Here is a 144,179-nt window from a genome sequence, read left to right as displayed (position 1 = left end):
ATTTTTCATTTTTCTTCCAATTCACAATTGCCACTTTGTGTTGGTTCACCACATAAAACGCCAATAAAATACATTTACGTTTTTGGTTGTAACATGACAAAATATGGAAAATTTCAAGGGGTGTGAATACTTTTTCAAGGCACTGTACCCCATGAATAGTGATGGACGAACTTCCGACGGGACGTTTCGCGAACGCGAAACGCGAACGGGCACAAACGTTCGCGAAAACGACCGTTCGCCGCGGGCTCCATTGACTTCAATGGGAGGCGAATTTCGCAAACCTTTAGGTCGAATTTGCGGCCACGGGGTAATTATTAGGGGGTAGCACGTAGTCCCACCACCTGGACAATAGCATAATACATGTATGAGGTGAATTTGGGATCGATAACTACAAGCATTTTTTTTTTATTTGGGAAATTGTTCTGACAATTCAGGACTATGGAGCTAATGAAGGCAATGGAGGAGAGGGAAGGTCAGGGACCAGGGTAGGCAAACAAGAGGGTGCAGGAGATACAGAGCACTGACAGCAGCACCGTAATACAGAGCACTGACATCAGCACCGTGACATACAGCGCTGACAGCAGCTCCGTGACATACAGCGCTGACAGCAGCTCCGTGACATACAGCGCTGACAGCAGCTCCGTGACATACAGCGCTGACAGCAGCTCCGTGACATACAGCGCTGACAGCAGCTCCGTGACATACAGCGCTGACAGCAGCTCCGTGACATACAGCGCTGACAGCAGCTCCGTGACATACAGCGCTGACAGCAGCTCCGTGACATACAGCGCTGACAGCAGCACCGTAAGCAGCCCCAGGAGGAAGTCAGCACAGCACAGGGATGGTGTGATCCCCTCATAATAAGAACCCCCAGGAGGAAGTCAGCACAGCACAGGGATGGTGGGAGCCCCTCATAATAAGAACACCCAGGAGGAAGTCAGCACAGCACAGGGATGGTGGGAACCCCTCATAATAAGCAGCCCCAGTAGAAATATGACACCGCTCAACCTCTTCAAAGAGGAGGGTAGGGGCATATAGTACGGTGTGCTTTTTTGGGTCAGGGAAGTGAGCCAAATGAATTAAGAAGGTCTGTGTGCTTGATTCCAAAAATTGTTTATAGACATATACATGGTCTACTGATCACATGTGTTGAATTCCTCCGAGATCCATGCCTCATTCATTTTTAGAAATGTGAGGTAGTTAACACTGTGGTGAGCTAGGCGAGTACGCTTATCGGTCACAATCCCCCCTGCTGCGCTGAACGTCCTTTCGGACAGGACACTGGATGAGGGGCAAGCCAACAGTTCGATTGCAAATTGGGCAAGCTCTGGCCAGAGGTCAAGCCTGCCCACCCAGTAGTCTAGGGGTTCATCACTCCTCAGAGCGTCCACATCGGCCGTTAACCCAATGTAGTCGGACACCTGACGGTCTAGGCGTTCCCTGATGCTGGATCCGGATGACACCTGTCGATGGGTCGGCTGAAAGAATGACCTCATATCCGAAGTCACCAACACATCTTCAAACCGGCCTCTTCTTGCAGGCGCTGTTGGATTGGTACCCGCAAATCCTTCTCTGGGAGTGGGAATTGCTCCTCTGCCAGCGCACGCAAAAGCAGAATGCAGCATTTCTCGAAGCAAGGCCTGGAAGTGCTGCATTCTGACAGCCCTCTGCGACGGCGGTAACATTTCCGCCATTTTGTGTTTGTACCGGGGGTCTAAGTACGTTGCCACCCAGTACTGGTCCTTGACCCTCATGCTTTTTATACGGGGGTCCCTATTAAAACACTGGAGCATGAAGGCCCCCATTTGCACTAAAGTGGAAGCGGTGTGGTGGCCTGGCTCCTGCTCATCATCCAGGATAATGTCGTCCTCTTCATTCTCCTCTCCCCATCCTCGCACAACAGGGATCCCAGAAAGGTTTAAAGCATGCTCTTCTTGCTCCTGCTCATCCGCCCCGGCACCATCCTCCTCTGACTCCTCATCAGACTCCTGTTGTTGACTTGTCTCAGATAGAGTAGCCCCCCCTGGGAATTCATCCAGCATTGCGACTTCCTCATCTTCCCGCTCCTGCTCCTCCACAGCCTGATCAATGACACGACGCAATGCACGCTCCAGAAAGAAGGCATAAGGTACCATGTCACTGATGGCGCCATGGCTGCGACTGACCAGTTTGGTGATCTCCTCAAATGGCCGCAGAAGTCTGCATGTGTCGCGCATGAGCAGCCACTGGCGCGGTGAAAAAAAACCCAGCTCCCCAGAACCGTTTCTTTCGCAGAGTTCATACAGGTAGACGTTAACTGCACGTTTCTGCTGGAGCAGCCTATCAAGCATATAGAAGGTTGAGTTCCATCGCGTCGGGCAATCGCAAATAAGACGTCTGACCGGCAGATGGTGTCGCCGCTGAATGTCAGCAAGGCGAGCCATGGCCGTGTAAGATCTTCTGAAATGGGCCGAGATTTTCCTTGCCTGCCGCAAGATGTCCTGGACCCCAGGGTATTTGACAAGGAATCGCTGCACGACCAAGTTTAAGACGTGTGCCATGCACGGCACGTGCGTGATTTTGCCCTGTTTCAATGCGCTAAGCAGATTGGCACCGTTGTCACACACCACTTTACCAACTGTCAAATTGAGCGGTGTTAGCCACTCATCTGCCTGTGAACGCAAAGCTGAAAGGAGTGCCGGGCCAGTGTGGCTCTTTGCTTCCAGGCACAACAGACGCAGCACGGCATGGCAACGTCTCACCTGGCATGTGGAATAGGTTCTGGGGAGCTTGGGCGGTGCAGTGGAAGAGACGCTAGCAGCGGAAAAGGAGGAGGCAGCTGAGGAGGAGAGGGAGGAGGATGGAGTAGGAGGAGGAGAAGAAGAGTCAGGCCTGCATGCAATCCGTGGCGGTAAAACCAAATCTACACGGGTGCCACGGGTTACATGCTTGACGGCCGTCAGAAGGTTCACCCAGTGGGCAGTAAAACTGATATACCTTCCCTGCCCGTGTTTGCTAGACCACGTGTCTGTGGTCAGATGTATCTTGGCACCGACACTGTGTGCCAGAGATACATTCACTTGCCGCTGAACATGGCCATATAGCTCTGGGATGCCCTTCTCTGAGAAATACTTCCTTCCTGGGACCTTCCATTGTGGTGTTCCAATGGCCACAAATTTGCGAAAGGCCTCCGAGTCCACCAGTTTATATGGCAGTAGTTGGCGGGCTATGAGTTCTGACAAGCCAGCCGCCAACCGTTGGGCAAGAGGGTTATCCGGCGTCATCATTTTTTTACGCTCAAACATTAGGCCCACGGAAGCCTGCCTTTTTGCAGAAAAATGTGAGCTTGGCGTGATGGAAGGTGGAGTGGAGGACAATTGTGAGGAGAGAGGAGAAGGAGAAGTAGAAGACGAGGCTGGACGGTGAGAGCCTGCAGTGTGGCTTTGTGTGTTCCGTTGCTCCCACTGGGCTCGGTGATGGCTGCTCATGTGCCTTCTTAAGGCGGTCGTCCCTAGGTGAGTATTGGGCTTACCGCGACTAACGCGTTGACTGCAAAGATTGCAGATGGCAACGCTATTGTCAGCAGCGGACACGTTAAAAAAAGCCCACACTGCGGAGCCATGTGCCGGTGTCCTGGGAGCGCCAGATGTGACCGTACATGGTCGATGACTCGCTCCTGATACATTTGCAGTCTGCTTTGTCCCTGCTGTGCAATGTAAGTCATTGCTGCTTCTCCTCCCTATCTGCTGGTCCATATCTCCCTCTGAACTCCCCTCCTCTTCCTCTCTTGTGGGCACCCACGTGACATCACTAGACACGTCATCATCAACGTCACCTTCCCCACCGCTATAAGTAGAGTAGGCAGCAACACCGGGGACCAACCTCCTCCTTGGGCTGATCTGGGTACTGGCGTCAGACTGCTGAGTAGCGCTTGTTGCTACCTCCTCTTCCTGATCCAATACCAAGAGTGGCTGCGCATCAGAAATGTCCTCTTGATATGGATCGGAAAATAATTCCAGTGACTCAAGCGGAAGGTATGTGGTGGTGGTGGTGGTGGTCGTGTTGTTGGTGGTAGTGTCTTTGGGGGTGCACATAGCAGAGAGTGAAGAAGAGGGTGCAGATCGAGAGGATGAGGAGGGTGCAGAAGAGTAAGGCTGAGCGAGCCACTCAACCAAGTCTGGTGCATCCTTTAAAGTAATTGAACGCACCTTCTGCAACTTCCCACTTTGGCTCAAGCCTGTTGCTCCTGCCCTACCCCTACCACCCCTGCGGAAGGGCCTGCCTCTTCCTCTGCATGTCATTTTTTAAATGACCCTGTGACAAAACTCTTAGTCCCTATACCGCTGAAGGACTGCTGCAGTATAGGTGAGCGGTCAGCAGTGGTGCACGTCAACCCTATCTATTGTGGACCTATAGCGGTCCTTACAGAACAGCAGACTGTACCGCACTCAAGCCTATGTACCGTAGCACCCTATACCAAGTTACCAGTCCTTATAAGAACTTTTGTGGACCAAGCAGGTTGTGTATTAGTGTTTAGCAGACTGTACGTCAGTCCCTATACCGCTGAAGGACTGCTGCAGTATAGGGCAGCGGTCAGCAGTGGTGCACGTCAACCCTATCTATTGTGGACCTATAGCGGTCCTTACAGAACAGCAGACTGTACCGCACTCAAGCCTATGTACCGTAGCACCCTATACCAAGTTACCAGTCCTTATAAGAACTTTTGTGGACCAAGCAGGTTGTGTATTAGTGTTTAGCAGACTGTACGTCAGTCCCTATACCGCTGAAGGACTGCTGCAGTATAGGGCAGCGGTCAGCAGTGGTGCACGTCAACCCTATCTATTGTGGACCGATAGCGGTCCTTACAGAACAGCAGACTGTACCGCACTCAAGCCTATGTACCGTAGCACCCTATACCAAGTTACCAGTCCTTATAAAAACTTTTGTGGACCAAGCAGGTTGTGTGTTAGTGATTAGCAGACTGTACGTCAGTCCCTATACCAATGAAGGACTGCTGCAGTATAGGGCAGCGGTCAGCAGTAGTGCACGGCAACCCTATGTATTGTGGACCGATAGCGGTCCTTACAGAACAGCAGACTGTAACGCACTCAGGCCTATGTACCGTAGCACCCTATACCAAGTTACCAGTCCTTATAAGAACTTTTGTGGACCAAGCAGGTTGTGTGTTAGTGATTAGCAGACTGTACGTCAGTCCCTATACCAATGAAGGACTGCTGCAGTATAGGGCAGCGGTCAGCAGTAGTGCACGTCAACCCTATGTATTGTGGACCGATAGCGGTCCTTACAGAACAGCAGACTGTACTGCACTCAGGCCTATGTACCGTAGCACCCTATACCAAGTTACCAGTCCTTATAAAAACTTTTGTGGACCAAGCAGGTTGTGTGTTAGTGATTAGCAGACTGTACGTCAGTCCCTATACCAATGAAGGACTGCTGCAGTATAGGGCAGCGGTCAGCAGTAGTGCACGGCAACCCTATGTATTGTGGACCGATAGCGGTCCTTACAGAACAGCAGACTGTAACGCACTCAGGCCTATGTACCGTAGCACCCTATACCAAGTTACCAGTCCTTATAAGAACTTTTGTGGACCAAGCAGGTTGTGTGTTAGTGATTAGCAGACTGTACGTCAGTCCCTATACCAATGAAGGACTGCTGCAGTATAGGGCAGCGGTCAGCAGTAGTGCACGGCAACCCTATGTATTGTGGACCGATAGCGGTCCTTACAGAACAGCAGACTGTACTGCACTCAGGCCTATGTACCGTAGCACCCTATACCAAGTTACCAGTCCTTATAAGAACTTTTGTGGACCAAGCAGGTTGTGTGTTAGTGTTTAGCAGACTGTGCGTCAGTCCCTATACCGCTGAAGGACTGCTGCAGTATAGGGCAGCGGTCAGCAGTAGTGCACGGCAACCCTATGTATTGTGGACCGATAGCGGTCCTTACAGAACAGCAGACTGTAACGCACTCAGGCCTATGTACCGTAGCACCCTATACCAAGTTACCAGTCCTTATAAGAACTTTTGTGGACCAAGCAGGTTGTGTGTTAGTGATTAGCAGACTGTACGTCAGTCCCTATACCAATGAAGGACTGCTGCAGTATAGGGCAGCGGTCAGCAGTAGTGCACGGCAACCCTATGTATTGTGGACCGATAGCGGTCCTTACAGAACAGCAGACTGTAACGCACTCAGGCCTATGTACCGTAGCACCCTATACCAAGTTACCAGTCCTTATAAGAACTTTTGTGGACCAAGCAGGTTGTGTGTTAGTGATTAGCAGACTGTACGTCAGTCCCTATACCAATGAAGGACTGCTGCAGTATAGGGCAGCGGTCAGCAGTAGTGCACGTCAACCCTATGTATTGTGGACCGATAGCGGTCCTTACAGAACAGCAGACTGTACTGCACTCAGGCCTATGTACCGTAGCACCCTATACCAAGTTACCAGTCCTTATAAAAACTTTTGTGGACCAAGCAGGTTGTGTGTTAGTGATTAGCAGACTGTACGTCAGTCCCTATACCAATGAAGGACTGCTGCAGTATAGGGCAGCGGTCAGCAGTAGTGCACGGCAACCCTATGTATTGTGGACCGATAGCGGTCCTTACAGAACAGCAGACTGTAACGCACTCAGGCCTATGTACCGTAGCACCCTATACCAAGTTACCAGTCCTTATAAGAACTTTTGTGGACCAAGCAGGTTGTGTGTTAGTGATTAGCAGACTGTACGTCAGTCCCTATACCAATGAAGGACTGCTGCAGTATAGGGCAGCGGTCAGCAGTAGTGCACGGCAACCCTATGTATTGTGGACCGATAGCGGTCCTTACAGAACAGCAGACTGTACTGCACTCAGGCCTATGTACCGTAGCACCCTATACCAAGTTACCAGTCCTTATAAGAACTTTTGTGGACCAAGCAGGTTGTGTGTTAGTGTTTAGCAGACTGTGCGTCAGTCCCTATACCGCTGAAGGACTGCTGCAGTATAGGGCAGCGGTCAGCAGTAGTGCACGGCAACCCTATGTATTGTGGACCGATAGCGGTCCTTACAGAACAGCAGACTGTAACGCACTCAGGCCTATGTACCGTAGCACCCTATACCAAGTTACCAGTCCTTATAAGAACTTTTGTGGACCAAGCAGGTTGTGTGTTAGTGATTAGCAGACTGTACGTCAGTCCCTATACCAATGAAGGACTGCTGCAGTATAGGGCAGCGGTCAGCAGTAGTGCACGGCAACCCTATGTATTGTGGACCGATAGCGGTCCTTACAGAACAGCAGACTGTAACGCACTCAGGCCTATGTACCGTAGCACCCTATACCAAGTTACCAGTCCTTATAAGAACTTTTGTGGACCAAGCAGGTTGTGTGTTAGTGATTAGCAGACTGTACGTCAGTCCCTATACCAATGAAGGACTGCTGCAGTATAGGGCAGCGGTCAGCAGTAGTGCACGGCAACCCTATGTATTGTGGACCGATAGCGGTCCTTACAGAACAGCAGACTGTAACGCACTCAGGCCTATGTACCGTAGCACCCTATACCAAGTTACCAGTCCTTATAAGAACTTTTGTGGACCAAGCAGGTTGTGTGTTAGTGTTTAGCAGACTGTGCGTCAGTCCCTATACCGCTGAAGGACTGCTGCAGTATAGGGCAGCGGTCAGCAGTAGTGCACGTCAACCCTATGTATTGTGGACCGATAGCGGTCCTTACAGAACAGCAGACTGTAACGCACTCAGGCCTATGTACCGTAGCACCCTATACCAAGTTACCAGTCCTTATAAGAACTTTTGTGGACCAAGCAGGTTGTGTATTAGTGTTTAGCAGACTGTGCGTCAGTCCCTATACCGCTGAAGGACTGCTGCAGTATAGGGCAGCGGTCAGCAGTAGTGCACGGCAACCCTATCTATTGTGGACCGATAGCGGTCCTTACAGAACAGCAGACTGTACCGCACCCAAGCCTATGTACCGTAGCACCCTAGACAGACCAAGTTACCAGTCCTTATAAGAACTTTTGTGGAACAAGTGAGTTGTGAATGATTAGCAGACTGCAGCAGAAGGGCAGCAGTCAAGTATAATATTCTTTCTATATTTGGAAGAAAGAATATTATACGTGTACAAGCCTATTACCGTACCACTGATACCAGTCCTGAAAAGAACCTTTGTGGAACTAATAGTAACAGCAAGTCTTTAAAATTATCCTCACTGCCTGACACACTGCTTCCTGCCTGTCCCTATACAAATTGGCAAAAAAGAGTAGGCTGGAACGATTAGCTGGAACAGCTCTTTTGTGGACCTGATAGTAACAGCTAATGATGATGATGATGATGATGATGAAGAAAGACTAATCTGGCTGAGCTGTCCCTAAAATAGCAGCATACAGCGCTCTGTCCCTTTATCTAAACTGACAAAAGAAACTCAGGCTGCTGACCTAACACCTATACCAGTCCTGAAAAGAACTTTTGTGTACCAAATAGCTAGCGTTTTCTCTGTCCCTACTCCACACAGGATCCTTTCCCTACAGTGACAGAAGAAAGAATGTAAAATGGCCACCGGATCGGGTGTATTTATAGGTTAGGGGGAATGTCCAAGTGTCCATGAGCTGTCATGTCTCAATTGGTTGTCCTGTAACACATGATAAACGTGTCACGAAAGGTTAAAGTTCTTGTATACATTAAACACGTAAGTCCGCCGGGGCGAACGACGGAAAAAGGCGTTCGAACCCGCGGACGGCGAAAGTCGGAAATTCGCCGCGAAACGACCGCCGGGCGAACCGTTCGGCCATCACTACCCATGAAGACTGACTGGAAAACTGCCAGAACATTGCTAAGAGTAGCCTAGTGTTACTGATGTTGCAACCTCCTCTAGTTGGGCTACTAGGCTAAATTTAGTGTAGAGTGAGCCCCTCAGGAGACGCTGAGTATTTGGGGTACCCTGTTCACTTCTGAGTCCTGGTTAGAGGACAATCCCTGCTAACACTATGTAATACCTTGACTAGATATCCCACCAGTTATCACACAAAGGATAAACACACCACTTTTATTGAAAAATCCTGAATTACCTTTTATTGTAGAAGTGGATGCTTCGGACTCTGCCGTTGGAGCTATCCTCTCTCAACGACGTGGTGAAAAGATGCAGCTTCATTCTTGCGCTTACTTCTCTCACTTAATGTCTTCAGTCGAAAGAAATTATGATATTGGGAATAAGGAGTTACTGGCAATTAAGGAAGCATTTTCTGAATGGAGGAATTTGCTGGAAGGCGCTAAGCATCCTGTGGCCATTCTCACAGATCATAAGAATCTGGAATTCATTCATTCTGCCAAGAGATTGTCTTCTAGACAAGCACGTTGGTCATTGTTCTTTTCCAGGTTAAATTTTATTATCTCATATCGACCTGGGTCAAGGAATGGTAAGGCTGATGCCTTATCACGAATGTTGTCTCGGCCTCTCCAGGAAAACAACTCTGAATACACAGTCCTGCCTCAAAAGAACTTTCTAGATACCACAAGTTCTAAAGCACTCTTGAGTCTCCTCAAGGAAGGGTATGAGAATGACCCACTCTTTAAAAATCCTCCTATGGACATCTTCCTTGAGTACAAAAATGGCTTCTGGACTCAAGCACATCGCCTCTATTTACCTGAAGTTGCTCGGGTTGAAGTCCTCAAGTTGGTTCATGACTCCAAACTTGCTGGACATTTTGGAGTTTCTAAGACAGAGGAACTTTTATCCCGTTCCTTTTGGTGGCCTGGGTACAAAAGAGATGTCAAAGGTTATGTAGCCTCGTGCCTGGTCTGTGCTCATAATAAGACACCCCGAACTTCTCCTTTGGGGTTGCTCCGCCACTCCCTGTCCCATCAAGACCATGGAGATAAATCTCTATGGACTTTGTAGTCGATTTACTCCCCCTCTAAAGAAATGACCACTATATTGGTTGTTATTGACCGTTTCACGAAGATGGCTCACTTTATACCGGTCAAGGGGGTACCCTATGCAGAACTACATGGAATTCCAGAAGATGTAGTTTCTGACACAGGAGTACAGTTCACTTCAAAATTTTGGAAAAGCTTTTGCTCAACTCTAGGAGTAACAATTAAACTATCTTCTGCTTTTCATCCTCAGTCTAATGGTCAGACTGAGAGGACCAATCAAACGTTAGAGCAGTACCTTCGATGTTTTGTTAATTATCTTCAGGATGACTGGGTGGACTATCTTCATACAGCGGAGTTTGCTTACAATAATTCTAAACATAGCTCCACCTCTTAGACCCCTTTTTTCCTAAATACCGCCATCATTCAGTATTTATGCCTGATCTCCCTATCTCAACTCCGATTCCTGCTGTTACCAACAGATTAACTGCTTTACAGGAGATCCAGGAGAAATTTATCGAGACTTTGAGGGAAGCTCAGGAAAGTTACAAGAAGGCTGCAGATAGACATCGCAGAGCACTTCCTACCTTTCATGTGGGTGATCAAGTTTGGTTATCTACTAAAAATCTGAAAGTTCATGTTCCATCTGCAAAGTTGGGACAAAAGTTTGTGGGACCTTTCCAGATCTTGACCCAGATCAACCCAGTCGCCTTTCGCCTAAAACTTCCAGCCAGTATGAAGATTCACCCTATGTTTCACATATCGCGACTCAAACCTTTTCACAAAAATACTTTTTTGGGAAGAATTCTTCCACCCCCTCCACCTGTTAAGGTACAGGGTGGAGAAATCTTAATTCCAGGATCTATAGGAACAAATTGCAATATCTGGTTCAATGGGAAGGATATGGGCCAGAAGAAAATTCTTGGGAGCCTGAGCAGAATGTTCATGCTCCTAGATTAACAAGAGAATTCCACCAGAGGTTCCCTCACAAACCGGGCCCTAAGATGTCCAGTGGACATCCTGGGAGGAGGGGAGTACTGTCAGGACCTGGCCTTAAACCTGGGACCTCAACTGTGTCTGGCAATAAATCTTCTCACTGAGCTATCTGAGATGCTGGACGATGCCTTGTCAGATCCTTTAGACAACCCGGCCTTGTACCTTGATTTCAGCTGAACCTTGAACTCTTTGCTCCTCCCACGAACTTCCTGATATAAGCCATGTCTCTGCACTTCCTCCTTACCAGAATATTGTGCTATCTCCAGCCTGTATCTCTCTCCTGTCTTCCTTGCTACTGCTCGTTATCGACCCTTGGCTTGTTGCACGACTACGCTTCTGCCTGATCCCAACCTGCAACTACTCGTTACCGACCTTTTGGCTTGTTTACTGATCACACTTCTGTTTGATCCTTACCTGCTCAGCCGCTACTGAACCCCGGCTTGCTCACCTCCTGGTGGGGTGATCCTGAGGACCGCGACCTGGTACTAACATGCAGCTAAATCTATCTCCACCATTAGGAGCTCTGGTGAACACCCGTTAGTACTTAGACTCCGCACCTCAGGTGAGCCTGTGTCATTTGCCAGGGTGACTGCCTGTGTATCTATCCTGCTGGTTAGAGGTAGTCCTGCAACTGCTATAGCAATTGGTCTTCGAGCCTGACCCCTGATAGTTTTGCCCAGCTGTGCCATTCTGCCGCAGTACAACTGCGGCGGGTGGTCGGCAAGTGGTTAATAAATCTAGAGCACAATTACCAAAACCCAATACCCGCCTGTTTCTTTGTTTCAAAAGATTTGGCAACAACTGACTTCACCTTGGGGTGTCTACTTTCCAAGAAGGGGTCATTATGGGATCGTTTGTACTGTCCTTGCATTTGAAGTTTTATTTGGTATGGATTTTCTGTTCCATAATGAACAAAAACCCTAATATAATTATTTAAGAGATATTTCTCACATTGGTGAAGACGGTCATACATATATGTAAGGCCCCAAGCTAGTGAATACATTTCCTCACTTTTTTTCACGGTTCTGTCAGCCATCCTGTCACACTGTCTAAAAAATAAAATGCAGATTTCACACGGCACAGGTCAGGCGAATTGAACTAGAGCCTTTCCTCCTACCATCACAATTGAAGACTTCTGGTGTTGTATCACACGATCCCGCACACAAGAGACCGATGTGTAATGTCTATAAGCATTTCTAATCAAGTCACAGACCAACGGATGCACAAAATACCATTCTATAATATTTTAACCTCGTGCACAGCGTTATTAAAACCTAATGCTGATTAATCATTTATACCACATGACTCTGTTTTTAATTCATTTAATTAATTAATTATGTGGTTTACAGAGAAAGGGCATTATTATGTAAAATAAGCAAGAATTAGTACTCTTTCCCTTCAGAACAACTACATTACTAATTTACACTTGCAGCTGGAGGGCCAGTAAAAATAGGCAATTGATTTGCAATTTTACTGTCCCCAACGCCCCCCCCCCCCCTTCTTACCAATACTTTTGGTAATATAGTGTATATGTCTTTTGTCACGTTCGGCAGACAGGCAGTACCGCCACTGAACGCTACCAATTCAAGTGAATAAGGATGCACAGCAACCAAAATCAAAACCGTGAGCCCATTCAAATAGACAATTCAGCTCTTACCCCCCCCCCCCCCCCACAGATATTTAGGAGGTGGTAGTATCACCTCTTGAAGGCCTGTTAACCACCCTCTTGCCACTCTGTGTGTAATTCAGTACGGACCACTGGAAGAAAACTGGTCAGGAAGGCTGCCAAGAGGCCTATAGCAACATTAAATGAGCTGCAGGAATATCTGGCAAGTACTGGCTGTGTGGCACCTGACAACAATCTCCTGTATTCTTCATATGTCTGGGCTATGGGGTAGAGTGGCAAGACGGAAGTCCTTTCTTATGAAAAAAACATCCAAGGCAGGCTAAATTTTGAACAAACACATCTGAAGCCTCCCAAAAGCACATCGGAAAATGTGTCTGATGAAACCAGGGTTGAACTTTTTGGCCATAATTCCAAAAGATATGTTTTGTGCAAAAACAAGACTGCACATCACCAAAAGAACACCATACCCCATGAAGCATGGTGGTGGCAGCATCATGATTATTGGCTGTTTTTTTTTTTCAGCTGTAATAGGGCCTTAATCAAGGTGAGGGAATTATGAACAGTTCCAAATACCAGTCAAAATTGGCACAAAACCTTCTGGCTTTTGCTAGAAAGCTGAACATAAAGAGGAACTTTATCTTTCAGCATGCCAACGACCGAAAGCATGTATCCAAATCAAGAAAGGAATGGCATCATCCAAAGAAGATTAAAGTTTTGGAATGGCCCAGCCAGAGCCCAGACCTGAATCCAATCGAAAATCTGTGGGGTGATCTGAAGAGGGCTGTGCACAGGAAATGCCCTCGCAATCTGACAGATTTGGAGTGTTTTTGCATAGAAGAGTAGGCAAACATTGCCAAGTCAAGATGTGCCATGCTGATAGACGTATACCCAAAAAGACTGAGTGCTGTAATAAAATCAAAAGGTGCTTTAACCAGGGCCGTTTTTAAGGCAGGGCAAAGGGGCAGCTGCCCTGGGCCCTGTCATTGTTGTGGGGCCCAAAGCAGCTGCTTCATATTTGCCAACTATCCTGGTTTAAATTCCCTCGTCCCTTGAGGTTTTAGTCCTGTGCTGTGTTGATGGGAAAACCCCACTAGCAATAATCGTATGTAAAATCCAGCAGGCTGGTTGTACCCAAGTTGATCAATCGATGAACTTAGCTACTTTTTTTTATATCTATACAAAAATGTTTTGCCTTTAATTCTTATATTAAAATGAATGGGTTCTTTTACAAGGTGATTGTTTACAATCACTTTACGCCGGCCATAGACACAGCAAATTCCTTTCCTGCAACTATTGGTTGCAGGAAAGAAATTAGCTTGATTCCCCCATCAACACAGTGTTGATGGGGAAATCCCACTAGCAATATTTATATGTAAAACTCGGCAGACTGGTTGTACCCAAGTTGATCGATTGATCCACTTGGCTACATCAGCCTGCCCATACATGGTCTATCATCTATGACCAGCTATAAGCCTGGTACACACCATAGATCGCTGTACAGATCGCTGCACTAATGCAAGTGAGTGCTATTGTGTTTTGACAATTCCCCCGACCCCACCAGAACCAGAACACACTGGTCAGTGCTCACAGCCATTGGCTGCTAGTGTTGATCAGATGCCAATCGAATGATGGTTTTCCAGCATGCCCCTTTGACACAAGCCGGTCGTAAGACTTTACACATGGGCCAAAAGTTGTCCGCTTCCTACCGAACCAACGGTTGATTTTTGGCCCGTGTGTACCCGGAATTAGTCTAACATACACCTTCCCTTCTCTGCAATACAAGTATTTGTGAGGAAACGTGTGTAGAGGGTTTGGTTGTTAGCCAGCTCTATCATAAAGTACTGCACAGGAAGCAGTAATTTTGCTTGAAGCGGGGTTCTCAAAGTAGTCCAGTATTGCTCCCTCCAAGTCAATAGGACTATCCAAGGGGATCTATAAAATTGCAGAGGTCTAAAGAGGTGGAAAGTGTCTGGGGGTTAATGGTTAGTCAATACATGATGGAAGGTTAATTGGAGTCAACCAATCTATTGTGGTCTCTGTAAGCTCCATTTTTATTCTGAGGGTGATGTGGTCACTAGTGAGACAGTGTTACTTAGGACTAGAAGACCAGCCAGCAGCAACAGCAGCCTTTCCCTGTCTTTATCAGCTGTGTGTGCTTAAGCCTTAAGGGCCTTGTTTTGCCAGCATGATTTGCATTGTGTGTCTGTGATCTTCCACTTTACCAGTTCCAGGATGGATGTACAGTACATATACAGAGGGTAAAATAAGTATTGAACATGGCACCATTTTTCTAGGTAAATATATTTTTTAAAGTGCTAGTGACATGACATTTTTACAATGTCGGTAACAACTCATGCAATCCATACATACAAAGAAACCAAAAAAATAAGTTCAGAAATCAAATTATGTGTGTAAAAATGGAATGACACAGGGAAAAAGTAGTGAAGGCGCTAACTGAAATGTATTTATTACTTTGTAAAAAATTCTTTGTTGGTAATGAGTTTCATGCATTTCTCAGGTGTGATTTTAGCCCATTCTTCTACACAAACAGTCTTTAAATCTTGAAGGTTCTGTGGGCCCAGTGGTGTCACTAGGGTTGGTGTCACCCCCCCAGACTGTCCCATGTTTTACCACAGCGCCATGGCTCTCCCCTCCTAGCCTGCCACAGTGCTTTGACCTGCTGCTGTGGAGTGACAACAGAAGCAGGACAGATCAGTAGACACTTGGTAGGCTAGCGCATCAGGCTCTCTCCTGTCTAGCATGCCACAGTGTACTGACTTCATGGTGTCACCCAAAGCTCAACCACGCCTCCACCACAACCCCCCCACAGGGGGCGAGTAGACCACATTAAAGGGTAGGTGTGGCCAAATTGCACTAACAATGGGAGGACACTGGGAGGGCATTGTTAAATACCATGAGTGCATTATGCACAGGGTTCAGAAGTACACTACATACAGAGTGCAGCATTCAGGAATGTGATACAAACAGGGTGCAGATGTTCGCTATGTAGAGGGTGCAAGGCTCAGAAGTTCACTATGTACAGGGTGCAAGGGTCGCTATGTACAGCCAGGGTGCAAGGGTCGCTATGTACAGCCAGGGTGCAAGGGTCGCTATGTACAGCCAGGGTGCAAGGGTTGTTATGTACAGCCAGGGTGCAAGGGTTGTTATGTACAGCCAGGGTGCAAGGGTCGACTATGTACAGCCAGGGTGCAAGGATTGCTATGTACAGCCTGGGTGAAAGGGTCGCTATGTACAGCCTGGGTGAAAGGGTTGCTATGTACAGCCAGGGTGCAAAGGTCGCTATGTACAGCCAAGGTGCAAGGATCGCTATGTACAGTCAGGGTGAAAGGGTCGCTATGTACAGCCAGGGTGCAAGGGTCGCTATGTACAGCTAGGGTGCAAGGGTCGCTATGTACAGCCAGGGTGCAAGGGTCGCTATGTACAGCCAGGGTTCAAGGGTCGCTATGTACAGTCAGGGTGAAAGGGTCGCTATGTACAGCTAGGGTGCAAGGGTCGACTATGTACAGCTAGGGTGCAAGGGTCGACTATGTACAGCTAGGGTGCAAGGATCGCTATGTACAGCCAGGGTGCAAGGATCGCTATGTACAGCCAGGGCGAAAGGGTCGCTATGTACAGTCAGGGTGCAAAGGTTGCTATGTACAGGGGGCAAGGCTTAAGAGTTCTCTGTGTATAAGGTGTTAAGTACTGCATGCTTCACAGGACAGAAGAGAGGACGGAGGGGCTGCTTCAGCTTACAGAGGGTGTGCAATCTACACACATGGGCTTTTAGAAGGAGCTGCTGCTGGGTCAGGATAGTGGAGCTGCCGTCGGGCTGGGATAGTGGAGCTGCTGCTGAGCTGGGATAGTGGAGCTGCCGCTGGGCCTGTATAGGGGAGCTGCCGCTGAGCCTGTATAGGGGAGCTGCCGCTGTGCCTGTATAGGGGAGCTGCCACTGGGCCTATGTAGGAGAGCTGCCGCTGGGCCTATGTAGGAGAGCTGCCGCTGGGCCTATGTAGGAGAGCGGAGCTGCCACCAGACCGGGAGAGCGGAGCCGCCGCCGGGCCCAGAAGGTGGAGCTACTGCAGGGCCGGTATAGTGGAGCTTCCTCTGGGCCAGGATAGCGGAGCTGCCACGGGGATGGTAAATCTGCCGTGCCCATCACCCCCCGCCCCCTCCCTCTCTCATAGAGATACTGCTGGGCAGGGAGGACTGTGCACATCATCAGGAGTGGCGGGGCGCTGTCACCTGTTCTGTGTAAAAATGAAAGCAGTGAGCTGTGCATAAGGGGCTAGCGCAGGAGGCGGTTGCCAGCCCCAAAAAAATCTCTGGTGTCGCCACCCCATAGCGACGCCACTGCGTGGGCCTCTTCTATGAACTCTGATCTTTAGTTCTTTCCATAGCTTTTCTATTGGATTCAAGTCAGATGATTGGCTGGTCCATTGTAGCAGCTTTTTATTCTTTCTTTGAAATCAACTGAGAGTTTCCTTGGCTTTGTGTTTGGGATCATTGTCTTGCTGAAACGTCCACCATCATTTCATCTTCATCATCCTGGGAGATGGCAGCAGATTTTTATCAAGAATGTCTTGGTACATGGTGTAAGCTATACTCTGGACCTCATCCTTCCCCCTTGACTGCAGATGTGGAAATGCGAGGCTGTACAATGCCTCCAAGTGTGATTAAAAACTTTACTGAGCGAGTGGCAGAAACACTCCACCTGTTCCTCTTCTCTGTCATGTTTTGCTCCCTACTAGCACTATATGAATAAAGTGATTGTAAACGATCACCTAAACTGCACACTTTGTGCTCTCCTGCTTAGTGTGGTTAGTTTTTATTAGGAAAGCAAGGGGACTGGCAGGAACAACAGGGATTTCCCATTAAGGAAGCAATACAAAGAGAACAGGATACTTTCTCATACAAGTACATGGTATAGCAGGCACATATCAGGAATATGAAGTGTTGGGGTAACAAACGCTTTAAGGACTGGTATAAGGCAATAGGCATCAAAGGAGAGAAACTAGTGATTAAAGTTAAACTTGATTAAAGTTTTTTGAATATGCTGTTGGAAGTGGTGTGTGGGTTTAAAATGGTTTCAATTGTACAAGTCTAAATAGTATTTTTGTACTGAAGAAAAATGACAGGAGACAAATCAATATAAAACAGTGAGCTTGGGATTTCAGTGCTTACTGATTTGTATTGATTGACAAGAATAGGTTTTTACAAAGCCCTTCTGTTAATCATTATCTCAGCTTGTACACGACTTATCATATTGCATAAGACTGACAAACTGAAAGGTAGGTATGTTCATATTCTCGTACTAAAACGCTTTGTAGAACTTATGGATAATTCTATAAGTTTTTAAATATCAGAATGTAAAAGGGGGGGATCCATAAAGATGCAGGTACTACATGATAAGCATTTAAAAAAAAAAAACAAACAGAATAAAGTCAGATAATATCATCCGGGCCAGTGATTTGTGATCTGAGTGTACCTGAGCTTCAAACACCTCACTGATTAGTTCTCTGTGATTGGATCGTAAACCTTACCCTACTTGTCTGTCAGATGTGCAATGTGATTGAAAGCAGTACAAAAATTATTTACAAATCCGAATATTGTATTGAGAGACACATTCGTCCTTAGGAACATTTCTGTAGGAAATTTGTTTAAAAAAACTCTCTATAATTCTCTACAATCTGCTTTTACAAAGTTTATCTGGGGACACGAGATCTAGATTACATAGGAAAATGTTAACATTATCCAAAACAAAAGGAGGAGCGGGTGTACCGGATCTTTATTATTATTGTTATGTTTTGTGCCAGTTCTGACTAGATTAGTGAACAGGTTCCACCATTCGGATACCAAACAATGGGTATCAATAGAACAAGGGTTGAATCAGTTTGATCTCCAGGCACTTCCTTGGTTAGACTTATCTTTCCGTGGTATTCATCGAGACACATCCTCTTCTCCACCTTTTCTTACATCTCATTTATTGAGCATCTGGTACAAATTATTTTGCGACTAGGGACTCTCTTCAGAAGTAGGACCAATGACAACCCTTTTTAGCAATCCTCAATTCCCACCTGCAGTAGACCGGATACATTTTCTTACGTGGAATAAGGAGTTTCACTGAAGAGTGAGTCAGATTCTTTGTCAGGGTAAACTTCCACCCATATTCAACTTAATTCCTAGACAACAGCCCTCACTTATGCAATGGTTGGAATATCAGCAAGTATTGTCTGTCTTGTCCTCTACTCCCTTAAACAATTTTTCAGTGCTGCCTATCAGAGCCCATCAGTGCCACCTATCAGTGTCCATCAGTGCTACCTATTAATTCCCATCAGTGCCACCTATTATTGCCCATCAGTGCACATCAGTGAAGGAGAAAAATTACCTGTTTGCAAAGTTTTATAACAAACTAAAATTTTTCAAAATTTTCAGTATTTTTTCATTTGTTTAGCAAAAAATAAAAAAATAAAAACCCAGTGGTGATTAACCACTCCCCGCCTGGCCTAAAGCAGAATGACGGCCGGGCAGTGGTTCTGTTATCCTGACTGGGCATCGTATGACGTCCAGCAGGATAAGCCGCGAACGCGTGCCCGCAGGGGCGTATAACACGGCGATCGGTGCTGTGGTGTGTCACTCTGACACAATGCAACTCCGATCTAGGTAAAGAGCCTCTGATGTAGGCTCTTTACCACGTGATCAGCTGTGACCAATCACAGCTGATCACAGCATATAACCAGGAAGTGTTGGTAAACCGCTTTCCTTGTTTCATGCTGACAGATGGAGCCGATCGGCGGCTCTCCCTGTCAGAGGGGGGGCCTGAGCTCATAATCAGCGCATTGATTATCAGCTCAGCCCCCATCAGAGGTGCCACCACAGCTGCCAATAAGTGCCCATCAGCTGTCAATCAGTGCCCACCAAAGTGCCAGTCAGTGCCCTTTAGTTACGCCTGTCAGTGCCCATGTCAGATGCCAATCAGAACCTCACAGCCCATCAGTGCCATCTATTAGTGCCCATCAGTGCCTTCTATCAGTGCTGCATATCAGTGCCACCTGTCAGTGCCCATCAGTGCTACATATCAGTGCCCATCAGTGCCTCCTAACCAGTGCCCATCAGTGCCACCTTATCAGTGTCCATCCGTGCCACCTCATCAGTGCCCATCAGTGCAGCCTCAGCAGTGCCCGTCAGTGAAGGAGGAAACAGAAACAAAGAAAAAACTTTTTTTGATTAAAAATGTCGCCTTTTTTAGTTTTTTTTTGCAAAAAATACAAACCCCAGTGGTGATCAATACCACCAAAAGAAAGCTCTATTTGTGGGAAGAAAAGTATAAAAATTTAGTTTGGGTACAGTGTTGTATGACCGCGCAATTGTCATTCAAATTGCAACCGCTCTGAAAGCTGAAAATTGTCCTGGGCAGGAAGGGGGGAAGTGCCCAGTATTGAAGTGGTTAAATACCACCTAAAGAAAGCTCTAATTGTGTGAAAAAAAATTATAAATATTTCATATGCGTACACTATTGCATGACCGAGCAATTGTCATTCAAAGTATGGCAGTCCTGAAAGATGAAAATTGGCCTGGGCAGGAAGGTAGTAAAAGTGGCCAGTAGGCAGTAGGCAAGTGGTTAGTAAAAGTTTTTTAATCCACTTGCGCTGTGCCTTTTTAATTTGCTACAGAATTTGACTACTCCAAGAGAGTCAATTTCCTATTATAGCAGATCACTTTCTCCCTACGTGCATGGCATAGTCCTCTCCTTTTCCCAGAGTGTCTAAATCCTGTCTGTGTTGGTCTAGCTCCTCTGCCCCACCCCTCATCTCCCTATATAAACTTTTATGTAGCAACGGGAAGAGGTTAGAAGGGGAACACTGTAGAGTTGAGTGACAGCTTTGAGTCTGCTCGGGCTGCTGATATCACATCAAAGATGGCAGCATCCAACTGCAGTCTCTTTTAGAAGGGAGGTTGATACAGGTAAATAACATACTGTACATAAAATATATTAACGCACATATAATCTTATGGTCAAATTCTTGTTGACTGGATGGTGTCTTATCACAGGGTCTCTTTAACCGCTTCCCGACGCCGATAGACGTCGGCAGAAGGGCACCTACAGGCAGAATTACGTACCTATACATTGCCCTTTAAGAGGCGGCGGGGGTGCGTGTGCCCACCGTGAGTCTGGTCCCCACAGGGATACCCGCGATCACCTCACGGAGAGGGAGAACGGGGAGATGCTAAAGTAAACAAGCCTCTCCCTGTTCTGCCTAGCAACAGTAACACTGATCTCTGCTCCCTGTGATTCGAGCAGAGATCAGTGATGCGTATAACACAGCCACGCCCCCCACTTAACCCCTACACTGCCACTTAGTGTTTAACCCCCTCACTGCCAGTGTCATTTACACAGGAATCACTGCATTTGTATAGCACTGATTGCTGTATAAATGATAATGGTCCAAAAAATGTGTCAAAATTGTCCGATGTGCCCGCCATAATGTCGCAGTCATGATAAAAATCGCTGATCGCCGCCATTTAAAAAAATAAAAAATTTTAAAAAATGCCATAAAGCTATCCCCTATTTTGTAAACGCTATAAATTTTGCGCAAACCAATCAATAATCACTTATTGCGATTTTTATATTTTTTTAACCAAAAATACGTAGAAGAATACGTATTGGCCTAAATTGAGGAATTTTTTTTTTTATATATTTTTGGGGATTATTTATTATAGTAAAAATAATGCGTTTTTTTTTTTTATTGTCGTTCTTTTTTTGTTTATAGCGCAAAAAATAAAAACCGCAGGGGTGATCAAATACCACCAAAAGAAAGCTCTATTTGTGGGAAAAAAAGGTTGTCCATTTTGTTCGGAGCCATGTCGCATGACCGCACAATTGTCAGTTAAAGCGACGCAGTGTCGAATCGCAAGAAGTGCTCTGGTCAGGAAGGGGGTAAATTCTTCCGGGGCTGAAGTGGTTAAGTAAAGCAAGGGTATGCAATTAGCGGACCTCCAGCTGTTGCAAAACTACAAGTCCCATCATGCCTCTGCCTCTGGTTGTTCTGCTTGTGGCTGTCAGAGTCTTTCTATGCCTTAGGCCGGGTTCACACTGCTGCGGGGGGAGATCCGGATGTGATTCGCACCACACTGCAGTGCAAATCACATCCGATCTCCGTAGCGATGCGAGTTCAGCCATACAGATAGTATGGCTGAATTCGCATCGCTCCCGCAGCAAACTCGCACGGGACCCTTTTTTTGGTCCGCAGCAGAATCGGATCGCATGGGTGTTCACACCATGTGATCCGATTTCTGTGCGAGTCTGCAGATCGCACTGCGATATGCGGACGGATCTGGGGGTGTCATTAACATTTCATTGACACTCCCAGCCGTTCGCATAGGGCAGTGTGAACTGCCAGCGGGAGTCATGCGATGCGGGAGAACGCCGCGGATTCGCGGCTTTCCTGCATCGCTGTGGTGTGAACCCAGCCTTATGGGACTTTTAGTTCTGCAACAGCTGGAGGTCCGCTAATTGCATATCCCTGAAGAAAAGGAACAATTGAAAGTGTAATTTGTTTACAAAAGAGGGCTTTAAGTTTATGAAAGGTTATAGCATCAGACAGGTTAATTCATTCCAGGGTCATTTTCTAAAAGCATGGCACCCATAGTAAATACATAATGCGAAGTCTGATTTTTTATTTTTTTTGGTTGTCATGGAATTTGCATGTCATCACTGCTTTTTTTTGCCTCACGTTTTTGGTCTTTTTTTTGTGTAGTATCGACAATTCTTTCAGTTATTCACAAAGAACACGCAACCATTCAGCGCCTGCCCACAGAGGATTTTACAATCCCAGCCTTACAAACACACACATTTTATTTTGGGTGGAGAGTAGTTACGATGTATGTACAGTAATCCCTAACAATTAACTTTTTTCATTTGCTTCCTTAGTTCTCCTAAATATACCATTACTAGAATTTTGTAAAATATGTTCACTAAGTGCAAAAAGATTACCTGTAAATCCTTCCAGAAATTTTTGGTAACTTCCTGTAGGCTCTGCCTATGCTGACTGTTATTATTAGAGGTACATCTATTTTGCTGTCAATTTTACACAGCGCTTTACATATATATATATATATATATATATATATATATATATATATATATATATATATATATATATATATATATAGATATATATTTATATTAATTCAGATCAGTCTCTGCCATCAAGGGATAGAGTCTAAGTTCTCTAGCTCAGATTCATACATAATACTAGGGCAAATTTAGACATGAGCCAAATAACCTACCAGCAGGGTAGATAAAAATCAATGATTAAAAAAAAAAAAAAAATTATATACTGTATATTCTGCAATATTTACAACTCATTCAATGAATCGAAGCTCTGCAAACTTATTTTAAAAAGAAATATAAATTATAAATAGAAGTAAAAAAGTTGAAGTCCCATCATTAGCTGAAAGAGCTGAACATTTTTTCCAAAATTTTTTTTTTTCAACATTTTTTTTTATTCAAAAATGATTTATTTTTTATTTTATTTATTTTTCCTCTTGCCGACCGGGCCATAACTGAAAGACGGCTAAAGTGCGGTCGTGTTTTTCTGGGTGGACGTCCATGGTCGTCCTCCCAGAATCTTGCTCTCGCGTGCCCCCTGGGGCGCGCTCCCGCAAACATCCGCGACCGCCGGGTCCGGAAGACTGTCAAACTTACAAATGCAGCAATTTTGAATTTGGATGAAAGGTTTAGCACTGGGGAACACTTTTTAAAGGATAAATAGTGCATTTTATATACAACTAGAAAAGCTACAATTTCTGGGGAAATTGTGTGAAGTGTTCTTACCGCCACCTACTGGAGTGGGCAGAGTAACTGGGTGGAATGGCTTGAGTAACTGTTGTGTGGTTGGAGTGGCTGGAGTAACTGTGAAAAGTGTTAAAAAGCTTAATATTTTAAAAAGTATAAATAGTAGTAAAAAAGTTGAAGTCCCATCATTAGCTGAAAGAGCTGAACATTTTTTCCAAAAATGATTTTTTTTTTCAAAAATTATTTTTTATTTTTTTCAAAAATGTTTTTGTTTTCATGGGGTGGTCATATTGTTTTGGCTGATCATGGGGTGGTCATAATGTTTTGGCTGATCATGTTGTGTACATAATGTTTTGGCTGATCATGGGGTGCACATAATGTTTTGGCTGATCATGGGGTGGACATAATGTTTTGACTGATTATGGCGTGGACATAATGCTTTGGCTGACCATAGGGTTGTCATAATATTTTGGCTGATCATGTTGTGTACATAATGCTTTGGCCGATCATGGGTGTTTTGGCCATAATGTTTTGGCTGATCATGGGGTTGTCAGCTTTTGTCACCTCCCACTCTAGTTTTGAACATTTTGCCATTCATTCCTATGGGCCAAATTTCACTGCAAAAACGACGATATTTCGTGAACCATTCGGCAAAACGTTCCACAAAGTAATAGCACATCAATCGGGAACAATCCACACGCTTCGGTATATTACTGTCTATGTAGTGTAAAAGCTGTGGGAAAGTAAATTGTAGGGTGGTACATTTGGCTATAATAATAATAATAATAATAATAAGTGGTCTTGCTATTGAAGAACACTTAACTATTTAAATCAGACCAAAATGAGGAGGAAAGGGGGACAGAGGGACGTTGTTCCAAATCAGAAACAGTCCCTCGAAATCAGGGACAGTTGGGAGCTATACAACTGGCAGGATCTCCAGGCAAAGATTTCAAAGCAGATGAGAATCTGCAGGAAAAGGATGGTGCAGGGTCCTTGCCAGTTTGGGGCTGCATTTCTGATTTGGAGATTTGGTCAGGAATCAGGATCAATGGTGTCCTCAATGCAGAAAAATACAGGCAGATACTTATCCATCATGCCATACCAACAGGGAGATGTGTGATTGGCCCCAAATTTTTTCTGCAGCAGGACAACGACCCCAAATAAAGCCAATGTCATTAAGAACTGTCTTCAGCGTAAAGAAGAACAAGGAGTCCTGGAAGTAATGGTTTGGCCCCCACAGACATCATCAAGTCTGTCATTAATATTACTTAAAGAGGCAAAAGGATTTGAGGCAGCTTACATCCACAGAAGATCTGTGGTTAGTTCTTTAAGATGTTTGGAACCACCTACCTGTAGAGTGTCAGGGCCGGGCTCAGCCCTTCCTTCTCTGAGCTGATCGCTCATATGTCAGCTAATTGCCAGCTCCTATCGCTCCACAGTTACTCAGCTGTTGATGATATCCTGCTGATCAGTCCTGCCTACTTAAGCCGTCCAGTCCAGGAGTTCTCTGCCTTCACCTTGGTCAACATCACAGAAACTATCTCCTGCAATCCAGAGAAGCCTGGAGTAAACAGAAGAAGAGAATAGAACGAATGGTTTACATGACTGGGTAAGCAGGGGACAGGAGCAGGGGTTGTTAGAAAGCCCCTGATTTGTGTTAAAAAGAGGAAGAAGAGAAGTCAGCAGGGAGTTAGGAGAAAAAAGGTCCCACCCCAGCATCAGTGTTAGCTAGAGGAGAGAGCTTCACACACAGCATGTCGGTAGTGGAGGACCTAATGGGGCAGATATGGGCAGCAGCGGCGTCTAGAGGTGAGCAGTGGCTGCAGGATAAATTGTCCTTGGTCCTAAACAAGGCAGATCCGTGCGCCAGCATGGTGGGGCTGGAATCTACACAAGCTCAGAGGTCGAGGCCTCCGGGGAGCTTCTCACCAGACCCCCCCCCAGGGCCCAGCCTCAACCAGGGAGTCCCTTACAGGCCCCTTCAGGGCCCCCTGCAAAGCACATGTCGGTGCAGGCAACTGGGAGTGCTGGGAGGAATCCCCAACAGAGACGGGGCTCGGTGGGCAAGCCCTCCGGGATGCCCGGGGCCCATACTAGACCCATCCACATGGCAGGAGATGGATTAGGTGGGTCCGGCCCCTGGCGAGTCTATGGGGCTTTGGCAGAGGATACGTGCAGCTGCGGCCGCTGGGCCTTCCCATGCTGTAGCTGGTGGCTCACAAGTGCCTGGTGGACAGAGCAAGGCAGTGGATGGCTGGGGTTCCCAAGGACAGCAAAGTGTTGGAGCCGTCAGTGGTATGAGGAAAGCGTCTAAGAAATTATCAGTGGGCTGATCCGGCATGCGGAGGAGGGGCCAGTGGCAGCGCCGATCCTCTGCATCCGGGGACGGATCCCCTGGAGGGCTGTTGGTGTGGGAGGAAGACATGGCGGTGGATAGATCGGAGGGGGAGCACTCCCCATCGGAGGGAGAAGAGCCTCGTGGAAGCCCTGCAGAGCTGGAGGCTGGACCTTTGGCTGGTGGGACCCTTCCTAGGCAGCTCAGTAATTCCAATTTTATTTCTGGGTACGTAGGGGGGGGGGCAGATGGGGTAGGGGGTCAGGGGATGGGACTAGGCCAGGCTAACAGCCCCCTTGCCAGCGGGTGGTGTCTTCCATGGTTTTCCCACTGGCCGCATTGGTCCGCGGCCACACTAGGGCAGAGGCGAGATTACAGGGATTCCTGGCTGGTTTAAAGCTAGTAAGTAAGCTTGAGCTCCGGAGCGAGCAGGCCGGCTGCACCTGCGGCCGCCTGGCTTTCACCCAGGGGGGGTTCAGGGCCAGGGGATGCTGGGTCCCGGGTAACTCCTGGGCCCACTGAGGCATCTGCAGCGCCCACGGGGGTGGCCACCATGGTGGTAGTTATAGAGGCGGCAAACAAGGAATCAACAGGGGAAAAGGCGAGCTTGGTGGGGGACGTGAGTAAAAAACAGGTTAGTGGATTTGGCGAGCTGTGAGGTGTATGTGTGTTTTGAAGGGCCCGTGGGAGCGCACTTCAAGCCAGAGGTTAGGGAAAAGATCTGGAAAGGTGAGTCTGTGGAGATATTCTCACCGCTACGGCTGGAAAAATTCAAATCTCAGGACCACAAGAAAGAGGATGAGGACGTTCCAGAACTAGCTCCAAGCTTTTGCCATTCTGGGTAGTGTGATGGTTGAAAAAAAACCCGAACACCGTTTTGCGCTTTTTTGCTACCTGATTGCAGTGGGTATGGTATGGTAAGGTATGGTGAGCAGTTCCAGCAGCGGAAGGAGATACGCCTGTCCTTAAGGTGGGATCACAAGGATATCAGCCTGTGGATGTGCCTGATGACGTCCACAAGGGCACGGAGTCAGTTTTTTCCAGGGGGAGTCGATGGCTCTTCCACCCCCGGATAATCAGCCACAAGAAGTACAATGAAGGTTCCTGCAAATTTGGGGGGTCTTGCCGATACAGGCATGAATGCTCCTGCTGTGGTGGGGGCTCATCCTTTGTCCCGTTGTTTTACAGTATAACATTTTTAGAAATTAGTATTTAAAGCCTAAAGTATAAGGTCCCCTTATCAGATTCCTCACCCCCTCCCATTCCCCCCATCTGATGGCCCATTGCAAAAAAAGAGGGGGGGGGATGTTTTGGACAGGTAACCCTCTCTACTTCATCGAGAGCTGAATGCAGAAATAATGTGTGATACTTTGGCCAGCCCCTCCTTACTTACACTATTGGCAGCCCACCGGACAGGTAAGAAGTGTCATAATACAAAAAAAGGAACAAATGGAAGCACATTTTGACATTCTGCTATTACCTATCAAGATAATAATAGGAAATTTTTTTTTTTAAACTGTAGCATTTGAAAGTATTGAGGCAGGCCCTTGTTCTACATGCTTTGGTGAATTCATCCATAAATCTGACTAGAAAAAAAAGGTAGGTATAGTGTGTATTGGGTTTGGCAAAGTCAGCAGATAGAGGATTGCTATCAGCTGACCTAGCAGTTGGGGAGAGGGGGGGTTCCTAATGAGTTTGGCCCCCAAAAAAATAAATTCTGTCACTCTGCATGAATTTAAGCACACACATAACATTTGTACACATTTTAGGGAGTGTTTAGGGGAAAGCAATACTATGGAGCGGACAAAATACATTTCTAAGTGACTAGGCTATAGGTTTATGGCCCCAGAAAAGCATGCTGGGGAAGTTAGGGAAGGCAAATATGCATGAAGGACAAAAAAGGAACTTGAAAAGCTTCCAGCATGCATGAGGACAAAGGGGCACAGCATATAATTTTTTTTGTTTACAAGGGCTTACACGGCTCGTAACAGCCCTCCCTCTGCCATTTCCAGGCTCTCATGTTATACCTGGAGGCCCAGGACTGCTACAAACTGTTAGGCCAGCAGCGCACAGAGGAGAGGGGAGATCATCTGTTCCTCCCTCTCCTCTAAATAGAGAAAGAGACGGCGCCCTCTAAGTGCAGCAATAAGGTTACTCAGATTTATTAAAAACGGTTTAAAAACACTCACATTAGATTAGTGGTGTAAAGGCACATCTTAGATACAATGTTTCATCCGTATGTCCTTAGGCACGACTCCCAGGGCTGTAGTGCAGGATTCACAGCATCTGACTTTTTGGCCGATGGTTGGTGGCTTAGTCCATTCCATGAAATTCTTCAGGATTGTCCAGGTAGTGCTTTGACCAAGGGCACTACAGCGACCAGCACTACCAGGACCATCCTGAAGAATTTCATGGAATCGACTAATCCACCAACCATCGGCCAAAAAGTCAGATGCTGTGAATCCTGCACTACAGCCCTGGGAGTCGTGCCTAAGGACATACGGATGAAACGTTGTATCTAAGATGTGCCTTTACACCACTAATCTAATGTGAGTGTTTTATATAAATAATTTGCACACTCGTGAAATGGCAGCAAACCATGGTACGGTCTCCATAGGCGACAATTTCCAAGCAGGATGCTGCAGGATTCACAGCATCTGACTTTTTGGCCGATGGTTGGTGGCTTAGTCCATTCCATGAAATTCTTCAGGATTGTCCAGGTAGTGCTTTGACCAAGGGCACTACAGCGACCAGCTCTACCAGGACCATCCTGAAGAATTTCATGGAATCGACTAAGCCACCAACCATCGGCCAAAAAGTCAGATGCTGTGAATCCTGCACTACAGCCCTGGGAGTCGTGCCTAAGGACATACGGATGAAACGTTGTATCTAAGATGTGCCTTTACACCACTAATCTAATGTGAGTGTTTTTAAACCGTTTTTCAATAAATCTGAGTAACCTTATTGCTGCACTTAGAGGGCGCCGTCTCTTTCTCTATTTATTGTTTCCTAGAGCTACTTCTTGCTTTAAGACTGGCAGCCCACTAGGGTACAGCTTGTGCTATGGACCCTCCTTACGGACCACCTTGATGATCTATATGGACCACAAACCCCTTAGTGTGGACACTAGTGTGTGGATATATTTATAACCCACACAAACAATATCTTAATATTTTAATTCATTGTATTATAAAATGTATTTATTTAATTTTTTTTCCATTCCGAGAGAGCGCCGTATTATCCTACTCCCTCTCTTGTGTCCTCCCTCTCCTCTGTAAGACATGAATCCGGAGGCAACAAGGATTTTGTGACTTCTGGTTTCGGTTCTGTGTTTACCTGGCCGATACTGGCTAGTGAAGCACTCAATCAAACCGATACCGGGTTGATCAGCTGCCTGTCACTGTTGGAAGAGAACCTGTCACTGCTCAGAAAAAATGTTGTTCATCCCTTGTGATAGCAATAAAGATTAATGTAAAAAAAAAAAAGTGTAAAAAAATAGAAAAAAAAATAAGCTAATTTATAGCAACCCCCGTCTCCCTGTGCTTGCTTGCAGATGTGAAAGTGCATGTAGATCCTGCACGCATATATATATATATATATATATATATATATATATATATATATATATATATATATCAGTGATTCCACCACATATGTGAGGTATCACTGTGAATGTCAAAGAGAGAAATAATTCCAACACCAGAACATACATTTAAAGGGGTTGTAAAGGTTCATTTTTTATTTTCTAAATAGGTTCCTTTAATCTAGTGCATTGTTGGTCCACTTACCTTTTCCTTCGATTTCTCTTCTAAATGTTTTTTTTTCCTTTGTCTGAATTTCTCACTTCCTATTCCTCCTCAGTAAGCGGTTCTGGCTGACTAAACACCGCTCGGATGATGGTGTGAAGTTTACTGAGGAGAAACAGGAAGTGAGAAATTCAGACAAAGAAAAAAAAATTAGAAGGGGAAATCGAAGCTTAAAGGAACCTATTTAGAAAATAAAAAACGAACCTTTACAGCCCCTTTAACTGGTAACCTTCAAAGGCTTGGAAAGTGTCGCCTATGGAGACCGTACCATGGTTTGCTGCCATTTCACGAGTGTGCAAATTATTTATATTGCACCAAAAAATTGGGTATTATGTTTTTGTGTACAAAAATGCATTTCAGTGTATTTTTTTTCTTGAAAATGTGCGTTTTATAAACAGCTGCACAAATATCATGTAACATAAAAAAAATGCAACAACCACCATGTTGTTCCCCAGGTGCTCTGATATATGTTTGGGGGTTCTAAGCAATTTTCTAGCAAAAAAATTTGATATCTGTCAGTAGTACTTCAAACACTAGATTGGCTGAACAGAATTACAAATCATTCATCAGGCAGGACAGTTAACATATGTGTACTTTACCTGCATGCAGCTTACCGGCATAGGATCTGCATAATGAGTACACCCTCTGAGTAACAATACTATAAAGAAATGAAAATTAGCACCCCCCTAACTCTAGACAGGGACCTACAATACTAAGGATACCCGGGCCTGTACTCCAATTAGTAAATCAGCTTAAACTGTAACAAGGTCACCAAGGGGCACAGTGGTGACAACCTGTACATAAAAAAAACCTCTTTTTAACTTAGCTGTCGCCCTACCCCGTTGCGTGACTCTACTATGTTCAATTCTGCCAGCAGGTTACCAAACACAACTAGAATAGCATTCTGGTATACAGACTATCATAGACTCAAACAAACTCTATATATGGATGACAGTAACTATTATATACCAGCTCTGTTGGGGCCCATACAGTGGTGCACCTAAATGTATTCCACTGGGTTTCTCCTAGATAGAGGCAATGATCTGATAAACAGCTTAAACTATGAGATACTTTTTTAACTACTTGAAGACAGCATCAGTAAGATAGCAAATGAGAATGGCACTAAAACAGGTGGAAGGAAGTAAAGCAGGAGAATATCTATGCTCCAAGGTGATAAGTTGGATTATGGGCTGACACAATATCACTGCGGGTGGCATCAGGGGAACTGTTAGGCTAAATACAGTCTTACTGGTAAGGTAGAGATGTGGTAGACTATTGTAGTTGCATTTACTGAGCAAATTAAGGGTGGGTATATAACCCTCCCATCAACTCTGGCACATCCGCTGCAAGTTCTTTTGGTATATGGGTTCCTCGGGAATGTGATGCTCTACCGTTAACCTGGTTGACTCTCCTGCCCAGCAGGAACAAGACTGTGCCCTATCTCGTGTTTCAGAAAGGGAGGAAGACAAGCCGGCAATACCAATCTGTGTCTTTAGCTGACAGGTGCTGAATGTCTTATGGTAGCTTGGAGTAGGATGATGATCATGCACAAGGTCTCAGGATAGCCGAAAGCAGGATGGCAATCTCACACAAGGTCTCCGAATAGCTGGAGATAAGCTGTGTGGGAACTCAAGAGCTCACACGTCTCTTATCCCGGCCTGGCACCAAGTGACCCCAGTCTTTGCTAAAAAGTTCTCTCCCTCATCCCTTCTAGCTGCTGAAATTTTCCTCCATCTTTTTATGAGCCCTATTGGGGGGCTTTAGCGGTCTAAACAAACCCTGGATGTCTCACTATTGAGACAGTAAAAGACAGAGGACAGATTCCCCAGTCCCTTCCTCTGCAGCCTCAACTGCACTGGACAGTGAATGAATGGAAAGTGCTCTGTGCTGAGCGGCTTCCTGTTCTTTCATAAAGTGATGCATAGTAAACCAAATGAGTGATCTGTACCAAGGGGGTCACTGGTGCTCAGTGAAGGGATTGGGGGGGGGCACTGGTGCTCATTGGCAGGTTGGAGGGGTACTGGTGTTCATTGGGGGGACAGGGGGGCACTGTGCTCAGTGAGGGGAAAGAAAGAGCACTGGTGCTCAGTAGGGGAACAAGGGAGGGCATTGGTGCTCGCTGGAGGAACAAGGGGGCACTGGTGCTCACTGGCAATGGTGCTCAGTCAAGGTAGACAAGGGGGCAATGGTGCTCAGTGAGGGTACAAGGAGGCACTGGTGCTCAGCCGGGGGAGATGGGTTATCCTGGTGCTTATTGGGGGAAGATGGGGGTCCTGGTGCTCAGTGGGGGGGGGTCCTGGGGCTTAGTGAAGAGAGATGGGGGTCCCGGAGATTAGTGTGGGCAGATTGGGGGCACTGCCAGGCAGTGGGGGAGGGGATACTGGTGCTTAATACCTGGCTGCTCGATCGATCTGGAATCTTGTAGAAGAATTTTCCCCTCTCTCACTGTTCTTTTCTGCTGATTTTAATCTAGACAGATGCAGTGATAGGCCCTGGCTCCTCTGGAGGGATACCAGTGCAGTGATAGCTCAGAATATCACTGCTTCCACTTGTGAACAAAGAGAGGAAAGCAAGAGACTTCCTCTAACCAGTTCTCAGCCAGCTCTGACTGATGACTCATATAAAGTAGAACTCAGCAGATAAAACCAGTGGTGGAAATCTTCCTTTGCTGTGACTCTTTGTTTACTTGGCTGAGCTGTCACTGCACTGGCATTCCCAGCATTCCTCTAGAGGTGATCACAGGAGTTGTGATTCCTCCTGTCAGTGCCCCCTAGTTTTAGTCCTGCATCCTTCACTCTGGCACCCAATCTGGGTCTATCAGGAAGGAGTAATGAAAGTCAATGGGGGACCTAATAAATTAACTTGCTGAGACTTGCTGTCCCACAGCAGGTCGGTTCGGTCTAGTTATTACTCTAATGCCGCGTACACACGGGCGGACTGTATGGCCTACTTAGTCAGCCGAAACACATTTCAGCGGACAGTCCGCTCGTGTGTGGGCTTCAGCTGACTTTTTCAGCGTGCAGTACGGCGGACTAAGTATTTCGGAATGTTCGAAATACTGTCCGTCGTACTCGCATTTCGGCGGACAATCCGCCCGTGTGTATGCCAGTCCGCCGTACTTTTGAAATGAGCAGACTTTTGCCGCCCGGAGAAAAGTCCGCTCATTTCGAGCGAGTATCCAGGTAGGCGGGGCCCGCGAAGGAGACGTCGCTGGCCCCGCCGCCTGGTATGGACTCAAAGGGGAAAAAAATCGGCGTGGGGGTCCCCCCCAAGTCCACAACAGACCCTTGTCCGAGCACGCTACCCTGCCGGCCAGGAAAGGGGGGCGAGCGAGCGCCCTCCCTCCTTAGCCGTACCAGGCCACGTGCCCTCAACATGGGGGGGTGCCTTGGGGAAGGGGGGGCCGCGCGGCCCCCCCACCCCAAAGCACCTTGTCCCCATGTTGATGAGGACAAGGGCCTCTTCCCGACAACCCTGGCCGTTGGTTGTCGGGGTCTGCGGGCGGGGGCTTATCGGAATCCGGGAGCCCCCTTTAATAAGGGGGCCCCCGGATACCGGCCCCCCACCCTATGTGAATGAGTATGGGGTACAATGTACCCCTACCCATTCACCTGTAAAATAAAAGTACCAAAAAAAACACAACACACGAGATAAAATACTTTATTGCACAGTTGGTCACATGGGTTGATGTCACATGGGGACTATGAAATCGTAAGGGGGCGGGGTCACCATGTGACACCAACCCATGTGACATAAAGCCATGTGACACTGCCCCTTGTCCCTATATAAGTGGCCGCGCAGTGCGTCCCTGGCATTCCGGCCGGAGAGATCGTCGAGGCAACATCTCCTGGAGAAGAAGAAGAAGAAGAAGAAAAAGAAGAACGGAAGGCGGCGGCGACAGAAGACCGGGCCACCGCCTGTAAAAGATCTATAAGAAGGCGCGGTGGCCCGGCAGAAGAACCGAAGAGGGGGACAAGACCCCCGAAGTCGGGAGAAGAGGCCGGCGGCGAGGAAGAAGGCCGGACTCCTCCACTAGCAAAAGAGCTACAAGAAGATAGCGGAGGAGTCCGGCGAGAAGACCCCCGAAGACGGAAGACCCCCGGAGCTGTGCAATAAAGTATTTTATCTCGTGTGTTGTGTTTTTTTGGGTACTTTTATTTTACAGGTGAATGGGTAGGGGTACATTGTACCCCATACTCATTCACATAGGGTGGAGAGCCGGTATCCGGGGGCCCCCTTATTAAAGGGGGCTCCCGGATTCCGATAAGCCCCCCGCCCGCAGACCCCGACAACCAACAGCCAGGGTTGTCGGGAAGAGGCCCTTGTCCTCATCAACATGGGGACAAGGTGCTTTGGGGTGGGGGGGCCGTGCGGCCCCCCCTTCCCCAAGGTACCCCCCATGTTGAGGGCACGCGGCCTGGTACAGTTTAGGAGGGGGGGGGGCGCTCGCTCCCCCCCCTTTCCTGGCCGGCCGGGTAGCGTGCTCGGACAAGGGTCTGTTGTGGACTTGGGGGGGACCCCCACGCCGATTTTTTTCGGCGTTGGGGTTCCCCTTTAAGTCCATACCAGGCGGCGGGGTCAGCGACGTCTCCTTCGTGGGCCCCGCCTACCTGGAGACGCGCTCGAAATGAGCGGACTTTCCTCCGCGTGTGTGGGCGAGTCCGTTCATTTCAAAAGTAGGGCGGATAGTATGGCGGACTTAGTACGCCGTATTAGTCCGCTCAAAAAGTGGTGTGTGTGGTCAAGTCCGTTCATTCGAAAGTATGACGGACTGTCCGTCGGATTGTCTGACGGACTAAGTTGGCCAGACAGTCCGCCCGTGTGTACGCGGCTTATGTCTTTGTGACAGTACCAGGCTACACGTGTATTTCACATTTAATCCCAGAGCTCAGCTTTAGATTTATGGTTTCACTTAGTCATATTTTATCTATTGTTTGTGATATATTAGTTTTGCTTTTTTTTTGTGTTTTTTTATAGCAGCAGCTGAGTTAGTTTATCAGCTCAGAAACATGAAAAAAAATGTAATTTAGAAATTAGCATTTCATCACAGCTTTGAAACATAACATTGATTTCTTCCCTTTAAGCATGAAAATGTGCAGCCTAAAAAAAAATAAAAAATGCTCTTTTGTATGTGACTAAACTCCGCCCACTCCCTTTTTATTCATTCCGTGTGTATAGATCCCGGCATCTGCTCTCTGTCAGCAGCCTGCAGCACATAAGCCTTTAAACAAGCAGCATCGTCATATCATCTGCTCTGCATTGTTTTCCTGGAAAGCAGTTTCAGCTTCTCCTTCAGGTACGCAGTTTCCTCTGTAAAGAAATGTATTCTTGTTTTCATTTGGTTTCCAGGATGCAGATGTTTTCACAATCAGTATTGCCTAATTAAGTGGTTGTTACACCGTTTACTGAAGCAAAGGGCGATGCACGCAGGCACAGCAATGTGACGCAACCAACCAGAATTTATATTTTATTGTATGTAGCGGCCATAACCTGTTGCAGGGCGGCCTTAACTTAATGGGCTTACCGGTTACCTTCTCTCTGCCTGCTCTTCCACTTCTAGGGGTTCCCAGGGTTGATACCCAATGATTTGTACACTGACACAGATGAAGTCCTTTCAAAAAGGTTTATTTTGCAGTAGAACTTTCACAGACACAGTCTCTTTGGGAACAGAGGGCACGGGTGAGGAACTCAGGCACCTTGAACTGCAGGTTTAGCAAAGTCTCTATTTCCACCCAGAGAGTGGCCAATCGCAGCTGGGCACTTCAAGGCTGAACAGATCTCTAGCCAGAGATCATGGCAGTCAGCACGTTAACTCAAAACTTGAACAATTAACTGAGGGTATACAGGAACCCTTTTCCAACCGTACCTGGAACGTTTTCCGCTTCCTTTATGGTACTGGAAAATTGTGAATTCGTCAATGTCCTTCCCAACTCAGTAACCAGGCACTTCTCAGGATGCCACTTGCCGGCCCTCCTCCGAAGAGTCACTTCCATGAGCTGTGGTGTCCCTCCAAGCCGAGAGCACACCCGGACACTTTGAATCCTCCCTCAGTTACTGCACCTCAGACCAGCAGGTTCCGAGACTCTGGAACAGACGGATCCCTACCCCAGACCAGACAGGTCTATCAGGGGCCACTAACAGGAACATGTTGCAGGATGTTGAACACCCCGTGATCGGAACCCCTCACGGGGCTACCCCGGTCTTGGAACCAGAACAGACCACACGGGTCTCACGAACAACTCCGGAACCCTGAACACGTGGCCCATACATGTTTAAGTACCCCTTCCCAGACTCCCCAGCGGGCCCGGCACTCCTGCTGATTGGCTCGGAGAGGGCCGATACCCAAAAATCCAACCAGACTTGGTTCTGGCCAGTCATGCGCACCTCACCGTTCACATGACCAGGCAGAACTTTTAAACAGACCAGACTGGTGTTAGGCCTACCTACAATAATTAACCCTCAGAACCTTTATTGTCCTGAGGCCAAAAACTAAATTTACAATGCGTATGACATTTGATCCCAAATGTCATCCACTACTTACACAAACAGTGATAAAGTGGAACCGCATTAATTATATTTTTTCTTTGCCTTTTTGAATGAACAACCCTCTCATTGACTACAGTTTTACGTGAATTTCGATAAGTGTGAACCTGTGCTCCATTGTTATTTTTTAGGGCCATTTTAGGAGAGTGATCCTGCTGCTAGCGTCAACTTACCATCAATAGGATGACTATTAGAATGCAAACTTTTTCTTATAGATTTGCTCCCTTGCTAACTGGAAAAGTGAGACGCCACTCTACTCTTGCTAGTGAGTGAAATTATGAAGTGTTTTGAGTCAGCGAGGAAGTAATCCCATTAATAGAAGTAGTTTCCTTGCCTGGGTGAATTGCTTGTCTGACATTGTCTTTACATGTGAAAGTCCTTTTGTCACTGGCTTGACCCACTGACTTCATGGATTAGCTCTGTCAACTGCCTGGACCAGCTGGCTCTGCAAAAGACAATTGAAAAAATGGAAAAGTATAGAGCGAACAGTGACTGCGTCCTATCAGATGCAGTCACTGTTTGGGTATTCCTGTAGGTGCTATGGCTGTCTAAATACAATACTGCGCAGGGGAGATGCCTCCATTGTTCTGCGTGGATGAAAAAATTTATTAATTTCTCCTAATTAGCCTGTGGTGCAGAACAAAATAAATCTACACGTGTATGGCTAGCCCCAGATAAGAACAGCTGTTGTCACTTTTGCTGTGATTCATTTGATGTGTTCCTGTTCTTCAAATAAAAGGCATTGAATTTGTTTTGGAGTAAGGCCGTCTTCTAATTATCTACATTGTCTGCATGCCGTTGCCTGCACCCAGGTCTCTCTGTTCCTGGAGGAGCTGCTCTTTGTCTTGTGGACCTACCTAGAGCGGTGGTGTCTCTCTTACCCAGATAAGGACAGTTCTTGCAGTCAGGGGCTGGGTCACCGAGTGATATAAAAGAAAGCCTAAAAAACAAAAATGAATGCAGCCACCACATCTAAGAATTAGTAAACTGCAATTAGGGCTGGGGGAAAAAAAAAATGATTTTAATCTTGAATCGAGTTGTGAGTTCAAATCGATTTTTTTAGATTTTTTTTTCCCTTCAGAGTTTCCGTAGAAGGGGGCGTGTCCGGAATGGCACTTGACACTGGGAGAAGACATGTGCACCGTGTGTGAGGCTCTGAGCTCCCCACCGGCGCAATCCTCCTATTAATCCTCCTATTATTGCCTTCACACATGACCCTCCTGTGTCCCCCAACCTCTCCAGTGTGTGACCGTGTGCAGGGGAGAAGTTGAATTGTCAATCAGCCGCCCACGATCCCGGCCGCCGCGGACTAGCCCAAAGCCGCGGCCTCACCTTAATAATCCTGCCCGCAGCTGTGATTTATGGTAACAGTTCCTAGCAGTTAAATAGCTTACATTTGGATTATTAATAATAATTGTGCACAAAGGAATGTCAATGAATCTTCTTGGCTGTCTAGGCTTTGAACACTTTAGTAAATAAATTATTTTTCAATTACTTATATACCAATTTTCTTCTAAAATGTCAGTAAAAAAGGCAAGCACGCAGTCTTCTATAGCCAATGTGCTACAAAGCATCCTGTATTCTTTGTCCAGCGTGCCGTCTATTTCCCCACTATCACTATAGTATACTAAGATGATATTATACCATTGTCTTCATATAGGCTTTCTTTCTGAACATATGCAGCTGCTTTTTATTTGTAAAATGCCTGCACCAAATCGGAATGTTCAGGTATTGTGAGAGCCAGCGGGGCCGACTAGCAAGATATGGAAGCTTGTCCCAGTGGGAGATTCTTCCATCCACACAGTTCAGCATAGATGGAAGAATCTGTTCCACTTTTTCCATCTGATTATCACCTGACCATAGAAATCTGCAGATAATCTATAGATAGTATGGAAAGTCTTAAAGCGGAGGTCCACCCTAAAGTGGACCTTCCGCTCATTGGAATCCTCCCCCCCTCCGGCGCCACAATTGGCACCTTTCAGAGGGGAGGGGGGTGCAGGTACCTGTACAGTAGGCCGAAAGGCTCCACTTCCTGATTCCCATACCCAAGATGGTGGCGGCAGCACCCGAGAGACGATCGAGAGATCGGCTTCGGGTGCCGACATCGCGGGCGCGCTGGACAGGTAAGTGTCACTATTTTAAAAGTCAGCAGCTGCAGTATTTGTAGCTGCTGGCTTTTAAAAAAAAAAAAAAACGCGGACTCCCGCTTTAAGCCCCATACACACGATCGGACTTTGTACAAACTTTCCGGTGAACTTTTGTACAAAGGGCATTGGCCATAAGTTTGTATTACATACACACGATCGGACTTTTTAGGCAACAAACACGAAAGTAGTGATGTTTCAACATACTGATGACAGTTCAAAAGAGGATATTCAATTACTCCAGCACCACCTTTGGTCAGCTTCTGTATTGTTGTCTGATCTTTTGCATTGGTTCTGACCATGCTTGTTTGTACTTTGTAGAAAATTCCGATGGTTTTGTGTAAACATGATTAAGGCCCGTACACACGGTCGGATTTTTTGACAACAAACATGCAAATTAGCTGTTTTGGAGCAACATCCGACCGTGTGTACGCTCCATCGGACAAACTTTTTCTGTTTTCATCTGACTTTTGTTGGCTGTGCGAACAGACAAACTTTTTGACAACATAAGTCCGATGGAGCAAAGTCCGATCGTGTGTACGCAAAAGCATCGGACTTTTGTACAAACACGCATGCTCAGAACCAATGCAAAAGATTAGACTACAATAAAGAAGTTGACCAAAGGTGGCGCTGGAGTCATTGAACGTCCTCTTTTGAATTGTCGTCAGTACGTTGTGACGTCACTACATTCGTGTTTGTTGTCAAAAAGTCCGATCGTGTGTATGCAATACAAACTTGTGGACTACGCCCTTTGTACAAAAGTCCACGGGAAAGTTTGTACAAAGTCCGATCGTGTGTATGAGGCTTAAGACTTTGTTCCATCGGACTTATGTTGTCAAAAAGTTTGTCTGTTCGCACAGCCAACAAAAGTCCAATGAAAACCGAAAAAGTTTGTCCGATGGAGCATACACACGGTCGGATGCTGCCTCAAAACAGCTAATTTGCATGTTTGTTGTCAAAAAGTCAGATCGTGTGTACGGGCCTTAAGCCTGGGTTGACACTATAACCCACTGCGGAACGTACAGGAGCGCTGTGCGTCCCTGTTCCCCATTTGAGGGACGAATCAGGGCTGATTCTATGCCTGAATTCGGCCTTGAAACAGAGCCAAAGACGCACGCATTTTTTCTGCAGTGCGCTCCGCAGCCGCCCCAGAGATATGTGAACCGGCTCCATAGGGAGCCAGTCACGTTCTCCTACTATGCGAATTAGATGCGGGGAAACACACATCTATTTCGCATAGGTGTGAACGGGGGCTTAGAGTCAGTTACCACAGGATTTTTTGTTGTTTTGTGGGGGTATTGTGACTTGTCACCAAGCTTGTCTCAACCTGCTGTTGTCGATGGGTATATTTTCCTTGCAAAGAATGTTTAAAATGCAATTACATTTTTTTATGGGAATGGTGTTGCTGTTTACATGTTCGATTCAACTAAAGGCCCATACACACGATCAGACTTTTTGACAACAAACATGCAAATTAGCTGTTTTGGAGCAACATCCTACCATGTGCACGCTCCATCGGACAAACTTTTTTGGTTTTCATTGGACTTTTGTTGACTGTGCGAACGGACAAACTTTCTGGCAACAAAAGTCCGATGGAGCAAAGTCTGATCGTGTGTACAGAAAACCATAGGACTTTTGTACAAAGTACAAACAGGCATGCTCAGAACCAATGCAAAAGATCAGACAACAATACAGAAGTTGACCAAAGGTGGCGGTAAAGAGCAGAAAAACCACGTGATTTGGTGAAAGTTGGCTGAAAAAGTCCTGCTGTGTGTATGCAATACAAGTTCAGGGCCGACGCCCTTTGTACAAAAATCCAAGGGAAAGTTTGTACAAAGTCCTATCGTGTGTATGAGGCTTAAGAGTAACCTCAGCATTTTTTTGTTGTTTTATTAGCTCAATCCAAATACAGTATAAATAATTTGGATGTTTAACAATCTTTGTTGCACACTAACTTTTCAGTTCGAGAAAGGGTTTGCCTTTGCAATTTTGCTTGTTGATGCACTTTAATTAATATAATAATAGTAAAAAAAAAAACGATTTGAATCGTAAATCAAGTTTTTTTTTATAAAAAAAAGAAAAAATTTGTAGATTTTTTTTTTTGGGGGGGGCTGTTGCCCAACCCTAGCTGCAATATAATAAATGCTTGTGTAAGGATTTATCTACATTTTAAAGTGGTATTAAACCCAAACAACTAATTTCTCTTATTTGGGCCCCATTGGTCTTTTAATATACCTCCAAAGACATTTTGTTCTGTTTGATAAGTGCAAAAAATACCTGCTGATCTTTCCAGAAATCAATGAGCTGATAACATCCTGTGCTCTTTACTTCCGTTGACTGCTATCAATTACATTGCTCTCATCTATCCCGGAGAACTATAGCACCATGACCTTCTGTGCGATGAAAAATGGTAAAGGGGCAGGGTACCATGGTCCTATATTGTTTTTGTAAACTTAATACAGAAGGGTGGGTGAGTTTTTTTCTTCTTAGGACTGAAAGAGCTCATGCACACTGCACCTCAAAGAAGCTGTTCCTATAGGCTTTTAAGTTTTTTTGAGCTCTAATTTTTTTCTGCCTGGAAACTCCCCCCCATGTTAGCCAATGTGTCCATGTAGTGTACACTATGGCGTTTTCAGGCGTTTACAGGCATATGCTCTTACAGGCAGTAAAAACTCTGCACCAAACTCGTAATTTTGAGAAGAGCTTTCGAGCAGAAAAGTGCCGGAAAATCCCCAAAAAAGTGCAAAAAAGCTTGACAATGCACAAAAAAAAAAAAAGGATAAAATGAGCTGAGGGGAAAGTTTGTGAAAAAAAACGCTTATGCTCAAAAAAGCTAAAAGAAGCTAGAAGAAACTCAATAAAATCGTGCAAAAGTGCACAATAAAGCAGAAGCTTTTAGGCAGAGAAATAAAAGCACAAATGCCTGTAAAAGCAGACTTTTTTTTGAGCTGCGGTGTTCATAAGCCCAGTTGTGTTGCTGGTAGGATCACTAAAACAAAAAAATAAGTGCAAGAAGTACATCTAGGGACAGGGCTGGACTGGGACAGAAATTTGGCCCTGGACTTCATCCAGACCGGCCCACTTACATTTTGAGTGTCCCATCAGCACCCCCTTACATCAGAGTGTCCCATCAGCACCCCTTACATCAGAGTGTCCCATGAGCAGCCCCCTTACATCAGAGTATCCCATCAGCACCCCCTTACATCACAGTGTCCCATCAGCAGCCCATTTATATCAGAGTGTCCCATCACCAGCCCCCTTACATCAGAGTGGCCCACTGAGCCATCAGCCCACTGGGAAACTCCCGGTAGTCCCGATGGCCAGTACATGCCTGTCTAGGGACTAGTATGCAACACTATACACTGTATACACACAGTGCTTTTTTTATCAGAGAATAGGTGCAGGAACTCCCCCTTTCTAAGTCACTTTGTGTCTCCGCCCCTTACCCACTTTTGAGCATTCACCCTTGGTCCTGTCCCTACCCACCTCTGAGCACTGCCCTTGGTTCCAACCCCACCCAGCTCCTAGTACTGCCCTTTTAGAGAATATAGAGCCACGTATTTTGTAGTGCTAAGTAATTTTTAGATTTCTTCCAGCCACAATTGACCCCCCAGTAACAAAAGATACTCCACCAGCAACAATAGACTGGCATGCAAAAATAGATCCCCTCCAGGAACAATAGATACCATGCAGCCAGCATCAGTAGACCCTCCATCACACCCAGCACCCCTTGGCATTGCATACATTCAGTGCTGGAGGTGAAGGAACTGCATTCCCACCGAAAAAAAAGTTCTGTATATATTAGAGCTGCATGATTCTGGCCAAAATGAGAATCACAATTTTTTGCTTAGAATAAAAAGATTACAATTCTCTCACAATTCTCGTGACATAAAATCTTTCACATTAGACAAAAAAAAAATTGGCTAACGTTACCGGTTAGTTTTTTTTCTTTTTTTTATTTATGAAATTCATTAAAGTAAAAAAAAAAGTGTGTATATGTATGTATGTGTGTGTGTGTGTATATATATATATATATATATATATATATATATATATATATATATATATATATATATATATATATATATATATATATAATATATTGTGTTTGGTAGTTCTAAGTAATTTTCTAGCAAAAAAAAAAATATTTTAACTTGAAACCAACAAATGTTAGAAAAAGGTTTAGTGGTTAAACATTTTTCACTTACACACAAAGTCTATTCTATTGACAAATTGTTACAATGTTTATACTTAAGTTCAACCGATAAAGAATGTTTTGATTCTTGGCAGACTGCTGGGTTTTTCTCTTCCTTTCTTTTGAAGGCTGTGTCTTTAGAGGAGCAAAGAGAATTCTTTGCATAGAAAGAATCGTGAAACACTTTAGTCAAGATCGCGATAACGATTCTTGATGATTAATTGTGCAGCTCTAGTATATGTGTGTGTGTCCTCTCCTATAACCAGTAAAGTGAACAGTCTCAGATGATACACAGGGATGAAACAAATCTCCCTACACAAGTTTGATTTACATGTATATCTGTTGTCTTCAGCTTTATATACTGTTTAGAAAGAGCATAGCCTGTTAGCCCTTGTACACACGGTCGGAGATTCCGACAACCAAATCCGTCGGATTTTGTCCGACGGATCTTGTCCGAAACTGTTGCATACACACGGTCGGACAAAGTTGTTGGAAAATCCGATAGTTCGGAACGTGATTACGTAATTTCATTACGATGGGACTACGTTCAGGCTAGTAGCCAATAGCTTTGATGTAGGAATTTGATCTGAGCATGTGTGGCACTTTGTCCGATCGGAATTCTCTACACATGATCGGAGTATGTCCGATCGGAGCATTTTGTTGGAAAATATTTCCGGCAAGTTGGAAAATTTGGTCCGACGGATATTCAGGCGGAAACAGTCCGATGCAGACCACACACAGTCGGAATATCCGACAAAACGCTCCGATCGGACACATTCCGTCGGAATCTCCGATCGCGTGTACAAGGGCTTAGAATTTTCTCTCTCTCTGTTTCACCTGTGCTTGTGGATTCTTGCCATACACTGTGAGACAGCTGATTGGAGGAAAAGCACACATGCCTTCTCCACATAGGGAAAAAAGCTGTGCTGTGAATAGACCAGCTCTCTGCTAATTTATAGCACCCACCACGACACAAATTTCAGGCTGGTTTTCTCTCAGTTGACAGAAAACTTGTCAGAAGTTATCATGCTGATAAAAGAAGAATGGAGCAGGAGAAATCCACGGTACTGAGACCCCTTTCACATGGGGACATGATCACTCCATTGATCCCCACTGAGCAGGCAGATGACAGGGCCACCCCCCCTCACTATGCTCATTATGCAGGGATGGACCTGTTAGATCCTGCTGTTCTCTATGGGGAGATCGGATGAAAACAGGCAGCCTGTCCATTTTTATCCGATCCCATCTGATCCAATGGACGGATGGAGAGCGTATCTCCATCCGTCTGTTTTGAGTGGATCTTGGCGGATCGGATGGCAGGTGGGTGTCAGCGGACACATCTCTGATGACATCTGCCTGCCCATAGAAGTCTATGAAAAATGGACAGGCAGATCCGAGTTGGCCGATCACGTGAAAGTGGCCTTAGGGCTTTGAAGAGAGATAATAAAATACAACAGATATATGTGCCCAGCTCAAATTTCATGAATGGGGTTTACTGCATATGCACTTTAAGTAGGTCATACACAATAATTCCAGGAAAAATGCCTGTTACAGAACAACAGACGGGCACTCCTTGCATGCTTTTGTGGCTAATCCGTTATAGGATTAGTTCATGCAAAACTGATATTTCGGGTTTTGAAAATCATTGGAGTTTTAAACCAATAGACAGTTACATATACAGTCATTTTTGTAAAGAGTTCCCGGGTCTGCACACCTGTTGTGGCGTTTATGGGGTTCTACCCCATAATAACAGTTGCTCATTTGTCATGTGTTTTCTGTGCAACAAAACGCATAAAAAATGCACAAAAACATATTGCCAAATGCACTTGGATCAGTGCCAAAAATAGTACTTGAGCTTCTTTGGCACATTCGTCATGCCACAGGCAGCACATTGAAGGCAATGGGCTGTCGTGTGACAACCGCACCAAAAATGCGCTAAGACGCTCGTCACTCAGGTGTGAATGCAGCCTTAAAACTTCCAGAAGAACAGAGACAGGGATTATGGCAGAGAGCTCTTGCTGTTGGATAATCCAAGGTATATAAGAAGCCAGAGGCTGACTTTAAGGCTGGATTCACACCAATGCATTTTTAGTGCTTTTTGCATTTTGCAGATTTGCACTACAGTCCATTTAACATGGTTTCCTATGGAACACGTTCTGTAGTGCAAATCTCCAAAATGCAAAAAGCACTAAAAATGCATAGGTATGAATCCAGCCTTAGTGGTGGCTGCATTTGTTTTTTATTTAGGATTTTACCCCTCATATTCACTTTGCAATCCTGCCAGTAACACACTTCTTGTTCTAGGGTAACAATTATTGTTATTTAGTATTTATATAGCGCCAACAGTCTGCGCATCACTTTAAAACAAAGCTCACTCATGCCTAATACACACAATGATAAAATCAGATAAAAAAAATACTGCTTTCTGAGCGATTGTCCAACGATCTGATCATTAGTACACAGCTTTTAGTCGAAGTGTATTAATTGATCAATAGACCACAAACCTAGAAACATGTTTGCTACACAGTTTTTAATGTATGGGATATTTGTTTGTTATCTACCTGATTGTAACTCTAGCATACTCTGAAATGCAATCTGTATTTTTTTTCCTTTATGAAAAATAAAAACTTTTATGGAAAAAGTACACAGCTTATGAGAGACGATCACAACAGTTCATGCAAAATTATCCGAAGGGACAAGCACTAAAATGTTTCTCGTACCATAACAGAGCAAATGAGTTATGCCCAGTTAGAAATATAAATTCTAAATAAATTTGTATATAATATAAATACATTTGTATGAAAAAAATTGCATGTTTGGACGAAACGAAAGAATACAATACAATGCAACACATTACATCACATTCGAAGTTGTATTCTGTCATACAATAATTTTCGTATCTTTAGTAACCTATTGGTTTTTGATATGAGACTAGCATGCAAAAAGAAACGGACGGTCGTTCATCTGATATTCTTATCGTGTGTACCAGGCTTTACTATTCCATAGATATGGAGGAGCAGTGTTGTCACTCTAGGACAGGACTACAGAACACCCCCTCCTCTCCTCACGACCATAACATAAGGAGGAGGTTCACTATTCTGATGAATGAACTGGGCAGGGCTGATAATATTAAAGAGGAAGTAAACCTTCCTGTATACTTTGTACCTATAGATAAGCCTAGAATAAGGCTTACCTATAGGTACTGTAAATATCTCCTACACGTGCGCCGTTTAGGAGATTTTTACTGTATCCTGCTCCGATGATGTAATTGGCGCATGCACTCTGAAGGAACGGGCACCCGTGCTGTTTCTTCAGAAGTGTGTGCTGTAAACGGTGGCTCCCACGCGCATGTGCGGGAGTGACGTTACGTGGCTTCCACCAGTCACACAGCCGGAGTCCACAGCCCCGGAAGGAAGACGGGCAAAGAAAAAAATAAAATAACAATCAGTGTTTACTTACTCTTTAAGATTTAATGCAACAAAGACAGAAGTTGTAGAGAGATAAAACATAGGGGATGGTGTATTGCAGAGATACTGCATACCTATTTATAAATAAGTTGGGCCTGTGGCGCGGTTCCACCCCCTGATAAGCTTGTCTGCAGAGACTGTCTCAGAGACTATGCGGCTAACTGGGAATTAGAAGGCCAACAGGTGGTTGACCTACTCAAACAAACCATGAAAGACTCTCTTTCTGAATTGACGGCCATGATCCCCGCTCACCCGGTTTCACAAACTGCACAAGTATTGGATTTGGATCTCGACTTTCCGGGTCCATCAGCTGTTAGTACTCCTTTGCCTCCATCAGGAAAAACAGCTAAACAAACTCCTCCGGTAGATTCATATGAGGAGTCCTCAGATGACACTGAACCATCTGGTTTCAGTTTCTCCCTGGTTCAGCCTTTTGTCTAAGCGGGGAGGAGCGCCATTGTCTGGGAAGACCCGGAAGAACCTCCTCATAAATCAAAATCAAAAACCTATTTTACATTCCCCAATAGAAAAAAAATATTTTTTCCATTAATGGGGGAGATCAGGGAGATCATAGAGGATGAGTGGAACAAAACTGACAAAAAGTTTTCTCTAGCCCGTTTAACCAAACTGTATCCACTGGCAGATTTGGATACACAGTCCTTAAGCTCAATGCCTATGGTTGATATGCCTGTAGTGCAAAAATGTAATGTTGCTATTGGAGGATTTAATGTCTTTCAAGGATCCCCTAGATAGACGCATTGACCTAGGAGCTATCTAGCGGCACGGGCAGCTTGCAGACCAGCCATTGCCCTGACATCTGTTTCCAATGCCATCAGGTCTTGGAAAATGTTGAGACAGCCCTGCACCAAGACGTTCATAAAGATGACGTAATCAAAGCTCTGGAGGAGCTTAAGTTGGTGGTGGATTTTGTTGGAGAAGCTGCAATCGACACAATCCGTTGTTCGGCCAATTCAATGCTGCACTCAGTTATGGCAAAATGGGCCTCATGGCTTAAACCTTGGACAGCCGATCTAGCATCAAAGCAGAATTGGTGCAAGATTCCCTTTGATGGAAAATCTTTGGCGACAAAATCGACAAAGCAATCTCTCGAGTAACAGGGGGCAAATCTGGATTACTTCCTCAGGACAGGAAGGCCCGGAGAACAAAGGCTTATCTATCCTGATTCCGGCAATCAAATTCCAGAGACTTCAGGCAGTCTCACCCTTAGGGACAACAAGAAATCATGGAGAGGCACTCAGACTTCTTTTTTGGGAGCCAAAAAGAACAAGTCCGTCGCCGCTCCCCAGGAAGGGACAAAGTCTTTTTGATGCCAAAGGGGCAGAGATGCCCCCAGTGGGAGCCAAAGCTAAAACATTTTCACCCTATCTGGTTCTCCAAGTGTCAAGACCCATGGGTCCTATCAACGACCCGGTACGGTCACTTCTGGACTTTCTCTCATCAGCCTCCTCACATGTCTTTCAAAGAAACACTGATACCGGCTTCCCCACAGAAAGCACTGGCCCTAAACCAATTTATGGAGTCTCTGCAACTTCAAGGGGCAGCAGTACCTGTTCCCCCATCGGAGCGATTTACAGGTTTTTATTCCACCCTTTTCCAGGTGCAGAAAAAAAACAGGCAACTGGAGACTGTAATCGATCTGAAAAAGCTAAATCGATACATCCATCTCGAAAGCTTCAAGATGGAGTCACTCCAAACCATTAACAAACCATACAACCAGGAGATTTAAGGTTCGCAGTTGGTCATGTCCACCTGCAATTTCAGGCTCTGCCCTTCGGGCTGTGCACCTCCACTCTGGTGTTCACAAAAGTGTTGATATATGACTTGGCCCCTCTGAGAAAGAGTAGATTAAGAATCTATCACTATTGGACAATATCCTCTTGCTGTCAAACAACCCGAGCCAGCTTATAGTCCACAGAGAGATTTTTCTTCAGTCGTCGGGGTTGGGGCGGTTTGTGAACCATCGAAAGAGCCAATTAGTTCCAACACACCAGATGATCTACCTAGGAGCAATGTTCAATACACACCTAGGTACAGTCTCTTTACCCCAAGTGAAGATGGAGAGCATCATTCAGAAGATGTCCAAGACCAAACAGAGGTCCCATATATCAGCCTCACAGTGTCTGAGCCTTATTGGCATGATTTCCTCATGCATACCTCTAGTTCCATGGTCTCACTGGCACCTGAGAAACTTCCAGACGGGATTCTTAACGCAATGGAGATGGCAACATCTTTCCCAGACAATCCATTTACCAACACTAATGAGTAGGAGTCTGCACTGGTGGATGAATCCAGAGAATCTCTCCCGGTCCCATCATTTGGGTTCCCACTCATGGATCTCAATTACTTCAGATGCAAGTGGCCAGGAGTGGGGTGCCCATTGCAGAGAATTCCGGATTCAGGGAAGATGATCCTTTCCCACCAGAGGCATAGTGTCATACATCCTAGAAATTAGGGCAACATTTCTAGCCTTAACCTCTTTTGCATCTCACATCAAGGGACAGAGAGTACTTCTGCATTTGGACCACAAGGCTGCAGTCTCGCACCTTCAGAAGCAAGGGGGCACCCACAGCAAGACACTTCTGAGGGAAGTGGAACCTGTAATGGGGGAAGCAGTTAGTGAACTGAGCTATAACAAGACTCCAGACACAATATCCCCTTTTGAGCAATGCTGAATCTAGCACCCGAGGGATAGCAGCAGCACACAGTCTGAAAGATCTCTCACTACAGTCTGTGCTCACTAATGTCCTTGGATAGTTAGTCCTTCCAATATCTTCTAGAAACCTTTTCCAGTGATAGCAGGCCAGATCCCTAGGTGAAAGTCTCCCTAATTTCCAGCAACTTTCAGCATAATAGCCCCCCCAGCTAGCCTAGCTAGGACCCCAATGAGCAGCAGACACATGGCAAGCCTGCCAAGTGGGCAGCTGTCCTCCGGGCCAGAATCTCCTCCTCCTAGGATAAGGACCCCTCTGCTCCAGGTCTTAGAGTATTTGCACTCCCTCCCAGCAACCATCTGGGCACCTCTCCTCATGGATTGGCCACAGATGCATAAAGATTCAGCTGCTGATCTGACTCTCTCAGCCCACTATCTTCCAGATCCTTTGCAGACAGACAAGGGGAAGCAGTCAACCCTGCAGCCAGTGAAACACAGAACAGACCAAAACAATCACATTCAGCTCAACTGATTATAGTGAGCCAGTAGCTAAATTTACCTAACATAGCACCTATCTTGGAGGCCACTACAGCTATAAAGCCGCATACCACATTAGCGGTGATAGATCACAGGAGTAAACCTGGCCCTACACCTAATTATCTTATTGCTTCTTCTCTAGAGTTACCACCGAGTAGGTAATACAAAAGCTTACCTGAACTGAATATATATTGAACAGACTGTTTATGTATTCTATATAAGCTGGCTGTAGTGCATCTTTTTATAGCAAAAGAAGTTCTAGCTACAAAACTTTGCTTCAATCTTAGGCTGAACTCACATTACTTATTTTCCATCACAAGATGTCCTCAGTCTTCTGGGTTGATGATGCCCAAGATCAATGAACCTGGAGGATTGAGTAAAGACTGTGTATTCAGGGAGATACCATGGGATCCAGCACTTACAGTGTGAGTGCATTAAAGCGGAGGTCCACCCTAAAGTGGACCTTCCGCTCATCGGAACCCTCCCCCCCTCCGGCGCCACAATTGGCACCTTTCAGGGGGGAGGGGGGTGCAGATACCTGTACAGTACAGGTATTCTGCACCCACTTCCGGGATAGCTCTCTGCGGAAAGGGGCGTAGATTACGCCCCTTTCCGCAAGTGCCCGCCCCTTTCCGCAAGTGCCCCGCTGCCTGCTGGGAAACACACAGATCCCAGAGGCAGCGGGGACCGTCCTTATTGCGCAGCGCGGCTCGCGCATGCGCAGTAGGGAACCGGGAAATGAAGCCGAAAGGCTCCATTTCCTGATTCCCATACCCAAGATGGCGGCGGCAGTACCCCAACAGACGATCTAGAGATCGGCTTCGGGTGCCGACATCGCGGGCGCGCTGGACAGGTAAGTGTCACTATTTTAAAAGTCAGCAGCTGCAGTATTTGTAGCTGCTGGCTTTTAAAAAAAAAAAAAACGCTGAGTCCCGGCGGACTCCCGCTTTAAGGAGCACTGCATCATAGACTTCTGGAAAAAGGTAAGTATTTAAAAAAATAAAAAACAAACAAAAAAAAAACATCATAACGTACAACTGGTGGGACTCCATAGGGAAAAGCGGGTAGTTGGTTGGTGGTAGTAAAGGCTTTTTTTGGACTTGATCCCACAGGCAACCCTATAATAAGGCTTACCTGTAGGTACATTGAATATCTCCTAAACTTGCGATGTTTAGAAGATATTCCCAAAGGATGCAGCTAGTGATATCACCTGTGCATGCACTCTGAAGGTCCGGCATACCATGCCAGACCTTGCCAGCGGTGCCGCAGCGGATGGCTCCTGAGCGCCCACTCATACAGCCGGAGCCCCTGAACCCAGAAGGAAGACCGGGAGAAGATGGAAGCCCTGACAGCAGTAATGCATACTAGTACATTATGCCATTTTTATTTTATTTGCCAACCATGGTTTACTAACGCTTTGAAGGCCAATGTACATAAAATATACAACAATATTGTAATGTGCATGGCCAACCTAAGTGCATAACCTTACTTAGCTTTTAACTAGTAAGGCAAAGCCTATAGATCTGCTGTTACAGTGTGTGTGTGTGTGTTAGCTGTCAGATTAGAGCTCACCTTTACTGGATAAAAGCTGGGGTGCAACCACTGCCAGCTGTCATGTGATAATGTAGTGTAGCATGTAAGTATACTGGTGTCTTAATGACAAAGAGGGATTCTGAAAAAGGTTCACATATTCCAATCTAGATTTCTTCAGTACTCTTTTCTTAAATACACAGTGATTTAACTCTTGGAGATAAAGTGGAACTAAAGATCTCAAGTACAAAACACTGCTGTATATTGTTAGCGCTAGCATGCCTCTGGTTCTGACTTGGCCAATCAAAGATGGTCGAAGATGGCCAACCTGGATGAAGAGTAAGCTGACAGAGCAATGAGAAGGGGGGGGGGGCACTATGGCTTAATGTGCCTACTTACATACATGATGGCAAAACTCCTGAGCAGTGGTAGGGGAGTTTATTTCTCTTTATCCACTTCAGCCCCAGAAGAATTTACGCCCTTCCTGACCAGAGCACTTTTTGCGATTCAGCACTGTGTCGCTTTAACTGACAATTGCACGGTCGTGCGACATGGCTCCCAAACAAAATTGAAGTCCTTTTTTTCCCACAAATAGAGCTTTCTTTTGGTGGTATTTGATCACCCCTGCGGTTTTTAGTTTTAGCGTTATAAACAAAAAAAGAGCAACAATTTTGAAAAAAAAAAAACACATTATGTTTTACATTTTGCTATAATAAATATCCCCCAAAAATATATAAAAATTTATTTTTTCCTCAGTCTAGGCCGATACGTATTCTTCTACATATTTTTGGCAAGAAAAAAATCACAATAAGCAATTATTGATTGGTTTATGCAAGTTATAGAGTTTACAAAATAGGGGATAGTTTTAGGTCATTTTTATTAATATATACTGTATTTATCGGCGTATAACACGCACTTTTTTCCCCCTGAAATCGGGGGTGCATGTTATACGCCGTTCCCCCGCTATTTATATACCCTTCTGCTGCTCTCTGCAGCTTCCGGCTATCTTCGGTCATTCTTGGCTATCTTCGGCCGTTCTCTGTGCCTTTCGGAAACGGCCGAGTGTGCCCGAAAATAGCCGAGAACGGGCGAAAATAGCCAAGAACGGCCGATTGCGGCTGAAAATACCCGAATGCTGCCGAGAACGGCCGAGAACTACCGAGCACCGCTGAGATACACAGGACATCCCCTCTGTATCTCGGCAGCACCATTTTTAAACGGAAAACACACTAATGAGGCTGCAAATGACTGACAAGGCTGCAATGCCTATATATATATATATATATATATATATATATATATATATATATATACACACATTTTATTTATTTTTTTCATTGTGGCGATTTTTATCATGAATGCGACATTATGGCGGACACATCGGACATTTTTGACACATTTTTGGGACCATTTTCATTTATAAAGCAAATAAAGCAATTAGTGCTATACAAATGCACTGATTCCTGTGTAAATGACACTGGCAGTGAAGGGGTTAACCACCAGGTGGCATTGTGGGAGTTAAGTGTGTCCTGGGGTGTGTTTCTAACTGTGGCAGGGTGTGGCTGTGTGTGACACGTCATTGATCTTTGCACCGATCACAGGGAGCAGAGATCAGTGACACTCTCACTAGGCAGAACGGGGAGATGCTTGTTTACATTAGCATCTCCCCGTTCTTCCTTCCTGTGAGGTGATCCATGGGACCCGTGACCCGACTCACGGAGCTTGCCACAGGCAGGAGCGTGTACCCGCTGGCCGCCTCTTAAAGGGTAACGTACAGGTACGTGTTTCTGCCTGTACTAGCCCTTCTGCTGACGTATATCGTCGTGAGGTGGTCAGCAAGCGGTTAACAGTTCCACTAACCCCCCCTAATTGTTGACTGATAGATGCCTTAACACTTTTGAGATTGCTTTGTATCCCTTTCCAGCCTTATGCAGATCAACTTAACTTGACCGTATATTTTCAGAGAACTCCTTTTTGCAAATCATGGATTACATTAACTGATGCTTCTTATGGCGCATACACACGATCAGACTATCCGGAGGACTTAGACCGGCGGACAACCCGCTGGGCTTTGCAGCGGAGGTCCGCCGGATTTCCGAACAAGCGGACCTGCCCACACACGCCCACACACGACCGGACCTTTCTGGTGGACTATGGTGGGAGTCCGCCAGACTTTTGAAATGAACGGACTTGCCCACACACGGAGTAAAGTCCGTTCATTCTGAACGTGGCTCCAGGTAGGTGGAACTAGCGAAGGAAGTCAATGTCGCCACCTCAAGCCGCGAGATTGGCACCTCGTGAGCCCCGTCACCTGGTGTGGATTTAAAGGGGAACCCCTACGCCGAAAAAATGGCATGTGAATGAGTATGGGGTATGATGTACCTCTACCCATTCACCTGGGGAAAAAAGTATACATAAAAAAAACACAACACAGGTTTTTAAAGTTCTTTATTAGACAGCTTCGGGGGTCTTCTTCCGTCTCCGGGGGTCTTCTCCTCCGCTATCTTCTGCTCTTATGCTAGCTAATTTACTAGCGGAGGAGCTCGGCTTTCTCCTTTGTCGCCGCCGTCCGGTGGTGTTCTTCCGGCTTCGGGGGTCTTGTCCCGTTCTTCTTCTTTCTTCTTCCTTCCGATGTTGACAGGGCGCTCCCTCTGGCCGTAATGGCAGAGATGCGTTGTGCGGCGACTTATATAGGTGACCCCGCCCCTTATCCCCATATAAGTTGCTGCACAATGCGTCCCTGCCATTATGGCCAGAGAGAGCATTGTGTCAACATCGGAAGGATAAAAGAAGGAAGAAGAAGAAGCAGAACAGCAACAAGACCGGGCCAACGCCAGTAAAAGAGCTGGAAGAAGAAAGCGGAGGCCCGGCAGAATAAAACCCCCAAAGTCGGAAGAAGACCCCTGGACTGCGGCGGCGATGAAGGAGAAAGCCGGGCTCCTCTGCTAGTAAAAGAGCTAGCAAAAGAGCAGAAGATAGCGGAAAAGTCCGGCGAGAAGACCCCCGAAGATGGAAGAAGACCCCCGAAGCTATCTAATAAACTTTTAAAACATGTGTTGTGTTTTTTTTAAGTACACTTTTTCCCCAGGTGAATGGGTAGGGGTACATCGTACCCCATACTCATTCACATAGGGTAGGGGGCCAGAATCTGGGGGCCCCCTTATTAAAGGGGGCTCCCGGATTCTGATAAGCCCTCCGCTCGTAGACCCCGACAACCAATGCCCCCTTTCCCAAAGCACCCCCCCCATGTTGAGGGCAAGCGGCCTGGTATAGCTCAGGAGGGGGGGCGCTCGCTCGTCCCCACCCCCTTTCCTGACCAGCCGGGCTGCGTGCTCAGTTAAGGGTCTGCTATGGACTTTGGGGGCACCCCCACGCTGTTTTTTCGGCATAGGGGTTCCCCTTTAAATCCATACCAGGTGACGGGGCTCGCGAGATGTCAATCTCGCTGATGGAGGTGGTGACATTGACTTCCTTTGCTAGTTTCGTCTACCTGGAGCCACGTTCAAAATGAATGGACTTTACTCCGTGTGTGGGCAAGTCCGGTCATTTTAAAAGTCCGGCGAACTAGCACACAGATGGGCGGATTGTCCGCCAGACTGCAGAGTCTGGCGGGCAATTTTGAGTCAAGACTTCTTTCTCAATCCGCCGGAGCCCACACACGGGCGGATTGTCCAGCGGACTCTGGTCCCCCGGATAATCCGATTGTGTGTACGCGGCATTATGAACAGCAATCTTAAAATGTTTGAGTGTCTTTTATCAAACAAAGTAGCTCTAAACCACATCTCCAAACTCATTTCATTAATTGGACTCCAAATGTCTAAATTATGACTCCAATTAGATTTCATGAAGTACGGTAATTAGTCTATGGGTTCAGTTCCTTTTTCCTCCAGCACCGTAAATGTTATTGTTCAATGGGTGTGTTCGAAAAAGACACAAAAAATTTGAATTTTTTGTGTGCTATCAGTTTAAGCACTTCGTGTTTGTCTACTGTTGTGACTTGATGATGATCAGATCATATTTTATGGCAAATTGTTGCAGAAAACAAGTTAATTCCAGGGGGTTCACATACTTTTACTTGCCACTGTAGATATTACAGTATAAAGCGTTATAAAGCCATAAACTGATGTAATTAATAAATAAAATGCAAACGTGCAAACAATAAATCTCACAGAAATGTAACACATTTTCTGGGCAATCCATAAAACGTAAAGTGAGCAGTGCAACTTAAAACTTTATAACATATCAGCCCATTCCAGCTTGGTGAAGAAATAAATATATATTTTGCTATATATTGCTTTAGATAATGCTTTATTTATTGCTGGGCCAATGTAATAGTTAAACTTCAGTGTCCAGACTGTGCGCAGTGCTCCACAAATTTCAGATAACACTCATTGTTATTCGTTCTGCCATTGCGGGCTGCCGGCAAACCTTGCTCTGGATAATTCACTCAATTAGACAAGCACTCACCAGACCATAAGACCCCTTAATTTAATATGTGGGTCAGTTGTGTTTATTTTTACTCCAGAGGCCACAATCACCATTCATATGGTTTTCATTTTTAAGAAACAGAAGAAGACAAAAAATCCCATAGCGCAAAACCATTTTTTTAAATCAATACATAAAATAAGTAATAAGAATCACAATAGTCACCGCACCTGATGACAACCTAATGATGAAATGTGTTGAATGGTTCTAGACCTACTGACGTCAACCTGCACCAGGCAAGAAATGCAAGTGGTAATACAGGGTATGCTTTTGTAATCTTAGTGCCAGGATTGCACAGCGACTATTGTGAGTGATCTTATTTTATGTATTGATTTTAATAAAGGTTTTTTACACTATGTTTTTTTTTGCCTTTCCTGTTTCTTATAAGGCCCCTTTCATACATGCGGATGATATGTCCGTATTTCATCCATCCGTTTGCGGATGAAATACGGGCATACATTCATCCCTATGGGATAGCGGGTGTCTGCGGATGAACATCCGCAGACACCCGATTTCCTCCGCCTCCGCAACAGTCCGATTCTGTAGACGGAGGAAAATCCTATTTTTCTATCCGTCTGCAGAGCGGATCGGATGAACACGGACAGACGGTCCGTGCACATCCGATCCCCATAGAGGAGAGCGGAGAGCCGACAGGGCGGTCCCTGCACAGTGTGCGGAGACCGCCCTGTCCGCAGCCGGCTCAGCGGGGACAACGGAGCGATCCCCGCTGAGCGAGCGGATCATCACGGGGCGGATCATTACTGATCCGTCCCGTGTGAAAGGGGCCTAAAGGAAATCATATGAATGACAACTGTGGCTCCTGAAGTAACAATAAGCACAATGGACCCACTTATTAAATTAGGGATCTTATGGTCTGGTGAGTGCTTGTCTAATTGGGTGGATTATGCACAGCATGATTTAACAGTAGCATGCAGTGTGAGATGAAAAAAAGCAAAGGAAGAGGCGCCTCTGGGTGTAGAGATAACATACACTTTAATTATAAAAACGTATTTAATAGAGGCAACTTGTTTGCTTGATGAAGGAGCGCGGCTGTCAAACGATCTCGGTCTGTACGCTAACGAAACCGGTCGCACCCACCTCATGATGTCATCTCTCTCCGCTGGCGCGCCAGACTTCATTCTGCTTTGAACTGCGCTCCACAGCCGGCGTCTGTTCCACTTCCTGGCCACTAGTGGCTACAGCGCCTCAGCTTGACAGACTATCAGATGACTACATCCATGCTCAGCTTTTAAAGTGACTGAATGCTCATAGATCACATCCAAAATGTGAGTTGCCTGTATTAAATACGTTTTTATAATTAGAGTGTATGTTATCTCTACACCCAGAGGCGCCTCTTCCTTTGCTTATTTTCACAGACTTTGGAACATGGTTTCTGTCCCTCACTGATGGCAGCCATGGATATGGAGCTCCTGGTTTTAAATGATTTCCTTAGTCCTACTGGATAGTAGCTTTTATATTTATAATCATACGGATCTTAATATAATTTGGACTCTCATGCATGTAATTGGATTTTTGGTCTCAACTCGTGAGAGACTGGTGGACATTGGGAAAAATCTTTGACCCTGTTTTTGCGCATTTACTTGTGTATTGTGCAGTGTGAGATGGAATATCAATGAGAGTGATCTTAGTATTGTGGAGCACCGTGCACAGTTTGGAGGCTGAAGTTGGACTATTAAAGTACATGTTCTCCCTGTGTCCGTGCGGGTTTTCTCCCACGCTCCAAGGACATGTTTTTAAGTTAATTGGTCCCTGTCTAAACTGGCATTAGTATGTGAGTTCAGAACCTTAGATTGCAAGCTCCATGGGGGGGGGGGGAGAAATTATGTGAATGTACAATGTACTGTATATATGTAATGCGCTCTGTAAATTGTCGGCGCTATATAAATACATATAGTAAATACAGCTCAATTCAGCCGTGAGTTCACCCTGTTGTCACGATTCTGGACTCTGTAATCTTGCTGTTTAAGAACAACAGAGGTAAGAGTTGTAATCCTGGGAAAACTTCACCTGCATTTATCACAGGTTCAAGATAATTGCTGAGCATTATTCCCAGAAGAATACTGAAACAGCATTTTGCACATGATCATTTATTTTTTTTTCAAATTTTTTTCTTATAAAGGACTTCTCACTCTGCAAATGTGGGGTAAAGAGAAAGCTGCCATTCTTACTCCCAGGCAGGATTGCCACCTGTCCGGTCCGATCAGTTCTCTATAATCATTGTCTTGTGGACCTCCTAGACTTTCTCTAAAATATTTGTTACCTTTCTAGTTATTTCTTTGCAGCAGGATTATATGCAGAACTTGGTAAGCAGCCTCTTTTGTTTAGAATAGCTTCTTATGTGCAATTAAAGAGAAACTTCACACCCTGCTATTTTTTTTTTAATCCATTCTTACCTTTCAAAAATTATACTCACACTTTGAAATATTTAACCCTCTGTTAGAACAGACAGTGTGTACATCTAGTTTACAAATGATAATGAGATCTGCCAGCACAGTACAGACAGCGTTCATCATAATAAACATAAAACTACTGTAAATCCTTTTTTTTTTTTTTTTTCTAAATAACAAATAGATTTATACGTACAAGCTATGTGCAATGCAATTGAACAGCGTGACCCCCGAACCTCCTCTTGTCGAATTCCCCGCTGGATCTCCTGGCTTCTCTCTGGCAAGTGCCCCCATAGAAAGCGGGTTTCTATGGGGGCACTCATGCAGGCTCACTCTCAAGCCTCATTGTCTGCTTCTATAGACACAGACAGTGGGACTTGGCCCTGCCCCCTCATCACTGGCTTTGATTGACAGCAGCAGGAGCCAATGGCTCCTACTGCTTCATAGACATGTGCAGAACGAAACAAATGTGTTTTGTTTCAATAGTTAGTTACATAAATTTGTTTCGTTTTATTTGTTTTAATTGTTTAATTTGTGTAGCACCCTCTACCATAGGTAGGTGCTAGAGTGAGGATTTTTGGTAAGGAACTGTCAGTACAGGTAAATGTAGGCATGCCTATGCTGCAAGCTAGGCCTGTTTGTTTTTGATCTGGGGGCAGGGAGTGGTTAGTGTAGCAGTGGGTGTGGCCACCTGTACTTTAGTTCTGAGGCACCTCTCCTGCTTCCAGTGAGAATGTTCTGGAAGAGGGGCAGAGCCTAGAACTGGAGTGGCAGGCAGCTCATGTAAGGAGCTCTGACCAATCCACAACTGGAATTGGCAGGGGGCAGGCCTCCCATATAAGCTGAGGTAACAGGCCACTGGGAGAAGTTGTCGGCCGGGAGAAGTGGAGAATTAAGTACTAGACAGCAGCAGGAGGGCACCCCCATCTGGGGGGGGGGGGGTGCACTGATCGCAGGAAGAGGCCCAGGAGAACTGTGAGGGAACTTCACCCTTACACGGTCATGGGTGAAGTCCTCATGTTTACACAGTCATTGATGAGGAGTTCCTGGAGCAGAGGGGCAGGAGAAGCTGTTGGAATGTACGGTCCGGTTAAGTTCTTCACCATGGACTCTGGGCAGAAAAAGGTTGGTGAGTGTACCGCAGTGGAGCGCTGGATGTGGAGACATTCCAGGAAGTCTGAGGGAACTTCATCCTGAAAACTTCTGCTCTGACCAGAATGTCTCTCCTGTACACCCAGCGGCCTTCCCCTATGCTCATTCCTGCATGGGATGGGGCTCTTCACCACAGCTACTGGCACTGATGCCACTGGCTCCTCTCCTACTTTCACCACTCACTCCTCTGCCCACAACCTGTGAATACTTTTAATACAGCATCTGACTCTATTAATGGACACCGCCTGGAAATAACTAAGTTTGGACTGTCAAAATTTTAGTCTATGGCAGCGAACCTTGGCATCCCAGATGTTTTGGATTGACATTTCCCATGATGCTCATGTACTCTGCAGTGTAGTTGAGCATCATGGGAAATGTAATTCCAAAACATCTGGGGTCCCAAAGTTCACCATCACTGGTCTATGGTATATGTATATTGACCTGTGTTGGTTGCTGCCAACTTTATTCAATCTAGTGGCTGACTTTTACTCTGCATATTGTTATTATTTATGTGCCAGCACAGGCCAACTTCTTTCCAGTCAAATGCACAGATCATCAGTGGTATACACACAGGCAACTGCTGACTGTTTAATGAGAGCCACTGTGTGCAAACAATTTTTCCCTTGATGGTGGTGCCCACCCATTAGTCGAATTTCTGATTAGGGAATACACCACCTATCAAACCAGGTTCCAAGTTCAACCCTCCTAAGATGAAGGATGCCAGTGAAAGTCTCAAGGATGTTGCTAGACCAGTACCCTCTCAGTAGGGAGGCTTGGATCTTACAGTCGGGATTTAATTGGGGGTTTTGGACCCCTTTCATCCACCTCTAACGCTCCTTTGGGTTTCCTCTCTTGGTGTGGTAACCAAAACATAAATAAAAAAATAGGTGTGTGTGTGTGTGTATATATATATATATATATATATACATACACACTCACACACACACACACACACACACTCACACACACACACACACACACATACACACACACACTCCACTTTTGATACAGCACCTTCTTTGCTGAGTTCTCTGGTAAAGGCTGACATCGAATCTGCCTTTCGCTTCCTACCTGTACACTGCGACTGTTCCATCCCAACAACATGGAAGGTCCTGCCCATCTCCTATCCTTTTGGGCATTGAGATTGACATTGTGGGGATGGTCTGCCGACTTCCTGGGGTTAGCTTCTTTCCTTGGTTAAATAACCAAGGGACTCTAGGAAGTTATAGCTGTAGCAGCTTCAACCTTTTTGGGCCATCTTGTTTTCACATTCCACATACTTGTGATGGGCAGTGCCTTCTGTGGGTGTCTATGAAATGTATATCAGATATACATCATTACGTACCAATTATCAGCTCCTATGCATGATGACTTGGAAGTGTGGTTGTCCTTCTTGCACTCCCCTAATGGTCCTTCTTTGATAAATGGAGGAACTGTGGAGCACACAGCTGAAGTTTTTTACTGCATTCAGCTTCTGTAGCTTTGGCATTTTATTCCAGGATGACTGGTCTGTTGAACCTTGGCCGGCCTCATTGGCCCAACTATTTGTTGTGTAACATTATGCTGTTAGAGCCCTTACCTAATATGGTCAAGTGGTTAACTGCCTCTCTGCATAATATGACAATTTTGTAAAAAAAAAATCATATTGCAAAGAATTGTGGGAATAAATTACAACTTAAAAAAACTCACCATGCTACTTACTTAATACCTTGGAATGTCTACATTCTAAAAAGGGGTCATTTGGGGGATGTTTGTACTTTCCTAACTTATAAGACCCCTTTCACATTGTGGTTTTAACCCCTACTAGAGGCCGAAAAGGGGTTAAATCCACCCGCAAAACGTTGCTGCATCGGCGTTTTGCCGGTGGTATGACAGCGCTGCCCCATTGATTTCAATGGGAAGGAGCGGTGGAGGAGCAGTGATTTTGCCGCTCCAAAGAAGCTGCTGGCAGGACTTTTTCTGATGCCCTGCCAGCCCAACGCTTCAGTGTGAAAGCCAGAGGGCTTTCACACTGGAGTGAATGGAGCAGCTGTTTTAGGGCGGTTTGCAGGCACTATTTTTAATGCTATAGCGCCTGCAAAATGCCCCAGTGTGACAGGGGTCTTAGTGTCTCAAGAAATGAGATACACCTGATGTACTGAAGGCCTGATCAAATGTGATCAATTTTCAGAGATTCACACCAAAGTTTGTAGTTTGGCCAAAATTTATGAAGAAAAATTACTAATTTGCAACCTTTTATGACAGAAACAACATTTAGAAGGTAATCTCTATGAGTAGGGCCCTCCTGTACCTTTTGTATTGTACTGTAATTGTGTTGTCTCCCCTATACATTGTAAAGCGCTGCATAAACTGTTGGCGCCATATAAATCAATAATAATAATAATAATTTACGGTCTTTTATTTATAGCACAGAAAATAAAAAACCCACTAGTGATAAATACCACCAAAAGAAAGCTCTATTTGCGTGAAAAAAAGGATTTCATATCAGTGTTGCATGAATGAATAATTTTCATTCAAATTGTGAGAGCTCTGAAAGCTGAAAATTGGTCTGGTCAGGAAAGGGGTGTAAGCGCACTGTATTGATGTCGTTAAAGTAGGCCAACAACATTTTGGAAGGGACATACAATAGACATTGTGGAAAACAGTGATGGAGAATAGAGAAAGAAAGAGAGAGAAAAAAAAAAAGGTAACGTGCGTCTCCATTGGGGCAAACATACACCATTTGGGTATAACACAGGGAAAAAAAAAGCAAAGTGCCATAGTTTGTAGTAGTAACACGGGCAGCCTTCCAACTTTACATTTCAGAAGTAATTGTATACCTCTCTACAAAAAAATAGCTTTGCATATTAAGACTGATATCCCTTTAGCATATAATAATAAGTATTATAATGTATGTCATGGCAAAATGAAAAAAAAAAACATATTCAATAAGAGTTGTGGCTGGTGCTAAAAGTTTTAGGCGGGAGAAAACAAACCCCTCCAGGTCTGCACACACCAGAGGACGCTGTGAGACCTGCATACAAATAAAGCCCTGCACCAGTCACGGCTCCTCTGATACCCGGCGGCTTCCATGTTAACCTGTTTTTTTTCCGGGTTCCAAATCTTCAGCCTCTTGTGCTGGTTGGCTGGGACGAGAGGCCAGAAACTGGAAGTGACGCAATGGCGAATATTTATTTGCTAAAATCACAAGTGGGAGGATTTGGGGCACAGACCAGGAAAACCTAAAACAAGCCAATTAGAGCCTCAGCCTCTAATCACATGCTTGTAAAAATAACGGACCTAATAGAAACCCACTAGTTCGGTGCCCCGCACAGTGCAGCGAGTGTACACACATAGAACAATTGATTTTTAAATAAATGATAATAAAACTAAAATTTTTTAACTTTAAGATGTGCACAGACAGCTTTGAATTTCTGACATGATAAATCATTTTTGTACTTATTGAACAGAACAATATTTTCAATGGTTTATTTAACAGAACAAAATTAAGCCAAAAAAAAGAACTTTGTTGTTAGGGTTTACATGCATTTTAAAGAAGAAGACAGCTAAATGCACTGTTGAAATCTAGGTGTGTGAGTAGTTTTCCCTGCCAGAGGGAAAGCAGGGCCAGGTTGGTGAACTCACTTTTCTTTAGGCAATATGGCTAGGTCACCTTTCTGCCCCCAACTTTTCACTGAACAGTGAAGGAGCTGCAACGGGCTGATGAGCTCATCTCTCTTGGCTCTCTCCTTCTGTCAGAATGTTTCTTGTCCAGGGCCGGGACAAGGGGGGGTAGGAGGGGCGGCTGCCGGGGGGGGGTTGGGACACCATACAGAGATTGAGGAGAAGGGGATTTGTGTTGGAAGGGGAAAGCATGGGGGTAAGTATTGTTCTAGGAGGGGATATTGGGGAGGGGGTTGCTAAAAGTGGTGTGGTGATTTAGGAGGATTTGTGCTGTGAGGTGGGGGATGTTTACTAGGAAGGGAAACTTTAAGGGTAGAAGATTTGTAATAGTGGGCGATTTTTTTTTTTTTGGAGGGGGGGGCATTTGAGCTGGGGGGAATTAGGGTATAGGGGAGGCAATGATTTCTGCTGAGAAGGGGTATTTCAGCAGGGGGTGGATTTGTACTGGGAGGAGGCAGACTTTATGCATAGGGGGTAAGCATACAGATTAGTGCTGTGTTTTTTTGGGGGTATTTTCGATGACATATTGCGCATACATCTTGGGGGGGGGTGCAGTTCGGTAGAGTCACCCTGGGCTCTAGATGACCTTGTTCCCGGAACTGTCCTGTCAGACACATGTAAATGAAGCAGGCAGTTGGCTTGGAGCGCTATTCCACTCCCCTGACCTTCTACTGGGCAACAGATTATAAGAGGCTGATATCAAGCCATATTCAAGTGCACACACTAGTTGTATTTAAAATTTTCGATTTTTTTAAGAACCCACAATTTCGTTCATTAGTGTTTTCAAATCTGCATGGAGCAGATATTTAATAAATTATTCTTCTTTTCAGGATCTACCATGTCCAAATCAGATGCGCCCATCACATACAAACCAATAAAATTAATTGCCGCTGCTTGCAATAATATGGGAATCGGTCTCAATGGGAACTTACCATGGAATTTACCGTAAGTTTTTTTCCGACAATATGTTACCCATGCAAGTCCCAGTAACAAAAACCAGCGCTAAAGATTTAAGAATTCCAGGTATCATCAAGTCGTGCAGAAGTGAAGGTAAAACCAAATTTTAACCACTTCCGTCGTTTTTATACGTCGCTACTTTGAAGAGGAGTATTGTTGTTATGGCAGCAGCTAGCTGCCATAACCCAGGTATCTTCAGCGGGCAGTCCGCTTCAAAATAAAAGTGGTGTGGCGGATTCATAGCGAGATCTCTTTTATCGGTGGTGGGAGAGACCCCCCCTGCCGCGCTCCGGTTCCCTCCGCCGCTTACCGGAGCCACTGGCAGTGGCAGAGGCAATTGGATGTTCTCCCCTGTGTGACATGGAGACGAGTGTCGGAAGACGGCCCCCACCCATCTCCATATCATTGCAGGGCAATGACAACTTTTTTTTTAATTGCATTCTAGTATAAATAGGAAATCTGAGGTCTTTTTGACCCCAGATCTCATATTTAAGAGGTCTTGTAATGCTTTTTTTCTATTACAATGGATGTTTACATTCCTTGTAGTAGGAATAAAAGTGACTTTTTTATTTAAAGAACAGTGTAAAAATAAATGGTAAAATAAATATGAAAAAAAAAAAAAACATTTTTAAGCGTGCCCCGTCCTGATCACGTGCAGAAGTGAATGCACACGTGAGCAGCGCCCACATATGAAAACGGTGTTCAAACCACACATGTGAGGTATCGCCGTGATCGGTACAGCGAAAGCAATAATTCTAGCCCTAGACCTCCTCTGTAACTCAAAACATTGAACCTGCAGATTTTTTTAAACGTCGCCTATGGAGATTTTTAAGAGTAAAAGTTTGTCGCCATTCCAACGAGTGGGTGCATTTTTGAAGCGTGACATGTTTGGTATCAATTTACTCGGCGTAACATTATCTTTCACAATATAAAAAAAAATGGGATAACTTTACTGTTGTCTTATTTTTTTATTTCAATAAAATGTATTTTTTCCAAAAAAAGTGCGATTGTAAGACTGCTGCGCAAATACAGTGTGACAAAGTATTGCAACGACCGTCATTTTACTCTGTAGGGTGTTAGAAAAAGAATGTATAATGTTTGGGGTTTCTAAGTACTTTTCTAGCAAAAAAAATAAATGTTTTTAACTTGTAAACAATAAATCTTAGAAAGTGGCTCGGTCCTTAAGTCCTTAGTTACACTTCATTTAATCAAAGGATCGACTTCTGTTGAGCAGAGACGGCCACACACTGATCAAAATTCAGCTGGTCCCTGCTAAACCAGCCAAACTTCGATTGTGTATAGCCAGATTTAGTGTATGTTGTATTAAACTGTATTGACCCTTTAAAATGCTGAACATTTCCTAATTGAAGATGTTTTTTTTTTCCAGGAATGAATTTCAGTATCTGTTAAACAAATTAACGACAGTAGAACAACCAGGCAAGTAAAAAATAGTTCCACTTACCTGTGAATTATGTATATTAGTGTACATACCCCCCTATCAACGTATCATGCTGGTAGTGGTTTTGGTTAATAATCCTCTGATTGTGTACTTGTCTATAGGAAAGAAAAATCTGCTTGTTTGGGGCCGAACGTCTTTTGAGTCCTTTGATGAGAACTTATTACCTCTGGCAAACACTGTTACAGCCCTCATGACCAGAAAACTGAGGTAATGGGACGTCTGGGACCACAGGAAGAGACATTGTAGTACAAAGAATAAAGTAAATATTACAATAAATGAAAAAGATAGGAAAGGATGAGCGAGGTCACAAAACTTTTATCTGTAAAGCTAAACTCCAGACAAACGGCTACATTTTCCAATAAACTACGACAGAGGCTGCTTTACCCGCCAAAACATTAGTATTTTTATTTTTGTTCATCCAGTCCTGAGATTTATACAGCTCTGGCAAGCAGCACAGTTCTGTCTAGCAGGGCGGGATGCCTGATTTTCTTCTGCCCTGGTTCAGTAACATTTACAGGTCTTGTCCCTCCTCCAGACTGTGACTGGGCAGTGAAATGAGAAGCAGAACACTGAACCTGTACTATAGCGCGTATGAATGAAAAACGATCTATGAATGGAGGAGGCAGAACTTTCATAGATCTACCTGTCCTAGCATTCATTGATCGTTTCTCATTCATAGTTAGGCATGTGCGTTTAGTTTAGTTACGAATGGAAATTCTGACAAATTTTTGTATCCGAATTTCTGAATCACAGTAGTAACAGACTTCAACAAATCCAAAATAAATTATAATAAAACAAATTATTCAAAGTCGAAAATGAATTTGAAATGAAAATAAATACAGTAAAAGTGAAATACGATGCTTTATAGAGTAGAAAAGATTAGAATAAAACAGAATGGAATATAATAGAAAAAGACTAAATAGAATAAAATAAAACAGAATAGAGAAGAATAATAGTCATCCAAAATTTGCATATCAAAATTGTATTCAATTCTATTTTTCTATTCTATTCTTTAATTTATGTTCCACTCTATTCTTTTCTATTATATTTCTTTTTTTCTATTCTATATTTTATTCTATTCTTTCCCATTCTATTCCTTTATTTTTTTGTATTCTAGGAATAGAAAATGTAGTAAAAGTAAATTGAAAATATAAAGTAAATTCTGAAAATGAATCATTCTAACATAATGAATATGATGCAGCTAAATTATTAGCTTAACGAACGAGTTTGAATGAAACACATTTTTTGGCATGCACATCTCTACTCATAGTACAGTTTCTATGAATGGAGGAAGTGGGTGAAAGGGGCACAATCACCACTCTTGATGAGTGCATATGACAGGTCCTCTGCTCTATAAACCTCTACCATGCCATAAGATTATGGCAGTAGAGGCACCGGGGCATCAGAGCATCAATTATAGCAAGAGCCAGCAGCACAAAAGATTCTTTGTTTGGAAAAAAACAAACAAAAAAAAAAAAGATACTTTGCATTGATAGTAATGTCTCTTATTTTTTTACTATATTCTGTTTTAAAGAGGAGCTGCACCTAAAAAAAAAATATTAAAAGCCAGCAGCTACTAATATTGCAGCTGCTGACTTTTAATAAAATCACACTTACCTGTCCCAGGTTCCAGCGATGTCGGCGGCAGATGACGAGCGATCGCTCGTCTCGCTGCTGCCACCGCCGCCATCCTCTGTCAGGGAATCGGGAAGTGAATCATGACGGCTTCACTGCCCGGTTCCCTACTGCGCATGCGCGAGTCGCGCTGCGCGTCTCTTATGGTCCCCCGCTGTGTCTCTGGGAACTGTGTGTTTCCCAGAACACAACGGGGGGGGGGGCGGAGCGTCTGCGGGGGTCTGCGGCGGTCTGGCCGGAAGTGGGTGCAGTTACCTGGATTATCCAGGTAACTGCACCCCCCTCCCCCCTGAAAGGTGCCGATTGTGGCACCGGAGGGGGGGAGGGATAAGATTAGCGGAACTTCCCCTTTAGGGTGAAGAACCGCTTTAAGTTTAGAAAACTCTTTTTGTTTATAAAAGGATCGGGCAGGGATGAAACCTATGTGAGAGTTTACCTGGGGCCAATTTCATTGGAAGCCAAATAAAGTAAAGTTGTTTTTTTTACAGTGGGGAAAGGTTCAACCCCCCTATCACAGATTTCTTGCTGTATGTGTCCCCTTGGAGAGATTACTCTTCACTTCCTGTTGTCGAGATAAAACAGGAAGGCATATGAAATCAGCCACAATAAGGCTGGGTTCACACTGGAGCGATGCGGGAACGCCGCAAATCCGGGGCGTTTTCCCGCATCGCATGCCTCCCGCCGGCAGTTCACACTGCCCTATGCGGACTGCTGGGAGTATCAGTGAAACCTTAATGACACCCCCAGTGCGATCTGCAAACTCGGACAGGAATCGGATCGCATGGTGTGAACACCCATGCGATCCGATTCTGCTGCGGACCAAAAAAAGGGTCCTGTGCGAGTTTGCGGCGAGTGCGATGCGAATTCAGCCATAATATCTGTATGGCTGAACTCGTATCGCACAGAGATCGGATGTGATTTGCACTGCAGTGCGGTGCAAATCACATCCGGGTCTCCCAGCCGCAGCAGTGTGAACCCAGCCTAAGGCACAAACTGTTCTCAGATAGTCATTACCAGAACAGGGGTTCCCATACTGTAGGTTCCACCCTGTTCCTGTTACAAGGATAAATGTAAAATTATGGATTCCAATCATTTCCTGTTGACAGGACAAGGAAGTGAGAAGAAATATCTCCAAACTAAATCTCAAGGAGGACACAGATAGAAATGAAGATCTCACAGGAATTCTAACCTCTCACGACTCTACTCTATCTACTCTCTCTAAACTAAAAAAAACTGTTTGCTTTACATACATTTTAACTAAAGGTGACGTTTAATCCCATTTCATGCTCCCAACTTTGTGGGAACAGTTTGGGGATGGCCTCTTCCTGTTCCAACATGACAGTGCACAAAGCAAGGTCTATAAAAACATGGATGAGCAAGTTTGGGGTGGAGGAACTTGACTGGCCTGCACACAGTCCTGACCTGATAGAAGACCTCGGGGATGAATTAGAGCGGAGACTGCTTTCTCGTCCAACAGCAGTGCCTGACCTCACAAATGCGCTTCTGGAAGAATGGTCAAACATTCCCATAAACACACTCCTAAACCTTGTGGACAGCCTTCCCAGAAGAGTTGAAACTACTATAGCTGCAAAGAGTGGCCAACTCAATATTGATCCCTACAGACTAAGCCCTTGTACACACGGTCGGAGATTCCAACGGAATGTGTCCTATCGGACCATTTTGTCGGATATTCCGACTGTGTGTGGTATGCATCGGACTGTTTCCGTCGGAATATATGTCGGACCAAATTTTCCAACTTGCTGGAAATATTTTCCGACAACCTGCTCCGATTGGACATACTCTGATCATGTGTAGCCTACTCCGACGGACAAAGTGCCACGCATGCTCACATTCAAATTCCGACACAGAAGCGCTAGTTCAGGTAAAACTACTGCTCGTAAGCGATATAGCACATTTGTCACGCTGCAATGTTAAAAATTCTTTAATGAAGCGCATTCTCTTGTTCTTTACAATGCTGCAAGAACGAACTTCTTTTGATGCTCATAGTCACACACACTTCTCCCGAATGTATTTCAATGACTCTTTTTTAACCATTTCAGCAATACAATTTTTGTTTGCGTCACATCTACATCATTTTAGATTTTGTTTATTCTTTTTTGGATGCTTTTTTTTTTTAATTTCCTAAAAAAAACCCTTTAAAGACAGTTTGCTAATTTCTCCTTTTTTTGGGGTGTTTTTTGTGTGTAAACTTACCACAACAACATTATTGTATTTTTTATCTTTGGTTTTTCGTTTTTAATCTACAGGAGGTTGTTTAGTGCTGGTATCCCTTGTTATTCATTTCACATTGTATTTTTGAAATGTACCTGCCTGCTCACAAATAAACTGGCCTTTTGGAAGGAAAACACATACACAAGTATTTTATCAAACCAAAAAAACCTTTATTTTGGTCGCAATAAAATAAAAAGAGGAACGCAGCGCTGGAGAAACTTCTTACTTTGGTGCGGCCTTTGGCCCCCAGGGCAGACATGAACAAATTAGAATAAGAAAAATTGCTGGCCTGAGGAGTACATATCTCAGGGAGAGAAGTCTGGTCCAGAAGTCCTAGAGAACAGGAAATTCAGATGCCATTTATGTCCCCAGGATGTGGTTCTTCAAGAGGCTGCATCTTCTGGCAGACCAGACTGAACCCAGGCCATCACTCTCTCGTCTTCCTTAGGCACTTCCCTCCAGGCATCCTTCGAGGCTGTGGCTGGGCTCCTGTAGTTGGGGCAGGAGGAGGAGAAGGAGGGCGTTGGTCGACCTCCTGGCTGCCACTTGCCACAGCCTCCCCCCGACTGAGGTCTTCCTGTGTATGAAAATGGGACATAGTTTTAGTTTGTTGCTCATCAATCACACCATTTTGTGCTCCTGGCTTTTGCAAATTGAATGTTACCAAATAGAACAGACTATCATTCTGAGCCCAGAATTTTTCTTTCCCGTCCCAATCATTTTTGGTCACTACTGTCTCTTGATATGTAAACCACTTTGTTAAATCACAACTTACTGATCAATAAGAACATCTAGTTAAAGCGGAGGTCCACCCTAAAATGGACCTCCGCTCATCGGAATCCCCCCCCCTCCGGCGCCACAATCGGCACCTTTCAGGGGGGAGGGGGGTGCAGTTACCTGGATAATCCAGGTAACTGCACCCACTTCCGGGCTAGCTCTCTGCGGAACGGGCGTAGGTTACGCCCCCGTTCCGCAAGCGCCTGCCCCCTTCAGCAAGTGCCCCGCTGCCTGCTGGGAAACACACAGCTCCCAGAGGCAGCGGGGACCGTCCGGATTGCGCCGCACGGCTCGCGCATGCGCAGTAGGGAACCGGGAAATGAAGCCGAAAGGCTCCATTTCCTGATTCCCATACCCAAGATGGCGGCGGGACCCGGCAGCCGAGCGAGCGATCGGCTTCGGGTGCCGACATCGCGGGCGCGCTGGACAGGTAAGTGTCACTATTTAAAAGTCAGCAGCTGCATTATTTGTAGCTGCTGGCTTTAAAAAAAAAAAAAAAAAAAAAACGCGGAGTCCCGGTGGACTCCCGCTTTAACATCATTAAATGTAACACAAGAAATATGTTCAACAATGCAATACCTGTCTCAAGCTGGGCCCCACCACATGTTGCTGCCTGGAAGGCCCAGGTTGGACGTTGGAAGCCTCAGCTGGGGGTGAAGGATGCCTTGAAGGAAGACTGGAGAGTGGTGGCCTGGGTACCCCCTGGTCTACCAGAAAATGCAGCCTCTCAAAGTAAAACATCTTGGGGTAATAAACGGCATCTGTATCTCCTGCTCTCAAGGACTCAGGTGCTTCTTTCTCTCCCTGAGATATGTAATCTTCATGGCCACAATTTTCATATTCAGATAGGCCATGTCTGCCATGGGGACCATGATCCGCAGCAAAGAAAGAAGTTTCTCCAGTGCTGCATTCCTCTTTCTTATGTCGTAGTAAAACTCGTTGTGGATCTGCCACAGGCAGGGCATCTCCTTGTACATTTGGAGGAATAGCCCCATAAAATTGGGGTTTTGGAATGGATCCATATTGTCTGCAAGACACAACACAAGACAAACCCTCAAATACTAATAATGTCATTAAAAACCCTCCTAATCTTGTCCCAACATCGGCCTAGATAGAAGCAGTCTAGTCTAGTGAAGCACCAAGTAAAAAATTGTACCTTCGTTTCCACGTTTGTCACGTCCGCGCCTCACTCTCTTCCCAGATTGTACGGACGATACACGCGTGTTGCGTTTTATATACAGTGCGCATGCGTGAAACTCCGCCCGCCCCTGACGTTCTTTCTAGACTATTCCCCGCCCCTTCGCTTCCAGCGCAGTGGGCAGAGAGAACGCAGGTGCGCACTAATAATAGTTCCACTAACGAGGAGGAGGGGGAGGAAAGCCCGGAGCCTGAAACGTCCCGATCCAGGAAGAGAAGATTTAAGGCCTCAAATATGTCTTTTGGAGAGATGTTGGAGATGGTGGACATATTGAACAGGACCGACTATGATGGAAAGTATGGACCTTACCCCAACCCAAATATCAGAAAGGCCAAGATTATGAATAAAGTTGTGAAGAGTCTTCAGAACAATTTTGGGGTACGCCGATCCAAGGATCAACTGAGAAAACGCTGGTCAGACCTGAAACTGAGGGAGCACGAGCAGTACATAAGGATCAAGCGTGTTCTTAAAAAAAGTAGGTAGTTGTCGTGTGTCCATATGATTTTTCTTGCTTGCATACTGCTCCATGTGCTTTGATTTCATGTTGTGCATTTTAAAATGGCTACTTTCAAGTTCATGGTTTCATTCGTTCGTAAGAAACATCGTTCTGCAGGTAAATATTCCAGCTTAACAAAGTGTCCACAATAATGTTCTCACCTTGGAACTCGGCCAAAAAACAATTGTACAACACTTCCAAGCAATGTTTCATATTCCTATTTCTGCCCTCTGTGTGCTAATTTTTTTTATTTTTACATTCTCATAGGGGAGAGAAGACTCTGCAAGTATGAGGACACCAGGGACCCCACCCCTCCCAAAGAAGGGCAACTTCAAAAACCAGAAACAGAGGAGCAGGAAGAGGAGGAGGAAGGAGAGATCGTTGAGGTTGGGCAAATTGTCACCACAACAGGTGAGTGTCGGAGAACACAGCTTCCGGTAAGCTCATCAATGTATGCATGGCTCGAGTCCTGCGGGAACGCGTGGGAACGGCGTCCCTGCACTTTTTTCACAGGAGGAACGCCATTCCCTTTGCAGGACCAGAGCCGCCTGAGGCTCTAGCACAGCCTGCTAGCTGTGTTGTCTTCACAGAGCTGACATCGGAAGAGCAGCACAATGATGCACGGAGGGCAGGGGTTGGCCCAGTTAACTGATTGGTTAATAGAACCGCTCTGCATTCTATAAACCAATCAGTTAACTGGGGCAGATCCCGCCCTCTGTCCATCCCTTTGCCGCACTTCTGATGTCAGCTCTGTGCCTCCGATGTCATCTGCTGTGTCCTGTGTAAAATAAAACAGGGAAGAGGGCACGGTTATGAAGGAGGGAGGGGGAAAGTATCAGAAACTCAAAGGAATGAGGAGGGGTGATATAAAAGGGAGGCAGGGCAGGAATGTGAAGGGGGGTTCTATAAAGGGGGTGAGGACAGGAATGTGAAGAAGGGTGCTATAAAGGGGCTGAGGAGAGGTTTAAATTTTAAAACTGGCTACTTGGTCATCTCCTGCAGTATGTCGCATTCGCAGTCTGGTCATCTTCTGTAGTATGTCGCATTCACAGTCTGGTCATCTCCTGTAGTCGCATTCGCAGTCTGGTCATCTCCTGTACTATGTCGCATTCGCAGTCTGGTCATCTCCTGTACTATGTCGCATTCGCAGTCTGGTCATCTCCTGTACTATGTCGCATTCGCAGTCTGGTCATCTCCTGTACTATGTCGCATTCGCAGTCTGGTTATCTCCTGTACTATGTCGCATTCACAGTCTGGTCATCTTCTGTAGTCGCATTCGCAGTCTGGTCATCTCCTGTAGTCGCATTCGCAGTCTGGTCATCTCCTGTAGCATGTCGCATTTGCAGTCACTGTATTTTATGTGAAATATATATATGCATATGAGCGTATCATTTTTTTTTTTTGGTGGGGGGGGGAGTGGATCTTGGGTGGGAGTTCCCACACTTTTTTCCCCAGGACCTGACCCCTGAATGTATGTCACCATATTTTTATTACATGGTGTGTTTTTTGCTTTGTTTTGTAGGTGATGTGGAAGAAGATTCCCGTTTTACCAGTGAAAGTGCCCAGATCCTGATTGGGGAGATAATGGGGTGCAATCGGGATTTGGAAAATATACAGCAAAACATCAATGATGTTAAAAATAAATATTGATGTTTTGGGGAGAGTGTGAAACAGAAAAAAATAGATAGGGTTTGATTTTTGCTATTTTAAAACACAACTTTTGTATTTATCGAAATTACAAATTTGGAAGATGCACAGAGTGTGTAAACATGCGCTATCTCCCATCATGGGGGATCAATGTATATGTTTTGTGTAAAGTGGCTGAGATAAAGGGGTTGCAGCCCCAAAGCACGTACATTGATCCCCCATGATGGGAAATGGCACATGTTGACACACTGTGTGCATCTTCCAAATTTGGATTTTTCAGGGGTCACGCCCCATGTGATGAAGACAATATCAGTTTGTACATATTCACGTCTGGTATTGTCTTCACTTTTCAAAGTTGAACTTTGTAAGTTCCTGTGTTCTGTATTTTATGGTTTGATACATGCCTGTTTACACAAAAACACCAAGTAAACCAAATTTTGATTAAACTCTGTTTTTGATACACACAATTTCTTGGTTTGTTGTAAAAACCTTTACTAAACGCACATGTGAATGTGCTTGGATTAAAAAGTTTAATCATCAACAGTGTGGCTTCCTTTTTCGTTGCGCCAAAAATGTATTTGGAGTAAAATTTTAGTTTGTGCTGAGAAGGAGTGTGATTTACTAAAGGAAACTCCACTTTGCACTCCAAGTGCAGTTTCAGGTGTACTTTTGCAGTGCACTTGTAGTGCATAGTGGATGTGCCTTTAGTAAAAAACACCCACAGTGATGTGTAAATTTGGACAATCATGCCATTTTCCTGCCATGATGCTGAAAATGAGCACGATTTTGGTCAGTAATGCTCTACATACATTAGTTACCAAAAAAAGTGTGTGTGTGTGTGTGTAGCAGACCCACAACATAATAAGATTATCTTAAGAAGAGACTGTCCCCTCATCTCGCTCTGAACTTGGGTTTGCACTGTTGTTGAAAAAGGCACAACTTAGGAGACACCTAAAACCAAGCCAAGCAGTAAATGAAGGAGTTTCAGAGAAAAATGTATTCTTAAAATGCTGCTCAGACATTGTCTGGCATATCAATGGCCCCCCTACCCACAAACTAGTCCATGTATTGGGTTCTAACCTCACGGGCGCTTTGGGGGGGGGGGGGTAAGCCAGGATGAGCAGGTTCAAGGCCCGTGAGGTTATCTTCATTTTCCAGCAAGTCTGCTTCTTGTTGGCCAACTGAGACCGCATAGTTCACAGAAACTGTTTTCATAAAATTGTGCAGAACACAGCACGCCAGCACTATGTGATTCAGTTTGTATTCCGCCCTCGGAATAGGCGTTAGAAAAAGGCGGAACAGGCTGCTCTGGGGTGACGGTCCTCATTGGGAAAGGCCACATCAGATGGTTCGCCAGACGCCTCATCCGCGACAAAGACGAACGGGAGTCCTTCCTGATTCTCCTCTGGGGATGGCAAGCCCAGACTGCCACTCTGGAGATGCCAGTAGAACTCCGTCCGTGCGAACTCTCCACCATTCGACATCCGTCCATTTTGTCCCACGTCCACATACAAAAACTCATATGTCGCAGACACCACCGCCAACATCACCATACTATTAAACCCCTTGTAGTTAAAATAGTACGACCCCGAGTTGGGTGGTGGGACGATGCGGATGTGCTTCCCATCTATTGCTCCTCCACAATTGGGAAAGTCCCAACGACTGGCAAAGTGGGAGGCCACAGTCGGCCATTCCTGTGGCATTGAAGGACACTGTATAGTGAAACAAGAACAAAAATTAGTAATTTGACAAATCAACATTGCAAGCAGATTAGACATCAACATTTTTGGTCAAAATTAGTATAACATTTTGGGAACTGAGTATTTAAAGCCTAAAGTATAAGGTCCCCATATGAGAGTCATCAGCTCCGGAGTGATGGCTTGCCGCATGCAGGCATCCTGCCTGGTGATACAAGGGGTCAGCAAAGCCAGCAGACGGTGGAAAACGGGGTCCGTCATCCGGAGAGAATCCCTGAAATCATCAGGATTATTCTCGCGGATCTCACGGAGCAAAGGCATGTGCGAGAACTGGTCACGCTGGCGCAACCAATTCTTGGTCCTCAAACGCCTCCCCTCCCTGTTCATGGACCGGGCTTGTGTCAAAGTAACAACCCCATCACGAAGCCCCTGCACAGCACAAACTATACGACGAGTATGTAGACGAAACATGGTTTGAAAACGGTCGGCTGGTCAGAACGGACAACAGAAAGCACCGATAAACAGCAATGCCTGAAAGAACGACCTGAATAGCAGAAGCAAGCAGACAATAAAAAATGCCTTTCAAAGCGTACTATACCAAGATATAGTACACAATGAGAAACAAATACTTACTGACTGCACGCACTGATTATCAGATACGCACACACAAGCACAAACCGAAGAGCAGTAGCTATCTGAATCACTAATCTGAAAAGCGGGAATCCTCTCTCACCAAACTTCTATTAACACGAGATCAGCAGAAGGAGCCCAAAGGGTGCCGGACGTGGTGCTGAACTTCCCTTTTCTAGTCCCGCCGTACACGGCTTACGTCACCGCGTTCTTGGCAACCGAAAATTCCGACAACTTGGTCCGACCGTGTGTATGCAACAGTTTCGGACAAAATCCGTCGGACAAAATCCAACGGATTTGGTTGTCAGAATGTCTGACCGTGTGTACAAGGGCTAAGACTGGGATGCCGATAAAGTTCACCTGCCAGTAAAGGCAGGTTTCCCAATACCTTTGGTAATATAGTGTACTTTGTTTGTTGTAGATCTGGTAATGTCATTACTGGTCTCTGTGCTTCACTAAGCAATGCAGACAATTCATGGCTGGTGGTAGGGGTTAGCAGACTGATGTACTTAGTTTCCTGAAAGGATCACAGCACCCTACTTCAGTATTCCTCTCAGGAGCCCTGGTGTAAGCAGTGGGCTGATTACTGAGAATAGCTATGCAAAGATCAAAATGCCTTTAAAGCGGAATTCCACACAAAAATGGAACTTCCGCTTTAAGTACTGGTGACCCCCTGACATGCCACATTTGGCGTGTTTTTTATTTTTTATTTTTTGGGGGGGAGCGGAAACCCTCTTTTTAGAGGCATCCAGCTCCTACTTCCTCCTGGGGCTCCGCGTCACCGGAAGGAAAATCACCTCTCCCCCTCCCTCCCTGCAATCTTCTGGGACACGTCACAGTTCCCAGAAGATTGCCCCGCCATTCACAGTACGGCTTGCGCATGTACAATGCGTGCCTGGCTGTGAGGCCACAGCCGAGCGCCCACAGTAAGAACGGCGGAAGCGTGGACAGAAGAGGGAGAGGAGCGGTGCTTCGTATGCCCACATCACTGGACCGTGGGACAGGTGAGTGTCAGATTATTAAAAGTCAGCAGCTACACTTTTTGTAGCTGCTGACTTTTAATTTAAATTTTTTTCTGTTAGTGTAGGGCGAGGAGAGCCAATTACCGGCATCTCCGTGTTTACATGTGACCAGCTGTGATTGGACACAGCCGATCACATGTTTAAAGCCGCAGACGCGGGCCTTTACACAGATCGGGGGTCGCACCATGTCCTAGCAACACGGTGCGGCCACGATCGCCACGCTGCGCAACCCCCGCGGGTGTGCGGGAGTGGCAGTTCCGTGCCGCTGTCATGTGATGGCGGCCCAGAACAAGAGCTGCACCGCCCCGCCGTCATTTGACAGTGGGTGGGCAGCAAGAGGTTAAAAGAACTTGAACATGCATTTATACCTGAACAGCACATCTTGAAACCTCAGTCTGCTTTGAAATCTTTGCCTTGGAGAAACCTTGCTGATGCAGTATATATGATAAAAATTGGACCTTGTGTCTTGCTACAGTGCTCAGTCTTGCCAATGCCATGGTGTATGACCTGTGACATGAAACCATCTTCCACAACCTCACCCTAGTAGCAGAGTTTGACTGTTCCTCACCCAGTTATAGTATCCTACATAGCCATTTCTGTTTCAGTTAATGACTGTTTCAACCTACTAATGAAATTGATGACTGTTAGCACATGCTTGGTATAATTGGTTTCACCTGAAACAAATCCTATAATATCCCTGACTTTGTGCAAGTGTAAGAATTGATGCTGGTTTGAAGCCAGAGGGTAGTCACACCAAATATTGATTTAAATAAAAAATTTCTTTTGTTTGCCCTCTTTACATTTTGAAAATGTATAAAAATAAACAACTAACACATATATTTTTGAAAGAATTCTTATGTTACAGCATTTCTTCACTCCTGCCTAAAAAATTTAAATTTTTGCCCAGTACTTTACATCGTCTTACTGATCTTTTAACAGAATAGATGTGATACTAATGTGTTTATCTTCTTGCAATAACTTCTATTATCTTTTACATCTAGTGACTTACCAAAGTATGCTCATTATATCTGCCGTAATGAAGAAGAAGTGATGGAGCTCTTATCAAAGCCTCCTCTGTCTGAAGAGATTGAGACAGTATGGGTGTTAGGAGGTGTAGAGTGTTACAAAGTAAGTGCTGTACACAGGATGATGAACACAAGGGGGAGCTGTATTCTGATAAGATGATCAAAGAATTGGCATTATCTAAAACATAAAACAACACTCTAGATCAGGTTACTCTACTGCCCTGTACACACGGTCAGACTTTCTGTCGGAAAATCCGATCGTGTGTGGGCTCCATCGGATTTTTTCTGTCCGAATTTCCGAAACACAAAGTTTGAGAGATGAATCTAAAATTTTCTGACAACAAAATCTGATGGTTTAAATTCCGATCGCGTGTAGACACTGTCAGCACGTGGATGCATGGAACACCTGTACATTCCATGCAGGCAAAAAACAAGCCCTTACACGGGTGTGCACTTAAGTACAATGAATATAAATAAATACTGCACTATCTAAATCGTAGCAGCCAGCACAGAAAGTGTAAGCCCCGGTACACACAGTTGGACATTCCAACAACAAAATCCGTCGGAATTTGTCCGAAACTGGTGTTGCATACATACGGTCGGACAAAGTTGTCGGAAAATCCGATCGTTCAGAACGTGATGACGTTATTTCGTTACGACGGGACTACGTTCAGGCTAGTAGCCAATAGCTTTGGTCTCGTAATTTGATCTGAGCATGCGTGGCACTTTGTCCGATCGGAGTTCTCTACAAACAATCGGACGAAGTCCGATCGGATCATGTTGTTGGAAAATTTTATATCCAGCTCTCAAACTTTGTTGGTCGGACATTCCGACGGAAAAAATCAGATGGAGCCCACACATGGTCGGATTATCCGACAACACGGTCTGATCAGACATTTTCCATCTGAATATCCCACTGTGTGTACAAGGGCTAATGGATATAGGCTATGTGTAAAAATAAGTGCAGCGCTAAGATATCAAATGTAAATAAAACATGATAAAATAAACCAATAGCATATATAATAACTGAAAATCATATACTGTGGCATGTAACTAAAAATCTTAGACTGTGACATATAACATATTAGTTCAAAAAGAAAGTCCAAAATAAAGCAAAAATTCTGAAGTGATTTCTCAAACAAAAATCCAGGTAGTGACATCCAAGGGTGATGCGTGGTTATTTAAAAGTAAAAAATTGATATGTGAATAAGTGTCCAAGCAATGAAGTGACAAGAGGAATCCACCACCATAAGCAATGGCCGCTTACCAGAAAGCGTGGACACACACAGGTATACACCTGGTGAGTCAAAAAGGCTTTATTAGGTTGGTCCTAAGGATCCAGTTTCACAGCAGCGATGGACACTCGAGGCAATCAATCACAAGAGCATTGGACATAGCCAATATGGGGCAAATGGGGGAGTGTACCTCACCAGGAATTTATAAATGAAAGAAGGAAAGAAAAGGGCAACATAGCATAATTCCGCTTGGAATGTTTAATAAAAATGGAACATAAGTAATGCACTTACATGTTCCCAATGTAAAACAAGCACTGTTTGGAACAATGTTAGCGGTAGTGAGTGGATCAGCATGCGTTCTCGATGCGTTTCGCTTCAAAAGGCATCATCTGGGGTGCTGATTCCCCCCTCAATACCGCCTTTAAATGTGAGAACCCCCCATCAGTGAGCCCAGCTGCAATACCTGTATGCTTCACTTCCTGTTTCGGACAAGATGGCGCCACCGCTTGCACTCCAAGCCTTGTTTTGAAACACAGGAAGTGAAAACAAGAAATCTAACAGGTGACTTCCTGTCTATGCACTCCAAGCCTCGTTTTGGAGCACAGGAATGTGTGAACCAAGCCTCGATCTGGCACATATAACCAGGAAGTATCCTGTTTATAAGCCAAGACAGATCCACAATTGTAAAGTATTGCAAACAGGAGACAAAGATGCAAAAGATATAACTATTATAATTTAGATAAACCATAAAAGATGGGCTAAACCAATGATGTAGCAGAATAGTTATTAAATTAAATCTAATGTGATTGTAGCCGTATTAGTGCAATTGTGACAGAGACTCAATTTTCTCTGTCTAAATTAAATCTGAATTAGTAAAAATATATAGAGAATATAACATACAATATATTGCTATGCCAGATGGCAGGTTATAAACATAGCCTGCTATCAGTAGCAAGCAGATGTCTAAATAGGTAAGTACAGCTGTGATTTAGAAAATGGGGGATCTCTACCTCTTCAAAACATAAAAAGCAAGCAGCAATAATTTTCCATCATAGAAAAAAATATATAAACAGTAAATTTCTATCCAGTACACACATTCTGGTTCACACATTCTGTTATAGACAGGAAGTCACCTGTTAGACTTCTGGGTTTCCCTTCCTATGCTCCAAGGAGTGCATAGATAGGCAGTCACCTGTTAGATTTCTTGGTTTCACTGCCTGTGTTTCAAAACAAGGCTTGGAGTGCAAGCGGCAGCGCCATCTTGTCCGAAACAGGAAGTGAAGCATACAGGTATTGTAGCTGGGTGCCACATCTGTGCTTACTGAGGTGAGTTCTCACATCTATTTAAAGGCGGTATTGAGGGGGAATCAGCACCCCCAGATGATGCTTTTTGAAGTGAAAAGTATGCTGATCCTCTCACTGCCGCTAACATTGTTCCATACAGCGCTTGTTTTACATTGGGAACATGTAAGTGCAATTCTTATGTTCCATTTTTACTAAACATTCCGAGCGGAATTATGCTATGTGGCCCCTTTCTTTCCTCCTTTCTTTTATAAATTCCTGGTGAGGTGCACTCCTCCATTTGCCCCATATTGGCTACATCCAATGCTCTTGTGATTGATTGTCTGGAGTCTCCATCGCTGCTGTGAATCTGGATCCTTAGGACCAACCTAATAAAGCCTTTTTGACTCACCAGGTGTATACCTGTGTGTTAAAAGAATGATAATTTTGGGGCGCTCTAATTAGTTAATAAATATAACAGTGCAAATCTTATCTACTAAACCATAAAGACAAAATATACAATAATCCAAAATATAAAAAAATATGTGAAAGCAATGTTCATATGTTCCCACTCGTGATCAAGTGACTATAATAAACAATTCCTTCAAAGATTACTTATAATTTTCTAATCACACAAAGTCCCATCAATATGCCATAACAGCTTCTTTGATAAGCGATCCCGGATCCACCAGTACAAGAGATCTTGCAGGATGTGATAAAGATGATTCCAAAGAGATTGCATATACCTCCACCAAAGAAATCAATGCAACGTCACGTGTAATGTCATATATCGGGCTGTATGGGATAATGCGGAAGTGACTGTGGGGGAATGCTATACTATCATCACATTGGATAGCACTGTTTCCTGCAAGATCTCTTGTACTGTTGGATCCGGGATCACTTATCAAAGAAGTGTTATGGCATATTGATGGGACTTTGTGTGATTAGAAAATTATAAGTAATCTTTGAAGGAATTGTTTATAGTCACTTGATCACGAGTGGGAACATATGAACATTGCTTTCACATATTTTTTTATATTTCGGATTATTGTATATTTTGTCTTTATGGTTTAGTAGATACGATTTGCATATATTTATTAACTAATTAGAGCGCCCCAAAATTATCATCATTTTATCACTGAGGAGTTTTACACTTCACTTTTATAGGGTGCAGCTTTTTCTGTTTATATTTATATATATATTTTTTTATTATAATTTTTTTACACGTTTCTACATGGCGCAGAGTTTTTGCAATTGATATTCAATTGGTTTTTCACAGTATACCTGTGTGTGTCCCCGCTTTCTGGTAAGCAGCCATTGCTTATGGTGGTGGATTCCTCTTGTCACTTCATTGCTTGGGCACTTATTCACTTGACTTCCAAGTGTCATGATGCCTAGCATCCCTTTTCTTCTTGTGTGAAGAATAGTGCTGGTAGACCTGCATGGCATAGTCTCATTGCTGCCCACTCTGCATGCTGGAGCCCTTGTAACTATAGGGCACTTTCAGGTATAGGGGATCATGTGACATTTTATCCTTCTTTTCAGGACATAGTGCCCAATTGGCACGGTGAAGTGATTCCCACATGCAGAATTGCCGATAAGCCAGTAGAATCAGCAATGCTCTACTGGGCCAAGCGCCACCAGTTCAATGGTGGGGGGGGGGGGAGGGGCCTGGGCAGCTTTATTGTTCAAACATGGTGAAAGCAGATGACCAGGTTTCTAGGCTTGCCAGGAAATGAAGTACATTTTCCCTGGGTCTTGTTTTTTTAATTTTGGCATGCAAGCGCCACACTTCCCGATGTTGGTATTACAGTTCCAGCCAGCCACACTCACAGCCTTTTTCCTAGTGGAGTAATACTGCCTTCCTCCCTGTAAGTGCGGAGGGTGAGGCTGTAGCCAGGTGACAGGGGGTGACTCAACAGAGGGGTGGCTGAGGGTGCAGCACAGGGATCCTGGTGGACTGACAGGAAGCAAAGCTTGATCAGCATTCCGGAAGGTACAGACAGAGACAGAGATACAGGCATATACAGACAGCCATACAGCACCTGCTGTACTGTGATTATCATCATGATGATAATGACCATAAGCATAGTGGGAAGCTTCCTTTTTAGGTCTGCAGCCGCTGGGTGTGTATACCCCCACCACTGCCATACTATTTAATACAGTGTTAGAGCCTTTGCAGAACAAGGGGGAGTGGTTGGGGGTTGGTAAATAATGTGCTTTTTTTACTGCCCCCCCCCCCCCCCCAAGCACAAGTGTAAACATAAAAGTGTAGACCTATAAGGAAACATCTGACTGTTTGTAAATCTGACAAGCCAACTGTCAGATGGAAATAATCCAACACCTGTGCAGCCACCTGGTCAGTTCCATACATCCCCATAAGTGCTGATACCCTCCCATGCTCCCCCACCATGTTCTCTGGACTCTGCGTGCCCCCTCATCAAATCTGGGATTGGCATGGTGGGTGCAGTCGGGCAGAGGGAATGGAGATCAGAGAACATCTGCTCACTGATCTCCCCTTCCTGTTAATGACCCAGAGGTGACTTGTAAAGAATCACTTCCAGCTCCTGGTGTCACTTTCCCCAGCTAGAATATAATGAACATGATCTGCATTCTATTAGCTTCACTGTTTCGACAGGTGAGACCTCAGGGTTTAGACCCTTAATTGCTCATTAATGACAGAATTGGGGGAACCTAGAGCCTCATGCACAATAATTTAGCTCTTTCCATTCTCTTGTTCCATGTGGCCAGGTGAATCAGAACCTGCCAACAAACATGCACATTAAGCTGAAAAACCTTCTTTTACCTACTTACCTGAGCCAGATTTCATCCAGTGATGTGCAGATCAGATTGGGCAGATTGATAGCAAGCGAGAGCCCTTGGCCCCCACTTCTGTCAATCAAGTGCTGTGCTGGGCGCTCTGTGTTAATAGATGCAGACAGGGTGGCATGTGAGCGGTGCCCCCATGGGAAGCGGCTTTATATATTCCCCACCTATTTTACCAAAGCAGAGCAAGGTTAGGCAGGGGGAATGGCAGAAAATCTAAATATAGGTTCATCATTTGTTGGAGAAGCATCTTCTAACTCCAATCAGATAGCTGACGGCTGCATGCTGACCATGCCACGAAGGATCTGCTTTCATGGCAAGGTCAGATTGCTTTAGTAAGACAAGGGAACTAGCAAAAATCACCAGGTATTTATTACTGATTATTCATGTGAACAGAGAAATGCACTGGTAAAATTTCACTTTTAGAGCTCTTTCAAGCAAAGCGTTATACAGTGTGTTTACTTTTTTCAATTAATTTTTATAACTTTATTACAATGTCACATTGTAACACGCTGCATTGTGTAAAAATGCAGCATATCCTACTTTTCATTGAATCCCACCACAGTGCAGTGGTGTGAACTGAACAAAATTTTTAGGACATAAGCAAATTGCCCTGGCTACAGTATGTGTTGGGACTGCATGGCCATTTCTGCCCAGCACAGCATAACACATGTATATTGAGAATGGGTTCTTATAGTTTTCATAGAGTTTAACCCTATGTATGCTCCAACACTGTGAAAAATTACACCCTCGATTAGCTCCTACAGGCAAAATACACAAAGGTGAGTATAAGTGTGCTGGTAGCTATGAAGATAATCTGTCACTTTGTATTGAATAGGCAAAGTGACAGGTTCATCTTACATTTGCAACTGTAATTAACCACCTCCCGCTGCCGTATAGGGAAATGACAGCTGCATGGTGATTCTGTTCTGGGACGACATTATATGACGTTGTCCCACTCTCACTGATTTTTAGTGCCCTGATTATCAGTGCAGCCCCAACAGTGCCCATCAGTGATGCCAGTCAGTGCCCAGCAGTGTTGCCAATCAGTGACCATCAGTGCCGCCTTTCAGTGCCACCCATCAGTGCCCATTTGTGCTGCATATGAGTGCTTTTTCTCATCATTGCCAACTCATTTGTGCCCCTCAGTGCTGTCTCATCAGTGCCTCCTCATCAGTGCAGCCTCATCAGCGAACATCAGTGAAGGAGAAAAAAAATATTTTCAAAACCTTTTCTTTTTCTCTTTTTTTTCGGTCTTATTTTTTGCTAAAAAAATAAAATAAAATCCCAGTGGCGATTGAATACTACAAAATGGAAGCTGTATCTGTCTCAAAAAAGATAAACATTTTGTTTTGGTATAGCTTTGTATGGCCGCGCAATTGTCATCAAAAGTGCAACAGCTCTGAAAGCTGAAAATTGGCCTGGGCAGGAATGGGGTAAAAGTGTCCAGTATTGAAATGGTTAAACTACCCAATAAAAGACCAGCAGGGTAAGCTTTAATTACTATGAAACTGTATGTGTGTACTAAGCTCACTGATCAATTTAGGAATTTGACTGTAGTATATTCTAAACATTCTAAAATTCTATTCTACAAATGTGAAACAGGTAGAATTAGATAAAGACTCATGCTGTGCCCCCCCACCTATCAGTTTCTTCTCTTTGCAGAATATGATGAAGCACCCTGCGTGTAGCCACATCTACTTTACAGACATTATGGCAAACTTTGAATGTGACACCTTCTTCCCAGAGTTTGATAAAGACATCTTTAAGTTAAAGGAAAAGTAAGTTATATTTTAAAAATGGCATACATTTTGTTAAAGGGTATATTTAAAATGCACAAATGGAAGCAGCTTGTAGGCAGATGCCTAGTAGGGAAGTATGCTACTAGTAAGCAAGACTAAGCTGCCCAGGTTAGAGAAGGGTTGAACTTTGGGTCTGCCAATTTACTGGGCTTTTTGGGTTCTGCTATCCACCCTGGTCTATATATAGAACGAGTGGGACCACATGGAAAACAAGAGTCTGGATCAGAGGGAAAGATGTAGCCCGGACCCAATGTAAATATTTGCCAGCACACCATGGATCTTCCATGAACTCCAAACGTTTTTTCATTGAAGAGAGATCACGTCACAAACAGAGTAGCTCAATGTTTTGGAAGCCCTGCTGGACCCCTTTGTCCGGCATGTGATTGTTATTAGAGGTAGTCCGGTGCCATGTCGATCTCCCACCCTAAGTGGATTCTCCAACAATGGACTTACACCTGAACAGATACACCTGGGCAGACACAGTTTACTTAGTGAGTAGGACCGAGTCTGCATTATGACCTGTAATATTTCATAAGCGTACAGTAAAGTTTCTTAAAGTGGTCAAATGCCTGGTCTGACGTTTTTGAAAGGAGTGCATGGTGTAACAGAAGAACAGGGCCTGTAAAACACTGATGGGGCATAGGAGGAAAGCCACTGTGAAGATTTAACTTGGCAGTAGAGTTGGAGCAGGAGAGAAGTTGCCATGGGTAACCATAGACTGGTGGGAGTGTATGGCAGCTTGGTCAATAGGACATGGTACCTGTCATTGGTGACAAGTCATCTGGTAGTCATCTGGTAGCGAGGGAATCTGTGTTCTGCCTTCCTCCCCAGTGGTTGTTTCCTCCAAAGTATCTGAAACTGAACAGGTTATATTCACCTGGCCACATGGGACAAGAGAGTGGAAGGAGATAAATTATTGTGCATGAGGCTCTAGGTGCCCCAGTTCTGTGATTGGAAGTGAGGTGATAGAAATACGTAGAACTGGTGGAGAAGCCATGGGCTCAGCAGCGTCCCTCCTAAAAGCAACATACAACAAGTAAGGTGTGTAATGACATGGGACAGTAAGCTCACAGAGGAACTCTGTATGTTACACAGCTCCATACAGTGTATGGCTCATCTCAAATCTGGGGTACTGACATAATTTTGACTTTCACATGACAGTGCCCCCCCAGGCATTGATGAGCATGCGCGCAGGAGGAGATGCATAAAATGCAAGTGCTTTAAGTGTTTAAATCTGGCTTGGAATCAGATTCAGAGAGGTAGAAGCAACACAAGGGGCCAAACAGTTGTGCATAGTACTCTGGGTCTATTCACAGCAAAGCAACAGGTTTGCTTTAAGCCTCCATTTACCCCTAGCATATACCCCCCTTTTCAATTGCTTTGTTTAATTTCCAAGTATGGAGGTCCATGTGACCTAATCCATGTGACATTGATGGGCCAGTAAATGCTTTAACACAGGAATTAACACGTGTTCCTGTGCCATTATATTGGCACAATAAACTTGCATTGTATGGTGTGCCATATTAACTAAGTAGATAGACCTGTTGTGGGTCTATCTGAGCCACCAATGTCAGTTACTGTTTCAGAGTAAAATAGAAACCGGTGCAAAGTTTACTCCAAATTAACAAGGGGAATGTGTCAGTTTTTAGTATGGAAAACTGCTGCAAATCCTTGCCAGGTCAGACCTGGTGTACAGCTCACATCCCTCCTGTGCCCATTTGTCATTTAGGAGCAGTGTCTCCTAAAGTATAGAAGAGTGACACTTTTTTTAAATTCCTGACAGTAAGGCCGCGTACACACGGGTGGACTATCCGTCCAACTAAGTCCGTCAGACAATCCGACAGACAGTCCGTCCTACTTTTGAATGAACGGACTTGACCACACACGACGAACAGACAGTCCGCTGAAAGCTTGCGCAATGACGTGTACAGCACGTACGACGGGACTAGAAATACGACGTCCAATACACTGCAATGCAACCTTCGGCCGTGTAAATCCTTTCTGAGCATGCGCCATACTTAGTCCGTCCAACTTGTCTACTCACGAGCGGACTGTCCGCTGAAACCAAGTTTGGACGGACAATATTACGGAAATTCCGAAAGACTTAGTCCGCCAGACTGTCCGCTGAAAAAGTCAGCTGAAGCCCACACACGAGCGGATTGTCCGCTGAAACACGTTTCAGCGGACCAAGTCCGTCAGACAGTCCGCCCGTGTGTACGCGGCCTTAGTCAAAAATCCGGAAACTTTCCTTTGTTCTTGGCAGCTAAATGGACTGGTGGAGGAGTGAAAATAAAATTAAAGTAGTTCTAAAGCCTTAACGTTTTTCATCGTAATGCGTTCTATGCATTAAGGTGAAAAATCTCCTGTGCTGCAAAATCCTCCTCAGCCCCCCTTACCTGAGCTGATTCAATCCAGCCACGTGCAAGAGAGCAGTGGCTCTTAATATTGTCCCTCCTCCTTGGGCAGATTGAGAAGAGCAGGAGCCATTTGCTCTGACTGCTGTACATCAAATGCTGTATCAAGCGAGCAGAGGGGGCCCAAGCCATCTGCTCTGTGTCAATAGACGCAGACAGGATGACTCAGGAGTGAGCAGCTTTCCATGGGGACACTTGCCAAAGAGGAGCAGCCTGGAGCTCCGGTGGGGTACCACAGAAGAAGAGGTTTGTGGCTGCTCTGTGCAAAACCATTGTTATACAATTGTTATTTGAATAGTTTCATAGTTGGTAAAGTTGACACTAGTTCATCCAGTTTAACCCGTGTAGACATACATGTGTCAGTGTCGATAATCATTTCCCATATCCCTGCATGTTGTGTTCACTAAGATGCACTTCCAAGAGTCTTTCAAAACTATCAATAATTCCTGCTGACACCACTGATTGTGGAAGAGTTCCACATCCCTATTGCCTTGACATTGAAAAACGCCCTACGCAGCTTAAGGTTAAACCACTTCTCCTCCAGTCTCAATGTGTAGCCCGTGTCCTCTTACGCACCCTGAGACTGAAAAGTATTTCTATATCGCTAATATATCTCCTCTCAAGCATCTCTTCTTAAAAGTACAACTGTTGCCTTGGCCTGTAAAAGTAAAACTCAGGTTCACTTTAGGTTGAGAAAGAAAATTCTTTGAAAAAATCCATAGATTCCCTTTAATAGTAAACTCCAAATCTGGGTCCGTTATAATGGTGGTCATCAACCCTGTCCTCAGGGCCCACTAACAGGCCAGGTTTGCAAGATAACCGAAATACATTACAGGTGATATCATTTGCTGCTCAGTGATTGCAGTATTCTAGTCTGCATCTCCCCAAGGTAATACATAAAACCTGGCCTGTTAGTGGGCCCTGAGGAAAGGGCTGAAGACCACTGTGTTATAATCAGTTTGGCAGTCATTAGGGAGGGTCAGTAAGGGTATTCCAATGTAGCACCCTCCTAGTTGGCTGCTGGGCTGAGAAGTAAATTTAGTTTTTTGTTCTCCTTGGTAGTCAGCAGAGCAGCTGCTGATTGTTTTGGGCTGATCAGGGTCCCACTGACTGCACACTTCATTGTTTCTCCTTTCTTTCTGGAAAGCTCCAGAACATAGGAGTGGAACAGGCTAGACAAGCAGTCTGAATATTTCTGAGGTCCTAGCCACTCCCTGAGGAGGCTTGCTCTGAAGGTTGTTGGAAAGAACATAAATAGTCTGTGGCAGGATCAGTCAGTGCTCTTTTCCAGGAGTAGAGGCACCCAGCCTGGAGGATTATTACCCTGCCAGGTTACTTAACTGACCCCTGCCAAGAAACTCAACAAATTCCCAGCAGACATAAAGCTGGGGGCCTATCTATTGAAAGACATCTCGGAGGCTAAAGAAGAGGAGGGGATCTCACCCAGGGATCAGTGTGGAAAGTCCACTCTGCAAATGTCTTCCTAAGGCAGGAGGAAGGCATCCAGCTACTTAAGGACTTGTCAGTACAGACCTGAGAGCAGAACCTGGGTGACTGTGCTGCTGTTATCCTCTTGATTCAAAGACTGAGGTTCACCCAGCTATTGGTGTCCCAGTGCTGCCCAATCTAAGAGCCATTGCTAAGGGTTTTTTCTAAGGAGTATTGTAGAAGGCATCCTCTTGCTATTCTACACACTGGAGTACCCCACAGCTACTTAAGCCCTATCAAAGTTATACTGCAATTAACTTTAAAAAGCAAGCCTTAGACAATTTTTTTAGCCAAAAGTGGGGATGCTACTCTGTGCCTGGATACCATTACACTGTTGGGAAAAAGAACCTGGGACAAGATAGCGGGACGAGCCAAAGGGTCAACAGTACATAATCATGCCCTTAGGCTGTAACAACCAGCCCAAGGTCAACTGAGTCTTTAAGGTCAGTGAAGGCTACTGACCTTAGCACCTAAACAGTACAGCTGTCACGGGTCATGCGACTTGAGGTACTGGCTCACATCACTTGGAATTGTAACACTGCGGGATATATGTATCACAGCTGACACATAGCCACACATTTGCACTGATTTCAATGACTTTGCTACCCTTCACCCTTCTTAATGCCTATAGTTTAGCTTAGGTCTATTTTCATTTTCATTTTTTATAGAATTGTATTGATGCTGTATTTGTGAAGTCCCTTTTGATCTCCCAATCTCCTGCTGAGTCCATAGAATTACACAACTATCACGGTTATATAACAGATGGAAAATCCTGTTTCATTAAGCTTACCAGCAGGACTGAGGACCTGCCACAGATACATATAGGGGCGAGCGCCGCGTCACGGCCCGTAATGCACTGTGTCATAGCAGTGGTTTGCTGGCTGATTGGCCAAGCATGCACTACGACCCACATGCTTAGGCCAATCACAGCGACGTAAGCAAATAGCCCATAATTGGACAAAGACAGGGTGCTTTTGGCCAATTGTGGCTCAGGGGGTTAAGTATGCACCCCACACTATATAAGGCCACCTGCACGTCGGCTCTGTGTAGTGTGTTGCTGGCATTATAGAGAGATAAATGGTGAGAGAGTCATTTCATTTACTTTGAGCAGGCAGTTTATTCAGTTAGGTAGATCTCACTGCAGACCATTCATGCTGTACTGTTTCTAATCTACTTCAGGCAGGCATTTGATCTAGTTTAGCTAGATCTCACTGCAATGTGGTGGAGCCTAGCACTCAGCATCAGCAGCAGTCTTCAAGGGATCGTTTACAGTCCCCAGAAACCCATGGACTTGTACGTGGCTGGGAGGATGTGGCTGCGGATCAGGTCGTCCTTAGTGACCCAGAGGACTCCGGACCGAATGCCTCAGCAAACCTAAGCTGCATGGCCTCTCTGATCCTGCAAAGCCTGCGAAAGGACCCTCGGATTCGTGGTATCAAGGAGAGGGATCAGTACTGGCTGGCAACCCTCCTTGATCCACGTTATAAGGGTAAAGTTGCGAAACTTATCCAGCCGTCGTAGAGGGAGCACAGGATGAAAAATCTTCAGGAGGCCTTGCAGAAAGATTTGTGCAAAGCGTTTCCAGAGCCTGGGAGGTTACAAATTCCTGGTCCTGGACAACGTGTTGCTGAGGCTTCGGTCAGTCACAGAAGGAGCTGTAGAGAAGGTGGCCATCTGACAGATGCGTTCAGACAATTTTTTTGTCCGGGGCAAGATCAGACTTTGAGACCTTTCCAATCGAAAATCCTCTGGGTTACTGGGTCTTGAGGGTCGATCACTGGCCAGAGCTTGTACAGTATGCAATTGAGCTACTGGCTTGTCCTACATCCAGTGTTCTTTCGGAACGCACATTCAGTGCTGCTGGAGGCTTTGTAACCGATCAAAGTGTGCCTGTCCACTGACTTGGTTGATCAGCTCACCTTCATAAAAATGAATCAGTCTTGGATCTCCAGCTACCAAGCACCTGATGCTGATGTAACTGAATATTTTTTTATGAATGAGAGCCCTTCAAGACTGCCTGTGCTGATGCTGAGTGACTATCCTGTTATGCTGAGTAACTATCCTGTTCCTCCTCAATGTTCATGTTGATAGCTTGTAAGAACATTTTTGGTTCTGGGCACCACCACCAGTGGCTAAGGCCCAATTTTTCTGCCCCTGTTTAACAGGGGTGGGTAATTACATTTTTTGCTGTAATATTTTGCAGCAGGGCTTGTTCCTGCGCTCAACTAGGGTATCTGTGAGGGGTTGCAGTGTTGTGGCACCAGTGCCTAAAGCCCAATTTTTCAGCCCTTGTTCAACAGGGCATGTAATTACAATTTTTGATCTAATATTTCACAGCAGGGCTGTTCCAGCGCCCACCGAGAGTAACTGTGAGGGCTTACAGTGTTCTGGTACCACCAACACCTAAGCCCCAAATTTCTGCAGAGTATATAGTGCAGGTCCCTACTTTCAAAAATCCGACTTACAAGCGAATCCTACTTACAAATGAAGGGAGACAACAGGAAGTGAGAGGAAATCTACCCCTAGGAAGGGAAATTCTCTCCTGTAAGAGTTAATATGGCAAAAAGGTGTCTCCTCCACTGATGCTTTATCACCAATCCTTGTTTCCCTAAAAACCCCAAATTTTCAAAATCCAATTGTCATTGGGACAGAAATTGAGGTGAATTCTTCTGAATAGGGGCACAGGCAGCAAAACAAATGTTACAGGGGTGATGATAACCAGTAGCTGCTGGTGAATTTTTAGGATGGGGGGCTCAAGTCCCCGCACCTCCACTTTTGCCCATCCCACTTCTCATAAGCCACACCCCTTATAGAATCCACCCACTCCATCCCCTGTATTCCACTTGCTTCCACTCATAGTGTCAGGAGTATACAGCCCTTGCATCACAGGACAGAGTATACAGCCCTTGCATCACAGGACAGAGTATACAGCCCAAGCATCACAGGACCGAGTATACAGCCCAAGCATCACAGGACAGAGTATACAGCCCCAGCATCACAGGACAGAGTATACAGCCCCAGCATCACAGGACAGAGTATACAGCCCCAGCATCACAGGACAGAGTATACAGCCCCAGCATGACAGGACAGAGTATACAGCCCCAGCATGACAGGACAGAGTATACAGCCCCAGCATCAAAGGACAGAGTATACAGCCCCAGCATCAAAGGACAGAGTATACAGCCCCAGCATCACAGGACAGAGTATACAGCCCCAGCATCACAGGACAGAGTATACAGCCCCAGCATCACAGGACAGAGTATACAGCCCCAGCATCACAGGACAGAGTATACAGCCCCAGCATCACAGGACAGAGTATACAGCCCCAGCATCACAGGACAGAGTATACAGCCCCAGCATCACAGGACAGAGTATACAGCCCCAGCATCACAGGACAGAGTATACAGCCCCAGCATCACAGGACAGAGTATACAGCCCCAGCATCACAGGACAGAGTATACAGCCCCAGCATCACAGGACAGAGTATATAGCCCCAGCATCACAAATCATGGTATATAGCGCAGCCTTACAGATCGGCGCAAGCAAACTGAAAAATTACACTGTTAGTAATGAAGGACTCTAAATGGTCATTTATCAGGTTATTATGTGTCATTCCTGCTAGATAAAATATAGAAAAAGTTAATGTTTAATCACTTATAGTGGGGTTCCACCCTAAAGTGGAACTTCCGCTCATCGGAACCCTCCCCCCCTCCGGTGTCACAGTTGGCACCTTTCAAGGGGGAGGGGGGTGCAGATACCTGTCTAAGACAGGTATTTGCATCCAGTTCCGGGCATACACTCCCACGGGAGTCTATGCCTCTTCCTGTCCTGGCGCGCTGCCTGCTGGGACACGCACGCTTCCCAGAGACAGCGCGGACCATTCCTATTGCGCTGCGCTACTCGCACATGCGCAGTAGGGAACCGGGAAGTGAAGCCACAACGCATCACTTCCCGATTCCCTCACCTAAAATGGCAGCAGCAACTGAGAGCCGAGCGATCGATCGCTGGATCCTGGGACAGGTGAGTGTCCATTTATTAAGAATCAGCAGCTGCAGTATTTTAATAATAATTTTTTTTTAACAGTGAAATCCCTCTTTAAGCCCCGGACCATTTTGCAGCTAAAGGACCAGGCCCCTTTTGCGATTTGGTACTGCATCGCTTTAACTGACAATTGCGCAGTCGTGCGACTTGGCTGCCAAACAATTGGCGTCCTCTTTTTGCTCACAAATAGAGCTTTCTTTTGGTGGTATTTTATCACCTCTGCGGTTTTTATTTTTTGCGCTATAAACAAAAATAGTGCGACAATTTTGAAACAAATTCAATATTTTTTACTTTTTGCTATAATAAATATCCCCAGAAAATATATAAAAAAAAATTCTCAGTTTAATACAATATTTATTCTTCTACATATTTTTGGTAAAAAAAATCGCAATAAGCGTTTATTGATTGGTTTGCGCAAAAGTTATAGTGCCTACAAAATAGGGGATAGTTTTATGGCATTTTTATTAAAAAAATATTTTTTTTACTAGTAATGGCGGCGATCAGCGTTTTTTTTTTGTGTGACTGCGACATTATGTCAGACAATTTTGACACATTTTTGGGACCATTGGCATTAATACAGCGATCAATGCAATTAAAAGTGCATTGATTACTGTAAAAATGGCACTGGCAGTGAAGGGGTTAACACTAGGGGGGCAATGTAGAGGTTAAGTGTGACCTAATGTGTGTTTTTTAACTGTGAGGGGTGTGGCTTGGCGTGTGACGTCACTGATCGTTGTTCCTTATGACAGGGAACAGACGATCAGTTACAAGCTCACTAGGAAGCACGGGGAGAGGTTTGTTTATACTTCCCCATTCTTCAGCTCTGTGACCCGATCTCGGGACACCGACGGCGATCAGGTCCGCGGGTCCCGCGGCCACTGAGCTCAGGAATGGGTCACGAGTGCCTCGGTGGTGCGCGTGCGACCCACGGCGGGCTCTTAAAGGGCAACATACCTGTACGTGCTTGTGCCCAGCCGTGCCACTCTGCCGACGTATATCGATGTGAGGCGGTCCTTAAGTGGTTAAGTTAACTGTTAAAGAATGCAATAAATGTACCACGCATCAGTGATTTTTTTTTAAAACAGTAAACAAACTTTATTGCACAACAAAGAGCAACAAAAAAACTTTGAATCAGAGTAAAGGTGACTGAATACAAATGAAGGCCACATTCACATTAGCGCCAGTAGAATTATTTGAAAATAAATTTTGCTCTGCTTTCTTTCTGGTTTGCAAATTTCTCAATGACCTTCTGGTTGAAATCGGTCATCTGTCACCACTTTCTTTTCCATGGACAGCATGGCCAATGCATTCAGCCTTTCCTGGGTCATGCCATTTCTCAAAAAATTCTTAATTCCTTTTAAGGTTGAGAAGCACCTCTCAGCTTCTGCTGTGGTCATGGGTGTGATGATGAGAATCTTCAGAGGTGTGACAGTCTCTCTAAATACTTTAAGATTGTTCTCCATAAACAGCTGGAATAGGTCCCCAGCACCATTACATTTTCTGAACTTGTTTGTGCGGTAGATGAAACTAAGCTCTGTCTTTAACTTGGACTTATTGAGCAGTGGATAGGCCTTCAAAGGCTGGATTCACATCAATGCATTTTTAGTGCTTTTTGCATTTTGCAGATCTGCACTACAGTCCATTTAACATGGTTTCCTATGGAACACGTTCTATGGGGCAAATCTGCACAATGCAAAAAGCACTAAAAATGCATAGGTGTGAATCTAGCCTAACTCGGTGCATCCTCCGGAAACTCCATTGCGTATTGATCAAACCTGTCTGCTTGAAGAAAGGTGGCACTAACAAAGTGATTTGTGAAGGAGAAACAACGCATGGTGTGCAAGAGTATGGTATCACAGACCTATAGATTGAAGGATAATAACAAAAAGTATGTAGTGATGACAAATGTCAATGTCATCTGTTAGCTCCCTGAGCATCAGAAATGCATGAAACGTGACAAACTGATCTCTCTTTATAACTTAAAACTGGTCATTTTAAATGTTCAGTTTTAAGTTATAAAGGGAGATCAGTTTCAGTGGTTTTGAATCCATAACTTCTCAGAACTCCATACACATGGACAAGACATTCTTAGTAAATATGTCAGGTTTCATGCATTTCTGATGCTCAGGCAGCTAACACAGATGAAGGCTGTAATACTCATTTTATCCACTAGATGGAATAACAAATCCTTTTTAGATCACATCATTTTTATATGAATATTGTAAGAAAAATTGTTTTCTTTCCAATCTTCATATCTATAAGGGAGCTATCAAAAAGACAAATATCGCAACAAATAAATTCACCTATGCAATGCATTTATGTTCTCCTGGATTCACAGAGCACCGCCTCCTCGGTTTAGAACCACCTTGACTGCTTTGGTCAACCAGGGATGGGATAGAATCTCTGCAAAATGTATGAACAACAAAAACAGCTACCTGATCTTCTGTATGTATCCTTCTGGAACTGCTGGATGCTCCCCTTAATGTGGACAGAATCTATGTCCTTCTGGAGTTTGGCATAGGACGTCCACATGGGGCATGATGTTGTGGAAAAGCGTCAGAAAAAATGTAAACTCCTGATCATCCAGGAGCACGGCAAAGCGTGCTGCCTCTCTCATAGTAACAAGGTCAAAGTCATCTGAGTCTTGCATTGTTTCAAAACAGAGGATGAGGTCCTCTCTGTGCTCAAACACAGTATTGACAGCACGGCTGTAGAAGTTCCATCTGACACTGCTTGATGTCGGTAGTCTATGGGCAACTATTTTATAAAGAAAATCTGTGTGCTTGGGTGATCTGGCAAAAAAGCTGGCAAATCCTCCAAGGTTAGCAAAAAATAGTCTCACTTTGGGCATTTGAGAAGTGGCCTGTTGCATTATCAGATTGAGCTAATGTGCATAGCAGTGGATGTAATGGGCATTTGGGTACACATCTTGAATTTTCTCTTGAACACCTGAAGTGGCACCCCTCATCATGCTGGCTCCATCATACGCATGGGAGATTAGTTTATGCTTCTGGTCCTCCGGAAGGATGACAGCAAGGCACTCTTGTAGTGCTGTAGCAATGGAATCCGCTGTGGTTGAATGCAGAGGAATAAACTCAACAACACTCTCCTGTACGTTGTTTTTGGCATCAATGTAGTGCAGTACAATCACAAGTTGGCACTGTGTGGCAATATCGGTGGTCTCGTCGGCCTGGATTTAGTTGAAATCACTGGTCCTTGCTTCTTGAATAATGTGCTCCTTCACAACAGACAACATATGCCTCGGTTCCACTGAGCGGATCGGTTTGGTCTGGTTCGGTACGGTACTATTTTCAGTGTTTCCATCATGAAAGCAGCCCATACAACTGAACCATACCGCACCATTCAGGGTCCTGCTTCAGATGTGAGGCCATAGAAAATGGAATGGTTTGGTTAGGGCGGAGCTACTGGCGTCACAGGATACATACCACTGATTGGCGGACAGAAAAACTTCAATGCTGACGTCAAAGGAAAGCACCAAACAAACACCACGTCGCTGTTCAGTACAGATAAAGGAGAAATGCCAGCAAACAGCAGGGTCTGGTCATCTTAGGAACTATCTACTTTCCTGACTATAATTGGTGATAGCATTGTTCAGAGTGAGCTTGATGGATCAGTGAGAAATGAAAAGGTGTATAAAGATATTTCTCAGCGGATGTTAGCCGAGGGATTTGAATGGACATTGGGTCAGTGGGGCAAAGCTTAAGAAGCTTAAAGGCAAATATAAAAAAAATTAAGGACGCCAACAGCCGTAGTGGAAACAGTTGGAGCACTTGGAGGTGGTACGATGCCATGGACGCCATTTACTGTCATAGGCCGGCAAACCAAGGCAGGGAGGGAGGTCTGGACTCTGCAACTGCAATTCTCGAATCCATGATAGACACTTTTTGTTAGCATCGGTCCCACCACTGTAACTCCCTTTCTCATCTGCCCCACCAGACTGTACCCCCCTGCTCTCCTGCCCCACCAATGCACCTCCTTTGACATCTGCAACACTGCACATCTGCCCCACACTGCTGAACGTCCTCATCTCTTCCACCACTGTACCCCCCTGCACATCTGTCACACACAGCTGAACTTCCTTCTCATCTCTTGCACATCTAACCCACACAGCTGAACCCCCTTCTCATTTCTTCCACCACTGTACCCCCTGCAGATCTGCCCCACGCAGCTGAACCTCCTTATCTCTTCCATCACTGTACCCCCCTGCACATCTGCCCCACACAGCTGAACTTCCCTCTCATCTCTTCCACCACTGAAATGGTTAGCAGAGCGAATTCCTAATCCTAGGTTCAGCTGTGTGGGGCAGATGTGCAGGGGGTACAGTGGTGGAAGAGATGAGAAGGGGGTTCATCAGTGTGGGGCAGATGTGCAGTGTGGCAGATGTTAAAGGAGGTGTATTAGTGGGGCAGAGGAGCAGGTGGGTACAGTCTGGTGGGGCAGATGAAAAAGGGGGTTACAGTGGTGGGTCTAATGCTACCAAAATCACTATTCTGGTCTTTTGTATATTACAGGTGAAAGGATATGGTTGCCGCTGGATCTGCACACAGTCATGGAGGATATGTGGGCAGCAGAGGAAAGGCAGCTGGAAAGGATTGAGAACCTTGCTGAGAGGCAGTTTGAGGCACTGCGTCAGGATGCACAGGAAGCTATGCGCCAGGCAGAAATCTCCCCTCTGCAGATGGAGCAGTTGGCTACCTTGAACCAGGCCTTCCTCTGTGTCCTGGGTCAGCTTGTTCAAGTGCTTGGAGCCAGTCGTGATCCCAGGTCACCACCCAGACAGTAATACCTTTCATGCAGCACAGGACCTGTTAAGTTTTTGTAACAACTTTCTTTGTTAATATATTTTTCAATTTTATACTTTCAAAAATATATAAGATTGTTGTTGTGTAATAAAAAACAGACTTTTTGTGAGTGTCTAATGTAAAACATTATTAAAAATATAGTAATACTTTAGTAAAAAAAATTTTCATTCATGGTAAGAAATTAAACGTTGAGGTGACGCATCAGAGCCTGACGTATTTCACTGCACTTTTCTTCGATATCCTGTGCTGCTATTACAAGCAGTGGCTCATCTGAAGATGTATTCCAATCCTGGTGGAAGTCTTCTCCATGACTTTTCACAAAGATTGTGAAGAGCAAAGCAAGTAAGGACCATGGTTTTGGCAAGTTTAATGTCACTGTCATTCCTCTTCATAAGACACCGCCATCTACCCTTAAGTCTTCTGAAAGCATTTTCCACTACGACCCGTGCCCTGGATGTTTTCTTGTTCTAGGTTTGTTGTTCTGGTGTCAGGCGGCCATTGTCAGGAAATGGTTTCAGGAACCAATTTTGTGAAGGGTAGGCAGAGTCCCCGAGAACATAATAGACAACATTCACCCCACAAATGTTCTTAGTGCAAACGGGATACTGACCTCCCTGGCCAACCCAATCCAAAATGTGGACAATCGTAGAACCCGAGCATCATGCAAACTCCCAGGCTTTCCTACATTCACATTCCAGAACAGTCCTTTTCCATCCACTACTCCCTGGAGGATGATGGGATGCCAGCCTTTTCTGTTGAAGTAGTCAGTTTGGTATTCTTGTGGTGCTATTATTGGTATGTGTGAGCCATCAATAGCACCAACACACTGTGGAAGGCCCCACCTTTTCTCAAAGTAATCAGCCATGTCTTTAAGCTTTTCCCGGTCTAGAAAATGAACAATTTCAGGAGTTAGCAATGTGCAGACAGCCTTACAGAAGTCCTGCACACACTGGCACACCGATGATTTACTGACACCAAAAAGATGACCTATACTTCTCTATTCACTGTTGGTAGCCAGCTTCCACGGTGCAATGGCAACTCTTTTCCTCACAGGCAAACAGGCTCTGAAGGTGGTGTTTTGCTTCTCCATCGCTGGACGTAGCTTTGCACAAAGGTATGAGAAGGTTTCCTCAGACATTCTGAAATTGTGCACCCACTGTGAGTGTGTGAATCCCGGGACAGTCACATCCCACCCCTCATTGGTGCGGGGGAGAGCCCAAATGACTGGTCAGCGGCGCTGCTTTGAGAAAAGCAGAAGCAGCTAAAAAAAATGTATTAAAAAGTAACATATCACAATAAATACAACATATATAATAGAATTTTCCTAATACTGTACATTATTATTAAGTGTGTGTCAGGTAGGTGAGTCAGTGTGTGCGTCTCTGTCAGGTAGGTGAGTCAGTATGTGTGTGTCAGGTAGGTGAGTCAGTGTGTGTGTGTGTGTGTGTCAGGTAGGTGAGTCAGTGTGTGTATGTGTCAGGTAGGTGGGTCAGCTTACCCTATAGTGCTGCCATCTTTGTCTTTACCGCACAAAGGTGTAATTTTCCTGGATAAATATCCAAGCTAGATGTTTTCTTTTCTGCTGTTTTTCTCTTTGCCGCTCGCAACCTTCTCTCATACAGTGCAGATGTATTTTAACTACAATGAACCAAAAGGCAACTAGAGAAAAGACAAGCTGCTGGGTGACCTCCATTGTTTGTAGCTTCAGGTTTCTAGTCACACTAGTGTGAACTCACGCTAGGCATTTTTTTTCTAAACCCCATATGGCCCCTAGTGGTCCGACTTGCAGTGGGAACGCTCACCTGAATAGGCCGGACCATTCCAGGCCATCCAAACTGTACCGACCCGGACCAATCCGCTCAGTGTAAATGAGGCATTACAGTCCAACAGCTCGTTCTACACAGTTTTTGAAGTTCCCTTAAAAACAGTGGCATTCTCAAGGTGCTCTTTCAAAATGGCATCAAGTGAAGCAACAAAATCGACCAAGCCACGGAATATCCCAGGATTCTCTGATGTCTCGCTCTCGTCATGGCCATGCAAAGCCAGCACAAATGCACCACAAAATTTCACACAGTCTATTATTCTAGACAGGATGTGTCGATTTTTTGTGACCTCTTCATTGTGTCTTCTAATGGCAATTCTGTAGCCTGCATCTAGCTGTTCACCAATGCTACTCTTCCCAAAAAACTCGAGCCTCATAATATTGTCAAGATGGCTTTGGGTAATTTCATGCCGCTTGCACTTTTCAGTGAGATGCTTTAGGTCGCAAACTCCTGTTGATATCCACAATGTGTCAGTGCCATGACTTTGAAAAAGCAAACAGGGAAAACAATAATAGGCATTAGTCACATCACATCCAGCTAGCCAACTCCATTTGCTATATGAAGTGAAGGAAAAGCTTTGAGTGTAAACTTGACCACGATCACTTGACCTCTGCTGAATTTGCAATTTGGGTTGATGTGGTCCAAGCTCCTTTATCCTCTTTTTCATCATCTGAACGCCTTGTGAAGGGCACTTGCTTCAAACATGGAACCGAATTGTCATTCATTTTGAAAAACAAATTCCACAATGATCAGTACCTATGAGTCAAATGAGAATCAGGGTAAGTTTAAGAGATAGGTATGGCTGCCAAATCCAAGTGTCTATTTCATCAAATGTAACCTCACTGTTGACATCATATGCAGACTCTTTGTGCCCATAATGAGGGGTTCCCGCCATGCCTCTGCTGAGTTCCCTAGTCTGTACACCCGCTGTGGCCATAATGAGGGGTTTCCACCATCCCTGTGATGAGTTTGTGACTGGCTTTTATACTGGCAATAGACTTCAGAGAACAAGTGTAGGTTCAACCTGATCACCACATTTTTCAAGCTGTTCTGGATGCATGTTTATTCAATATTGCCATGTGAAAAACATAGCCAGAAATTTTCAGTTTATCTTGGAAAAACAATAGCTATCAGTTGTTACTTTGGGGTATTTCCCTTTAGATTGCACACTTGAAAGGCAGTGTAGACTAGCGGTCTTCAAACTATGGCATAAGAACCACATCTGACCCACTACAAGATTTTACCTCGTCTGCATCATATACCAGGGTGCACATTATACACTGGGCTCTGCACATCATATACCAGGCTGCTCATTATACAAAGGGGTCTGCACATCATATACCAGGCTGTACATTATACACAGGGCTCTGCACATCATATACCAGGCTGCACATTATACACCAGGCTGCACATTGTGCACAGAGCTCTGCACATCATATACCAGGCTGCACACTATACACAGAGCTCTACTAAAGCAGATGAATCATGCCTATCTTGTGTATAACCACATCGGGCACCTCTGCCAATCAATCTACCAACTTGCTGTTTTTGTACTGACTTTTCTTTTCTTACCAATTTGTGACAGCAGAGTGTGTGGGGGAGGGTAAATGATGTGGGATGATAGTTGACTGTGCGATGTGGCAGCAGAGTGTGTGATTTGACAGTTGAGTATGAAATGTGACAGCAGAGGGTGGGGGATGGTATGGGATGACAGCAGAGTGTGCAGTATGCTCTGATCTGTCTCTGCACCGCTTTCCATATAAGGCAGAGGTCTCAAACTGGTGGCCCTCCAGCTCTTGCAAAACTACAAAAAAAGTCCCATGAGTCATTGCAAGGCTGACCGTTACAAGCATGACTCCCACAGGCAAAGGAATGATGGGACTTGTAGTTTTGCAACAGGGCTGCCAGTTTGAGACCCCTGATATAAGGAATTGTTGTTGGTCTATCTCTTTTTCTGTCCACTATACCCCCCATTATCTGCCATTCCTGATATATATATATATATATATATATATATATATATATATATATATATATATATATATATATATATTATATAATTTACCCAGAATAGTATGAGCATTACCTGTGTTTATTGTTTTTTCTCATGTTGGGTTCATTATATAACTGAATTATTATATGTATTGCTCATTATTTTCTCCTCGATTGATCAAGTCCATTAGTCTGTGTATTATTTATTATTTTCTTTCCATTGATCAGTACCATTATTGTATATATGATTTTTCCCCCCTGTTTGATCAGGTTCATTATTGTATATATGATGTATTATTTTCTCCTGTATACATTGTATAGTGTGCCCTGTGCTGTGAGGATTGAATGATTCTTTGTGTGCATGTTTGGAGATCAGCCAGATCCATCAAGGAGAGGAGAGAAGCCATGCTCTGTCTCCTTCTATATATACAGTAGAGCAGAAGCCCGCAGACACCCCTTGTAGGCACAGTCCCTGGCACTCAGAACCCCATATAGTGACCATGTGGGCATCTAGATCACACTGCAGATCGAGGGGGCTCTCCCCATTTCCCATTACATAGCCATCGCTACAACTTGCACATGAGCCACATTCAAAAGATTTGGAAAAATATATGTTTTTTTAAGCAAAAATTGATTGCTGCACCCAAATCCAAGGATTGCAGGTCTGCAAATGGACACTGCTGTCCATATACATATCCTAGAAACTGTGTTCAGGAATCTGCATGGAGTGAGCACATGTGTGATTTAGGTAGGAGCCGATGGACCTTTCAGTGTGTGTTTGGAGTGTGGGAGGAAACACAAGCACAGGGAAAGCATGCAAACTGGAATATGCACCCGGTGCTGCAAGAAAAGAGTGCTGACAACTAAGCCATGACTGCATACATATACATACTAGAGCCAATTGATCTATCAACATGTCTTTACAGCGTAAGAAGGAACCCATGCAAGTACTTTTGGAAACATGCAGTATGCAGGTAGTGTCTGAGGACTGGGGGGGGGGGGGGGACCTAGAGCATTGGGCACCCAGGGCGGATCCTACATCTGGCACAAATTTCTGCAACCTGTAAATCATACATATCTGCAACCTGTAAATCACACATATGTGCATTCTGCAACCTGTAAATTGCACATAACTGCATTCTGCAACCTGTAAATCACACATATCTGCATTCTGCAACCTGTAAATCACACATATGTGCATTCTGCAACCTGTAAATTGCACATAACTGCATTCTGCAACCTGTAAATCATAGATATCTGCATTCTGCAACCTGTATATCACACATATCTGCATTCTGCAACCTGTAAATTATACAGATCTGCATTCTGCAACCTGTAAATCGCACATATCTGCATTCTGCAACCTGTAAATCACACATATCTGCAACCTGTAAATCCTACGTATATATGCATTTGGCAACCTGTAAATCACACATATGTGCATTCTGCAACGTGTAAATCACACATATCTGCAACCTGTAAATCACACATATGTGCATTCTGCAACCTGTAAATTGCACATAACTGCATTCTGCAACCTGTAAATCACACATATCTGCATGCTGCAACCTGTAAATCATACATATCTGCATTCTGCAACCTGTACATTGCACATAACTGCATTCTGCAACCTGTAAATCATAGATACCTGCATCCTGCAACCTGTATATCGCACATATCTGCATTCTGCAACCTGTAAATTATACATATATTAAAAATAATTTTGACGCATAGACGAGGGGATGTTAAAAAATGAACTGCCTCGACTGTAAAATATGCTAGATACACGAATAGCTGAGAACAGTCAAGATGAAAAGATGGGTGAGAATAGAGCTAGAATAATAGTGGGAAGATCTTGTAACTTGTCATGAGCTGTAGGATATCAGGTGACTTCCACGGACATGGTCCACCTACGCTTTTAGGAGGACATAACCTTTACAAAAAAAATTGGATTTATATTTCATATTCTCCTCACTCATAATACATGTTATTATTGTGTAATCCTCTATCTTTTTACTTTTCAGTTACCCGGGAGTTCCATCTGAAATTCAGGAAGAAAAAGGAGTCAAATACATCTTTCAAGTTTATGAAAAAGATCAACCAAAGCAAGACCAATAATCCTGTATAGAATAGACCGAAATAGATATGTGATACCTTGTACTGAAATTTATCTGTAATCCAAAATTGCCTTGAATATCTAACCTAGAGAACAAAAATGTAATATATTGCATCTTATCCATCCTTAACCACTTGGGATCCGCGCTATTGCCAAATGACGGCATTAGCGCGGACCTACATTTCCGGGACTACGTCTATTGACGTCGTCCCGTGTACGAGCGGCCTGCACGCCCCCTGAGGGGCGCGCGCGGTGCGCTCCGTGATCGGCGAGTCCATGAGACTCGCCTGATCACCGATCCCTGCAAGGGGTCGATCCCGACCCCTTATCACGTGATCAGCTGTCAGCCAATGACAGCTGATCATGTGATAGAACGGAGCCGGTAATCGGCTATTATTCCTCCTCGCGCTGACAGCGCGAGGAGAAAAAAAAAAGCCGATCACCGGCGGCCGTGATCGGGACATCAGTCCCGATCACGGGCCAGCAATACAAGGGACCACCTGCCAGTGCCCACCTGCCTCCCGCAGTGCCATCCTGAATAAAAGTAAGTGCCCCCCGTCAGTGCCCATAGTGCCCACAGTGCCACCCACAGTGCCACCCACAGTGCCCACAATCTGCCTCAAAGGTGCTGCACCCCAGTGCCGCCCATCAGTGCCCAGCAGTGCCGCCCATCAGTGCCCAGCAGTGCCACCTATCAGAGCCACCTATCAGTGCCCATCAGTCCCATCTATCTGTGGTACCTATCAGTGCCCATCCGTGCCACCCATCCGTGCCACTTATCCGTGCCACCCATCGGTGCCATCTTATCTGTGCCCATCTTTGCCCATCAGTGCCGCCTTATCTGTTCCCATCGGTGCCGCCTTATCTGTGCCTATTAGTGCCGCCTTAACTATGCCTATCAGTGCCCACCAGTGCAGCCTATCAGTGCCCACCAATGCAGCCTATCAGTGCCCACCAATGCAGCCTATCAGTGCCGCCTAATCAGCGCACTTCAATGAAGGAGAAAAATGACCCGTTTGCAAAATTTTATAACAAACTATTAAAACATGATTTTTTTTTTTTTTTTTTGCATCTTTTTTTGTTTGTTTAGCAAAAAATAAAACTCCGAGCTGTAACTAAATACCACCAAAAGAAAGCTCTATTTGTGGGAAAAAAATGATAAAAATTTAATTTGGGTACAGTGTTGTATGCCCGCGCAATTGTCATTCAAAGTGCATCAGCGCTGAAAGCTGAAAATTGGTCTGGGACTGAGGGGGGTTTAAGTGCCCAGTAAGCAAGTGGTTAAAGCAGAAGTTCACCCTAAAGGGGAATTTCCAGTTTATGTCATCTTCTCCCTTCTTTAGCACATTTGGCACAATCATTTTTTTTTTCTGGAAGTGCAGGTACATAGTTTTGATAGGTAACCACTCCCACACTGCTCCTCCTCTCTTTGTTTTTTGGGACACATCCCAGGTCCCAGAAAGCTGCAGGAGAATTCACAAAGCACAGAATGGCTCATTCATGCACATTGGAAAGGCGGCTGTGAAGCAACAAGGAGTCACAGCCGGATCCCCACTGTAAGCATGCTGGTGCTGGAGATCCGAAGACTGGCGAACAACAGGCTTGGGTGAGGACAGCGCTGGATCCCTGGACACTCAAGTGTCATTTTATTAACAGTTAGCAGCTTAAGTGTTCCCCCTTAAGGTGATAACTGCAATAGTACATTTTCTGGGTGAAAATATAGGACAAAATTCTGGAAAAAGGAAAGATTGCAGCCACCATGCCTAAGAATTGGTTAGCTGAAATTGATTACAGTTGTGTCTCTGTGTTTAGAACATGTATATGTATTGATTTAGCAGCCAGATTCTACCTCTTATCTACTACAAAAATAAAGACAAAATGTGTTCAGTTGCTATGGAAAACATCCACTTTGCTTCCTTCTATTTTTTTTGTAAACAACTTTGTTGTTCTGTGGAACTCATCACATTTAGGATTTAAGAATCAGGACAGAATTATAAAGGATACCACTGCAGACTTGGACATTCCATGGCTTGACTACTACAGAAGTCACTGACCTGGAACATATATGCAATCAGTTAAGTCTAGAATCAGGGCAGGGACAAGGGGTGGGCAGGAGGGACGGCTGCCCTGGGCGCAATGGCTTATTGCAGGGATGTGGCATCTTTGCCCTGGGAGCTGGATGGCCTTGTCCCAATTTTGAATCAAGAATGAGGATGATAGCCCTGGATACTGCAAACCAAGCTTGCAATTGCACCTTTCAATATTTCTGTCCTGACATTTGAGTCACTTCAGCCCTGTAGGGTGAGACCAAACACTGGTGCCTTATATAGCCAGAGGGTAACACCAGCATTCAAAGTCTCCTCTGCCTCACCTCCCCACATCCATCCTGCTCATTGGACTATGAATCAGTTTCAGCACTTGGGTAACCTCCCTCTTCAACTCCCAGTGCTTGAAATGTGTTTGGATGACAGCTCTGTGCAGTGGAATAGTGTATTATCATGCTGACTCTTTTACTTTAACCCTGGTGTGCAGAGGAATATGTGAATTTAATATAAAAAAGCTTCCAAGCAATTATACCATCAATATTTAAAATACAGCACCAGGAATTTTACACAGTACTTTACATATTTGTATATTCACAACAGTTCTTGTCCCTAAGGAGCTTACAATCTAAGGTCCCTATCTCACATGCATACACAGGCAATTTTAGACAGGAGCCAATAAAACAGAATGCCCAGAGGAAACCCACACATGCCCAGGAAGAAAATACAAACTCCATGCAGATAGCATCCTGATTGGGATTCAAACCGAGGATCCCAGTGCTTCAAGGCAGAAGTGCTAACCAGACTGTTACACTATTGTGTCCTTTAGTGATGTAGGGGATTCTGAACAAACTTCGGGCAGCAATTTCTCTTCATCAAAGCAGCGTTTGATGGCTTAGGCAGTGGGATAGGTAAGCATAGATTTTCTTCTTTTCAGGAAAGGACTTTATTTGATATTTTAATTATGTGACAGTGCTGCTTTGCTCATTTTAGCAACAACTAAAAGATTATGTGTTTAGTATAATTTAACCCCTAAAACATCAAAATGGGAATCTGATTGACTACTATGGGTAACACAAACAGTTTTCGACACAAACATTTGGATCAACGTACAATGGGGGGTTATTTACGAAAGGCAAATCCACTCTGCACTGCAAGTGCACTTGAAAGTGCACTGAAAGTGCACTGAAAGTGTACTTTCAAGTGCAGTCGCTCTAAATCTAAGGGGTAGATCTGAAATGAGTGGAAGCTCTGCTGATTTTATCATCCAATCATGTGCAAGCTCAAATGTTGTTTTTTATTTTCCTTGCTTGTCCCCCTCGGATCTACAGTGACTTTACTTCCAAGTGCACTTTTAGTGAACTTTCAAGTGCCCTTGCAGTGCAAAGTGGATTTTCCTTTAGTAAATAACCCCAATGTGTATTATTTTTAATGCTATGTTTATATCACCTCTGCTATAAATCTGAATCCAGTAATATAAAAGCATCTTTTTTTTTAGAAAATATAATCTTTTATGTCTTTGCAACCTGAGGGTGACACCACACATTATTGCCACATTAATCAGCAGAGGGTGATACCATTATTCAGACTTTTCTGCAGCTTCCTCACTCCATTTTGTTCATTGGTCTATAAATGAGACTCTCTCCATGCTTTCCTAATTTGCCTAAGCACCTCCCGATTTAGCACTCAGTTCTTAAACATGTTAGGACAAATGGAATAGATTCTGGTTGGCTCCTTGTGCTAGCACTCTGGTTTAGCACATTTAAATTAGAACTAAACCGTAACTGCATGACATTTGGTTTGCTAAAGCACTTTGTATCATAAGCAATTGCCATGTTTCCCCATTAACATAGGGCACTTGGGTTTAGAAGTAGTTCAGTTCAACGCATTTCAGAGTTAAGCTTCTTCAGAAACCCAGAGGTATTTTCCATAAAACATGTCAAGCACATGGCTAGTACTGCAATCGACAGGCTACAATCGACATTCACTCTCTGCTTGCGGAAAGACCCTTTCTCTTTTGTTCACCGACTGACACAGCTCCTTTCTTATACCGGGTTGTTACACCACCTTCAGGAGAGGACTAGGCAGAACATGTTAATATGTTATAACAAAACTAGAACTTTCTAGTTCTGCCCAAGGGGCGGACCCTTAGGTAACAACCCCCCAGCCTGCTCCTGCAGCCTCAGTATTTTTCTGCCTAGTGAAGGAGAAGGACCTAGGAACCTTGCGGGCCCATAGGTCCGTGGATTTTTCTGCAGAAGTTTGCCTTTTGCACAAGATTAAAGATCCTGTGATCTGCTATCAACAGTTGGCTGGGTGACAGGCTGGATACCCTTATGCTTCTAGTCTCCCTAGCCTGGCCAGCAAGCCTGTGCAGACCAGAGCTCTGCGCTGGGTCAGCCACGACATGCCCCCAGCCACAGGGGCGGCCGGTGGGCGTAATGCCCCGGGGGAAACACATATGACCAGGCTACTGATGTCTGTGTCACAGTGTGCCGGGCCAGCAGCCACCCGTACTAATCGGAGAGTGGGTCTGGGTCTCAGCTCTTCAGGACTGGTAAGTACAGCTCTCCCTGCCTCAGTGGGGCTGAGCAGCTGGGCATTCCCTGGGAGGTCGATTTGAGGGTCACTCACCTCCCTCTCTTCTCTCCCTGTCCCTATCTTCCCTCCCCCCTTCCCTGTTGGTGATGCTGCATGGGCTGCTGAGCGGTGCGTGTGCCATAGACAGGGGCTCCCTGGGGGGGCTCTCACCTGGGGTGGGGACTGCGCTGGGTAGCTGTGCCCTGGATGTCTGTAGATCTCTCCCCTGGGTGTCTGGAGGCTGTCTCTGCTGATCGCTGTAGCGCTGTTTACTGCCATTTCGCTGCCTGTTTTTTCACTGTCCTTCATTGCATACAGTGTTTGGCAGCCATTTCTGGTGTGACCAGGGAGCAGCATGCTCTGACTCCATTTTACTGTAGTACGGCGGCCATTTCCCCTGTGATTATGTCCTTTATACTGGATGTTCGGCGGCCATTTTGTTGAAGCCTGAACACATTTTTCAGCTTCAGCGCTGTACGGTGGAGCTCAGCACAGCGCAGTTTTGTCTCTTAAGTATCTGGGAGCTGACAAAGGACACAGGCACACCTATCTGGATGGCACAGAACTCGGTCAGGGTGGTGAGTCCTGCGGTGGGGGCCCCTCAGCCTGCAGCAGTTAGGAGGGTGGGACCATCACTGTCCTAAGTCCCCAACAGGTGGCAGACAGGGTAGAGTCAGCATGGCTTCAGAAACTGGTGTTTCTTCCCCAGAAATCCAGGCAATTGCAACTGGTTCGCCTGCAGACAGTGCAGTGCCTCTGGACGCTTTGTCAGCGGTCCTTAATACGTTCATTGCCAAGATGGAGGTGGTGTGTGGGCGCAAAAGGTGGTAAGGGACCTGCTAAGTCGCAGGGTGATAGTACCTGTTCCGGAGTCGGAAAGGTTCCAGGGGTTCTACTCCAATCTGTTTGTAGTTCCCAAAAAGGAAGGAGTACATCCAATCTTGGACCTAAAAGCCCTCAATTGCTTTGTCAAAGTACAGAGGTTCAGAATGGAATCAGTTCGCTCAGTAGTCGCTGCACTCCATCAAGGAGACTTCCTGGCATCTTTGGACTTCCAGGATGCGTACCTGCACATACCCTTATGCCTCCGGCTTTAGAGGTTTCTGCAATTTGCAGTTGGAGACGCCCACTACCAGTTTGTGGCTCTCCCTTTTGGCTTAGCATCAGCCCCCCGAATCTTTACCAAGGTATTGGCTCCAGTTCTGGCATTGCTGTGACAACGCAGGATCACGATCGTAGGTTACCTAGACGATCTCCTCCTGAGAGCATCTTCCGCCTCAGAATTAAAGGAGGATGTGGCGATCACCATGCAAACCCTGCAGGTTTTTGGGTGGCTGTTGAACCTAAAAAAGTCGGTGCTTATACTGACTCAATGACTGGAGTACTTAGGCTTACTGCTGGATTCCATGGAAGCGAGAGTGTTTCTCCCTTCAGACAAGCTACAGACTCTCAGAGCCGCGGTATAACTGTTGATAAACCGCAGGTGGTCATCGCTATGCTTCTGCATGCGAGTCCTGGGGCTGATGGTGGCCGCCATTGCTTAATCTGAAATTTGCCATTAGGTGTGCCCTTTTCCAACATGGCATTCGCGATCAGTTGCGTCCGCCATGTTTTTATGTCTACTTCCTGTTCTCCCCTCAGCTCAAAACTAGGCGTGGTTCTATTTGTTATGTATTTAAACGTGATGCGTCAGCGCGTCGCCCACACCCCAGACAACATCACCTTATGACGAAACGTGTGTCGGGTGGCTTAGACGTGCTGACGCAGTCACATGATTTCTGAGCGAACGGGCGCTCTTTTGCCGGCCAGCATATACGCTGTTATTTGACTTGTGTTTGTGAGTATCATGTGGTTTTATTATGAATAAAGTTTCTTGCTAGTTTTACACTATGGGAGGCTTCTCTATTTATGTTTTATGAGTCACCATTTGAGTTACCATCTACGTGCATGTGAGTTTCCCGGGAGAGGTTCCAGTCAGAATTGGTGGGGATTTTGCAATACATCCGGCAGACCACGTTGCATATTGAGTGAGCATTTACACGCTTCCCTCTGGTAAGCGTGCATTCTTATTGGTTATCAGCACAGTTTGTTGGTGAAGGAGGATTGCACGTTTGACTGATAATATTTGAAGGAGCCATTCCTCTCACTGAAAGGACTTTTATGTGGACTGTTTCACTTTGGGTTGTGGGTTACTGTTTCACATTTTTTATGTATTGGTGCCCTAACCTTTTTTAGATTATTGATTCAACCATCTTTTTTTCACCCTCCTTGGTTATTGTAACATATCAGTATTATTTACCAATTTGTGTATTTTCTATTTATTCACTATTTATTTATTTATTAATTTGTACAATATTTATTTATTCACTATTTATTTATTTCTCTATTTTTATCGTTCACTGATATTTATTAGTAACATTCATGAATTTTGTGTAATATTTATTTATTTATTACTCTTTCTATATGTTGGTGAATAATTTGGGAAAATATTCACATATTTTTATTTAATTCATTTATCATGGTGATGGTTTGTATGTTGTGATAACATCAGTCATTCAGATTTAGCCAGGTGGGAGCATTTACTGAAGTTCTTTTATGCTGTTTCCCACCCCTCGTTATGACACTGCTTGGGGATGTCCCGATGGTCAAGAATAAAGGAGCTGTGTCAGTCAGTGAACGTAAGAGAAAATAGGATTTTTGTACTCACCGTAAAATCCTTTTCTCTGGAGTTCAATGACTGGCACAGCACCATCCCCTCTTATTGATTACGTTATACTGCTTGTTGACGTACTGAGGCTGCAGGAAGCAGGCTGGGGGTTGTTACTGAAGGGACCACCCTTTGGGCGGAACTAGAAAATGTTGTTTTTCGTACGTTAACATGTTCTGCCTAGTCCTCTCCTGAAGGTGGCATAACAACCGATGGTCAAGAATAAAGGAGTCAGTGTACTCCAGAGAAAAGGATTTTACGGTGAGTACAAAAATCCTATTATTTCAGCATCATCAGGTATCATTTTAATGCACATTTAAAATTTTTGCTAAATTTAAAATTCCATTACCATGTTAAAGTGTAGATTTTAGTGGTTAAGACTCCAGGTTTTAGTGAACTTTAAATGGTTCATTAGGACCAAGCCGGTCCAAACAAACTATTTCCTTCACTAACAGATGCTGCAACTGTCAGTGCTTTATGAACTTGTGGCGAGGCGACCCCGTATCAAGCTGTGGATTAGCACTATATGCCTGATTGTGGCAGAAGCAAGCATGCTAATTACACACCTTTGGGCTGCATTCATATGCATCCCAGGGATAGAGTTCAGGGCTCCCACTTGAAGACAGTTCCACCCAAGGAGACAGGAAGTCTCACTGAGGAGTCAGGAGGACTCCGCCCTACAGACACGAGTCTGTGTGTGAGTTTTGGGAAGACACCCATGCTCTTTAGAATGTTTAGATGTTCTGCAGGTGGCAGTTTGAACCCTGGGTGAGCTAGGAGAGAGCTTGACACAAGCATACAGCTCTGAGTAACAGACCTATGGCTTAGGCATGAGGCCTAAAGCAGCTGTGTCTTCAGTAGGTAAGCCAGGAGGCTGAATAACCATGATGCAATAATGGTGGCACCCCCTGCGAGGGAAATTTCTGTTTGTTTTGGACTTTTTTGCTTCCTTTAAATAAAAGTGGGCTGCCATGCCCTTGAAAATGCAGTCTGGATTGACAGGGTAGTATGCACCCAGAGAAGAATCCTCAGAAAGCAGACTGCCCTGAACATTAGTACCGCTCGTGTGCACCATCCAGACTTGTCCAGCTGCACCAGCTTAATGTCTCTCATGGAAACCAATAGTATACAATGTGTAATGCGCTAGATCCTATTTAGAGCTGCTGGCCAAGTGTTTGTTTAGATGGTACTGTAGTCAGGACTTTGTATAACTAATGCTTATATAAATAAAACACTAGTAACACCAGACATGGATCAAAAAGGCTGCAGTTCTTTATTATAGGCTTAATAATAATAAAAAAAATGTAAAACTTTAAGTTAGATTTCATATATAAACAATATCACTTTAAAATTTGACTAAAAACTTTACAAACCAATAAATCATGATTGAATATGAATAATAATAACCCAGCTATCAAAGCTCAGGTTAAATAACAAAAATGATACAATTTCATCTCCTCTGAAAAAGAGACACAATGGGGGTTATTTACGAAAGGTACTACTAAAGGAACTACAAGTGCAAACTACAAGTGCAAAGTGCACTTGAAATTGCACTGAAAGTGCACTTGGAAGTGCAGTCGCTGTAAATCTGAGTGGTAGATCTGAAATGAGGGGAAGCTCTGCTGATTTTATTATCCAATCATGTGCAAGCTAAAATGCTGTTTTTTATTTTCCTTGCATGCCCCCCTCGGATCTACAGTGACTGCACTTCCAAGTGCACTTTCAGTGCAATTTCAAGTGCATTTAGCACCACCTCCCACATTTCATTAGCAGTTATTCCAGGGCTTACACTTGTAGGCAGGTGCAACTAGCTGCTTTGCCACTAGGTGGCTCTGTAATAGTGTCAGAATAGTGTCTGGTACAGCAGGTAATGAACTAGCTGCTAGGCCCTTTTAGGTAGAGCTCTCCCACAAGTGATGTCAGGAGTGAGTCAGCAAACATATATTAGCTAGAAGGGGGAGGAGGGAGGGCCGAGTCTCTTGGGGCATAGGAGCCTAACACCACACATCTGTGAGAATGTAGCCAACACATGTAAGCCCTGGACAGGCCAAGAGTGGACCTGTATGCAGTAGGAGCTAGCTATAGACATTCTATCCCCTAAGGAGGTGGGGGCTGGGGTGGATTACAGAAGGCATTTCAGTCCAGGCTGAATATCCTTGTATAAAGCTGCTTCCCTGGAGGATTCTCAGAAGAGGTGTGGGTACACTAGGAAGTGTCTACGAGAACACAGTCCTTTGAGTACTGATGACCCTAGGTGGAGGAGAGACTAGAGGGAGATGACTGTGAGGTGCTGTACGAGCTTTTACTTGTGAATACTGTGGATCGTCTGCTTTATGTGATTGACTGTGTATGTCAAGTGATTCCGAATTAAATATCCAAGTGATGCCATTCCCTGAACAACACCAGTAAATTGTAGTGAAGCCAACTACTGTGTGGACATTCCTTCTTCAAATATAAGGGTCTATGGCCGGGAATGTCGTGAGGAGGCCTATGGCGAGGAGCAGGGCACAAGATGGTGGAGGGGTCAGCCTCAACAGTTGGGATTGTCTTTTAGCAGGGTTAGAGCAAAGGTTGGGCCTTCTGCTTGGGAACCAAAACTAGCCAACCACAAAGTTGGCTAGTTTTACACACCTTAGTTACCTTAGCTAGTTTTAGCCCATCTTAGCCCTTGTACACACGGTCGGAGATTCCGACGGAATGTGTCCGATTGGAGTGTTTTGTGTGTGGTATGCATCGGACTGTTTCCGTCGGAATATCTGTCGGACCAACTTTTCCAACTTGCCGGAAAAATTTTCCGACAAAATGCTCCGATCGGACATACTCCGATCATGTGTAGAGAATTCAGATCGGACAAAGTGCCACACATGCTCAGATCAAATTCCTACACCAAAGCTATTGGCTACTAGCGTGAACATAGTCCTGTCGTAACGAAATAACGTCATCACGTCGGATTTTCCGACAACTTTGTCCGACCGCGTGTATACAACAGTTTCGGACAAAATCCGCCGGACAAAATCCGATGGACAAAATCCAACGGATTTGATTGTCGGAATCTCCGACCGTGTGTCCAAGGGCTTACATACTCTCTCCAACAGGCCAGCACTCGAACACAGAATCCAACAGGTTATGGTCCCTTCCATCCACAGAAACTTGGCTCCCATTGTAACCCAACACGTTTCAAAGATCCAAATACCTTCTTCATCAGGGTATAAATGTGAGACCTGCTATCTTTTCTACAAGGGAGAAAAGCAGATTCAGGTGCGCTTTTTTTTCTGTCTATTAAAGCCACTCAAAGAGTTTTACTTGCTGCTGGTAGCAGGGTTGGACAGTGCACCTGTGCCTTCAGCCTGTACGAAAACACTGGAATCTCATACACAGGGGCTAAAGGTGCAATGTGCATGAGGCCTATAATGGGCAGACGGCAAATCTGCCCATCTGATTAAAGTGTATCTTTACTATGTATTTTAGTTTTGGAAAATAATAGGTAATGGTAAGACATTAATATTTGTTTTAATTAATATTTGTTTTAAAACACCAGCAGGGACAGCAATACAACAGTTGTTATAAGCATTCCCTAATCGATCCAAAACGAAAACAGAAAAAGATTGGGTAGAAATACAGTTTAAAGGATTGCTTAAACTAAAGAAATGTCACTCTTACCATAAGATGCATGCTATATTTTTCAAACACTTGCTAGAATAATATCTAAAATCCGATTGGCTGTTATGCATATCACCTCTACTTTTGCAGCTGCCCTTATACAATGCACTTTGTGAGAGTTCTCTGCACTTTCTCCTAATGACTGAAATACAATCAAAAAACAATGCAGAGTTTTCTGTTCCTATGCTAATTAAAAAAAAATAAAAAAATTCACCTTGAACTTCCCGTTTTTTTTCCTTCTAATCATCCTATTTCCATTGCTAATGAAACATCATTCTCACTTGCCCTCACACCCTGTAATGGTTATATTTAGCAGCGATGTCTAATTGAAATAGATTACACTAAATTACATTTACATTTCACGTGAAATCCTCCATCAAATACTGTGTATGACCCAACGCATTTCATAAAATTTATTTAGCCTTCATTTAGCTAGCCGGCGCTTTTAATTTCTGCAGACCATGACATGGAAGAATGGCTCAATCTCTTCTTCTGAGCCTTTTAGCAAACCGTAATTATCCTATTAATTCTGCTGGAGATCTGAACTGATGCCTGGATGTATAAAGTGACTAAGTAGGGTCTCAGTTAGCCTGCCCCTTCTTGGGCCACTGGAACCACACTAACTCTGAATGTTGTTGCTATGAAAGTTTAATTCACCTTTCTGCTTCACTTTATTACACAGGATACTATAGCAGTTCAAATTGAGAAGTTACTCCTAGCCGGACTGCATTCCAAAATTCTACAAAACTCTGCTTTTCAGGGGGAAATCTATCCAACAAAAAAGTAACTTTCAGGTTAAATTAGCTAAATGCATACCAGGTATTTTAAAGCACAATCTGTGCCAAGTCTAACATTGTATTTGATCACCTCTGCAATTTTTATTTTTTGCATATAAAAATAAGGCCGACATTTAGAAAAACAACAAAAAAAACAATATTTTTTACTTTATGATAGAAAACATATCCTATAAAAAAAATTGAATTTCTTCATTAATTTAGGCCAATATGTATTCTGCTACATATTTTTCGTAAAAAAAAAAAAAAAATCTGAACAAGCCTATATTAATTGATTTGCACAAAAGTTATAGCGTCTACAAATGATAGGATAGTTTTATTTATTTTTACTGGTAATGGTGGCGATCAGCGACTTATATTGGAACTGCAAAATTGTGGCACACAGTCAGACACTAACTGACACTTTTGACATTTTTTGGGGACCAGCGACACTAATACAGTGATCAGTGCTAAAAATACTGTAGTGTACTAATGGCACTGGCTGGGAAGGGGTTGAACATCAGGGGCGATTAAAGGGTTAACTATGTGTCTAGCATGTGTTTTAGTGTACTGTGGGTGGTGCTTTTACTAGGGGAAGACATGGATCCACGCCTTCCCTCCTGTCAGACTGCCATTCTGCATCTGTGGTGGCTGATCGGGTGTCAGCAGCCATCGAGTCTGCACTACCTGCAGACCAGCTCCTGCTGTGTATAATACAGTGGGAGCTGATCTGTGGGTGTGTATACCATATATTTAAGTTATATGGACGGCAAGTGGTTAAAGCATACCTATGGTCAAAATGTAAATTCAAAAGTTTTCCTATACATACACCTTAAAGCTGAATGTCAGGGAAACAGATAAACAGTCGAAATGCATATATGAAAACTGTCTTGTTTTTCAAAAATGTGTATTTTTTGCAACCAGTCATGGCTTTCCTGACATCACAGAGAAGACATCACTTTTCTCTACTGCTGTTGTGTTTGTCACCTGCCCATTTTCAACCTGTGTTTGGACAATGGAGAAACAACAGCACACTATTGAGATCTATTATTGCTCTCTTCTCTCCTCCGGACAGCACGATTCTTGTCCATAAATGCGCTGTGCTGTCCTACACTGAGCGATGTAGCACAGGGGTTTACAACAGGAGATCTTACAATTTTAGTCTATAGAAAGGTTTATAAATGTCTTGTTCACTGATAACTTTCCTGCACAGTTAGGCTCTATTCACACTGTTGCATCATGTGACTAAGCATTTGTTTTGCACATTTTCATGCAACGCACATAGGGCAGTCTATTCATTTGAATGGGCTGCCCTATACAGTGCCTTGCGAAAGTATTCGGCCCCCTTGAACTTTTCAACCTTTTGCTACATTTCAGGCTTCAAACAAAAAGATATAAAATTTTAATTTTTTGTGAAGAATCACCAACAAGTGGGACACAATTGTGAAGTGGAACGAAATCTATTGGATATTTGAAACTTTTTTAGCAAATAAAAAACTCAAAAGTGGTGCGTGCAAAATTATTCGGCCCCTTTACTTTCAGTGCAGCAAACTTACTCCAGAAGTTCAGCGAGGATCTCTGAATGATGCAATGTTGTCCTAAATGACTGATGGTGATAAATAGAATCCGCCTGTGTGTAATCAAGTCTCTGTATAAATGCACCTGCTCTGTGATAGTCTCAGGGTTCTGTTGAAAGCGCAGAGAGCATCATGAAGACCAAGGAACACACCAGGCAGGTCCGTAATACTGTTGTGGAGAAGTTTAAAGCCGGATTTGGATACAAAAAGATTTCCCAAGCTTTAAACATCCCAAGGAGCACTGTGCCAGCGATCATTTTGAAATGGAAGGAGTATCAGACCACTGCAAATCTACCAAGACCTGGCCGTCCCTCTAAACTTTCAGCTCAGACAAGAAGACTGATCAGAGATGCAGCCAAGAGGCCCATGATCACTCTGGATGAACTGCAGAGAACTACAGCTGAGGTGGTAGAGTCTGTCCATAGGACAACAATCAGTCGTACACTGCACAAATCTGGCCTTTATGGAAGAGTGGCAAGAAGAAAGCCATTTCTCAAAGATATCCATAAAAAGTCTCGTCTAAAGTTTGCCACAAGCCACCTGGGAGACACACCAAACATGTGGAAGAAGGTGCTCTGGTCAGATGAAACCAAAATCGAACTTTTTGCCCACAATGCAAAACAATATGTTTGACGTAAAAGCAACACAGCTCATCACCCTCAACACACCATCCCCACTGTCAAACATGGTGGTGGCAGCATCATGGTTTGGGGCTGCTTTTCTTCAGCAGGGACAGGGAAGATGGTTAACCCTTTCATGACTAAGCCTATTTTTGGAATTTGGTGTTTACAAGTTAAAATCCATATTTTTTGCTAGAAAATTACTTGGAACCCCCAAACATTATATATATTTTTTTAGCAGAGACTCTAGAGAATAAAATGGCGATTGTTGCAATATTTTATGTCACACAGTATTTGCGCAGCGGTGTTTTAAATGCAACTTTTTGGGAAAAGGGACACTTTCATGAATAAAAAAAAAACAAAACAGTAAAATTAGCCCAATTTTTTTGCGTAATGTGAAAGATAATGTTACGCCGAGTAAATAGATACCAAACATGTCACACTTTATAATTGCGCGCACTTGTAGATTGACGACAAAGTACGGTACCTAAAAATCTCAATAGGCGACGCTTTAAAATTTTTTTACGGTTACCAGGTTAGCGTTACAGAGGAGGTCTAGTGCTAGAATTATTGCTCTCGCTCTGACGATCGCGGCGATACCTCACATGTGTGATTTGAACACCGTTTACATACGCGGGCGCTACTTCCGTATGCGTTTTCTTTGCTTCGCGAGCTCGCGGGGACGGCGGGCGCTTTAAAATTTTTTTTAATTTTTTTATTTATTTTAAAATAACTAAATTGTTTTAAAAAAAAAAAAAAATTGATCACTTTTATTGCTGTCACAAGGAATGTAAACATCCCTTGTGACAGTAATAGGTGGTGACAGGTCCTCTTTATGGAGGGATCGGGGGTCTAAAAGACCCCCCACCCCTCCTTTAGACTTCAGTGTATTCAGATCGCCGAAAACGGCGATTCTGAATACCGGATATTTTTTTAAAACCGGCGCCATTGGCAGCCGAGTAAACGGGAAGTGACGTCATGACGTCGCTTCCGTGTTTACGATGAGGAGACTGGAACGAAGCCGATTACGGCTTTGTTCCAGTTCCTCCGCAGCAGCCGGAGGCATCGGACACGGAATCGGTGCTCCAGATCGAGCGGGAGCACCGGTAGCAGCGGCGAGAGGCGGCGGGAGGGGGGGACGTCCCCTCCCGCTCCTCCGGCATAACAGCCGAGCGGCTTTTAGCCACATCGGTTGTTATACCTGGATAGCCAATCGCCTGCTGCAAAAAACGGTACCGGGATGATGCCTGCAGGTGCGGGCATCATCCCGGTATAACCCCTGGAAGCCGAGTACGCATATCTGCGTACGCTCGGCGGGAAAGGGTTAAAATTGAGGGGAAGATGGATGCAGCCAAATACAGGACCATTCTGGATGAAAACCTGTTGGAGTCTGCAAAAGACCTGAAACTGGGACGGACATTTATCTTCCAACAAGACAATGATCCCAAACATACAGCAAAATCTACAAAGGAATGGTTCACAAATAAACGTATCCAGGTGTTAGAATGGCCAAGTCAAAGTCCAGACCTGAATCCAATCTAGAATCTGTGGAAAGAGCTGAAAACTGCTGTTCACAAACGCTCTCCATCCAACCTCACTGAGCTCGAGCTGTTTTGCAAGGAAGAATGGGCAAGTATTTCAGTCTCTCGATGTGCAAAACTGATAGAGACATACCCCAAGTGACTTGCAGCTGTAATCGCAGCAAAAGGTGGCTCTACAAAGTATTAACGCAAGGGGGCCGAATAATTTTGCACGCCCCACTTTTCATTTTTTTATTAGTTAAAAAAGTTTCAAAAATCCAATAGATTTCGTTCCACTTCACAATTGTGTCCCACTTGTTGGTGATTCTTCACAAAAAATAAAAATTTAATATCTTTATGTTTGAAGCCTGAAATGTGGCAAAAGGTTGAAAAGTTCAAGGGGGCCGAATACTTTCGCAAGGCACTGTATGTGACAAATCCATAAAAGAATCTCCTACACTTTTTTTGGTCATATAGCTTGGTGCTTTTACCACAGATGAAAATGTGAATGCTGGCCACCTTTAGGGTGCCATTACAGTGCAATGGCAATGCAAACACCAAATGTGAATGGAGCCTTCAAGCTGAACTATAGTGTTCTGTCCACCAGATGTCTATGCTGATTATCTGTACCTGCATTGTTAAATTTACATGTAAGGTGTGTAATTTATATAAGACAATCATATGTGGTGTGCAGGCTCCATCTAGCGTTATTTTTTGGTATTGGTGCAGTTGTTCTGTTTATTTGATTTACTATGTGTAGTTAAGGAAGTTGTTAGTAAGCAGGGAATTCTGGGTAGAATCTTCACAGGAAGTGAAGCAGTCACCATTCTTTAAGAAGATACTCAGGAAGCAAGACATGTATTTCTCAACCTATCCCCATCACCCCTTAGAGAACTTAAAAAGTGTGTTTTTACTATATCATCCTATATTGTAATTCGCTGTTTCTGTAATGTATGCAATATTGTACTTATTGAGGTCAATTTATGTTATTTTGTAGTTTCACCTAGCTTGTTCTAATAAAACTGAGATCAAAGAAATATGGTATCTGAAGTTTATGGGACATGTAGGTTTAGCTATATGTCCTTGAGACAGAACAGTGACATTTTTAAGCTGACCTGTGAAGGGAAGATAAGCTGACTTCAGAAGTCTGTACAGCCTGGGGCTATGCAGCATCCATACGATCAGATGCCTTAAAGAAACAGGCCTGCGAAGCAAGCAACCATGCTACACAGTCTGTCAAGCAGCATCAACACTAGAATGGTCTCTATACAGCAAGACAGCTTCTTCCCCACAGCCATGTCTCACAGTGGGACATCTTCTTGCAAAACACGTTCACGAACAAGCTCATCTAGGTCATCTGTCGCAAATGCAGCAGCTATCGCCCGCTCAAAAGCTGAAGCAGCAAGAGCCAGGGCCGCATCCGCAGACCAAGAGCTGCAGATGAAAAAAGAAAAGGCCCACCTTGAAGCAGAAAGGGTGAGACAGGAACAAGAGAGAGCGAAGGAAAGAGTGCATATGGAACAAGAAAGAGTACGCATGGAACAAGAGAGAGAGAGAGAAGGAAAGAGTACTCATGGAACAAAAGAGAGAGCAAAAAAGAATATGCCTGGAGGTCGAGGTAGCTCAGCATGGGGCATCCCTGAAATTGCAGCAAGCTATCTTAGAAGCTAACATGGGGAAGCTGGCAGTGGACCGAGACACTGCCGCCGCCATTGCAAAAGCAGAATCTTTAGAAGCAGCCCTCTACGTTGAGCCAAGAGTAGGCAGCAGCATACTGGGTTTAGAGAAGGACCTACAAGATTCTTTGCAACACATGTCAGATTATGTCTACCAGCACTGGGACCCAAGCAGCATCCCACAACAAGAAATTAAACATGACGTCAGTGAGTCACATCAAATAAAGCAGCAACAAGCTGACCTTGGACCCCAGTGCTACAAGCAAGAATTATCTGACAGAGTTCCAGACTTTCCAGTCCCAACCAAACCTTCTACTCTACAAGGTACCCAGCCTTCATACAAGCATCAAACACCATTCTTCACTCCAAAGGTGTATGCAATGAGCCTGTACGAACTGCCAACCTTATGCAAGTTTAAACCCAGCACGCCTAAAGACCAGGTATGCTTATACACTGCACCACAATACATCAGCAGCCTACCCCAATGCCAATCAGGCTACTGTAGACTTTGCCAAGTTCCTTGCTAAATGTGAGTTAGTTACCCAAGGCCTTGTCAAATTTAGTGTTCGCCCTCAACACTACAGGGCATGGCGATCCTCGTTCCAGAGTGTCATTCAAGGTCTAGATCTGTCTTGCAGGGAACAGATAGAACTCCTGGTAAAGTGGCTTGGCAATTATTCTGCTGAACATGGCAAAAGGATCAGAGACATTAATATAAACTACCCTGAGATAGGCCTTACCAACATCTGGAATAGACTGGATAGATGTTATGACTCCCCAGAGGCTATAGAGAGTACACTGTTTACACTGTACACTGTTTAAAAGGATAGAAGACTTCCCAAAAATACCTAGCAGAGGTTACTAAAGACAGAGAATTCAGTGACCTGTGTATGGAGTTACAAGTGGCTAAAGCAGAAGGGGACTTACCTGGCTTTTCTTATCTTGACTCTGCTAGAGGTATTAACTCCTTAGCACAAAAACTTCCTTATGAGTTACATGAAAGATGGATTACGCATGGCTGTAACTACAAATGAAAACCAGTCACCCCGTCCCCTCTGACGCATGGGGACTTCACAGGGACTTCCCCATAGTGTTTTTTGTGAAATGGCAGGATTACATTTGTACTCCATTACCATTTCACACGGGGGGCCAGGATCTGGGGTTCCCCTTGTTAAAGGAGCTTCCAGATTCCGCTAAGCCCCCCGCCCGCATACCCGCACAACCACAAGGCAAGGGTTGTGGGGAAGAGGTCCTTGTCGTCATCCTCCCCATGTTGAGGACATGTGGCCTGGTACGGTTCAGGAGGGGGGGTGCTCTCACCCCCCCTTTTCCTGCACCGTGCCAGGTTGCGTGCTCGGATAAGGGTCTGGTATGGATTTTTAGGGGGACCCCCACACCATTTTTTTATTTTGCCGTGGGGTTCCCCTTAAAATCCATACCAGACCTGAAGGGTCTGGTATGGATTTTGAGAGGGACCCCCACAGGTCTGGTATGGATTTTGAGGGGGAACCCCATGCCATTTTAAAAAAAAATTGGCGTGGGGTTCCCCTTAATTTTCATACCAGACCTAAAGGGCCTGGTAATGCACTGTGGGGGAATTCCAGGCCATTTTTTTCAATGACTTTTATGTGTATTGCCGGGACCCGACAATTCATTAATAGCTACGAGTAGTTTTAAATGACTTTGTTTTCCTTTAGAAATGTCATTTTGCTCTCGGACTGTTGTAAACACGGGAAACATGCTCCACTTTACAGGCATACTATAGACACCTAAATATGTAAAAAAGTGAACAATACCACGCTAGAAAAAAAAAAAACAAAAAAGCTGCAACATAAATCCATTCAATATCCTTATGGTGTAAACAAATATCTATACCAAATAATGTTGCGGTATAAGTGAAACTAAATTATATGTGAATACATAGATTTAAATAAATCACACATAAGTCCATATAATGTGTAAAAAAATAAGTGTAAATAAGCTAGACAAGTGTTGTGTCCAATTGACACACAGAAGCCACCATCAATCAGCTTTCACAGTGGTCAGAAAAAAACGAGAGGATCAGTGAGTGAGGGTCCTTACCGGAGCCGATGGACTCCCCCACTGGCAGAGTCAACAGCTCAGGAAAGTCTAGCCTTCAGCCGGGACCGATGGATTGCTCCTGTTCCGAACTCTGCCGACAACTTCGAGAGATGAGCGAAGAGACACAGCGGCAAGGGACGGTGCAAGCGTATCCCGCCTCCTTGAAAGTGAACAGCGAATACTCTAACCCGGGCAGTAAGTGAGACTTCCCAACAGGTGTGACGGCCAATCTGCAAGAGACACACTCGGGCCAACCGGCCACGAGTGAACAGAGAAAACAGAAAGGATGAACTCCAATCATGAAATAACGTTGGGAAAAATTTTTTTTTTATTACTCTTTAAAAAGATCTGTGGTATTAACCACAAACGGCCATAATACAAATTGTGCACAATACAATATAAATAAAAATGAAAAAAAAAAAGAAAATGGCTAAAAAAATAAAAATGGCTAAATAAGAACAAATGTACACCCTTGCATGGGGGTCACATATAGTGCAATGGTATCAGCATATAACACCGGACATGTTTTGTAATACCTTACGTCCTCTTGGGGCACAGGTGATATGCTGATCCATCACTTGAATATCCTGAGACTCAAACCAAGCCTCAATTTCATCTGAGTGCCATATAGTGACTCCCAAAGTCATATATTGCATATACATAACCAAACCTCCTGTCCTCTGAACATGCACAAAAGAATATACCTAGAAAAATGAAGTAAAAAACTAGTACAATAAATCTACATAAGACCCCATAATAAATCGAATATAATCAATCCTTATAACATGATCAAATACATTCCAAACTAGTATTAGCAAAAGTGGTGGATTTAGTGTACATAGTATATTCGTAATTAGTGCACATCAAACATCACCATTCATGATAATGGTTTACTGTACATGGTGAATCAACCCCTAATGCACATCAAACCCTTCTAAATCAATGGTCAACTTATTACAATTTAACAATCAGGCAATATTGATAAAAGCATTTATTTCTATATCCACATTCAGGCCGAGAGGTCTAAGACATTTTATCTTATATTTGCAACTCATTACGAGTTTAGAAATTGCCCTCCTCTTCTGGCCACCTCTCCAGGGTAATTTGAGTTTATCAATCCCAATCAGTGAGGTACCTTTGGGTTTTCGATGGTGTGTCTCCAGATAGTGTTTGGAGACAGGGTGGCCTTAAAGCCTCTCCTAATGTTCCCCAAATGTTTCACTAATGTTTCCCAAATGCCTAATCTGACCTGTAATGGACGTACCGTACGGCCCACATAGTGGAGCCCACATGGACAAGGCAGAAGGAAAAGCACACCGGCCGTTGAGCATGTTATAAACTTTTTTATGGGGAAAACCTGCTTAGTATTTAAGGAAGACAAATGTGTAGTCTTCCTATCTTTAATAGCGTTGATAGAACAAACAGCACAGTTGTTACATTTATAAAAACCTATTAGGTTTTGAAAGAACATAGGTTTAGCTATTGGTGGATCACAAACATTCACTGCCACCCTTTGCTTAATTGAGGGTACCCCTTTAAAAACAACTTGTGGCTTCTCTGGGAGGGAGGAAACTAATACTTGATAATTTTTGATTATATGCCAATGTTTCTGGATTCGTTTTTAATAGAAAAATTTTGTTTAGAATATCGCGTGATAAACGGACATGAAAAATTAGTGGTGTGAACCACCTGTCTCTCTATGTCTGATCTATCTGTAAGCAGAAGCCTGCGATCCATCATAGGCACATTTATCCCTTAGAACCGAGGCATCATAGCCTTTAGCTAATAGTCTATCTGTGAAGACTTGAGCTTGTACATCAAAGTCCTCCACCCGGGTACAGTTGTGCCTCATACGAATATATTGGTTCTTGGGGACCGAATCTAACCAAGAGCTGTGGTGGCAACTGTCCCGGGGAATGAATGCGTTATGGTCTGTGATCTTAAAGTGAGTAGATGTCACAAGTGTATCGCCTTCATTCCAGATAGTTGAATCAAGAAAATTAATAGTATTTTGACTAGCCACATATTTCAACTCTATGCCCCTATCATTATCATTGAGGCCCCTCATAAATCCCTCTAAAGATTCAAGGGTACCATTCCATAGGAGGAAGACGTTATCAATATACCTAGCTCACAGGACCAACTCTGGTTTCCTGACGGCATATATGACGTCCTCCTCCCATTTACCCATGAAATGGTTGGCCAAACTGGGGGCAAACTTGGCCCCCATGGCCACACCCTTTCTCTGAAGGTAAAATTTATTAGCATGCCAAAAGAAATTGTGTGTGGTGGCAAATTCCAAGAGTTCCATAATGAACCCTTTTTTGTCTACTCGACAAATTGGAATTTTTATCCAAAAAGTAATTTACTGATGTTAACCCCAATTCATGCGGGATAATAATATACAGGGATGTTACATCCGCTGTAACCATCCAGAGCCCTTCCCTGTATTCACATACTTTAAGTAAATTAATTGTGTGCCTAGTATCCTTGATTTACGCTGGTAATAATTTAACAAGTGGCTGGAGGAACCCATCAATATACTTACCTGCCCGTGACGTCAAGGAATCAATCCCACTAATAATGGGTCGCCCAGGTGGATGGGCCAGATCCTTGTGAATTTTGGGCAGGTAGTATATGATGGGAATCCTAGAGGAAACTGGGGCTAAAAAAGATTTTTCCTTTTTATTTAAAATCCCTGAATGGAACTCATAACTGACAATTTGTTCTAACTCTTTTTTTATATTTAAACTGTGGATCTCCAGGGAGAAACATATACGTCTCATCATCACCCACTATCTTCTTAAGTTCAGCAAGGTAATCCGATTTATCAAGGATCACGATGCCCCCCCCCCCCCCCTTTGTCGGTGGGCCTAATTATCAGATCCTTCTGATTACAAAAGTGGTCCAACCCCAATTGAAGTTCTCTATTCATTTTAACTTGTTTTATTTTTAACCAATTCTAAATCTCTTAGCAATGCCTCCCTAAACACTCTAATTGATGGTGATAAGCCACAGGAAGGATTGAATAAAGAGGCATTGCTAAGATCCGAGTGTCTAATCTCCGGAAGTTGTCGGCGGAGTTTGGGACAGGAGCGATCCATCGGTCCCAGCCGAAGGCTAGACTTTCCTGCACTGTTGACTCTGCCAGGGGGGAGTCCATCGGCTCCGGTAAGGACCCTCACTCACTGATCATCTCGTCTTTTCTGACCACTGTGAAAGCTGATTGATGGTGGCTTCTGCATGTCAATTGGACGAGACACTTGTCTAGCTTATTTACACTTATTTTTTTACACATTATACGGACTTATGTGTGATTTATTTAAATCTAAGTATTCATATATAATTTACTTTCACTTATAGCGCAACATTATTTGGTATAGATACTATAGACACCCCCTCCCCCAGGTACAAAATTTAAAGGAATATTTCACTTTTATTGTTTCACTTTAAGCATTATTAAAATCACTGCTTTTTTTTTGCATTGATACATGTCCCCTGGGGCAGGACCCGGGTCCCCAAACACTTTTTATGACAATAACTTGCATATAAGCCTTTAAAATTAGCACTTTAAATTTTCTCATGTAAATGTTCCATAGACTTTAACTGTGTTCCGGCGGCTTTTGAATTTGCCCTGAACACCGCATATTGTTCGGTGTTCTGCAGAACATCCGAACAACCAAAGTTCGGCCCAAAATTATGCTCAGGCCAAGCCGTTCGCCCATCACTACTCAGCAGCAGAAGAAAACCTCTGATTAGTCAACAAAACACCAGTCACGTTTCTGTTGTAATGGAATTTGGATCCGAAATTTGTCAACGAAATTTCGTATAAAAGCATAAAAACTCATATTTCGGATGCTTCCGAATGTACGTATTTTGTGGAAATTTGTACAAATTTTTGATTCGTATGAAACGAACCACACATGTCTACTAAACACAGCAGCTCACCAGACTCACTTGAACCACATAGCACAGGGGGGATATGTTGCAAATTCACAAAGTAAGAAAACTAATCAACGGTCCTCAAAACGCCCCATATGCCCAAGAAACTGGATCTCGGGTGGGTTATTGTAGGTGATGCTTGCCTGGGAGGTGCACACAAACCGGCATCTGTTAATAACTTGCTCACTAGTACCCACGAGAATGGTCGTCCTTATCTTTTCCAACCCTGTCAAAATCACATCCTCATAAAGGAGTTACCACACAACAACCCTGTACCTCTTCCCTTCCTAAGTCCCCTCTGTGACAGCAATACCTATGACAACAACCAAAGCGACTTAGGAAGCACAGTGTTCAAGAGAACAAAGGAAGATAATCAGGTGGAAATGTCCATTGCACATAGGCTCTTCCTAGAAGTTATGGAAAGGAGTATGGAGAAAGACGGGACTAATAGCTGGGTTGAACCTCTTCCCTTTAAGCCACAAAAACGTCATTTGCCTAACAACAGAGAACTAGCATATAAATGCCTCACTTCCCTAGAACATAATCTTAAAAGGAAACCAGAGATGGGAGAACATTTCTTTACCTTCATGGAGCAAATATTCCAGAATGGTCATGCTGAGATAGCCCCAAAACTCAAAGACTCAGAGGAATGTTGGTACTTACCCATATTTGGGGTTTATCACCATAAGAAGCCAGGGCAGATTAGAGTGGTGTTCGATTTCAGCTCCAAGCATGAGGGTGTCTCTCTAAATGATGTCCTTCTCTCTGGCCCTGGCCTGAACAGCAGACTATTAGGAGTATTTCTCCTCTTTCGCAAAGATTCTGTCGCATTCATGGCAGACTTACAGAAAATGTTCTATTGCTTTCTTGCTAAAGAAGAACACCGTAACTTTCTGAGGTTTCTCTGGTTCAGGGACAACAGCCCATCTGGTGACATCGCAGAATACCGCATGAGGGTGCACATATTTGGCAACAGTCCTTCCCCTGTAGTTGCTATATATGGCTTCAGACACTCTGCTAGAGTGGGAGAGTTAGAGTATGGGTCAGATGTCAGACAGTTTCTATGTTGACGATTGCTTGAAATCACTACCCACAAATGAAGCCGCAATCAGTCTCCTCAAAAGAACTCAGGCAATGCTTGCTTGTTCCAACTTAAGACTCCACAAGATTGCTTCCAACAGTAGAGATGTTTTAGAAGCCTTTCCTGTCCAAGTTCATTCTAATGAGTTAAAGGACTTAGATCTAGGCACAGACTCACTTCCCATGTCACCTGCTGATGTTTAGGTGCAAAGACTTTGTGTGTTTTCGGATGCTTCTGTTAAAGCAATTGCTGCTGTAGCTTACCTGAAAACCATAGACACTAAAGGACAATGCCACATAGGGTTTGTATTGGGGAAAGCAAAACTTGCATCACTTCCCGAACACACCATACCCAGGCTGGAACTTTGTGCTTCCGTATTAGCCACAGAGCTAGCTGAACTAATTGCAATCAGAGGCCCAGTGAAACTCATTCGCTCTGACAGAGGGTCTAACTTTGTAGGAGCAGTAAAAGAACTTTAAATTCCTTCTAACTTTCCCAGAGTATAAAGATACTTGAGTGAACAAGACTGCACATGGATGTTCAACCCACCTCACTCTTCTCACATGGGAGGTGTTTGGGAGAGGATGATAGGCATAGCCTGCAGAATTCTTGACTCAATCTTCCTACAAGAAGGAACTGCAAGGTTTACTCACGAATGTTTAGTGACATTTATGGCAGACGTTACAGCTATCATTAACGCCAGACATTTGACATGAATATCAAGTGACTCTGAAGATCCAGTGGTCCTCACACCTGCCATGTTACTCACGCAAAAGACTAGTCTTGCCGGTGCTCCAGCTGGAGAGTTTTGTAAGAAGGACCTTTAAAACCTTCTGGAGCCGGTGGAGGAAACAATATATATCTACTATACAAGTAATGAGAAAGTGGCACACTGAAAAGCCTAATCTTAAACCTCGTGCTCATAAAAGATTGCCACACAATAAGGAATATGTGGCCTTTAGGTCTGGTCACCAAAGTACTCCCAAGTAGGGATAATCGTGTCCGTAAGGTCGAGGTCAAGATCTTTTAACAGAATGAGGCTAACCTATTCTTAAAACCAGTGACCGAACTTATTCTGTTGCTTTCTAAGGAGGACTCGGTTAGTGACATCACTTGATGTCAGGCAGGGATTGTTCTGTCCACCAGATATCTATGCTGATTATCTGTACCTGCGTTGTTAAATTTACACGTAAGGTGTGTAATTTACATAAGACAATCATATGTGGTGTGCAGGCTCCATCTAGCATTCTTTTTTGGTATTGCTGCAGTTGTTCTGTTTATTTGATTTACTATGTGTAGTTAAGGAAGTTGTTAGTAAGCAGGGAATTCTGGATAGAATCTTCACAGGAAGTGAAGCAGCCACCAGCCTTTGAGAAGATACTCAGGAAGCAAGACACATATTTCTCAATCTATCGCCATCACCCCTTAGAGAACTTAAAAAGTACATTTTTACTATCTCATCCTATATTGTAGATTGTTGTTTCTGTAATGTATGCAATATTGTACTTATTGAGGTCTATTTCTGTTATTTTGTAGTTTCACCTGGCTTGTTCTAATAAAACTGAGATCAAAGAAATATGGTATCCGAAGTTTATGGGAAAAAGAGGTTTAGCTATATGTCCTTGAGACAGAACATCGTCTCAACATCTTGCAGTAGGGCTCCCGCCGCACTCAATGGTTTAAGGCTTCATGTACACTGGCCTACATTTACAGCTGTGAAAACACAAAACATGGCAAAGTCACATTTTTGCTGAATTCTTTCTGTGTTTTGCATTTTGACCCTTTCCAGTCAAAACCTTCCTATCCTGAATGCGATTCTTCCTTGTTCAAAAGAAGGTTGAGGCTCTCCTAAACATGGCAGTTTCTAAACTCTGCTAAAAGCCTATGCGTACATTGAAATGGGCTTTTATGGAGTTGAGTTTAGGCACTTTGGCAAAAAAACGCCCAAAACTCCTAAACTCTAGTTTAGGAGCTGCCAGTGTAGGCTAGTGTACATTAACCTAAATGTTCACTTTTGTCTAGCGTACCTTTAAATGCAGTGTAGCACTCTCTAGTAATGTGCTAGAGAGGATAGGTAAATTTAAGCAGGCTTGGCTGATAGCTAGGCCTGTTTATTTTCATTCTGGGTTAGGAGTGGCTCATGGTAGTGCTGGGTGACTCACGAGTGGTGGCTTTAGGAACTCCCACTTAATATTAGAGCACTTACCTGTCCTGGAGTCCAGCCATGTCGGCACCGCAGCTGATGTTTCCGTCAGCTGTCAAGTGCTGCCGCCAGTATTTCCGGTAAGAGAACCCAGCAGTGAAGCAATGCAGCTTCACAGATGGATCCCTACTGCACATGCATGAAGCTCGCTGTGCTCTCTTACTGGCCTGGCAGCAGGGGAAGGACGAGGAGGAAGCTGGACCTCTGATGTACCTTGCCGTGGCGAGGTCTGGCGGAAGTAGGGACAAAAACAGGTACCCGCTCACCCCCCGAAAGGTGCCAAATGTAGCACTGGAGGAGGGGAGACAGATGAGCGGAAGTTCCACTTTTGGGTGGAACTCCACTTTAAGACCTCTAACACTGGTGTACTTTTTTCTGCGCTTTTCTAGGGGGCAACAAAAGCACATGAAAACTATTCCCCATTAAATCCTATGCACCGTAACTGTTCACACTGCAGGTTCACTGTGCTTTGAAAAGTCCTGCATGCCGCATCTTTGGTGCAGTGTTTTAAAAGCACACCAAAAAGGGAATTTCCTTGCATGTGGCCTCACTTTTTGCCCTGAAATTGGGGCCATCAAGGACATCCATCTCTTTATACATAGCGTTTTAATAAAACGTCTATATTCCAAGAAACAGGTCTTGGAAACTGAGTTAACTAATCAGGCAGTGGCGGAATTATAAGGGTCGCCAAGATCGCCATGGCGACCGGGCCCCTTGCTGCAGGGGGCCCTCAGGCCCCCTGTACTCTTCCGTAGGAGGGGAGGCTGAGAGGAGCTCCTCTATCATCAGCCGAACTGAAATCGGCTCTGTGCGGGAGCTCCTCACATTAGGGTAAAGTGTGTGCTCTTTGTCTCCCCCTACAGTGCAGTACCCGGCAGGAAGAGCCAAGGTACTGTAAATGTCTGCCGTTTTTTTTTATAAGACTAGCTACTGCATTTGTGTGTATATGTGTGTGTGTGAGCATGCTTGTATGTGTGTGTGTGTGTGTGTGTGAGAGCATGCTTGTATGTGTGTGTGTGAGCATGCTTGTATGTGTGTGTGTGAGCATGCTTGTATGTGTGTGTGTGAGCATGCTTGTATGTGTTTGTGTGTGTGTGTGAGCATGCTTGCATGTGCGTGTGTGTGTGAGCATGCTTGTATGTGCGTGTGTGTGTGAGCATGCTTGTATGTATGTGCGTGTGAGCAAGCATGCTTGAATGTATGTGTGTGAGCATGCTTGTATGTGTGCGTGTGAGCATGCTTGTATGTGCGTGTGTGAGCATGCTTGTATGTGCGTGTGTGAGCATGCATGTATGTGTGTGTGTGTGTGAGCATGCTTGTATGTGTGTGTGTGAGCATGCTTGTATGTGTGTATGTGTGTATGTGTGTGTTTGAGCATGCTTGTATGTGCGTGTGTGAGCATGCATGTATGTGTGTGTGTGAGCATGCTTGTATGTGTGTGTGTGTGAGCATGCTTGTATGTGTGTGTGAGCATGCGTGTGTGTGAGCATGCATGTATGTGTGTGAGCATGCATGTGTGTGAGTATGCATGTATGTGTGTGTGAGCATGCATGTGTGTGTGTAAACATGTATGTGTGTGAGCATGTATGTGTGTGTGTTCATATATGTATGTGCATGTATGCATGTTTGTGTGCGCATGTATGTGAGTGTGCATGTATGCATATGTATGTATGTGAATGTGCATGTGTTTATCAGTGGCGGTGCATCCAAAAGGGTGCACAGGTGCCACCCCCTCTCTCCAGCCACACCCTCTATGACCAATGGATAGATTCATGCATAGCATAGCATGAATCTATCCATAGCCACCGCTGGCACCCCCATATTTAGGTGTCTGGTCCCTTTTGGGGTGTCGGGCGCCTGAATTACAGTGGCGGGGGATGTTTTTGCAGCACCTGATTAGAGCCATGGGCTCTAATAGGCTTCAAAATAGGTGAACTGCGAGCGCCATGCTTGACGCTCGCAGTCTGCCCAGGTGTGTTAGAAAAGTGAATTAATATTCACTTTCCTAACACTGAACCGCCTCTCCACCAATGAGGTGTGTGGGTCTGTTACCCATCACCTCATTGGCTGAAACGATAGGTGCAGCTATTGGACGCCTATCAGGAGGAGAGGACAGGAGATGAGGATGGCAGGAGATGCATGGAGGACCCCGCTCATGGCCGTTACCCGCTGCCCCACGCAGACAGGGTAAGTGGCAGGCAGACAGCGAGCGGGTGGTGGGGATTCACAGTGGCAGCATTTGATGGGCACACCAACAACATTTTATGTGCACAGTGGCGGCATTTGTTGGGTACACTGGCAGCATTTGATGGGCACAGCGGTGGCATTTGATGATGGGCACAGCGGCAGAGTTTGATGGGCACAGCGGCAGAGTTTGATGGGCACAGTGGTGACATTTCATGGTACAGTGGTGGCGTTTGATGGGCACAGTGGCTTTAATTGATGTTTTTTAAATCGGTTCCTTTATATGCGGCCACCCACTTGGGACTGGGCCCTGGTGTTCCACCATCGGGCTTGGAGAAAAGAGCCCTGTCCGGAGGTCGGGGGGGGGGCCCTCCAAGGTTTCCTGCATCGGGGCCCTGAAGGTTCTAGTTACGCCACTGTAATCAGGATACACAAGCTTTGGATAATCTTATATCACTGCTGGAAGAAAACGAGTCTGAATATGTAATCAACTCAATTTATATAGATACCCTCCTTGCAGCTGTTGACAAGACATCCACTGCACAGGCAAACACACATGCCATTGACCCTTCCCTAAAAAAGAAGTCCACTGTATATCCTCCACCTAGCTCCAATCACAATGCAGCAGTTTTTCTTAAGTTGGCATCGGCTGACATACAGAAAATGAAAAATTTCTCTGGACCTCATGCCAATCTCAATAAACGTTAAAAGAAGGCACTTGATCTATTGGCCAATAACCACAGCATTTTCATAAAACCCTCCGACAAGGGTGGCAATGTTGTGGTTATGAATAACACTCATTACATCGAAATGTATATGAAGATACTTAGTCATTTTGAATGGTATCGACCCATACATAGATCTTTACTAGATAAATTTGCTCAAGATTTTTACCTGATGGTGGATGCGGCATTTTACCATGTCATATCCAAGCAGGTTTGGGATTTCATAAGGGTAGGCTTCCCACATGAAGCCACCTTTTATGCCCTTCCCAAACTGCATAAACACTCAAAAAAAAAAACAGGTAGACCGATCATATCTGCGTGGGGCAATTTAACTGAAAATCTCAGTCGTGTAGTGGACAGTCATCTTAAACCCTTTGTAACTTGTTTGTCATCCTTCATACGTGATACTATCCAGTTTCTGAAGATTATTCAAGACATGCATATGGAGGTTGATACTTAATTAGTTGCCATAGACGTTGAATCCTTGTACTGTACCATCACTCATGAGAAGGGCCTCACAGCAATACGCCATGTGCTGTCACATTCCAGTGAACGCAAATCCAGGTACACTGACTTTATTTTGACTTCTTTGGAATTTGAAATGACTTCAATTTGAGCTTTACTATGTCACACAGTACAACCAAAATTACATTTCTGGATGTACTTGTTAAAAAACAACAAAATAATGGCATCTCTCGTGAATTGTATCCCAAACCCCTACTTGCATCAATTTTGTATAGTCAGTACTTGAGGGCATGCCGCAATTGCTCAGATGATGCCAGCTTCAAAAGTGAGGCTGACACTCAGAGATAGACTTTTGGAAAGGGGATAGTCCAATAATGAAAGCATATAGAAGGACTATTGGTTTATCCCGTTGTGACTTACTGAATGTTGAAAAACAGTCCTTAAATGATGATACATCCAGGATTATTACTACCTACTCGACACAACATAAACAGGTCAGACGTATGCTCAATAAGTACTGTCATTTATTGACGATGAATTCACTACTTTCCCCCTTTGTTCCTAACCTACCAGCTCTTGCCTACAGGAGGGCTGCTTCAGTGGGTGACAAATTGGTAGCAAATCACATAAGGGTGATATATGTAAAACTTTGGGAACCTTTGCGTGCGTGGATGTTGATATTGTCAATATATAGATAAACGTATCCATATTGCCTAGTGCATAGTGTATTTACTCACTTGCGAATGCGGGTGTTACTACGTCGGGAAGACTATAAATGAATTTTAGAAACGAATATACCAACATTTATCCACCATACGCAAAGGAGATCCTGATGTACCCATCGGTCGCCATATGGCACCAGTTCACCCAAAATATATTCCTAAAATACATTTTTTGCCACTTGATCGAGTACACTTTCTCTCTAGAGGAGGCGAAACACCCCCCTCCAGTGTGAATTGAGATGGATATTTAATCTACAGGCCACTCTACCCCCTGGCCTCAATGAGGCTTTAATTTCAAGTCCTTCCTTCCTGGCTTTGTTTCAGGGGGTTGTGAGTTGAATTTATAATCCCTCAGCTTTTCTCCTGTTGTTTCTGTGGCCTTTCTTGGACCAAAATGTTTTCTATGTACCATCTTGAGCATGTCTTTATCATTTATTTCATGTCGGTCCAATCCTATGTGATGCCACATGATTAAATCTCAATAAGGCTTTTAATAAATTCTACCGATTTAGACTTTTCAGGTAACATGATCACATTTCAACAAGGCACTTTATATCTAATTTATTTGATGATATAGTCCCTCTCTCTTTCCCTTGTGTGGTGATTATATATCATACACAGCTGTATTGCTTGTTTATGAGAAAATGTACCTTTATTGACATATGTGGTTATGACAATCCATTTCAGTGCAATATGAATGATCAAGCTATTGGCTAATTATGTATATGCGATCACCTTCTGTCATGTATATATTTATGTTTATTATTAATTTTTCCTCTTTTCCATCTGTGTGTGTTTGTTTTTGTGTTAAATTTTCTTGTAAAACTGCTGGCTGCCACTGCTCTACTTGGCCACCAAATGATGCATCACGCATGCCTGGCGGGTGGGCTCCTCTTGCACATGGCTAATGAGCTGTGGAGGTCCTTGGGATCCCCGCCTATGCCGCTGATGGGGACTTCCTCTTTCGCCAGTGGCGCGGTGACACGCGTCATCATCACGACCCTCACCTCAGCCTCAGAGAGACACCCTGAGTTCCCATTTCAGCTGTTTTCAATTGCAGTTGATCAAGTGGAACTACCAACAATATGCAAACAGGTTGCCTTGATTGGCCCTTTACACAGCTTCCTACTATTAAGTTGCTCACTTTTAATCAGCATTCTCTCAGTTTGAGGACTGCTGCTTGACTGTTTGCACTGCATATGTTCCATCTCCAGTGAAAGGTAAAACTTACTCTCTCTAACTAGGCAATTCAGGGCATATATTGTGCCTGGCTTGCTAAGCACGATAGATTTGTTGTTTCATTAACACTAAAAAACGACATTTAATTATTTAAACTAAATTTGGGGTTTTTCTCCATGATTTTTCAGATAGTGCTTTCTGCTGGGTATATACCAGGGAGTCTCTTGTATGTGTGAAGCATTTGGCCACCTCCTGACTGCACAGTTGCACGTCTGCAGGTCCTTGTCTGAGCTCTTCCAGCCAACGTGGTTTATATGCCACTGTTTTTATGTTTCTTCTATGTTATTCCTATGAAATCCATATGTAAGTACCCTTTGACTTAAGATATTGTTTAAATTAATTACATGATTTTATTTACTTCTATGCGTCACTGCACATATATTATGTGTCATATTTATGTTGCAGACAAGGATAAAGTTACCCAGGGTAAATCTTCCCTGATGAAGGAAAATATGTACCAATAAAAATATGATATATATGTATTTCTAACGTATGTTAAACGTATGTCTAATGTATTACGTATTCTATTGGTGTACTTTGGTGTACTTTGTAAAAAAAAAAAAATGTTAAATGATTGTTGTCTGCTGTCAATACCTACCATTTTGTATCTAAATAAAACTGGCACATATTTTCCTTTTATATACTTCTATACTTTTTTCTGCCTTTAAAAGTGCCTTTAAATGGCTCCCAGTGCACTAGCTGCATGTTCTCTATGTTTATAATAAACGATGTTGACAGTCCCTCACATTCCATACCCTAGCAATCTTTTTCTCCATTAAAGCGGGAGTCCACCGGGACTCCGCGTTTTTTTTTTTTTTTTAAAGCCAGCAGCTACAAATACTGCAGCTGCTGACTTTTAAAATAGTGACACTTACCTGTCCAGCGCGCCCGTGATGTCGGCACCCGAAGCCGATCTGTAGATCGTCACTCGGGTGCTGCCGCCGCCATCTTGGGTATGGGAATCAGGAAATGGAGCCTTTCGGCTTCATTTCCCGGTTCCCTACTGCGCATGCGCGAGTTGCGCTGCGCAATAAGGACGGTCCCCGCTGCCTCTGGGATCTGTGTGTTTCCCAGCAGGCAGCGGGGCACTTGCGGAAGGGGGCGGGCACTTGCGGAAAGGGGCGTACTCTACGCCCCTTTCCGCAGAGAGCTATCCCGGAAGTGGGTGCAGTTACCTGGATTATCCAGGTAACTGCACCCCCCTCCCCCCTGAAAGGTGCCAATTGTGGCACCGGAGGGGGGGAGGATTCCGATGAGCGGAAGGTCCATTTTAGGGTGGACCTCCGCTTTAAGTCAATGGCAGCACATCAAAAGTGCACCAGTTTGAAAGGGCCTTTATGCTCCCAGTAACTCTGAAGGCCTATACACACCATCAGATTTTCTGCTAATTTTTGTCTTCAGATTTACCAAAACCATGTAGTCCAAAGGCCTGCTCGATTGAATACACATTGAAACTCCTAAGGTTTGACCTCATTATATGGTTTTGGTAAATCTGAAGGAAAAAATCATCAGAAAATCTGATAGTGTGTATGGGACTTTAGGGTGCATTATCACCAGCAAGCCACACATATTGCATGTAAACAGTGCTGATGCAGAGCTTTGCACTGTTTTTTTTAAATTACACCTTCCTTTCACCGGTACATTAGGAACGTCTGGTATATTCTATATCCAAATTTGGTTATCACCTTCCCAACATTTACAATGATCGGATATCCATTTTAGATGTATGGCAATGAAGAGCAAAGGGTATATAGTGTAATACTGCAAATTTTATTCATAAAAATCCAAAATCATTACACTTACATCAAAACTTTTAAAATCATGTAGAAAAACACCGCCTTGGCATGCAGACAACCGTCACCAGGTCTCCTCAGCTTGACGTGTTTTGCCCCTCCCACTGGCCGTCTTCAGGAGCTGGTGGCACTTGTGATTGGTTGTTTTTATGCATTAAGTCCCGCCTAATTCACCTAATTCAATTTAACTCCTACTACTCTCACTAAATGCGCAATTATAATTTCCATCACTTCATGTTTGTCGGAACCGGAAGTGTAAGCAGTATGAGATCACTTACTGTTTCCACAGGAATTGCTCATATCGCCATCTTGGTACTCATCTTGAGACATTACACCCACTGCTGTTACTCCTTTCTATATGACAACTTCCTGTATACACAGGAAATGTGAATACCATCACTCTAGTACTCAATGTTGTCCTTTAATTGTAATTGTATTAAAAAAAGTCGTGAAATGGGACTCTGCAATCCATGAATACAATATCGTGCTTTACATATTAATCTTCTTAATAATTCTTTATTATGACTACAAATTATTTCCAATAACAAAAATTCTATTCTGATATAGATTAATATGCATATACAAATTAGTCAACATTCAAGAAAATAAAATTAAATCATTTAAAAAATAAATAAAATGAACTGAAAATAAAAATGAAAAATTGCTTATAAAACAGTTCAAGTCTAAGGCCACGTTTAACCCTTTAGGTGTTAATGTCTGTAATTGGTATATCCATTGGGCTTCATTTTGTGAGCCTGTTTTAAATGTTGGAGACGGGGGGCGTGGCCAAGCGCATGGAGGAGAAGGACGTGTGAGAGTTCAGCTCCCGCTCCACTGATCCAAACCGCACATAGCGCCGCCGATCCGCGCCACACCGGACATCTCCATGAGCAGGAGAGGAGGCACCAACACCCCCCGCACCTTGGGGACCCAGAAACCAGGGGATATCGGCAGTTTTTTCCCCGCGAGAGGGCCGAACAGCAAGGCCGCGCCGGAATCCAAGATGGCGGCGACCCGCTCAGCGGCGGCACAGGCAGCACACACTGCATCTAAGGTACAGGCCTCTCGGCCCTCCTCGCCCCCATCCTCTCCCGGGTCCCCTGAACTGCGTGGTAGGAGCCCAGAGAGCCCAGCACATTCAAGGAGCCCCTCCCCGGCCTCTGGCGAGCAGAGGCTGGGACATGGAGAGCTACATTAAAGCTCTCCCTACTAAGGGGGACATTGAGGCATACATCAGCAGATTGGAGAGGTCATATAAGAGAGAGATTAAGGATTTGCGCCAGGACATAGGCCAACGCATAGAGGACATTGAGATCCATGCGGAGGAATCAGCAAATAGACTCAAGGAACATGACCATGTCTTGCAGCAGCATACTAATCAGATTCAGCACTTATTCTATGGTCTCGACGACCAGGAGAATAGAAGTCGCCGCAACAATATCCGCATCCGCAGTATCACAGAAGCGATTGAAAACAAAGATCTGTTGTCGGCAGCCACCGCCATGTTTAACCAGTTGCTGAATAAACCCAAGGAAACACCGATCAAGATAGATAGAATTCACAGATCCCTTGGCCCTCGCAATCCTAACCCTGCGCACCCAAGAGACGTAATTTGTCGTGTCCATTTCTTTAACGTCAAAGCTGAAATAATGCATGCTGCATGTGCACAGGAATCCATCCTGTTCAATGGCACACCTGTTATGCTTCTGACGGATCTTTCAAAGCAGACGCTGCTAATGAGGAAAGCCTTGAAGCCGGTCACGGACGCTTTGCACGCTAAACAGATCAAGTATCGCTGGGGGTTCCCGTTTCATCTTTTTGCCTCCCATGATGGTAAATCTGCCACCTTCCGCACATTAGGGGACCTGCCCAACTTCCTTGGCACCTTTGAATTACCTCAAATCAGGATCCCAGACTGGCCACTGACTGCTGTCACCCCTGGCCTACCTAGCACCTCAGCCTGGGTAACGGTAACCAATAAGAAGAGGTCCCGCTCCCGCACCACCAAATCCCCTCCAGGATGAACGCACTGTGTCCCACTGAAAAGTGGGTGTCTGACTTTCACATTTTTTCCTCTGTTTTTGTGGAGACCTGTGCCTCAGGTTGTTCCCCTATACCCCGTGACTTGAATGTCATTCATCCGATCATTCTCCTGCTTCTTCCTTTTAACGTTTAGCATTTTGTCATTTTTACACTTTTGCACTTTCCCTTTTTTTTTCTTTTACTTTCATTGTCTCATGTGTGGATCATCCCCCCGCCGCTCCCCCCCCCTTTGCTACAAGAACTGCGGGCACCCCTTCTAATATGTTGGGCCCCTGCCGATGTGGGTCTATGTTATGTTACAGTGGTGTGAAAAAGTGTTTGCCCCCTTCCTCATTTCCTGTTCCTTTGCATGTTTGTCACACTTAAGTGTTTCGGAACATCAAACCAATTTAAACAATAGTCAAGGACAACACAAGTAAACACAAAATGCAATTTGTAAATGAAGGTGTTTATTATTAAAGGTGAAAAAAAATCCAAACCATCATGGCCCTGTGTGAAAAAGTGATTGCCCCCCTTGTTAAAACATACTATTACTGTGGTTGTCCACACCTGAGTTCAATTTCTCTAGCCACACCCAGGCCTGATTATTGCCACACCTGTTCACAATCAAGGCATCACTTAAATAGGAGCTGCTTGACACAGTAAGGTCCACCAGAAGATCCTTAAAAGCTACACATCATGCCGAGACCCAAAGAAATTCAGGAACAATTGAGAAAGAAAGTAATTGAGATCTATCAGTCTGGAAAGGGTTATAAAGCCATTTCCAAAGCTTTGGGAATCCAGCGAACCACAGTGAGAGCCATTATCCACAAATGGCAAAGACATGGAACAGTGGTGAACCTTCCCAGGAGTGGCCGGCCGCCCAAAATTACCCCAAGAGCGCAGCGACGACTCATCCAAGAGGTCACAAAAGACCCCACAACAACGTCCAAGGAACTGCAGGCCTCACTTGCCTCAGTTAAGGTCAGCGTTCATGCCTCCACCATCAGGAAAAGACTGGGCAAAAATGGCCTGCATGGCAGAGTTCCAAGGAGAAAACCACTGCTGAGCAAAAAGAACATCAAAGCTCGTCTCAATTTCTCCACAACACATCTTGATGATCCCCAAGACTTTTGGGACAACATTCTGTGGACCGATGAGACAAAAGTGGAACTGTGTTGGTACTTGGTACTGGTGTGTCCAAGTATATCTGGCGTAGAAGGAACACTGCATTTCATAAAAAGAACATTATACCAACAGTAAAATATGGTGGTGGTAGTGTGATGGTCTGGGGCTGTTTTGCTGCTTCAGGACCTGGAAGACTTGCCGTGATAAAAGGAACTATGAATTCTGCTGTCTACCAAGAGATCCTGAAGGAGAATGTCCGACCATCTGTTCGTGTACTCAAGCTGAAACGAACTTGGGTTCTGCAGCAGGACAATGATCCTAAACACACCAGCAAGTCCACCACCGAATGGCTGAAGAAAAACAAAATGAAGACTTTGGAGTGGCCTAGCCAAAGTCCTGACCTGAATCCTATTGAGATGTTGTGGTATGACCTTAAAAAGGCCGTTCATGCTCGAAAACCCTGTAATATTACTGAATTAGGACAATTCTGCAAAGATGAGTGGGCCAAAATTCCTCCAGGACGCTGTAAAAGCCTCATTGCACGTTATCGCAAACGCTTGGTTGCAGTTGTTGCTGCTAAGGGTGGCCCAACCAGTTATTAGGTTTAGGGGGCAATCACTTTTTCACACAGGGCTTTGATGGTTTGGATTTTTTTTCACCTTTAATAATAAACACCTTCATTTACAAATTGCATTTTGTGTTTACTTGTGTTGTCCTTGACTATTGTTTAAATTGGTTTGATGTTCCGAAACACTTAAGTGTGACAAACATGCAAAGGAACAGGAAATGAGGAAGGGGGCAAACACTTTTTCACACCACTGTATGCTATATGGGTGTGGGGGGACGGTTGAGTGGGTCTGAGAAATAACTGACTTAGTTTAACTGTTATCTGAAGTTCTTCATGTTTATTGGGTTACAGTAATGGTAAATGTGTATCTGATAGATCCTCTTGGTCTCACCTACTAGTTAGATGGCGTGTGCTTTTCATGCTCTTACAGGCAGATATCTGCCTTATTGGTTAGCCGACTACTTAAATTGGCACACGCCGTCGGATAACCTTTGAATTCATAGGCGCTGTGTGCCATACATCAGCTCATCTTGTTTTACAGTTAATTACAGTTGGGGCGGAGCCCCTGGGTTCGGTTTGACCATGTTCCCCCACGATAGGGTGTATAGAGTCTTTGGTGCCTCTGTTACTGATATATCCCTTAGCTTTCCATTGTAGTGTCCTTCGCTTCTACCCCCACATGGACACTAGAGGGAGCACTCTCCCTATAAGTTTACATCTTCAGCTTCCTAGCAAGCAATATACCACGCTGTTACAGGAATCCTGTTTCCACTCCTACCTGCATTACACATCCCAGGCCCCTCTAGGGGCGTACCTGCGCACTTTCCTACCTCAGCTTCGACCTTCTTTTTTCCCCTCTCTTCCTGACCTTCCCCTCTTCCCTCCTCTACCTCACCTCTTATGCACAGCTTACATGTACACTCTCCCGCTCAGTTGCATTCAGTAGCTCCATGGAACATACCCCCCACCTCCCCTCACCATGGCTACCGCTCTAGACATTAAGTTTTCCTCTCTTAACTGTAGAGGATTTAACACTCCAGAAAAACGTAGACAGACTCTACACCACTTTCACAAGGCCGGTTTGCAAGTTCTATTACTACAGGAGACCCACTTTCGGACCGATAAGGTGCCTTCCATACTAGATAGACATTACACAACCTGGTTTCACAGCACGAATCCCCTAGCGAGTTCAAAAGGGGTCTCGGTAGCTTTTCATCGATCCTTTACACCACAAGTGCTTGAAAGTGACATAGACCCCAAAGGAAGGTTTTTATTCTTGAAATTACAATATCTACAAACTGTGTTAACTGTTGCCAATGTTTATCTCCCAAATCAGAACCAACTTCAATTCCTTTGCTCCGTGACCACTCGCCTCAAATCTTTCGGGACTCCTAACCTGATCCTGGGAGGCGACTTGAATGTCCCCCTTGTGCTGAGACTGGACTCCTGCACCGGTAAGTCCCACCTGTCACCCACCTCGCTGACCAAACTCAGGGCCACTCTAGCTGACATGTCACTAGTAGACACCTGGAGACTGCTACACCCTTCTGATAGGGACTATACCTATTACTCCCCTGCACATAATTCTTACAGTAGGATAGATTACATCCTCCTCAGCCAAAACCTACTAGACTTCGACCCTCAGTGCGAGATTGGGGTGCGGTTGTGGTCGGACCATGCTCCAGTACACCTGACGCTCGGGAAGCTTCCTCGCTACCCTCGCCGGGGTACGTGGAGGCTGAACGACAACTTACTGACTGACACAGTATGTGTCGCAGAAGTATCTCAAGCAATCACAGATTTCACCAATGACCATGCCCACGATGAGACTAGTAATATGACCAAGTGGGAAGCCCTGAAATGCGTTATTCGCTGTATTTTTATACAACATGGCTCTAGATTGAAAAGAGCACATACAGAGGATATACGCCGACTTTTCTCCCAGATAGCTTCCCTGGAGGCCTCCCATAAATGCACTTTAGACTCTCGGACCCTTACGGAACTCTCTAACGCACGGCGGGACTTGCTTGAGATCTTTTCGGCAAGATCGCTGAAAGCATACCACAAAGGCCGCCATACCCACTACTCACAGGCTAACAAATGCGGAAAACACCTTGCACGAGTTATCCACCCTAGACAACGGAGGCAAAACATCCCTTACATTTTGTCGTCTTCCCAACAGAAGAGGTTCAGGAACTCCGAGATTGTCTCGGAGTTCAGGGACTTCTATTCCTCCCTCTACAACCTCCCCTCCCCTGGTATCTCGAGCTCCGCTTCATCGTCCGATCTGCACCGCTATATTCAAGATACGGCCTTACCTACCATTTCTTTAACTGATAGAGCTGATTTGGAGCTACCTCTGACCACATCTGATTTCCTAACAGTGATTAAAGGTCTGAAGAATGGTAAAAGCCCAGGCCCTGACGAATACTCCCCGCAATTTTATAAAAAATTCGCACACCAACTCGCCCCGATTATGGCCAGGACATTAGAGGAAATAGACGACACGCATCCCCTTTCACTCCATACTCTCCAAGCCCAGATAGTTGTAATACCCAAACCGGGGAAAGACCATGCACACTGTGGATATTATAGGCCCATATCCCTACTGAACGTTGACCTCAAGCTTTACTCCAAAATTTTGGCAACGCGCCTTGCTCCCCTGCTCCCCTCCATCATTCATAGTGACCAAGTGGGCTTTATCCCAGGCCGAGAGGCTAGGGATAACACCACTAAGACTCTACACCTTATCTCATATGCCAAACTCCACAACATCCCTACTTGTCTCCTAGCTTGTGATGCCGAAAAGGCGTTCGATAGGGTGAACTGGACGTTTCTCCAGGCCTCCCTGCAGCAACTAGGCTTAGGCCCACGAATGCTTAATAAAATCATGGCTTTGTATATGAGCCCGTCTGCCAGAGTCTTAGCCAACGGGGAATCGTCGGTGGCTTTTGGGATCCAGAACGGCACCAGGCAAGAATGCCCGCTATCGCCACTCCTGTTCGCAATCACTGTTGAACATTTGGCTCAAGCCATCCGAAACAATAACTCTATTCATGGGATCAACACCCCCTCGGCTTCCCGTAAGCTGTCACTCTACGCAGATGATCTACTCTTATGTCACTCAACCCCGAATTAGTCTCTCTACCATACTGGAGGAGCTTGCCCGGTTTGGTGCTCATAGCAATTTCAAATTGAACCTGAACAAAACGGAAGCTTTAAATATATCACTGCCACCGAAAGACCTACACTTCATTCAAAAGCGATTCTCCTTTAAATGGCAACCGCGCTCGATCAAATACCTTGGGACGGAGATTCCTACTGACGTTCATGACGTGTATGCCCTAAATTTTAGTCCACTACTGACCTCTATTAGACGTTCCCTCGAGGGGTGGCACAACCTTAAGCTCTCCTGGTGGGGGAGAATGAGTGTTATTAAAATGGATATCCTTCCAAGGGCATTGTACTTGTTTCAAACTCTTCCCATTCTCCTTCCGACGACTTTCTTCCTCGCATTACGTGCTTTGGTGGGCAAGTTCCTGTGGCAGCACCACCCTCCTAGACTTAAACACAAAGTTTTAAGTGCCCCCAAACTTAGGGGAGGTACAGGTCTCCCGGACTTCCAACTATACCACACATCTGCGGTATTTTCCCGACTCTTGGACTGGTTCCCGAGGCCACGTATTAAACCCTCCACCTTAATTGAACAGGACATGGCTACAGTAGATCTGCGAGCCCTGTTATGGGGGTATAACACTGAGTTTCGCACGATGCAGGGGATCTCCCCTCTAACGAGGGCAGCCCTTACGCTGTGGTATACTAAAGCTACTCCTTACGCCTTGTCCACAGATCCCAGCCCGTTATCTCCCTTATTTGACAATTTGGCCCTTTCGACTCTCGTTGCCAAGATGCACTGCGGGAATTACACACGTGAAAACTGGCCGACAGCTAATCAGTTTGTCCATCCTACTACTGGACATTTCCGTCCCCCTACAGACCCGCAGACAGCTATCCCGACAGACTGGCTGACTACAATTTC

The 144,179-nt window shown here is 44.6% G+C and overlaps 1 protein-coding gene across 1 annotated transcript; it reads left to right on the top strand.

Annotated features, from left to right (window-relative positions):
- Positions 1-34,584: 34,584 nt before the first annotated feature.
- LOC143960162 (dihydrofolate reductase-like) lies at positions 34,585-104,734 on the top strand. The gene is made up of 7 exons (XM_077468477.1): positions 34,585-34,716; positions 63,046-63,160; positions 64,560-64,609; positions 64,733-64,838; positions 76,967-77,093; positions 83,998-84,113; positions 102,740-104,734. Exons 2-7 carry the CDS (start codon positions 63,054-63,056, stop codon positions 102,831-102,833), a joined length of 600 nt encoding a protein of 199 aa, XP_077324603.1. The 5' UTR covers positions 34,585-34,716; positions 63,046-63,053; the 3' UTR covers positions 102,834-104,734.
- The last annotated feature ends 39,445 nt before the right edge of the window (positions 104,735-144,179 follow it).

The sequence above is a fragment of the Lithobates pipiens genome, unplaced genomic scaffold (genome assembly GCF_037356315.1).
Source record: "Lithobates pipiens isolate NorthernLeopardFrog02 unplaced genomic scaffold, aLitPip1_a1.2 Scaffold_8, whole genome shotgun sequence".
Classification (NCBI taxonomy): domain Eukaryota; kingdom Metazoa; phylum Chordata; class Amphibia; order Anura; family Ranidae; genus Lithobates; species Lithobates pipiens.
The sequence above is the reverse complement of the archived record's forward strand: the minus strand, read 5'-3'. Positions and strand labels throughout refer to the sequence as shown.

Bases quoted from the DNA above. Each gene is read 5' to 3' on its own strand.
- LOC143960162 (XM_077468477.1), top strand. From the start codon at position 63,054: ATGTCCAAATCAGATGCGCCCATCACATACAAACCAATAAAATTAATT. The intron at 64,839-76,966 runs GTAATGGGACGT...TTTTACATCTAG, and splicing joins CTCATGACCAGAAAACTGAG to TGACTTACCAAAGTATGCTC. The intron at 84,114-102,739 runs GTAAGTTATATT...TTTACTTTTCAG, and splicing joins ATCTTTAAGTTAAAGGAAAA to TTACCCGGGAGTTCCATCTG.